Below are 144,179 nucleotides of genomic sequence, written 5' to 3' on the forward strand. Positions count from 1 at the left end.
TCAGCTCACAACACAGCGCGCCACAATTCGGAATATGAAACTGTACTTTTAAATCAAACCGCAAGATTGTAAATTTGGTAAAGTACATTTATTTGACATCAAATGTTTAGAGAATATTCAGCGATTTGAATTTTTCTTTGCTCTCGATCCAAAATAGTTCGTCTTGAGGCAGGCGATGTTCGTGTGCAGTACACAGGGTGTTGGTTTACGATAAAATAAGCTCTTCGGTCGCACTGATAATCGCATGGCTGTTCCAACAACGAGGCACTAGGCCACCACAACGGTATGTATGTTGCATCTAGCCATTAGTACCGCGTAAGGGCATACTTGTACTTGGCGATCGTCCCATAAAATGGTCAGGGTGGTAACGTTGTTCACGCGGAGAAGCAACTGGCGGTTGTAAAAGCCATCCGCCGGTGTCTGGTACTCGTGACACATACAATAATGAAGGATGTACCTGTTTTAAAAACATAAAAAATGAAATTAGTCTCACCATCAGATCTTTATTAAAATTATTCATTTTATATATTAGGTCGGGAAATTATTTCATAGCCAGGACAGTGCAACTGGGTATTATACGTCATTTCTAGTAGCCCACCCCCTCTCCTCTGCCTTTTTCAGAGCCGGCTGAGCGCCAGTGGACCACTTCGTCACTGATATGATATAATATGGCATTTGCAACGCGCCTATACACAACAGGGGTTGACAGGGAGGCAGTGCAGGTGGAGAGTGGAAGGGCCCAGGACCGAGGTCGCAGACAGTGGACCAGTTGTAGCAGGGGAGAGGGAGAGAGAAAGCAGAAGCAAAGAGGAAGGTTTTGAGGTGCTTCCGTAAAAGGAGATGGTTCTCCTCAAGATAGTGCGCGGTACAAAACAATATGCCACATAGAACGAACAAGTACAACTTAACCCGTCTTTAAAGCTACTGTATAGTAATTAAATTGCGGTATAAACTCATCTAAAGAGTTACTTACATTATATTTGCATTTTCCATTGTGTCTGTGCGTAGGGCTGCCCTGAAATACCACTCCTTCGATGCCGACGTTATTTCTTCTAATGAACGAACATTAAATGGCTTTCGTTTCTGAAATTATATTCATTATCGTTTACGTTATTGCACCACACCCCCAAAAAGAAGTTTTTCGGGATGGTCCCGGCCTGTCAAGGTCAAATAACAATAGAACCTTATACTGAGTCGTGGGCCATTCCGGCACCCGAGCAAAAAATCAAAGCAGCTGACCTTCACTTTGAACGAGCACACATTCCTAGTTAGCTACATTCAGTGTAAGGCCATCTCACAGGACTTGAAATTTACACTCCATCTTTGCATTTTGTCTGCGTGCATTTGCAGCCCCAGAGAACCATAAATACAGAGACATTCTATATTTTTTGAAAAATGATTTATATTACTGTTTGGTTTAATTTAATGCGCAAATGAACAAGGTTGGATAGACACATTGCATGTACACTGAGCAATCACTTTTATTTACACAATACATAGCTACACATATTCAATGGGCCTGCGACATGAGGAGACTCCAGAGCAAAGTCACAGGTGACACCCGGGTGGTTCGCACAACTGCACGGTGAAGGGAGGGGCAACGGTGGAGAGACACATTGCATGTACACTGAGCAATCACTTTTATTTACACATTACATAGATACACATATTCAATGGGCCTGCAACATGAGGAGACTCGAGAGAACAGACAATCAAATTACAATCATTTAAACCGTGATGTGTATTTCTCAATGAGCTCTGCTTTAGGTGGACATGGAACAGAGGCAATGTTGGGTGGCAATGCAGTTGTCCCCTGCACAGGTTCGTTCACAACTCCATGTATGTGCCTATCTAGGACATCAACAATAAGTCTCTCAATAAACTCATATTGCATATCCTGAAACACTGGTTTGATCACCCATTGTTTACTTCTTTTAGTGAAGGCCTTATTGTAGCGAAGCGTCCCTAAAGTTCCGGTCGTCCTACTTTGTTGACGGCCAACATTATGGTTATGTGCCAAGACCGCTAGAAGAGTCCGATTTATCATGCCCTCCATGCCAAAATGCAATCGTTTTGGCCTGTACTTTAGGCACATATTGTGGAACACCTCCAAATCTCCTGTGTGGCAGAATTCCGTGAGTCCCCTCAAATCTCTTGTTATAGTTTTATCAAATACAATCTTTTCAATGGCTTTGTGAGTGGGTGATGAAGGAATCAACCACTTCTTCTTCCGTGCCTCCTCTGTGGACAAATGGCCATGTTCACAATTGTGGAAATGTTGGTTTGTGGTCCAGCGGTGAACGTTGCTACAGTGTAGCATTACTGACCGCCATTTTTCCAGTAGAATTTCCAACGGCCCTCCACATGTTTTTGAGCTCCACCAAAGATGGTTGCTGATTGACTTGGACCATTGTGAAATACCTTGCATATCTTTTTTTTTTACCTGCAGCCGACATTTTTTTATTGATTGTTTTTGCAAGATGCCATACGTCAAATTGGTGATTTATATTTTTGTACTCTTCTCTCATTGTCTTGGCAATTGAAACGTGTCTGTCCGTGGCTATCCCGTCGATCACCATTCCCCGCGATTGTGTTCTTGCAATGATGCTACAAAGCCAACTTTCTCCATGGCCACTGAGGATGTACTTTGTGACACCTGCACGACCACCGTACTCACAATTTTCTTACTTTCCATGTCCTGAAAGTGGTAGGTGCAGTACTTGGCTGAAAATCCTGGGCTGTCGCACTGTCCATCACCGGCTAGCCTGAACCGTTTGCCCGCGAATGTACTAACAAAAGACATTTTTTCCATTCTCCAAGCTTCGCTAATGGCTGGAAATAGATAATCGATTTGGTATTTGTAGAACTGAGTTTTCGCAATGAAATGGATTTCCACAAACTGAAAGAAATACTCTAACTTTTTAAAACTTGAACCACTAAAAAGTGCGGCCGCTGCACAAAGTAGATTGCCTGCTGGCAGTTGCCCCAGCATGGGTTGTGCAGACCATGAGAAAGGATGATATTTTGTACAGGTGGCATGTATTTTAAGGTTAGTGCCTCGAATTGCACGAGTCACATTAATCAATGGCTCCCCACATACTTCCCCACCAACCGAATGCCCACATTTCATCCTAATAATAATATCAATCAAACAACTATCGAATACAATGAATTTGGCCTCTTTCCTTATACTGTCACTCTGCATCCCAGCTGGTTCGGCCTGTAACGTTGAGGACATGTCACTCACATGAAAGGTAGAATCTCTGATATCGTCTTCCGCTATGTTCAGTGATATTGATGGTGTTTCATTGTCGTCCACTTCATTCTCTTCCATTGCAACATCTGTTCCTTCTCCGGCGATGGGTGAATAAAACAATTTCTTCAACTTTCTCGCGGTCTTAGTTTTTGCGGGTGTGGATTCTGTGAATTGATCTCCGACTGCATCCGAACTACCAGGAGGACATTCACTATCAATGGCTGGTGGTGGTATAGCTCCGTTGTCAATCACTTCATATTCTTCCCATTGGCATGATGCATCTCCAGTCTCAAGTCCCTGCCAAAAGGTTTGACAAGCAACATCTCTCGTTCGCTTCACTGTCTGTGTAGATCTAGTTCGTACACCCACTCGCAACTAGAGGACAGATTGGAAAAGGGATGTTCAGTTCAAACACAACTTACAGTATTGAACTATTAACAGTGAAAAACAACATAATATAGTGACCAGGACACTAACCTTCTTTTGCTTTCTTTTCTTTGAAACTTTCTTGCCTCGAACTTCAACATCAGGACGCTGTTGCTCCGACTCGTGTGTGCATGTCTCCACTTCCTCTTGCGCTGCAACGACTATATTTTCATGATAAGCACATCCATCACGCACTGACGCTCCATCGACTCCCTGAAACATAGAACTTTCATTAGTATGTATAATAATATTGAAAACACAAAATGTACTTGGGGACCAATACCCACGTACATCTCAATAGCAAAACACAAATGAACGCATTGTGTAGAACATTCAAACGACAATTATTCACGCATTGTTGATCTAGTTAGATGGAACTGTCAAGATCCATACCTCGGGCTCCGCATAGACTTCCATTGATGATATTATTGAAGATGACGCTTCAGCAACTCCCTGAAACACAGTAATTGCATTAGTATGGTTTTCTATTTTGTTAAAAAGAACATAAACTTTGTGCAGGCGTCAACGGCTCATCTAAATAGACCTGCACAAATGATCAGTTGTCTAAAATAAGTAATGGATATCTAAATATGATTCGATTTGCTCGATCGTTGGAAGTGTCACCACCCAGTGATCTGCATCAACTACTAGGGGTGCTGTTCTTGTAGAACATTGCGCCGACCCGTAACTGCATGCTCCCCCTTCTTCTTGGACTAATGCTCCATCGACTCCCTGAAACATAGGACTTTCATTAGTAATGAACACAATATTGAAAAAAGAAGACACAGAGGAGGGCGACGACAGAAGGACATATCAATGGCTAAAAACGAAAGAAACGTGTGTAACAATCACGCTACAAGAATGCAAGATCTGATGATCTCCATCGATGGAACTGTCCGGAAACGTACCTCGAGCATCTGAGTGACATCAACGGTTGTCGTCAATGCGTTGGACTCCTCAGCATCTCCCTGAAAGACAGTACTTGCATTATTTTGGATAACAATAATTATAACTGAAAACAAAGACTAGAGGACGAGTACTAGGGTGTACCATTAGGTAAAATAATTACACGATAAATTAAAACTATTGATTTACATGCCTAAAACAAGTCAGTGGCAGAATAGCTAAGTAAGATTACCCGATAGGCGCTTGAAGTGGCTGATGACTGCAATAACGACACGGATGGAGAATCTTCCGCCTTCATATTGAGTGGATACATAAATGGGGAAATTATTGTTAGCTAATGCTACACACTACCGCAACTTTAAAAAAATAGAAAAATAATTTGACTAAACTCAGAACATGTGACTAGTTCCTTGCATGTACTGTCTTGAACGAAAAGAAAACATGGATGCAATTTGATGACTACTAGCAAATAGATATAAATTAAAAAATTGGACGCAAAATGATTATGGTACATGGCCTTACCTTGACGAACAAACAGTTATTTGCAGGGATCAGAGTAGTTTCTTGTCGTAGAACAGGGAGCAGTTCACAGGTTGCAAACTGACGAGTTTGCTCGAAGTGGTCACGGAAGTTCACAGAGACGAAGAGCAGATAACCAGCACCTTCACGGGTTGACTAGCAAAGCGCAAAGAAGTTCTCATTAGAAATATGAAGTGGGTTATAAAGAATTCGAAACAGGGGTGTGTTTGTGAATGAATGACGTGAATATGTCCTGGCATTATGCGGTTTGCAGGGGGGCGTCCAGCGTGAGGTGGGATGCTTGGCAGGAGACACGGGGTCTGGAGGTAGACATGGGAACAACAACCCATGCTCTATAGACCACTTTGAAGTGTACATGGTCTTTCGCACCTCTTGGCCTTTATCGCTCCCTGACAGCTCCACTTGCCAGCGCAAGTACCCCGGTGCGAACTGCCTTTGATAGGGTGGGGGGGTGGATTGGGGCGGTGGTCGTGCAGACAAGACACAGGAAGACTCGTGAATGGAGACACACTTATGTGGATTGCAGGGGGGCGTCCAGCGTGAGGGGGGATGCTTGGCAGACGACACGGGGTCTGGAGGTAGACATGGGAACAACAACCCATGCTCTATAGACCACTTTGAAGTGTACATGGTCTTTGGCACCTCTTGGCCTTTATCGCTCCCTGACAGCTCCACTTGCCAGCGCAAGTACCCCGGTGCGAACTGCCTTTGATAGGGCGGGGGGTGGATTGGGGCGGTGGTCGTGCAGACAAGACTCGTTTGCCGCAGGGCCTCACCAAGGAGAGGCCATCTAACTGCATGTAAGAGGCAGGCTGCAGGATCTAGTACATGGAAGGCAGGGGGGTGAGTTTATAAATACCTCACCCTCCCAGGAGAATATATGGGTGCAGTTCACTCTGGAGACCCTGGATGACTAGGCAGTTAGTCAGCAGCAGGCTGGCCTGTGGTGGCAAGGCGGCACGGGCCAGAGGGGGTCATCTCTGTACCCGGTGCCCAAAAGGATGATTTATTATGATCAACCATATTGATTATTTACCTATAACCATGTTTTGTATCAATAAAATCCAACGGCCTTTTATTGCCAACGCTTGAACAAAGTGGTGTGGTAAGTATTTTTGGGGGAGGAGGCAAGGCCGGGAGGCTTGATGCCAACCCGCAAAATAACATATGTATGTCTGCTGCATATGGGTTCAACGGTTATGTGGATTGAAGGTGGGCGGCCAGCGTGAGGGAGGATGCTGGCCGGAGACATGTGGTGTGACAAGACAAGGCACAGGAAGACTATTCAATGGAGACACACTAGATTCATTTAAAAAATCAAAACAACCATTGTTAAAATATATGTTGGGTTTTATTTTAGATCTTAATTTCAATTGAACATAAATAATAAACATTACACATTGTAAAGTTCCGGTTGCAGCACATCCAGGGAAAATCCGCGGTATTGTCCACTGTCGCTGGGGAAATGTTGTCTAATGGCAAGTACCGCACAGGCAGTTATTACTCTCCGAACGCGGTGTCCGAGCCTCCCGTAAAGCCACCAAGTGAAGCAACGATAGGCCACCAGCCTGTACCACCTGTGAAAAAGAAAGATGCAAACTGCATTAAAATGACAAAACTTTCTTATCAATGTCGATTCAGGTAAAAAATGTCATTCTGCTTTGAAAAAAATTCTATCTAGAAAATGCACAATATGGAACCAATTTACATGCGTTCGAATGATATGTAGATGTAATTTTATATGTGGGAGACGACCATGAAATAGTAGTGGCATCACTGACATCACAACCAGAGTATACTTACTCGTTACTCGGATTATGCGGACGAACAGTGCCACGAAGTTTGTGCATAAGCACCATCATCATCCTCAACACGGTCCGTGAGAGGCAGGCTTCCCTGAACTCTGGCAGCTCGGTGATGCATTGCGGACTTGGCTCGCCTTCCGAAATGTAGGCCAAGCACCCGGAATTTTCACAGCAGTTCTCCTCCTCAGTTGGCATTAGCTCGCACCGATTGCACGTGCACAGGTGGAGACGCCGTCCATGCGACATGGTCCAGGCTCTTCATCCGTTGACTGGTCCTCCCAACTGCCGTCCGAATCCCCATCGTTTTCGCATGCTTGCCTTTCCAGTAGTTCCTCCTCGGTGTACTCGGGCTCGTACATATACGGCATTATTGTAGCCATTGTGTGGTAAAGAAAGTAAAATAATTTACAGAGATGGTACAGGTGTTCACAAGGCCTAGAAGCGGCGAAGGTAGCTGACCAGAGCACAGAAACGAGTCACAGAATACTCAAAGTAACACAGAGAGAGTAATGGAATCGAAAATCTGCTGCTGTGTGTTGTGAAACGGTGTGTTTATACTTATTGAGGAAAGAAGCGTCCTGCCATTTCCATGGCGACACTTCATTAGCTGAGGCGCAGCGATTGTTGACACGAAACGTGCTTTGGCGTTGGGAAATGGGCGGTACGCGTCTGCTGATGTCAGGCTCAGGGCTGGGGGATTTGATTTAGTGCCGCAAACGCAGGTGAGCCAGGTCGATGGGGGGAAATGATAGGATTATCACAAAATGGCGGCTGATTTCGAGTGCGTTAATGGACGAAAAGTCGGGTAAGGTCCATAGGAAAGTTTTCTACGATCTACCGATTTATGCTTAAAAACACATGGCCGAACCGTAGGAACAATAAAAAAAAGTCCCGGAACTATCCTTTAACTCTTCCTGGAGCTGCCTGTGCTAAACTGGGCCATTTCTACTAGCCACATGCACATCCCTGTTTGAAAACCAAATATGTTCCCTAGTGTCTTTTTTGATTCTATCTCTCTGGTGTTATGGCAACATTGTATAACTGCTTTGTGTTTCTTTGGTTGGAGAGCACTTTATCTCTCGAGATTTACATGTGCAGTGAAATTAATAGATTACATCCCCTATGGGTGTTTCGTTCACATAGAAACAACAGTATTTTTCTTTCACTTCCCACGTTGCTTGCTAAGTACACGGGTAACATTGGGATTAACACAATGGGCCTCATTACGAGGAAGGCGGCCACTCAATTTACGGTGCCGGTAAGGGGCCGGCACCGTTCATTCCGGGCCGTCCTATTACGAGGTCTGCAGCTGGTCCCACTCAGGACACCTGGCCAGACCAGACGTCCTTAGCGGGACCCGCTAGCAGACCAGGATGCTACCAACGGGCCCGTTGTTAGCATCCTCCCCATTCCCATTGAGCCTATTGGGAGTGGGGATGTACCAGGCCCGGGTCCCGAGAATGGGAATTACCGGACCCACCAATGTCGGCATGGCCCGGTAATTCCCTATTCCTGGAACCCGGACCCGGTACCCGGTATGGGGGTAGCCATGCCGCTAAAAGTGGCCTGGCCACCTCCATACTCGTAATGTGGCCCAATGTGTCTGCAGAATACCAACATTCCCAGAGGTTCAAAACATATCTCTGTCGATGATTTACATCTAGCTGTGACTATTTCTAAACACACTATACTGTTATTAGATGTCTAGGATGCCTTTCACTAATGGGACAGGTCCACAGTATCTTGTTAATGGTGCTGGTGTGCATGTACTGGAAATGGTGTGGGGCAATGGAACTTTTCTCACTGTATGCATGCTTTAAAAATCCTAAAATAAATGCAGTTGTTAGGCTATATTAACGACAGTTGCCAATGACGCAACCCATACTGTTGCAAAATGTATTCATTTATTTAGTATTACCCAGATTGATCGAATACCAAATTGACCTACTCAGAATTGACCACATTTTTGGGGTTGAATTTGTTAGATATTTTGGTTAATTTATATTAAATATAGATGTGGTGTGGGATAGTGGAATAGATTAAGGTCGGAGGATGTGGGAGGTGGCGGAAGTCTCCCCCTAATTTTTTGAAAATAAATCAAACACAAAAATAAAAATCAATTCTCCAGTACGTCAATTATTTTCGATCAGTTCACAGTAATCCATTTATTTGGGTATCAAGAACATGAAACAATTCACATAAAGCAGATCAATATTACAATGTTTACATCCATCATACATGTGGTTCTGTTTTACACATAAAAAATCGAATAGAATTGGAACGTGAATGGAAGAAAAATCCAGTACCCCTCTCTTTAGGAAAATACAAAAACGCTGCTGTGGCTTACAAGACCACCATTATTGAGGCTAAAGCGAAAAACTATAGCCTTAATATTGACAAAGCAAAATCCTCAGCTAATGAACTATTCAAAATACGTAAGGAATTTGAGAATCACACATCCCCATTCCCACTGAATGTCAAAGACTCTGCTTGGCATCAGACACTTCAAGATGAATTTCTGGCTAAAACTTCCAGTCAAAAACTGAATATTTCAAAGCAACTGAGCCAACTAGTTATTAATAAAAAAAACAGACCTCTTCCAAAATCAACACACTTGGCGCCCCAGTCTACCATGTAGAAGAGCAGCTGCATGACTCTGCAGGAACTCCCGCCCCCCTACATCCTATATATGTTGGAAGCCTGAGATCGTGCCGTGTTTGACACAAGCACTTGTGCCAATACCGCAGCGTATATTCCAAAGAAGATACCCATTGAGATAACCCTATTGAATGTATCCCCGAAGAGATGGTAATCTGATGGAGGAACTCCCTGAAGAAATATGAAAAAGAGCAAAGAAAGAAATCTGTGACATCATAAGAGAGTATGAGCGATGTCTCAGGATACTGGCTGAAGAGGATGTATGGATCCTACAGAAACTAATTACGAAGTAAAGAATCGCGTGAACTCTTAGATATGAAAAAGAAGATTACACATGCACAAAGTGTTGCAGAGAATTAACAGTTCAATACTTGTACAGATGCAGAAACGCAAGGTAGTCTAAGTCATCATAGAAGCTGGCTATAGGTAGTGAATAGAATGTAGGCAAAGCCGCCATTGTATAGAAGCTGGACATCGGTGCCATGAATTTAGTAAGCCAGGACCCATGAAAAAGAAATGGACAATTGTGTCATAGCAAGAATAAACTGAAATCCTAGACCTGAATGGCAAGGTTGTCTGGCTTGGAGTCAAGACTGAAGTAGCTAAGGTCAGCTATCTATTCTAGAAAGAAGCGAACGTGCGAAAGATGAATCATCCGTTGTTAAGGTTCAAAGAAAGAACATCAAGGGTGCCAAGTTATATTCATTTAAGACATTTTAAAGCTGCAAAATGGACCAAATCGTGGTCTCCTGTCACGTGAGCCAAGTATGAAAATAGAGTCGAACTTGGAGTCCTAGAACGATAGTCAGTACCCACATTCCCATGTATTCACAAAGACAAGGATACGTTGCAAGGCCAAGTTCAAAGATAATCTTCATGGCAGGAGGCTTGGGTGATGGGAGATGCTGGGCTATTTGGGTGGGGAGGTAGAGTCAGGCCCATCTCATTGCACCTCGGTCTTGGGTTTACATGCTGCTACATCACTCGAATGTTCCAGACATGGCACAAGCGTGTCAACCAATTGGACCTTATAGTTTTAAGACCAATCGAAAATTGTGTCCTTTATGTTTTTGAAGATGACATGTTTTAGAGGTAGGCATATATTGCCCACCTGACAGTGGGCAGCAAATCACAATCCCAGTTCCTATAGATAGTATACTTAGATGTTCGCCATAAGCCTATCCCGATCACCAGCAGGTGTTTTACTGTCACGTAGAATGACATCACCTTTGACCTGTTTTTAGCACAAAGTCTATGGACCTCATTATAAGTGTGCCGGTCCGGAAACAACGGTGCCGGTAAGATTACCGGCACTGTTGTTACCGGACAGGCACACTAGAACTCTGCCCGGTGGATGGCACCCGCCCACAGAGGTTTCACTGGAGCACCGGCACCGTTATCAACGATGCCGGTGCTCCCGTGTCCCCATTCCCATAGAGTCCTGTGGTACTCTGTGGGAATGGGGAGTAACGAAATTGCCGGCGCCTGACTTCCCGGCCCCCATACTTGGAAGAGCCTGGTGGCACTAGGAAGTCCAGCACCGGTAATTTTTCACAGGTCTGACGGCTGTGGAGGCTTGGGCATTCTCATGCGTGCCGTTAACATTTCGCCTGTTAAACTTTAGTGCTGTGCACGCTTCAATAATTCACACTCTTCTCGCATTTTTGAGTTGGAAAGTGAGGAGCATAATCCCGTTGCCACCTCTTTGTGCTGTGTATGCACTAATCTGGCGCACATTTGCGTGGAACGCCTCAGCTCATGACTACATCACCCAGCTCGATATTTGGACAGCAGCCATGTTGATGAGGAGCACTCCATATTCAATTCATGCCACATCATGGCCAACATTTATTCTTATGTACTTTTCTCATTGGGACTTCTAGCCAAGATGAACATTTTTAAGTGAGAAAAACAAGGGGTCACTCATTCGCCCTGAAGAAGGTGGCTTTCACGTCCCTCCAATTTGATCACAAGATGGACGCCATGGCCGCCGAAACGTCATTTCTCAAGCAAAGGGGACTTATGAACCAATTCATTATGGTTTTGTGAGACAATATTGCATTTTGATTGTCACACTTAGATGTGGAACCCCCACCAATATACCCCCTGCAACGTTGGCATATAACTAGTTGGATTGACTTTGTCTCAATAGAACTTATCAGAACAAAACATCCGTTCATTGAGATCCAGATAGAACCCCACCCAACTATATAGTTCTAAGATTATTGGAACATCCCAGGAACTCTTTTTCACAAGAAGATTTCTAAAGAACACAAGTTGTTAAGGACCACATATATGTGCTATATTTCCTGCACATTCTAAACACGTTTTTGGTCTTTTTTCTTCCCCTTTTTTTCTTGTTACAAGTTCCATCTTTGAATCTCTTTCTATAACACTTTGTTCAAATGATATTTTTTTTTGTAAATATCATGATTTGTTGTTGTTTGTAATCAATGAAAAAATGTTTTGAATACATGTGTAAGTATGCGTTTTTTTAATACAAGTCATTTGTTTTCACAGCCCCTCGAGTGCATGTGGGTTTTCCTTCTGGACATTTTCTTTGGGTCAATCTATTTAAGATATACTCCATTAATAAATACAATTAAGGTTCCTTGTTATTACAAATTGGTCATGCTTTATTCAAATGACAAATAATCAAGACGAACCTTGCTTAGTAGCAATACTACCCTTTGTTGTATCAGGCAAACCCGCCAATAGCACTGGCAGGGTTGCTTCCGGACCCGTAATGAGTCCCTATATTGTTTGAAAAAGTCGTTGAGAGAAATTGAGCGTACGTCCGTTGATATTTGTTGTAACTCCCTGTTTTAGATAATTGTTAATAAAACAGTACTTTGCCATCTTCCTGAGTTAGTTTGGTTAGTTGGACTTGGGTTATTCTGTGAACCCATCCATTGCATGCACGTTCCTAAATGGCCCTAAACTCAACCAGTTCCTAAATTTGAATTTCAACCCTGCACAGAGGGAGAAATCCATTATATCATCAGGAGCCTTCAATCGACTACATGTACAGGGGACCCATGTCCTACTAACATTTCATTTATTTATTTGTTATGGTTACATGTAACCTTCACAAATAAGAATTTTAAGAAAATGGCATTATACACAATACACATATAAAACAATGTATGCCTGCATTACCAATTCAGGATAAAACAAAATAAAATCAGTATGCGATTACTTAAACATATATTACGATTCTTCAACAATGCACATATTAGTAACATATATAAGAAAAATTCAGGCTCTAAAGAGAATCAGTCATTTGATGTCAGATCAAATCTTGATTTCAAAGATACCTATATCCATCTATACTTCCTTAGCTGCACAACACCCCTTAAGTATATAGACTAATTAAAGACATACAGTAATTTTGTGTAAACAATCATGCTACTCCTAAAACATCATTTGACATTCAAAGAGGATTACATGCCTTTCACCATCCAAAGCATAAAGGATAGACAAATACTTTCACGCTAAGTATTTACACCTCCAAGGGCAAAGGTACATTAGTTCCAGCTTTTAGAGAGAAATTGAAGGAATATTTAATAAAACAAACAACAGCAATCTGTAGCGGGACCCTATTTCCATAAAGCATTTCCCACCACAACCTATCAAGGTTTACGCAATCTGTATTTGTCACAAACTTTTGGAAGCATAATATGTGTTCAGGTCTCAAAAAAGTGCATTCAATAAGGATATGTCAATGTTTCTGTAAGACCAATAACTTTACAAAACCTACAACCGAGGGTAGCACCCAAATTACAGGAATATTTCAAAAAATGAACAACAAGGGTCTAGAGAGACCCTATTTCCATGAAGCATTTCCCCCCACAACCTACCAAGGTTTACACAATTTCTATTTGTCACAAACTTTTGCAAACATCTTATGCGTTCAGGTCTCAAAAATGTGCATTCAACAAGAAGATGTCTTAATGTTTCTGTAAGACCAATAACTTTACAAAACCTACAAACCAACGGTAGAGCCCTCTCCCTCAGGTCTGTGATCTCTCTTGTTAGCATTTCATTAAATCTGAAATGCATACATTCCTGTTGCCTCAACTTATCAGGAAATTTGGTCAAATATGGCTCCAGGATCCCCCCTTCTTTAAAGTGTGAAACCAACTTGTAGTAAAGCACGTTTCCAGAACCTTCTCCATTGTATTACTCCAATCCATATATTCAGAAAGTTTTTTGACTTTCTCAGGGTTAAACATTAGGAGCTCATAAATCACTCCCATTGTAGTACAGGATAAAAAGTAGGGGTGAAGGAAGACCAACTAGCTGAAGCTTTGACCACAGAGTGTTCCGGTCTACCAGATCAAAAGCCATCGTAAGATCTATTGAGGCTACGTAGATAGGAACACTTTTGGCCTTACAGGTGTCTTGTAGAATCTTTAATAGTTGACCGCCTGCATCAGTCCCCACATTATTTTTAAACCCAAATTGAAACTTGGACAGGATTTTATTTTTATCCAACCACTGTGCTTTAAAACAAGACCAGAGAAGATTTTCGAATCTGCATCCAAAAGTGTGATTGGCCTAAAGTTGGCTGGGCAAGATCTATCACCCTTCTTATACACTGGAACTAAGAGGTGTGTCAGGTCTCCGGAATAGCCCTTAGCGATATTTCTGAAGAGCATAAGGAGAATCTTTGACCAGAGATCCAGGTTGCCTTTAAGTATAACATTGGCCAGACCGTTAGGCCCAGCTGCCCTGGACTTGGACACCTTCAGTATTAGAGTTTTAATATCATCCTGAATAATTTTAAAGTTCCACACTGAATTTTTAACAGAGGCTGATAGTTGACATTGATTCTTCAAAGGGGCATATAATGCACAGAAATGGCCTTCCCACTGTTCCTCCGATATTGCAGATGATTGCACCTTAATTTGGGATAGAATCTTACAGTTTATCAGTGCCCAGAATTTCCTGGAAGAGGAATCCCTCAGAGTAGAAAGCATATATTTGCTATCAGACTGATAGAGGGAAGCCCGATGTCTCTTTATTTGGTTTTTCTATTTGTTATTAACCTTTTTCTTCAATTCAGCTTTCACTGTCCATGTATCGCCCAGCTTAGAAAGATACCCAAGTTCCCGTAGAATCATAAATGTGCATGTGTTTTGGTTTCCCACGATTAGTTCCTGATGTAATCGCTGCATTCTTGTTTGTAGTTTCAACATAGTGACAAAAAGCATCAGAGGTATAATGAATTAACTGTTCCCCCAGATTCATAGCAGAAAAATCCAACACAAAAACAGTGTTTGTTTATCCTTGTGCCCGAAAATATGTGTGTGTACCAAGTTGATGTTTAATGGGTGGGGATAGATCTCATGATTCTTTTTACCCCATTCCCCTGCAAACATGAGCTCTAACATTTTATGATTGTTGCAGTCCATTAGTGTAAGTCTATATGACATTGCCATGTCCATCAAAGGTTTCGAGAGAAATATATATTCAGTAGTGGTAGAAACATTTCCATTAGTCCATGTGGAAGGATCAGTCGTTGAACTTAGCTGATCACTGGCATTGGATAGGCCCCAATCTTCAAAGAAATTAGACCACAATTGCCCCTGCAGCAATTTACGTGAACTACCCGGAGTGCCTCCTTCGATGATATTATTAGGTAGACCAGAGGGTATACCTAGATGCTTTCCCATTGCATTGCCATCACTCCCCTACCTAGTTATTTCATCATTTAGATCACCTACAGCCATGATCGATCAAAAGATCTGAACACAATTCTTGACATTCTTCAAATAAACAAATAAGAGATGCAAGGGATTCATTCGAATCGATATTAGGATTCCAGTAAATGTTTACTAGTAGAATGTTACAAGCACCAGACTCATTTATTAACTGCAGCAATACTGGTAGGCACCACTTTGATAAGTGGACTTTTTTTACTATCGGATTTAGATCAATTCTAATGGCGATTATGAGGCCCCCGGAAGGTCGCCCTCGAGGTCCCTTAATGGCAAGTTCTGTGTAAACTATAAATCCATATAGGGCATAGGGAGAAATTAACCATGTTTCCTGTAGACATAGAACAGAGAATTTAATTAGGATGGAACATATTTTAACAGAATTCTTCAAAAACCAAGACCCCCCTAGTGTTCCAGGACACCAGGGAAAGTTTTCCGACCATGTTAAAGATTGGGTTTCAAACCCTGAAGTTGTATAATGGAGTCACGTAGGGTCATGGCAAGCCACCATGAACTGGAATCAGTGGACTCCCCCGCCCCCGAGGTCCCACTATGGCCCCCTTGAGTGTCATCAGCAGAACTTCCAATTAGGCCCATTGATTTAGTCTCATCCCTTGGATTTAAAAAACCCTGGCTGTAATTACGGAGATCATAGCCACATTTATTGAATAAATCCACCTCTTGAAGTACATCCTCATACACTGAGCATGAATAGAACACAATCCTTATGTAGTCAAAGCGCTCTGGGTGGACAAAGTCCATCAGCTTTATGTCCCCTGAGTAAATTAAAGTCAAACGTGTAATTTCGATAAACAGTGCCAGAATTCTCCACCGATTGAAGGATATGGGCCCACCATATGTAAACATAAAATATAACAGAACACTAGAGTGATCTGGAAAATGGGACGGTCTCATTTGTACTTCTTCAGAGTGTTAGGATAGCTTGAATTATGTCCCCTGGGCCCATCAGAATGGAGAGGAGGTCTTTGATGAATCTCTTCCGAATTAGTGTAACCTTTGGGAAAGTGCCGTGCCACACTCCCTCCTGGAACTTCCTCCTCTCTCTGTGGATCCCCACAGACAATTCCCGAGTTGGCGCCCACACCAGCCCAGGAATACTCCACGTTGGGTTAAGTCCCCATCTCCCCCACATGCATATTTCCAATCATATAATTCCCATGTAGTGGGAACCTTCCACTACAACATTTACATCTTCTTTATTCAAAATTAGAGCCTGGACTGCCAGATGGCTCGAAGTAGGCAGAGCATGGATAGGGATTTGTAACAAATCAATTATCGAATGGAGAACCAGAGTGTCCAGTTCACGGCCAAGTGGGACACTTTCACTTCAGGCAAAGAGCTATTTGCACCAACCAAAGGGTTCTCTTCCTTTCCCGTGTTGTCTTCGACACCCACCGGAGGAATACTTTGAGGCTGAATTGGTATACCAGACAGCAGAATGATATCACTCTCTGTTTCCTGAGGTCCACTCACTATGCTACAATCGGACTATCATCCTGCGCCCCAGATGTTTCACCACCCTTGAGTATTTGACCACTATTGTTCCCAGTTAAATGAGGAGAGTTGCCTCCCAATGCCCCAGCCACAGCATGAGATGATTTCTTATCAAAAAGGTGATAGACCCCCTTCGCCTTTCTAGTTCTGGAGGAAGCACCAGAATGTGATGTATTCCCGTTTGCATTTTTTTTATTCTTATTTTTTTTTAATCCTTTGTGTGACATAGCTGAACTAAGTGAGCCAGAGGCTGAAGCGAATTCGGATGAGTCCTCTCTAACAAAATCAGAGACAGCCTCCAGTTCCTGGGAGGCCGTGACATCCTCCCTAATAAAGTTTCTGCATGTTTTCCGAGATGGTTTATTACAGGCTTTCTCCGTTTGGAGCTGGAGTTGCTTATTTTTTTATTCTTACCCTTTTTGCTGGGGACTGCTTTGGAGGAAATAGTAATTCTAAGCTACTTTGGTGACCACCCTCCTCTAGCCCTGAGATGTTTTGGTCAGCCTCTACTGTGTCCTTACTTGGGTATGCAGTATGCAGTGCTAAAGGCACTTTCCCAGTGGTATTAACAGTTCCTTCAATGGGGTTTAGCACACCTAAATGTGCGCGACTGCCTGAGCATAAGCACCCCACACTCTTGATTTCGAGCAGTACTGATAAAATAGACCTTAGGGAGATGGTATGCTCAGACATTTCATTTAATATCCTTATGTTGAGGCCCAAACCCTCCCCCCAGCCCCATTACTCCTACACCGCTTGTACCCTGAGCTGAGGACACATGATCACCCACTCCTGCCAGCTGGTCTTGATCCTGGTGGGAGAGTGCCACAAGAGTGATTTCACGCTCAGGAAATATGGGGGAATTGTCAAGGAAGGAAGAGTGCAGCATCCCAACAAACCTGCCACTGCCAAGACGGATCTCTCCATGCCTTTGCGATGGTAGTGTTTCAGACTGCACAGCGTCAATTAACGGGGGGGGAAGAAGCCACCTCTGTAACTTCCTACACTGTGAGTTCTGTAACGGAGGAGGGGGGTAAGGGCATGGCCAAAGCCATCCTCATAGTGTTTTTAACTGGTGTAAAGACTAATGGGGCAGAAACAATATCGTCATACAAACCCCTGCCCCAAATGTATTCATACTTTAGCAAAGATTTGGCTTCATTTCTCGCAGTGGCAAAAAACAAGCCTCACACCTTACAGAAAAAAATGGGAGGTATGTCTGAGTCAGTGCAAGTGTCAAAACGTCTTGACAAAATAGGACACTTCCTCCTTAAGTATGTCTCTCAAAGCCTATACACAGTTCGCTGCTGTGGGTTTGGTATTAGTCTGAATATGCCAAAGCAGTGAATGTTAATTTGATGATAACACAGTGTTCCACCCGCTAAGGTGTGCAGAGAGGAAAAATACCAGTAAGAATACTCACAATTTCACTTTGACAATGAGCTGCAGTGAAACAAAAAACACATTTATCACTTTGATGATTCAAAAAACGCAGCCCATAAGCAAGTGGCTTAGAAGAAGCTGAGGGGGCGTTGGCACACAGCCGTACAGCACTTGACTGCCACTTCTGGTGCGCGCACAGCCCCTCACTTACAGTGATGTCAGAGGGGAGGGAGGAGCCGCAAAATTCAATGTTGCACGCCCTTAGAAACGCCTACAGAACGAAATTTCTCATAATACTGCTGGCAGGGTATCCAGACGAATCAGATACTTCACTGTCACTTCTGGTGCACACGCCTACTAACATCTTGAAGGACTCTCTGGACGTTATCACCCCATAGATTACCAAGATGGTCAACATGTCCTTCAGGGAAGGCACTGTGCCTGCCTCCCTAAAGCACACCTGCATAACCCCCCTACTTAAAAAGAACACACTGGATCCATCCATAGCTAAAAACTATCATTCCATAACCAGGATGCCATATTTGTTGAACATTTTCGATATAGTTGCTTACTTGCAACTATAAAACTTTGTGGAAGAGAATAAACTCTTGGGCACTGTTTGGTATTATGTTGGCTATTTTGTGTAGATTTGGGGCCTAGCGGTATTTTCTTACCGCCAAAAATAAAAGTAATTCAGTAATAATCACTCATTGCATTCAGATTGTGTTTGGTTTTATAGTAATATAGTGGATATGCATTATTTCAGTACACATATATATTTAGTTAGTATACATTTTGTTGGTGGTATGCGTCGTTGGTGGTATTTTTGGTGAGCATAATTCCTTTGCTTTATTTTTGGCCCCAATATCCAGATTCCCTTATTTTGTTTAGATTGTTCGTGTGATCACTAGAGAGGCCTCAGGCTTACATTTCAGAAACACCACATTTTCATATGGAGTGCCACCTAGGGCTGTTATCACTGATATATCTACAACAGTGATCTAACATGTGGTATAATCACTAATTTATTTACATTAGTGAACTATTTCCAGAGGCCTCTCTCTCTGCTGACTCATGTACCTCCAGCAGACTATTTCATTATGCCCCACTTAGGAGTCACACACACATATATACACTGAGTGGGACCGTGCACGCAGCTATTTTACTGCCAAGTCTTATTTTTAGCTACCTTATTCTTTCTGTGGTTTTATCTACATGAAAAATGACAAATGCACTGTCTAAAAATCTTCCCCATATTACCAGTGCTATAATGGTAGATGCACTAAGAAAAGAGAAAAACAAAAACACACTACCCGTCTGCTTTCAGATATTTTTGTGTATTATAAACAATTGCATTTCAACACCATATTACCCATTTACAGAAATAAATGGAAACTGCACAGCAACAGAGATATTCACTTTACATTATCTGTAACAATATGAAAAGAGACATGGCAAGAGAACATTCAATTTGCAACATTACATTATGTTAATTAAACACAGGAATTCCCTCTTCTACTCTGCCTGAATAGATTTCACACACACACACACCGCACCGCACTCTGCAAGATAATTACCGGAAAACTGTAGCTTATTCAGCACGCAAATTCTCCGGGCTGGTTGCTTTCTGGAAATAGCTCAGGGCTCCCTCTTAAAGCACCCCAGCGAGGACATGCATTCCAGAACTGCAGTCTCTCAAGCCGGTGCTTATTGACTGGAATCTTTCCAGTCTGTGCAGCAGTACACTGGGACCTTCTTCTTAATCAGGAAACTCCCCAGCCACATCAGCCAAGCCTTTCCCCAAGCTGTGCAAAATGTCCACTAACACTCTCCTTCCCTGAGATTCTACAGGAAACCTCTGCTACCGCCTACAAAATGATGTGCAACCAATAAAATTCTATCATGTCCTATCCTCCTTCTTTAAATAATGGCTTGGCTTATACATTTTAGAAACTGTATCTACTCATTTCCTGACACGCATATTTTGCATGCTGCAAATACTGTGGACATAGCATAGAGAGAGAAAAAATAAATAAATCTGCACACAGTCTAGTGAGTTTCAGCCTGCCTCATTTTGCACTGGAGAACACATTACAATATTAGAAGTTAGGATCATGTTAGTACTGTTAATTGGATTAGTTTATTAATCCTCTAATGTGTCTCCTGCAACAGAGGCATTTCAGATGAGAAAAAAAATGTGTGCATTTTGAATGTGAAAAAATTGATGATGAGTTTTTGACGGAGTAGTCTGTCTTCATTTACATGTCCATGTCACACTGGCAACTCATGGCTTGCTGCACCACATTATAGCAATACATTAAACCCATGCAGTGGCGCTGCATAAAAATGCCAAATAATCCTACATATTCCCTCCTTTTTTTATTTTTAATTTTGGCTATGATCCAAGCAACAATTGAAAAAAAAACAAAAAAACTTGCCCCCTGTTCTTCTTTTAAAATGTATGCGTATTGGGATATCTTTCTCTCCCTGATGTAGTTACTAACATTAGGAACATCTTCCTTTTGTACCGATAACACAATCAACCATCCACCCATGATTAGCACCAGGACAGCTAAACCCTCTATTGAACGTTCCCCGCATGTTCCCCAATTAAATCTTTCCACCTCCATTATACTCAGGTTACTAACTGTAATATTGTTTTTTCTTAGATTCATTTTCATGACATGCTTCTCTTTATGATTCAATAAAAACTCCACATCCGGGTCTATTAGAAATGTGTCCCTTTGAAAAAAAACAATATTTTCTACTTGGCTTTCCCAAATGTCATTCATAACATGAAATAATGTTAATCCTCCAATCGACACAATTGTGTCCTTTGGAACTTGTAAGTAAAAGACATTATATTTTACCTGTTTAACCACATATGTTCCATGATTTAAGTGCACCATTGTCAGATTTTTTAAACAGGCGCTGACCAACCATTTACCTTTGACCATTTTAGCCTGTGCCAATTCTTCACTCCCCATATTGCTAATGATCACTTCACATCCTTCTGGTATACTTGGGTCGGATTTCAAACCACAAATAGCATCTGTGGCATCAGGAACAAACGGTTTACCTGGGCACATATAATTTTGTTCTTTAAATTTGACACACGTTTCCAGGGTTGGTATCAAGTAAACTTCAGGCTCCCATGACTGAAATGCCACCACTTCTGAAGTCTTAATCTTAATAAATGTGTCCTCTTGCCAAAATCCCACATTGTGTATCGACTTGGTCTGATAAATAAGTTCAGGAGCTACATATGGGATGCATAGTAAGAACCCAATTTCTAACCTCTCCAAGTCCACATATAATGGCATTGCATTACCCATTTCAAATGCAATTTTTACCTGTACCACATCAATCTCCCTCCTGGTCAACCTTTCTATCATTTGATGAATAATATCCTGTGAAACAAAATACAATGATATACGTCCTTGAATCAATTGTGAAATTGCAGTTTGAACTTCTCTCATATAATTTGTTAATAGTCTATCCAAAGGACTTATTATATTCAAAATCTCACTAAGTGTTCTGTCATGCTTAATAATTAGCTTAGTCGCTCGTTGCATCCCATCCGCTTGTTCATTCAATATGATCGCAGTTTCATTTATGAACCTTACTTGTTCATCCAATCCCCCTCTGATTCCATCTAATGTTTTTTGTATTATTTCTAAGTCAACACTCAGTTGTTGTGCTTTAGTACTCAGCGTCCCTACTGAAATGGCATTGGCTGTTGATATCGTGGTAACTATTATGGCTCCAACTATAGACATTACCAATGAGATCGCAAGCATCACTGCTCCTCTCTTTCCTCTCCTCTTCTTAATGTCTGCTGAACTCACAAATGTTTTCTCCAATTGCATCAGTATATCTCTTATTGACTGCTTAGCGTCCTCTTTTCTCATTTCCAGCCACTCTTTAGTCTGCTCAGCTTTAATTCCAGTATTGTTAAAATGTTTCTCTACCAAAATATCAGGATTCAATGGTATATAAATGTTCTGGAAAATCATCCTTCTATCACTCATGATGAATCCTGGTGCTTCTTCTACCATTTTGGAAAATTCTGGAAAATCTTCTGGTAGGGGAATCTCGGCGCTTTCCTCTAATTGTGTGGCTGTGTCTCTTTGTAAAGCTGCCACTTTTAAATATTTTGGCATATCAGCTTCCACTTCAATGGGCTGATTTTCTGTTTCATTTTCATTTAAATTAAATATTATGCAATCCTCTTGATGGCAGCACACTGTCTCATTTGAATCATAAGGGTACACAGAATGAATTTTAAATATTCCTTTGGGCTGAGAATTCAGGTATTCTGGCAACTCACCCTTGGCATCTACATACTTTTCAGGTATATTCCCAATCATGTTATTTAGATCTGCAGCATTATGTGATTTTTGTATGGCCAGTCCTAATGAGGAGTTTTCCTCTAAGTGAATATCTTGACAACCTTTATTATTCAACATAATTTTTACAGACCCTTCACCAATATCCACCAATGGAATGCATTCATAATCCAGGCCTTGCTGTTTTATGGATTCCTTCAGGCACACAAATGCATCAGAATCTTTCATCTGCTGTCCATTTTTGCACCTCAGTGTTATTGCAACCTGTTTGGTGGATGCAGGGATAATAGTATCCTTCCTCATCTGTAATTTAACTGCATATGGGACCAGCTGCACGCAATGATAAGCCCTTCTTTTGTCTTCAAATTCAGGTGCAGGCCTACCTAGGCGCGACCATATTTTTTGTTTAAGGAAGTCTAACACCATACACATTCTGTGCATGATGTCATTGCCCATGTACAGGTCATTTTGTGCTCCACTCACTATCCATACATTATGGTAAATTGTTTTCTGCCCAATACTAATTTTTAGCATACATCTGCCTGCAATTTGGTTTTCAAAGTCTGAACTGTCCAAACCAAAGACATATTGGTTCTTAATTCTAAATTTCGGGATCTCCTCCCTCTCCATTATTTTCTGCAACAATTTCTCATTATTGAAACTCCTTTCCTGTTCAAGCGCTAAAGTGTCATTTATACCAACATGAACCCATGGTTGCTCATCTTCCATGTGTATTTCAGCAAGAGTGGTAATGTGTTTTTCTGAATGTGTTTTATAAGCAGTATTCTGTTTGCATGTTTTCTCTTTTAAATAAAAACGTAATGTGTGCTCATCTATGGCAGTCTGCCAATTTTTCCTTGGGTCCAAGTATATTTGTACAGGTCGTTTTTCATTGTCGCTCTGCATTTTGTCTTGACACATCAATATAACAGTGACACTAGGTATGCAATTAATCTGGAGATATACCTCCACTGCATCATTTGTTTTGGCAACGGTGTGACATTCATTTATATTGCTGTTTTGTGATTTTAGTTTCTTAGGTCTCAATGGTTTTTTGGTTAAGGACCACAGTAATCCATTTACCCCATCTATGAGAGAAGACAATCTTTTCAGGCAATCTGTCCCCATCAGAAATGGAATTTCACAAATAGATGTGATCAATACCTCTTGTTTCATTCTGTGCTTGCCTATTTTTATGTCAACCTCAGTGACACCTATAATAGGCACCTCCTCCCCGTTAAAATTATGCTCTGGACCTTGATTTTCCTTCACTGTGATCTGATTTTGTGGTGATCTCCCTTCATTGATACTCTTTACCAATTCTTTAGACATGATTGTGGCATGTGCGCCAGTGTCAATCATTGCAAATGTTTGGCATTTTTCTTCTACAGTGATGCGAGCATAATACCTGTCTTCAACTTCCTCTAACACACATGAGAAATGTGAATTCTTACTGATTTCAGGGCTCACCTTTCTCAGGCCTTTTTCACTTTTGGCTAAGCACATTGGTAAATGTAAAGACATTTTTCCCTCCTTTCTGCCCATTTCTGCGCAAGAGACTTTATTCATTTCTCCATGTTCAGAGGTTTTTTGAGTGTAGCCACTGTTTGCCTATCCATCCAGGTATCATCAGGGACCACATTACAACCTTCCAACTGAACATGTGTAACAACATCATTCAGCAATTTGTCATTGTTTAAGTATGTGCATTTGTGATCATTTAGTGTGGTACCAGCCCTTTCAGCCTCTTCAAAAATATGTAGCTCAAGAAATTCTTCAGGTGATTGACCTGTACCCTCCTTTTGAGTATTTCCTTTTTCTGCCTGTGTTTGGTCATTGTTTTGACTGTCCAGGGAAGTAATTATAGCAATCCCACTTACTCCCTGTTCACTGGTATTCCCCATGCATAAATAATTTTTCTTAAATCTGTCTCTTTGTTCTTTTGGAATTTCAGGTGTTTCTTTTTCCTTTGTACAAATCTTCAATGTTTGATTTAGCTCTAGGTTAAACCGTACCTCTCTTTTAGAAGTATTTGCACTTTCTGTTACATGTTCATTTACTGGTATTTTCACTTTTAAATCATTAGACGTGTCAGAGTCATCATGCGAAATTACATCAGAGCAATCTGTCTTTTTGATACTGCAGGTATCATGAGTACTTAGTCACTTTTCAGAAGCCCCCGGTCGTTGCTATGGCCATCTGCCCCCTTCTTTGTTGATTGTTTTTGTGCTGTACAGAGTTTTCCTATTTGCTCAGCCAACATCTTCACTTGGGCCTCGAGACACTGGAATCTTTCCATCTCTCTAGAATCCTCTCTCTGTGGCCCAGATCGATATTGGTTGTTTTCTCCCTGATTGGATCTATTCTGATATCTCTCAGGGGAATGATTTCTATTGGGATGGTTTCTGAACTCTTGATTCATTTGTGGAGGGGAGCGGGGTGCACCCATCCTTTGGTTGTTGTCCCCTGGTGGGGAATCATTGTACTGACGTGAAGTGTAGTTCATATTCTGTCTCATGTCCTGTCTCTCATGTTGTGGGTACTGGTCCCTATGTTGATTCCCATTGTCAGCAAATCGATCCACATATTGGGGTCTATCCTGATTACCATATATCATAGTATTGGAATCAAATCTGCTCTGTGCCCCCAATGTCTGGTAGGGACCCTCATTTCTTTGATCCTGATTTTGTCTCTGGTTATGGTTCATACCTGACATATCAGGCCGATAGCCTGCCCGGGGCCTATCTCCTAAGTATCTGGGGCTGATGTAGCTCTCCCTCTTACTAGGATCATGTGATTGAAACATTGGTACAGGAAGTGATGATCTTTGTTGATTACTCCTTTGTTCAGGTGTTAAATTATTTTTACCTGGACTTTGAGCAGACTCAAGGGACATCTTGGCTGACCTAATCTCCATCACTGTTGCTGAGGGTTCTTTAGATTTTGGTCTAGTGTCTTTCATTTTATCACTTTCTCTACCCTGACAATAGAGTACTTCATATATTTTGTGCTTTGGTGCACAATCCACTCAAGGGACTTGTCACGATCAAATTCACGAACCAATTGGGATATGATGTCTTTCTGAAGCCCATAGAAGTAGGCAGTTTTAAATTCATTAGAATTGGGATCAAAAGATACATCAAATCGAGAAAATGCTCTTTTTAAGTCTTGTAAAAACTGGCGAGGGGATGTATTAGGCCCAGCAGTGAGTGCGTAAGCAACTTTCTTTGCCTCTTGCAATGACTGAAAAGGAGAAACATGACGCCTAATTTCTTTTTCAAACTCCCCCCATGTCATGTTCATTTAATCCCCTTATGATGCTGGCCGTCGGAGCATCTAAAGTTAAATGAAAATACTGCCTGTACTGTTCCTTAGGTATCTGGAGGGCTTTAAAAATGTCATGAACCGCTTCTAAGTGATCCTCAATGCAGCATTCCCCTCCCTTTTTAAATGGTTTGATCAGGGCTTTAATAGATTTCTTTATCTTTATGGGGCTACGTGTTGCAATGCATGGAATTGCACTACTTGGTGACTCAATCCTGGTTTCAGGTGTGTGGGATTGGTGGCGGCCCCCAATGGGAGTATCAAATCCCCCAAGGGCACTGCAACCAAGTTCATTCACTGGCCCAGTCACTGGAGTGCTAGCTCTTTGGGTAGAAATAGAATTTACCTCAACTCCATTGAATGTGGTACCCTGCCGCCTCTCCTGGGACCAGGGAGTGCACATTTGTTGCTCTAAGTCCTTACATTTTTTAAGGAGCCTGTCTGCTTCGTTTTGCAAATAGTTGTTTTCATCATTCATTTTATTAATTACCTCCTGCATGTCGCACATTTGCATTTGGCATTCATTAAATTCCGTATTTTGCTTGTCTCTTTCTTGAAGCATTTTCATCATCTGTTGTTCTACATTTTGGAGGTCACTTTCTTTTTCAAAATGTTCTTTTTGTAAAACTTGCATCTCTGAAACCATCTCATCTTTATCTTGTCTAATGTGGTCCACTAATGCTTTTAAGTGTACCAATTCTTGTTCACTGTCCTCAAACTGTTTCTTGCTTTTGGATAATTGAATATCAAAATCTCTGCATTTAAATTGCATGTCTTTCTGACATCCTTCTAATTCTGTTCTTAACATCTCCTCCTTTTTACTTGCCCCATCTAGGTCGGCTTTTAACCTGTTAATCAGCTTGGTATCATTTTCTTGTATTCGCAGGGACCTGTTCAAAATAAACCAGATCTTGGCGCATAGCCGTATCAGACAATCTTTCTCTGCATGTTTATCAGCTGCATTTAATAATCTCAGAAGGCAGACCTGAATTATGCTGCCTTCTGCAAAAATATTGTCTAGTTTTTCTTTCTGCACTTCGCCATGAATGTGGTTGTGCCATTCTGTGGCATTGTTCGATGACCACGTCCATTTGCATATAATTTTGCCTCTAAATATTGCACTAGCTCTGGGAATGTGGCTTCCATTTGAGACATTCTGAAATTCGTTTTTAGTGACACACTGCTATTATGAAATGGGTTCCCTTTAATGTACAGATGGCAGTGTGAGACACACTTGCCACGCCCAGTGGGTACTCTATGATCACTTTCCCGGCCTGCAACGCACCATAAATATGTTGGGTATTTTGTGTAGATTTGGGGCCTAGTGGTATTTTCTTACCGCCAAAAATAAAAGTAATTCAGTAATAATCACTCATTGCATTCAGATTGTGTTTGGTATTATAGTAATATAGTGGATATGCATTATTTCAGTGCACAGATATATTTAGTTAGTATACATTTTGTTGGTGGTATGCGTCGTTGGTGGTATTATTGGTGAGCATAATTCCTTTTTTTTATTTTTGGCCCCAATATCCAGATTTCCTTATTTTGTTTAGATTGTTTGTGTGATCACTAGAGAGGCCTCAGGCTTACATTTCAGAAACACCACATTTTCATATGGAGTGCCACCTAGGGCTGTTATCACTGATTTATCTACAACAGTGATCTAACATGTGGTATAATCACTAATTTATTTACATTAGTGAACTATTTCCAGAGGCCTCTCTCTCTGCTGACTCATGTACCTCCAGCAGACTATTTCATTATGCCCCACTTAGGAGTCACACACACATATATATATACACTGAGTGGAACCGTGCACGCAGCTATTTTACTGCCAAGTCTTATTTTTAGCTACCTTATTCTTTCTGTGGTTTTATCTACATGAAAAATGACAAATGCACTGTCAAACATCTTCCCCATATTACCAGTGCTATAATGGTAGATGCACTAAGAAAAGAGAAAAACAAAAACACACTACCCGTCTGCTTTCAGATATTTTTGTGTATTATAAACAATTGCATTTCAGCACCATCTTACCCATTTTACAGAAATAAATGGAAACTGCACAGCAGCAGAGATATTCACTTTACATTATCTGTAACAATATGAAAAGAGACATGGCAAGAGAACATTCAATTTGCAACATTACATTATGTTAATTAAACACAGGAATTCCCTCTTCTACTCTGCCTGAATAGATTTCCCACACACACACACACACACCGCCCCCACACTCTGCAGGATAATTACTGGCAAACTGTAGCTTGTTCAGCACGCAAATTCTCTGGGCTGGTCGCTTTCTGGAAATAGCTCAGGGCTCCCTCTTAAAGCACCCCAGCGAGGACATGCATTCCAGATCTGCAGTCTCTCAAGCCGGTGCTTATTGACTGGAATCTTTCCAGTTTGTGCAGCAGTGCACTGGGATCTTCTTCTTAATCAGGAAACTCCCCAGCCACATCAGCCAAGTCTTTCCCCAAGCTGTGCAAAATGTCCACTAACACTCTCCTTCCCCGAGATTCTACAGGAAACCTCTGCTACCGCCTACAAAATGATGTGCAACCAATAAAATGCTATCATGTCCTATCCTCCTTCTTTAAACAATGGCTTGGCTTTTACAGTTTAGAAACTGTATCTACTCATTTCCTGACACGCATATTTTGCATCCTGCAAACACTGTGGACAGAGCACAGAGAGAGAAAAAAATAAATAAATCTGCACACAGTCTAAAGTGAGTTTCAGCCTGCCTCATTTTGCACTGGAGAACACATTACAATATTAGAAGTTAGGATCATGTTAGTACTGTTAATTGGATTAGTTCATTAATCCTCTAATGTGTCTCCTGCAACAGAGGTATTTCAGATGAGAAAAAAAATGTGTGCATTTTGAATGTGAAAAAATTGATGAGTTTTTGACTGAGTAGTCTGTCTTCATTTACATGTCCATGTCACACTGGCAACTCATGACTTTCTGTACCACATTATAGCAATACATTAAACCCATGCAGTGGCGCCGCATAAAAATGCCAAATAATCCTACAGCACTCTTCAATCAGGCTTCAGAGCCCGTCACGGGACTGAAACAGCATTGCTGGATCTTAAATCTAACATATCAAGGAACATAGAGAAGGGCCACGCAGCACTGGTAATACTATTAGACCTCTTTGCAGCCTTTGATCTCATTAACCATGATCTCCTCCATGAAAGGCTACTAAAAATCGTTAACTTCTCCGAGATAGCAGCACATTGGATTTCATCCTTTCTGAGTCCTAGAACCTCAAGAGTAGCTTTTAAGGACGCTGAAGCCATTCCTAGCTTTTCAACATGTGGGGTACCACAGGGATCGTGTTTATCCCCGACCTTGTTTAAGAAATACACAAGACCATTACTTGACCTTCTCGATGACCTGGGTGTCCAATATGCAAACTATGCAGATGACACCCAGGTCCTCTTTGAGTTGACAGGTACCTACGCCATTGACATCAAAAATGTGAACCACATGTATGATGAAATCCAAACTTGGATGGCCTGTAACTCACTTGCGCTGAATACTGAGAAAACCAAGCTTCTGATTCTCGACAGAAGTCCTCGCCTAAAGAAAATTGACCCTAGGTACTCCTGTCTTCCTATAATGGGCAACGGGATCGCAGTTAGCAAGTCTCTGTGCATTGTTGGGTAATGAGTGGCAGTGGTGTTACACTGGACTCTAAATTGTCCATGAAACAACATGTATAAAGGGTGCACTGCCACTGGTGTAACGGGGCCCCCGCAGCCCCCACGGTGCGGGGTGGCCCACCAGCCCATGTCCTGACAGGAGGCACCACTTGGCGAAAAACATTATTTTTTCAACAAAAAAATATATTTTTGATTTCACTTTGCATTCATAAAGAAATTATTTCTGTAACAGAAATAATTGGCCTCATTCCGAGATTGGAGGTAGCCATGGTGCTATTTGCGGTAAGTCCCCATTGAACAAACCATTCCCCATTCCCATTTGAGCCCCCATAGGGCTCAATGGGAATCGGGAGGATGCTAATAACGGGCTCGCGACTAGCAAGCCCGTTATTAGCGCCCTGGTCCCTTAGCGGGATCCGCAAAGGACGTGTGGTCAGACCACACGTTCCTTACGGTTCCCGCTAAGGGACCTCGGAATTGGGCGGTGTAAAGGAGGTCCCAGATATGACCTGCACCCCTGCCCCCCATTGTGAGTTGCCAGAAAGGTACTCGCCGTGGTACATGACTTTTGAGGAGCAAATGAACCAACAAAGAGCCGCACTGGGACTCTGCCCCTTGCATGTAAAGAGATCAGAACCGGTTGAAGCAGCCATAACGCAGCAACCCTGGGCAGCACGGTACCCTATCAGACAGCCATACCAGCCACTGATACGAAATGAGGAATGCCTACATACGGTCCACGAGGAGACCCCTAAAGCCTTAATGGAAGGCCAATGGAAATAAACCAAGGGCCCGAACAGCCCCGAGAACAACCAGAATTGGCTACTGATAGCATGTATGTCAGTACTAGTAACTACAAAGATAATTATAATGGATACAGAGGAAAGACTCTGTTAAAATATAAGGGAATGCTGCCACGAGACGAGATGGAAGCAACCACCCTGTTGAACGTATGTAAATAAGCTTGAAATGCAAGATGCTAAGAAATCGATACTGCCTGCAATGCTTAGTAGAAGAATAGAGCGGCAAGCGCCAACCATATATCTACCTCAACGCAACACAATGTACATGTGCAACTCCATTTTGTAAAAGCAGAAGTACACTCAGGCGGCCAAGGCCTGACTGGCCAAGCTCCATATCTCGGTCCAAGCTGAGGAAAGGAGCGGGATCGAAACTTAACAAAGAGAGGCTCACGCCGGGGAAATCGAGGTCAACCAGAGAAGGGGAGGTGAGCATGAGCCCACGAGGCTCCAGCTTCAGAGCATAGCAGCCCGCCCGTGAAGGTCAAGATAAGGGAGGCCCATGCAGGTGGCCAAGCGCACACAGAATTAAAATGCACAAAAGGTTGGAAACTGAAGCAGATTCAGGGTGGACCAGCACATACCCAGCCAACTAATTGACACATAGCCCTAAAACACTGATTGATGGAAGGGAGGAAGGGGAATCTTGGGACACTAGGCACCTGGGTGTCTACCCTGCATGCTGCTAATTAAAATGGAGATTTATGTTTAGGGGTGTAACTTGCCCAATCACAAGGGACCATGTAATCTAGGGTCCTATAGACACTGTAACCAATGAGACGTTGTACGTGTAGTGACGCCAATCACGTGTGTTGTAGAGGGAATGGCATAGACGCCCACCCGATAAGAGTTATCCAATCCACTTGTGTTATTTCCATATACAGATATAGCACCTATACTTAAGTTACCTTTCCCAACCAATTATATTGCATGATGATTTTTTGTAGAATTAGACGTCAATGATGACGGAATTTTGCCTATAACAATGACTGTTTGACTGAAGTTCGAGGAAGTCGGGGTGAGGCAGGTATTAGTGATGCTGCTGATTTCCATCTGCTGATGTATGTATCATTAAACTGACTTCCCTTTGCCAATTTACTGAATCCTGATTATTTAATCTTGCTGTAGTATGTGAATCCTGCACTCTGTCCTCACATGGTGCAGCTATCATGCATTACAAGTTTTCGAGGGTGAGTACTGACCAACAGGCCCATCAGTAATTTCCTCTCCTCGTCAACACTTAGTAGCATCGGTTACATCACATATCCTTTCGCTATTCCGGCTGAGTAGGCTGAGAAGCTCCCCGTGGACAATGATAGTATAATTATTCCCCAAAATCTGCAGTGGGTCTGAAGGAACCCGCCTTTCCAAGCATAACCCTTCTCATTCCCACGGGCAGCGGATCGGACGAAAACTATAAAAGCAGGAAGAGGAAGGGGTAGGGATCCTGAAGTTCCAGAGAGGAAAAGAGGCGATCGGTGAGTGAAAACAACGAAACTCGTTACCTTGGCAAATGTCTTATAGGCCTTAGAGTAAGAAGGGGAAAGGAAACGGAGGGCGGTGGAGAAGAGTAATATAGTTAAAAGTAGGAAAGACTGTAGAGATATAGAGGGTAAAAATCCAGGCACCCGAGAAAAAACTGTAAGGAAAACCGGGGGGGCACCCGAGAAAAAACTGTAAGGAATACCAAGGGGGCACCCGAGAGAAAACTGTAAAATTTGCCTTGTTCTTGCGCATTAAAGAGTGGTCAGAAGAAACGTGAACCCAGAGCCCACAGAGAGGGGACATTAGGCTATGCTTACGTTTAAAGACGTAAGAATGGGGTTCGTTCAAATCCCATGATGGGGTAATAATTACAAGGCAGGTATACGTACGACCAGCTGGTGTTCGTCTAGTCTGTCAAACGACTGTCCTATGTGTCCTGTGTATGCTGAATGTGGAATTATTGTGTTATTAATTGATATCAATATATTTTTGCTTTATGCGATTCTGTAAATGAGAGGGAATCGCCACTGAATTGATATGTTTTGAGTAAAACTGTTGGTATAAAATTTTGTGGGAAAATTGGATTGGAGCTTGCGTATGTGGTGCTTGCTCATAATAGTGTAAAGTTGAAAAACTGTATGAACATTGTTGGTGACAAAATTAATAATGGAAGACGTTACCCCACTTGTACATTTGTGCAAGCAGTTGCCAAAGCACGCAATAAAATTGAAGAAATATAGCCAGGAGTGGGTTAAGGGCACCGCAAATAAAATGTTTATGGCATTGTCATGATGCCTACCCCCAGGCATCCGGATCGAGTCCATCAGCCCCGGGAGCAGGCATCCAGATACTTGTTAAAACCCCAGCGGTCCCGGCTGGGGGCTGTTTGGGTTCAGTCCTGGCACCTTAGGCGCCAGGCTCATCTTAGAAACCAGTCCTGGCGCCATAGGCGCCAGGCTCATAGACATTACTTACCTCATGCAGACCATGCTACAAATGAATCCAAGCCAACGTGAGGCCTGGATGGGACTATTTTATTACAGGGACTATTTTTTAGTCGGTTGTGGTTCTGGGGAACTTCTTACCTGGAACTACTTTGGAGGCCATTTAAATCCCGCCTGTACAGCAGCACACGCTTCGCGTTATTCTGCATCCTGCAGCGTAACGCTCACCGTGCCTGCAAGTCAGCCTCCAGTCTTCTGCCACGCCCGCCTCGAATCAGGAGCTCCTAGAAAAAGGAGAAAAGGTTAGATCACGGACATTATTTTAATTCCTTACCTGATTCCGGATGCAGCACATCTCCGAGCCTGGAAAGGACATTATTCCAGCACACGGCGCATCGCCAGCAGCAGCGCTGCATCATACTCACCAGTCCACAGCATCTTTCGACTCGGCGCTGCCTCCATCATTTTCTTTGTCGAACTCCAGCACCTGGGGGAAAACAAAAGAAATAACAAGGTGAGCCAAGAGAGCCGACAAATACAATCTCTTACCACCATAGGCTTACCTGATTTACCACCGGAGGCATTACCCTTTAATACACCTCATCTTCATATGCCGCACCTATAAAGGGAGAGAAAACAACAAGTTAAACTCATGCAAATTTTACCGGACAGTGTTGGGTAATACAGACTCTTACCTGAACGCCATCAGCTGCCTCCAGGCAATATTCTTTTGGACCAGCTGCAATTCAACAAGGGAATGGAACAAGAGTGAACATCGGACATATTGAACTCTTTGAACTTTATAAACCCCAGAGTCAATATTCCTCCGGACCTCCTCCAGTACCTTCAAACCAGTGGTATCTACGCGCCCCTGCATGCCACGCAGGATGGAGAGCTCATCATTTAAAAACATAAGGTGAGATTACTAAAAGGGGATATCGGAGGTGACAAGTGGGGAGAACGAGAACAGTGGGAGGGGGCCATCACTAAAATCCACGGGTGGCTAAATCCCTTACTCCACTTGCAGGAGAATACTTCTACGGGTCAAGCAGATGAGATTAGGCGGGCCAGTCCAGACAGTTATCTCGGCACTACGCATCACGTTGGTGGAGACCGCAGCTGTCCGGGTCCGATCGACGCCCCTGTGGGAACCAGGTGAGCGTAACAGAACGCGAAGACTAACTACAAATCCCCACCGGGGCGGAATGGAAACCTCAGAAACCGACCAACTAGCCCTATTAGGGGAACTTAGGGCAGAAGTGCACTCTGCGCGCCAAGAAACTAATGCCCTCAGGAGAGAACTGATTGTGTCAAAGGAGCGCACTGATGATCTTGCTAGACAACTGCTGCAAAACCAAGCTGGACAAACACCACTACCTGGACTCGGGGGGAATCCAACTCCCGTTTCATCGAGCAATCCCGTGCAAGTGGTTCTACCAGGGAGCATTCCTTTAGCTCCACCCGAACGTTTTGCTGGGGACCCGAAAAAGTTTGCCGGGTTGATGAACCAATGCTGCTTGCACTTTTTATGCAGACCTGGAGCTTTTCCAAACGACCAAGCCAAGGTAGCCTTTGTACTATCATACCTTAGTGGCAGTGCAGCGGATTGGTCAATTCCACTAGTCAACCAGGATGACCCTCTTCTTCGGGATTTTCAGGGTTTTCAATTGAGCATGGAAAGACTGTTCACCAGACATGCACAGAGACAGGCCCTGGATAACAAACGTTTATCCTTAAGATAAGGTAACCAGGATCTACTAACCTATATCGCAACCTTCAATAGGTTGGTGGTGGAAACCGGATGGCCAGAGGTAAAACGAATTACATTATTTCATCGTGGACTTCGGGGTGAACTCAAAGATGTTTGGCCCAAGTTGTGAACCCACCTCAGGATTGCGCAGAATATATAGACTTAGTGGTCCAGTTAGACCACCGTCTTCAGAATAGAAAGGCTGATCGAGCTAAGTTCGGGAATCGGGTATTGGTTAAACCCAATGTTACCCCAAAAGGAACAGATGCATCAGAACCTATGCAGATCGGGGGGTTAAGGGACCCTTAACTCAAAAGGAAAGAGAAAGGAGACGGCAGATGCAATTGTGTCTGTACTGTGGGGCCTCAGGACATTTTCTAAGCGATTGCCCTATAAAACCATCCAAGAAAGTAGTTGGAGTTGCTGATAGAAATAAAACAGAGCCTGATTCGGGAAACGACCACGCCCGACAAGCATAGAGGTCCGCTTGCCGAGCTTGAAGAAGGACACTCAGACCTCGCACCTAATCATACCAATGGTCCTTATAGATCCAAGGCCAAGGCAGCCATCACGTATGCACGCAGTAAGGGCCTACATTGATAGCGGGGCCGTAGGAAACTATAAGGACCACGAATTGGCTTCTAGGATGAATCTACCTCTCTGCAAAAAGACCACTTCGGATGTCATCACCACAGTCGATGGAACTGAAATTGCCTCTGGGCCTGTAACTCATTCCACCACAGAGATGACACTGTTGGGTCAAGATGGGCATCGAGAGACTATTGTGTTTGATTTAATCAAAGCTCCACAGTTCCAAATAATACTGGGGATACCTTGGTTGGAAACACATAATCCTTGTATTGATTGGCGAGAGAAGAGAATAACCTTCCCGGATTGTACACACACCTGTTACCCGGAAAAAAACCTTGAACAAAGGCCTGGCCACAGTCGCTAATCCAGTCGTGCAGTTACCTCAGGAATCTCAAGAATTCCACAATGTTTTCCAAAAAGAACAGGCAAACACCTTACCACCTCACAGATCATACGATTGTCAAATCAACCTCATACCCGGTGCACAACCTCCATGTAGTAGGATCTACGCCCTTACGGAACCCGAAAACCTTCACCTACGACAATACTTGGACCAATACCTTGCTAATGGCTTAATTCGTCCATCCAAATCCCCCCCATCCTCAGCTTTGTTCTTCATGCCTAAAAAGGAAGGTGACCTCAGAACGTGCATAGACTACCGCGCATTAAATCAGATCACGGTGAAGAACCGATACCCATTGCCTCTGATCCCCGAAATTACTAGACCAAGTAAAGGACGCTTGCATCTACACTAAATTAGATCTCCGAGGGGCATATCATCTGGTACGTGTAAAGAAAGGCGACGAATGGAAGACTGCCTTTCGCACCAAGTACGGATTATTCGAATATCAGGTGATGCCCTTCGGGTTGTGCAATGCACCAGCAGCCTTCCAGTATTTTATAAATGATGTCCTTCGTGAATTCATTGACGTCTGTGTTGTCGTATACATAGATGATATTCTAGTGTACTCCTCCTCAGAATCAGACCATGTGAAGCACGTTCGTGCAGTCCTCGAGAAACTACGCCAGCACAAGTTATATGCAAAATTGGAAAAATGTGTTTTCCATGCTACAGAAGTTGAATTCCTTGGATTTATCCTGACTCCAAAAGGAGTCCGAATGGACTCTCGAAAGGTGAACACAATTCTCAAGTGGCCATCACCCAGTTCAGTTAAAGGGGTACAAAGCATGCTTGGATTTGCTAATTTCTACCGCAGATTTATTCCTGACTTCTCACATGTTGTACACCCCATCAGAGCACTTTTGCGCAAAACAAACGCTTCTTGTGGACCGAAGAGGCTGAAATGGCCTTCCAAGAGCTGAAATTGAAATTCACGTTGACACCTGTTTTAAAGCATCCACGCCCCGAGCTCCCATACATAGTTGAAACCGATGCATCCAGTTTAGCCATGAGGGCTGTCCTGTCCCAAAAGAATCCTGAAACCGGTCAACTTCATCCAGTAGCCTTTTGGTCCAGAAAGTTCTCGGCCCCCGAGTTAAACTATGCGGTTACCAATAAAGAGTTGTTAGCCATCAAATCTGCCTTCAAGGCTTGGCAGCATTATCTACTCGGTGCCAGGCACACCATTACTGTAATCACCGATCACAGGAACTTGCAGTATTTAAAAACAGCCAAGGCCCAATCATCGCGTCAACTTCAATGGGCATTATTCCTTGCCAAATTCGATTTCGTGATCACTTATCGACCAGGTTGTAAGAATGGTAAGGCAGATGCCTTATCCCGAATAGGGATGGGAGAAGCATATTCGAACCCAGAACCGGTGCCTATAATTCCAGAACAAAGAATTCTTGGCATAACTACTCTACAGACTTTAGAAGATATTCATTTAAAAATCCAACAACTTGTCGATTCAGCAGCCCTGCAGGACTGGGTGAAAAAGGGCCAAGATTATTCAGTCATCAATGACTTACCTTACTATCAAGGACGTCTATTTCTACCACACAAGTAACTACAAGAACTAGTTATCTCCAATTACCATGATGCTCTGATGGAAGGGCACCCAGGTATTGCAAAGACTGAAGCTAAAATTAAAAGACAATTCTGGTGGCCCACCTGGCTAAAAGACGTAAAGTCATTTGTACTGTCTTGTGGCATCTGCGCCCAAAACAAAAGTCAGAAGAAAAAGCCAGCTGGTCTTTTACAACCTTTAGATATTCCACCCACACCATGGCACACTTTGGGCCTCATTACATGGATGGCGGTAAGGGTTTACCGGTACTGGTATTTTACCGGTACCGGTAAACCCTTACCGCCTTACTACGAGGTCCCTTTGCGGGTTGGAGAATTTAACGCCTTCTTTTTGCAGGAGTTAAAAACCAACCCGCAAAGGGACCAGGGAGCTAATTACAGCACTGCAATTTGCGGTGCCGTAATTAGCACCTTCCCCATTCCCATTATGACCTATGGGGCAAAAATGGGAATGGGGAAGGGCAATGGGGGAAGGGGGAATTACTGCCCCACCAACCTTGGAATAGGGCGGTAATTCCCCTTTCCACCAAGGCGGTGCCAGTATTTTACCTAATAGCACCTTGGTCCACCGCCGTCCGTGTAATGAGGCCCTTTGTCTTTAGACTTTATTACAGATCTACCGCCATGTAATGGATTCAACACCATTCTAGTTATTGTGGATCTTTTTTCCAAGATGGCCCACTTTATTCCTTTAAAAGGATTACCTTCCGCTTCAATTTAGGCCAAGGAATTTCTCGAAAACATTGTTCGAATACATGGATTTCCTTCCGTATTGATTTCTGACCGAGGTAGTCAGTTCATTTTGCAATTTTTGAAGAAATGTTGTCAATTGGCGCAAATCGACGTAAGGTTATCAACCAGTCACCATCCCCAAACCGATGGTCAGACGGAGAGGACCAACCAGACTCTTGAACAATACCTATGTTGTATGCTTCACCAAACCGAAGGTAATTGGAAGGATATTTTATGGATTTCTGAATACGCATACAATAACTCTGTACATTCAGGAACCGGACAAAGCCCCTTTTATACCATATATGGACATCATCCTCGAACCTCAGAACTCGATTCACCCCTGCACTTGGAAATGCCGGCAGTGAGCCATCTGCACTCTACTATTACACAAGCCTTCAAGGAGGCAACAGAATATTTGAAACAAGCAAAAGAAAAATACAAGAAAAATGCTGATCAACATAGAAGTGAGACTCCACCATATCAGATTGGAGATCAAGTTTGGCTGGCTACAAGACACATACCTCTGAAAGGAACTCAGACTTTTAATCCTAGATATTTGGGACCTTAAACCATTAAGGCCATTATCAACCTGGTGGCCGTCAAATTAGAATTACCCTCTAATATGCGAATTCATCCTGTCTTTCATGTTTCACTTCTAAAACCAGTTCAACCCGGGACAAGATTAACCAAACCACCTGACCCCATCCTGATAGATGGAGAACCTTAATTCGAGGTAAAAAACATTCTGGACTCTAAAATGGTTAAATCAAGACTTTTTTATTTAATCGATTGGAAGGGTTACGGACCACAAGAAAGGTCATGGGAACCTAGTGACAACATTCATGCTCCTCGGTTGGTGAAAAAATTCCATCGGAACCTCCCAGAAAAGCCAGGACCAAGGGCAAGAACAACATTAGTAGGGGCCTTGGGGGGTAGTGCTGTCATGATGCCTACCCCCGGGCATCCGGATCGAGTCCATCAGCCCCGGGAGCAGGCATCCAGATACTTGTTAAAACCCCAGCAGCCCCGGCTGGGGGCTGTTTGGGTTCAGTCCTGGCGCCTTAGACGCCAGGCTCATCCTAGAGACCAGCCATAGGCACCAGGCTCATAGACATTACTTACCTCATGCAGACCATGCGTCAAATGAATCCAAGCCAACGTGAGACCTGGATGGGACTATTTTATTACAGGGACTATTTTTTACTCGGGTGTGGTTCTGGGGAACTTCTTACCTGGAACTACTTTGGAGGCTATTTAAACCACGCCCGAACAGCAGCACACTCTTCGCGCTATTCTGCATCCTGCAGCGTAACGCTCACCGTGCCTGCAAGTCAGCATCCAGTCTTTTGCCATGCCCGCCTCGAATCAGGAGCTCCTAGAAAAATGGGAAAGAAGGAGAAAAGGTTAGATCACAGACATTATTTTAATTCCTTACCTGATTCCGGATCCAGCACGTCTCCGAGCCTGGAAAGGACATTATTCCAGCACTCGTCACATGGCCAGCAGCAGCGCCGCGTCATAATCACCAGTCCACAGCATCTTTCGACTCGGTGCTGCCTCCATCATTTTCTTTGTCGAACTCCAGCACCTGGGGGAAAACAAGAGGAATAACAACGTGAGCCAAGTGAGCCGACAAATACAATCTCTTACCACCATAGGCTTACCTAATTTACCACCGGAGGCATTACCCTTTAACACGCCTCATCTTCATATGCCACACCTATAAAGGGAGAGAAAACAACAAGTTAAACTCATGCAACTTTTACCGGACAGTGTTAGGTAATACAGAGTCTTACCTGAACGCCATCAGCTGCCTCCAGGTAATATCCTTTTGGACCAGCTGCAGTTCAACAAGGGAATGGAACAAGAGTGAACATTGGACATATTGAACTCTTTGAACTTTATAAACCCCAGAGTCAATATTCCTCCGGTACTCCTCCAGTACCTTCAAACCAGTGAAGTAACTGGTATCTACGTGCCCCTGCATGCCACGCAGGATGGAGAGCTCATCATTTAACAACATAAGGTGATATTACTAAAAAGGGATATCGGAGGTGACAAGTGGGGAGAACGAGAACAGTGGGAGGGGGCCATCACTAAAATCCACGGGTGGCTAAATCCCTTTCTCCACTTGCAAGAGAATACTTCTATGGGTCAAGAAGACGAGATTAGGTGGGCCAGTCCAGACAGTCATCTCGGCACTACGCATCACGTTGGTGGAGACCGCAGCTGTCCGGGTCCGATCGACACCCCTGTGGGAACCAGGTGAGCGTAACAGCTGTGGCCTCAAAATGGGTCATTGTCTAAGGCTGTTTTACAGCACATGACCACCTTCTTACCTGCCACATATAGCGGGAAGACGCTCGAAAAATGCCTTGCTGTTCTTGAGGTTTGGAAAATGTTTGAACAAGTAAAAGAAGAAGAACCCCCCTCAGACTGGATATTAAATGTATGTACGGAGGGGGGTGAGACGCCTACTGTGCCACCTTCCCCGCTGCAAAAAGTTGTTGAGTCGGAGGGCCTTTACCCACTAAGAGAACGTTAGGCAGCCACAGGTTATAGCAACCCTGCATATGTCACCTGCGTGTAGCAGTGACGAGACGAAAGAGAAGGAACAAGAAATTGACTCGGCCTCCACAGTCCCATGGGGAAAAGAGAGGCAAGGTGAGGTGAGGAAAGGAAGGACCAGGCACAAACAAGTGCACCTCTCTGTAGAGAGAGAGAGGGAAAGAAGCGGAAAGCGGAAAGGAACCGATGAGTTAACATTTATAAAGGACGAATGGATGGGAGGGCAGATACTGTTGAAGTTAGATGGAAAAGGAAGTGATGGTGCAAGGCCGAGTGAACGGTCTGATGAGGCGCAAAGAAAGGAAAGGGAAAAAGAAGTGGACATAGGAAACAAGAGGGCAAGAAAGAAGGATAGGTTCAGGCGAGAACAACTATATCGCGAAGAGCAAGATATACCGCTCAGTCGCACGCAATATACAGCCTATGAAAAGTACAGGCAGAACATGCTAAAGTTGGAGGATAGTAGAAGGGCAAGGGAGCGTAGGAATGAACGGATGAGGGAAGTAGATAAGGCTAGAGAGGAAGCAAAGAAGCGAAGAGAAATGGATGAGGAAGCAGAACGTAAACGCAGGCAAAGGGAGCAAGATTTAGAATTCTTGCAACGGGAAGTGAAAAAACCCAATCCTGTTGTAGACTGGAGAGACATACAAGAGTTCTTCCCTGCACGCGATGCGGTACCAGGTACAAGTGGGACAGTTATTGATGATGACTGACACCAGAAGCATCGGGGAAGCAATTGATAAAATATACGATGAGATGGGACTCGAACGAATCTCCCAAGAGGGAAGGGAAGATGAGCGCTTAGAGAGCACTCAGCTATATGACACTGAGGATGTCACCCAAAGTAGTGGGAGTAGGGGACGTTCCCTAGATAGACTAGAAGTTGGGCAGAACGAAGATGATGCAAGAAGTTGTGTAAATTGGGAGTACTCCGAATCAGACTCCGATGGGGAAGCGGAGGAAGTGGCATATGACGAAGGGAGGCGGTGCGAAAAGGAGGATTGAGAAGGAAAATGAGGATTGCGCATTCCAATTCCCACTGCTAGAAAAGGGGAGCAAGACCGCAGTATATTCCATGGCAACACATGGACCGAGAGAATCTTAAAAATAAGCTTCCAATGCTGACATCGGGAGCTGGAAAGTGGATACATGAGCTAGAGAAAATGAAGAGGGGCGTCACTCTAGTCATAGGCGACATCAAGGGTCTTCTAATTGATATACTTGGTGAAAGAGCAGACGATGTATGAAAAAGGGCAGGATACCCCAGGGTAACCATAACTAACACCTCTCATGACGGGGCGCCATTTAACAACTGTAGAGCAGCAGTGTGGAAAGCGCTGCATACGCTATATCCAGACACATCTGATATGGGAGCTATAATGACACGAAAAATGAAGGAGTCAGAGGATCCTTTGCTTTGTATCCAGAATTTTCAAGACGTGTGGGTGCTCGAAACGCATGAGTCTTGGACAAAATCTATCCCTGTATTCTATCACATATTGTGCCAAGGGTTACCAGAACCGGTGCAAAAACAGCTAAAAAAATTGGTAGGAATAGAAGCTAAACAGTGGGCCGAAATCCAGTTGACCATTGCCCATTATTGTAGACTGTTGCAAGAAAAGAATCAGAAGAAAGAGGCAACGCGTAAGGGAGAGGAGGCGAAGCTAGTGCAAAGGAAGCTCTCAAAGTATGCTCTTGAGGGAGGCATGCTAACAAGTCCAGCTGAATCGAATGCACAACGTGCCACTCACCCACCACAAAACAATCAGACTAACGTGGGATATTACTCGAGGGGAAGGGGATTTGGAGGAAGAGGATGGCAGAGCAATCAGGGAGGATTTAGAGGTAACCAAGGAGGTTTACAGAATGTTCAAAACGGTATCCAGAATGCACCGATGGCCAGTCCGACTATGCCAGATGGACAGATGGCCCGACCGCCGCCAGTGTGTTGGTTGTGTGGAATAACAGGACACGTGGCACGCATGTGCAGAAGCCAAAGCATGTGGCAGATCAACCAAGGGTTGGGGGCAGGCATGGTGAATCGGCCTGCTACCACACAACAGGGCAGTGCACAAAACTATACCGTGCAGCAGCAGGTGGTTGGTTTGCAGCAAGGTGCACAGCAAATGGTCCAGCCACTGAACATGGGGAATGGCCCACAGGGACAACCCCAGCAGACACCGCCGCAAGTGGATCAGGGCACTAATTCCGGTGGGGGAAACCCACAGGTATGCAGTGGACCGGACCTATATATGAAATAGGACGGCTTACGGGGAACTCTGATGTGCTCTATCCTATCAGTGACACCAGACCCCAACAGGGAGCCTGGGGTAAATGTCACCATAGGGGGGAAAGAATATTCCTTCTTAGTTGACACGGGTGCAACATGCTTGTGCATACGAGAAGGAAAGTTCTCCGTGTCCAGCGAGGCCATAGATACCTAGAGTTTTACTGGAGCTCATAGCAGAGTTCCCTTTACTGATGCACTCCCAGTCTCAGTGGGAGAGTGCCTCATGAATGTACCCTTATTGTATTCTCGTCCCCGGTGAATATCATGGGTCGGGACTTGATGACAAAGTTGAACATGACCATCTCGTTCACTGAGGATTGCATAGTATGCCCCACTCCAGGAATGCATTATTCAAACGTGTGCGAAATGATCAGAGCATACTCTGGACGTGCAGCCATGAGAGATATACCTCTGGAACCAGAACTGTTCGCATATGGCATGCGAGTGCTTATGGCGGGGCTGCCAGGCCTCGCAGACAAAACTATGAGAACCCCAGATGAGTTTCTAGTCAGGCCAAGAATACCCATGCACGAAGAGGAGGGACAAGTATTTCCCTTAATGATACAATCTGCCGCGGTGCGAGGAAAGGTAGTATTAGTTGAAGGATGTGACGACGAGGGCAGACCTTGGTGTGCGATTGTCACCATCGAAGAAGGGCATCGAGTGACAATCTGTTCGAAGAACACCCTGACCTAGAAGAGACACGGGTGGAAGTGAGTCTCATATTTTGGGTCAAAATGATCAAGCAGGAGGTGCCGCAGAGGATGATGGTAGCGCTGGTATGCCCGGAATATTTCAATGATGATATGGCCCTAGTGCCAGCCAAGATATGGACTACAGGGCCCTATGATGTGGGTTTCCTGAGGGGGGCTGGTGAAGTAAAAATTAAATTGAAACCAGGAGCAATTCTGCCACGGGCACAACAGTATCCCATGTCCAGGGACGCAGATGAAGGGATCGCAAAGACAATCTCTGCCATGATGGAACAGGGCATCCTGGTGACGTCAGAATCACCATGCAACACAGTGATTTACCCTGTCAAGAAATCTAAGGGAGGGTCCTGGCGTTTAATCCAGGATTTACAAGCATTGAATGACAAAGTCGAAGCCGAGTTCCCTCTAGTCCCTAATCCATCCACAATTTTGTGCATTATAACCACTGAAGCGAGATACTTCACGGTGATCGATTTGAAGAATATTACACCATGAATCTCAAGACCTGATGCCTGAAAAGTCTGAGGCTGCCACAGGGGTATTGCGAGTCTTCATCTATTTTCAACAGAGTCCTGCAAATGGACCTAAGCAATATTGCAGTGGACAGTGTTGTTTTGCAGTATGTAGATGACATTCTAATCTGCAGCATCAATGAAGAGCAATGCCTACATGACTCTGTCCAGCTATTGACTATATTGGATGAGAAGGGGTACAAAGTGGACAAGGACAAGTTGCAATACTGCCAACAGGAGGTGCTGTACATAGGGCAACTGATCTCACATGAGGGGGAAAAAGGTAACCCCAGAAAGGGCTGAGGCTATCATGAACATGGCCAAGCTGCGCACAGTAAAGCAAATGCAAAGCTTCCTAGGCCTGTGCAACTATGTCAGAGCATGGATCTATTGACTACAGCTCGTAGACCAATCCCTTGTTGCAGGCCCTTAAAAAGGCCCAGGCGATGAGAGAAGAAATTGAATGGAATGAAGCGATGGAGAAAGGGTTTACAGAACTCAAGGGGGCAATTTGTAAGGCCCCAGTCCTCGGGATTCCTAATTATGCTGAGGAATTCTATCTGTTTTCTAATACTGATGGCGATTTTATGACGGCAGTACTCACGCAGCGAACCTCACTGGGATATAAACCCCAAGCATATTACAGTGGAAATTTGGACCCGGTTATGAAAGGCCACTTCCCGTGCGAAAAAAATTTAGCTGCCGCCGCGTTCGCCATTGGGAAGGCGTCATCCATTGTGATGGGGTGCTCCATGACATTATATGTTGAGCACTCATTATTCCCATACTAGTGAAGCCAAAGGGCACGCTGACTTCTCAGAGAGCATCGGCCTACGAGGTGATTATCTCCAATTCATCGATCAAAATAGTGCAATGCAAAATGGTGAACCCTGCTATGTTTATTGCTAAGCCAGTCACAGAGGGAGAACCTGTGCATGAATGTGCGAACTATGAAGAATACTATGAAGAGATCCCCGGGGTCAAGGAAAATGCCCAGCCAAGTAGAGAGATCGTCTTTATTGACGGGTCTTTGAGGATTGACCAAGAGGACGGGCAGAGGTATACAGGCGTGGCTGTGATCAAACACATGGCGAATGGAGAGTTCCAAGTACTTGTCAGTGCACGAATACCGTCTCATTATTCGGCACAGGCCGCAGAACTACTGGCATTGATACTCGCCATTGAGAATCACGCAGACCAGGAAGTAACAGTGTTCAGTGACTCCATCTATGTGACGTCTACAGTGCACGCAGGACTGGCGCGCTGGAAAAGGAGGGGCTACCTCTGAGCTGACGGCACGCCAGTGCAGCATGCGGCCTTACTGGACAGGCTGATAAAACCATTACAGCTCCCAGTGGGCATAGCGGTCGTAAAATGCGCCGCTCATACCAAAGGGACAGATTTTGTGTCACGTGGAAACCATGAAGTGGACACGGAAGCCAAGCGCATGGCATCCAAAATTGAAACAATCATGGACGTGGATGAGGCACGTACCCATGAAAGTATGATGGTGGCGCGAGCCACACCAGAATCCTATAGTGATATGGGGCAGTCTCAGTTAATGGAGCTCCAGGGGGAGGCACCTCAGGAGGAGAAAAATCTGTGGAAGCATCGAGGGTGTTCTTTAAACCCCTCAGACAGATTGTGGAGGCAAGACAGCACTGGTAAACCAGTAATGCCTGTCGCCCTTCTAAAAGTAGCGCTAGAACAGCTTAATTAGCCCATTCACATGACAAGAGACAATCTTGCCACAACGCTTGCCGAAGACTGGTTTACACCGAATTTAGCAGAGCATGTTGCATTCTTTATAGTAAATTGCATTGTCTGCCAACAATTCACCTCTGGGCACACATTAAAAGTTGTGAGAGGAGTCATCCCCAGACCAAGTGGATCTTTCCAGCACCTGCATATCGATTATGTCGATATGATTCAAGTGTTTAATGGGTACAGGTATTTAATTGTGTTGGTGTGTCCCTTTTCCAGATGGGTGGAAGCAGGTCCCTGTACACACTCTGATGCTGCCTGCGCTGCTAAATTCCTGGTGAGGGAGGTCTTCCCTAGATGGGGGGTGTGTGAGGTTATGAGATCAGACAATGGGCCTCATTTTGTGAATGCAGTGTTCGAACAGATTAGCTTGTTGCTTGGTATAAAGCACAAGTTCTCGTCGGCGTATCATCCAGAGGGAAATGGGATATGTGAGCGAATCAACAGCTTGCTTAAGGAGAAGATAGCCAAGTTGAAGCTCACATTAAGAAAGGGGTGGATGCACTGCCTACCACTGGCATTGTATGCGCTTCGGGACCAACCAGGCTCCGGCTATCATCTCACGCAGCACGAAATAGTTACTGGGAGAAGGATGGGGACTCCCCTTACCCCCGAGACAGAGCTAGATATGATGCTCAGACAACTAGGGAGGTTCTAGGAGAAGAAATTAAAGCTTATCTGGACTGTCTCACATCCAGTGCCACTCTCATTACAGGCCAGCTACAGCGACGACGGAAAGGGGACAGCACAGCATGAACCACTGCAGATAGTGCTGATGCAGGCGCAGCTCTCAGCCTTGGCACACCCCTTGTCTTCCCTGGAGACAGAGTTCTGGTATAAAACTTTGCAAGAAAGAAATGGGACGAGCCGAGGTTTAACGGCCCCTTCATCGTAGAGGACTGCATCCCGTCCGCTGTCAAGCTTGTGGGCAGAAGAGCCTGGATCTACCTGAACAACATAAAACCTTTTATAGGAGAGAGAACTCCTACTGCATCTACTGCCGGGGAATCCACAGAAAACGGGGAAGGACCACAGCACGTGCAGACAAGGTCTATGGCGAGGAAGAAGGACGCACGAGCAGAAAACATACACTAAGGAACTCGCTGTGAAAACTGTGGCTGTACACTGAACTTCTCCTCCAGATACTGAATGAGGTACAAGACCTTCAAACGAACGCAAAGTGCAGCTGAACTCGCAGGGTAAAGGAAAAAGTTGCATACTCTGAACCTGCAGTGACACTGATAGCTTGATCACGTTGAGCCACAAAGCATTGAACACGAACTCTCAGACTCTGATAAACTGTAAAAACAGGACACTCTTGTAAACTAAAACTGGTATCCTGAAGCATCCAGTATCAAGACTCTGTTCACGGACATATGATTCACCCCAGCAGAAGTCTCAAGTGGGATGTGCTCACCTATTTTCAGCTAGTAGTACTGTCCTACCCGTAACTCATAGGGAGAGAAACAAGTGTCACAGAATATATTCAAGATCCAGAAAAGAAGAAGGTAATCAGGCAAATACTGACTGTCATCGCAGAGGTCTTCGCAGAGTTGCCCGAGCACAGTGAACAAAAGACTAATGTTCCCGCCTCAAGCAGTTATTGACGAAGTTACCTACATTTTATTCTTTCGAATCATTAAGGAGTGCCCAGAACTTGTCGGGAGGACCACAGATACCCTGACTTTCATCATAGATCCCCGAAATAATCACATCCTGAATCAAATATGGAGTAAACTGAACAATGTGGTAGCAGACCACACAGCAGGAAAGTGCAAGACCTGTTCACGACAACAAAAAGACTTGTGATCGGGACCCAGCAAAACAAAGCAAAAGTCCCTGTCCCCTGCGAGACACGCAGCTAGCCCACACAACATCCTGATCAGGCTAGTCACAGACTATCCGGAAATGGTGGGAAGGCCTGCTGATGTCGATGTTGCTACCTTCCTTAGAGATCCAGTCCATTTCCCACAGATGAAGACTCTTCTCCATGGGATTATGCTCCAAGTGGAACTGTCCTACTTCCAGCGAGAATTCCTAAGGAGATTCCTGTGAGACTATTTGGCGAGGGACAGATCGAGGAGGCGAAGACTGATCACACTGCATGAAAGGCCTGTGACCTAAGAGTCAAAGAGTGAGAGCAAATGTCATTAACCGCTGAAGACAGTCAGTATGCGTTTCGTGTTTTCTTTCATCTCATTGAAAACTTTACAGAACTAGTGGGCAGACCCCACAACATTGATGTGCCCGCTTATCTTAATGTTCCAGCAAAAAATGCCCAATTGACTCAGCTCCTGAGGGCTATTGCATCACAACTAAGAAGCAATTATGGATATCCACTGCTAAGAAGAGCCCTAGAAGGGGGAGATCCAAGATAAAACTTTCCATCATCCCCAGCCGGGGACAGAGCAAGGAAACAAAGACACAGTTCTTCATGCTTCCAACGTAGTACGGACCGAAAAGGCGGAAACAAGGACAACGACATCTTGAACTTCTTTTCCTATTTTTCTTATTTTTTCAATTTTTGCATAATCGTTTTGTAGTGGAGTAAATGGGGGAGAGAGAGACTGTTCACCAACTCGACCTCGAAAGACCAAGTGAAAGGAACAGAGACATGAACTTCACTGCCGTGTTTACCTTTTTCAACCTTTTTCTTATTTTTTCCTACCTTCATATTTGTGTTCACTTTTATTTTTATTTTTTCAATATTTTATTTTTGCGTGATGTGTAACGAATCCATCCTTTCATGGTGTCACTGCGAACAAATTCCTGTATGTCCTCAGGGCCAAGGCGAGTTGGAAGAGTACCCTGGGAATACGTTGGCCATACAAGTACAGGATAATTATGATGTGCTGAAAACAATAGTCTAACCTTTTTCCATAGCCTAGCAAAGGAACTGTACTCCATACTCAGAGACTATCATCATCATCATCACTGCAAGAGGGGGACACTGAACTGCACTTGTCACTTTAGTGTTGACTGATCTTTTGAGCGACGAGATCAGAATAAGGAGAAAAATAAACTATTGACTATGGACTTGGTTGAAATGGGGGCCCAAAACAGTGACCTAGTAGTACCGCCAGTGGAAGGGCACCTACAGTTCCCTGGAAGGAGATGCTGCAAGCTGTCTTTCAAGGCCGTCATATGTATATGCATTGTGATTATTGTAGTATTTTTCTAGTTAACTATTAGAACTGCATGTTTTACCGGTGCACGAAGCGTCCCAATGTCTGTGCATCCACCAGGTAATGAACTTCTGGGGCCCACAAAAGCACCCAGACCGTATATTGTCATCCCTGTTCCAAGAAAAACTGATGGTAAAGCAAAAATGTACAGTTGAATGTAATTAGCAGTAATACGTGTACACTTGAAGTAATAAATGGTGAGAAAGGCTGGAGACAGGGTCAGCAAGGAATGAATGATAACATAGCACTGTCCATGGGACGCACCCATACACTGAGTGCACACGAACAAGGGCAAGTGTCAAAGGCTATGAAACCGCAGGCCAAACCAACTGAAAGAGAGAAATCACCTGTGGAACAAGCAGGTCCAGAAAGCAGGGAGCAACATGAGAAACCGAACCGAAGTGAAAGAGCAAAATCACTCAACAAAACGGAGGAAACAACGAAAGAACTCACTGAGAAAACACATGCGGTAGTTGAGTATGTGTTTCCACTCATACTTAGAGCAAAGAAGCTACATGAGAAGCTGAGCAAGACAACCACCACAACTGGGATAATGAGTACGCCAGCTCCAATGCCAGGAATAACTACCGAGCCTACGACACAGCCACGTGTTGGAAGGACGGTAAGTCAAATGTGGTGGGAGGAGGTCTACAAAAGAATGCAGGGGGAAGGAAAAGAAGTGTAAAACCTCCCCCATTACTGCAGGGCAGGAAATCAAACCTGCCCCTCCAAGGATAAAACCCGAGAGTCTGCCCGAACTGAAGAGCAGTACAGACGCATTCAGAGACATAGTGATAGCCAACTACAGAAAACCGTAATCAGAAGACAAAAACGAAGGCAATCAGAAGGAGAATGTTTCGTCTGTGCACTCCTGCCGTACAGCATGGGCAAGTCCAAAATCTTTGTGGCTGTAGAAATAGATGTCACCACAGCACACTGCATGTCACATGTGGCAATGTGCAACACCAGAGGACAATTCATGGGGAGAGATGCCTCGTTGATATGGGCCAATGAAAAGGACTACCCTGATGAAGAGGGATATGTCCAGGACATCAAAACAAGAAACAGGGCGCACAACAAGAATCATGTGATTAGATATGAGAACCCTGACGTCATAGGATCAGGAATAAGGTGGGAAAAAGACTGAACGTCCAAGGGAAAACGGCAGAAGAAGCTGAAATATGGAAAAACCGAGGCCAAATGCAGATCTGGGGATCAGTAGTTTCCCCCGACGGTTGGGAAGAAGGAGTTGTAATCTGCCGAGCTTGGATGGTCCTTGGAGCCTGCCAAGAAGCCATAGAAAGCTCTAAAAGACTATGTAAACCACTCTGGTCAAAATTGGTAAAGGGGTTAACGTGGGTCGAAGACAGAGGAGGCCCCCTACAAATAGTACTGCTGGAAAACCCAAAACTGTGCTTTAGAAGTAATGGCACGGGGAAAATGGGGGAGAATCAAAACTGTGGGCGAATATACGAAGCCCCAGGGATGTCGCAAGGGACCGCAGTCTTGATGGACCACTATTGGGCATGTGGATCCAAAGCCTACATAAGACTACCGAGGAACTGGGGAGGCATATGCACACTGGTGAACGTCCACGTTTCTGCACTAGTGATCCCAAAAAATGAACTGAATTTGGACAGTTTCCCGAAAGCAGATGCTCACCTGAGGAAAAGGAGGTCTGTGGAACTAATGTCAAGGATGAAGAGAGAGAATTACTTCTCCGCCAAATCAGAGGACGCATTTTATGCCATTCCCTACGAACACAGGCTGTTTAGCCTAACTTCATCCGTATTTACAACAATACCTTTGCCGCACATCCAGGTTGGTGCAAATACCAAGTGGTTGCAGATAACGAGATGGGAGTTACTGCAGACCATCAATACCACCATAAAAGGGTTCAATGTAATCAAGGAAGAACTGAAAGCAGTCAGACTGATGACCCTCCAGAACAGATATGTGCTTGACATGATCATCGCAATGGATGGAGGTGTTTGCGCAAAAATCGGAGAATCATGTTGCACATTTAAACCATCACACGACGAAGAAAATGGAACCCTCACAAAGGATATTGACATGTTAAAAACCCTGAAAAACCAGATGACCGAGTTGACAGATGTAGCGGACGACGACAGCTGGTTTGGGAACCTATTCTCATGGGTCCCACAATGGATGGCAGATATATTCAAGTTTCTGGGAGCTTTGCTAGCAATGGTGCTGCTAGGAGCCTGTGTTATCAAGATAATCATCACACAGTGCCAGAAAAGGGTAAAGAAGGCCAGTGAACTTGCACCAGAAGGAACAGAATTCACTTACCCCAAGAAAAAAAGAAGGTACAAAGGCAAATGGATTTACTGCAGTCCAAATGGACAATGCCAATTGATGACCTGGAACAAAGATGAGCATGTGAGAACAGCAGGAAGCTTGAAAGGAGTGATAAAGATATTGACACCAAGATTTCACACTTTCACGCCTTCTTGTGTAAACCCAGGAGACGATGAGCAAGAAGCTGAGGAATCAAAGAAACTGAATATGAAGGAGGAAGTAGGAGTGGTCGATGAACTGACCAGAGGGGGGAGTGTAGAGGAGGTCCCAGATATGACCTGCACCCCTGTCCCCCATTGCGAGTTGCCAGTAAGGTACTTGCCGTGGTATGTGACGTATGAGGAGCAAATGAATCAACAAAGAGCCGCACTGAGACTCTGCCCCTTGTGCGTAAGGATATCAGTACCGGTTGAAGCAGCCATAACGCGGCAACCCTGGGCCGCACGGTATCCTATCAGACAGCCATACCAGCCACTGATACGAAATGAGGAATGCCTATATACGGTCCACAAGGAGACCCCTAAAGCCTTAATGGAAGGCCAATGGAAATAAACCAAGGGCCCGAACAGCCCCGAGAACAACCAGAATTGGCTACTGATAGCACGCATGTCAGTACTAGTAACTACAAGGATAATTATTATGGATACAGGGGAAAGACACTGTTAAAATATAAGGGAATGCTGACCAGACAGGCGCGGAGATGTACCACCGCCTGATGTCATCCAGAACCCGAGGGTGCCATAACTTTTCCTGATAAGAGACTACAGATCCAAGGCCATACCCAGCCAACTAATTGACACAAAGCCCTAAAACACTGATTGATGGAAGGGAGGAAGGGAGAATCTTTGGACACTAGGCACCTGGGTGTCTACCCTGCATGCTGCTAATTAAAATGGAGATTTATGTTTAGGGGTGTAACTTGCCCAATCACAAGGGACCATGTAATCTAGGGTCCTATAGAAACTGTAACCAATGAGACGTCGTACGTGTAGTGACGTCAATCACGTGTATTGTAGAGGGAAGGGCATAGACGCCCACCCGATAAGAGTTATCCAATCCACTTGCGTTATTTCAGATATAGCACCTATACTTAAGTTACCTTTCCCAACCAATTATATTGCATGATGATTTTTTGTAGAATTAGACGTCAATGATGACGGAATTTTGCCTATAACAATGACTGTTTGACTGAAGTTCGAGGAAGTCGGGGTGAGGCAGGTGTTTGTGATGCTGCTGATTTCCATCTGCTGATGTATGTATCATTAAACGGACTTCCCTTTGCCAATTTACTGAGTCCTGATTATTGAATCTTGCTGAAGTATGTGAATCCTGCACTCTGTCCTCACATGGTGCAGCTATCATGCATTACTAGTTTTCGAGGGTGAGTACTGACCAATGAGCCCGTCAGTAATTTCCTCTCCTCGTCAACAGCGGTAAGGGATTACCGGCACCGGTCTCCTTACCGGTGCCGATAATCCCTTACCGCCCAACTCATAATGACCCCCAATGTCTTTATGAAGGCAGAGTGACTACAAAAAGAAACTTTCTTTTTGAAGTCCGAGGAATCCCCTAAGCCCATGCAATGGAAGACCCATGGCTGTCATGGAGTGGGGAAGCCCTATGATTTAAAAAAGAAACAGTGGGCCTCATTGTGAGTTTGCTGGTCCGGAAACAACAGTACCAGTGAGCTTGCCGGTACCGTTGTTTCCAGACAGCAAACTACGAGTTCTGCAATCGGGTGCCTTTCACCTGGTGGTCGGAACGGCACCAGCGCGCAGAACTCGACGGATGCACCGGCACCATTCATGAATGGTGCCGGTGCATCCGGTCTCCCATTCCCATTGAGACCAATGGGACTCACATGGGAATGAGGAGTAATATTTTCCAGCGCCCGAGAATGGGCAATATACCGGTACAGCTGCTGCCAGGGTCATAATGACCCCCAGTATCTTTTTGAAGTCACTCTGCATTCATAAAGAAATTATTTCTGTTATAGTTCAGTCCTTAAAGGAAGTAATTGCTTTATGAAGTCCACGTGACTTCAAAAAGAAACAATTTGTTTTTGAAGTAATAGGGCTCCCCTTAATCCATGACGGGTGCATGTGTGAGTGTATGGTGAAAGGGTGCGCACTTAAATGTATAGGTGGCTGTCTTTGTGAGTGTATGGTGAAAGGGTGCACACTTAAATATATGGCTGGGTGCCTGGGTGTGTATGCCTGTATGGTGAAAGGGTGCACACTTAAATGTACGGGTGGCTGCCTGGGTGTGCCTGCATGGTGAAAGAGGGCACATTTAAATGTATAGGTGGCTGCCTGTGTGAGTGTATGGTGAAAGGGTGCACACTTAAATGTATGGGTGGGTGCCTGGGTGTGCCTGTATGGTGAAAGAGTGCACACTTAAATGTATGGATGGACGGCTTACATGTGTGTATATGGTGATGGGTGTGTTTGCTTGTGTTCAGGGGTGCAACAAAACCTACATTTTTGGGGGCGAACCCTTCAAATGTTGGGAGAGGGGCTAACTTCACGTGTGGTGGGGGGGAAAACTTATTTGTGTGGGGCATCCAATTTCTTTACGCATTTTAATGAGACTATTCTAGTGCAGCTTCAATGTTACAAGCAGTTAACTCTCTCCTTTAAGGTTTACAGCTCCCACTTATGGGATGCTGGGAGAATTGAGTGGTCTCCTGTTCCCTCTCTACCCTTCCAATCACTCCCCTGGCATGCAAGTACTAAACCCACATCACGATTTCCATTGGCTAAAAAATGGGGCATTTGAACACAGGTACTAACAGTGAAATGCTTTATTTTAGCAACCACTAATATCCTGTGTACCGATTTGAATATATCTTCTTGTCCCTGGTCGGATCACTCATTTATTCACTATGCCATAATAGTGTCATACCCCACGAAACTTAAAAACCTTTCCAATGGGTATGTGCTGTCACGCAACCATAAACTTCTTACAGCGGACAACATTGCACCATTACTAGCTCTTGACTCAAACTTTTTGCTGCATACTAAACTATTTTCCATGTCAACAAATCTTGCTTCTAACATGGCTAAAATCTCCGAAACTCTCGCTCCTCTAAAACGCAAGAAACAGAAGTGCCTAGATCAAAAAAGTTAACCTTGGTTCTCAATTGAACTCTGGAAACTTAAATCCTCAGTGCTTAAGGCATATTACCTATGGAAATCCGCGCCGCACCAAATTTGTTACTATCTTACAAGAACCTATTAAAAGCATACAAATCAGCAATCCTACAGGCAAAACAAAACTTTCATAACCGAAGAATAGACAAAGCAGCCTCAAATACTAAGGACATTTTTAAAATTTTAAAAGAACAAGAGTCAGTTCCATTACCAGTAGACCAATTAGAAACTAGAGATGCTGCCTGGTGCCAGAAAAGTCAGGACGGTATGCATAATAAACCTTGAGGAATTATGACCGTATGCAAGAAAGAAAGAAGACCTTCCCAGTAAATCCCCTTGTGGATGCTCGGACCCCTTTTTAATGTCAACCAACCATACCCCAATTTAATTTCCACCCTATAACAGAGGAGGTGCTACAAGTAGTCATTGAGAAACTGAAACCGTCTCACTGCAAAGGTGATGCCTGTGCCTCGGTGATCATAAATACGTGCCCCCCCTCACTTATTAAAGCAATCTGTACATTTGTTAATGAATCTTTAGACAAAGGGTTAGTACCCGATAACGTGAAACAAACCATGGTTACACCCATCATAAAGAAAACAGGATTAGACAGTAATAACCCCCTGACCTATCGCCCAATTTCAAACACACCTTTTCTTTTAAAGATTTTAGATAGAGTTGCCTACGGACCAATCTCAGAACATTTAAAGTTATACCCCATCCTAAAAGAACACCAGTCAGGCTTTAGAAGTGGCTTCAGAACCGAAACCTCACTTCTCGAACTTAAATCGAACCTACTTTAGAGACTGGACAAAGGTTCATTATCTCTGTTAGTCTAGCTGGATCAATTGGGTGTGTTCGATTTAGTCGATCATTCGATTTTGAAGCACAGATTCACAGATGTTGCCAACTTCTCTCCCTCGGCAGCCTCCTGGATTATTTCCTTCCTAGAAAATAGAATTAGTAGATTCTGTTCTGACGTAGCAGAAGCTTTACCAATACCAGTCCTCTTTCGAGTACCACAGGGTGCCAGTACCTCTCCTTGCATTTATAATTTGTTTATGACACTGTTCTTCTCGGAAATGGAAGAGGAGGGCATAATGTTCTGTCACTATGCTGACAACACACAATGTGTGATTCCTCTTTCCGGTAGCCACAAGCAGGATGAACGGAATTTAACAGAATATTCACCATCATTGAGAAATGGATGCTTACTTATAAATCAGCCCTTGACAAAAGTAAAACTGAGCTCATGATTGTGCAGAGCTCCGCAGCTATAAAACAATAAGATAGCAATTATGGTCTTTTTAGACTCGGAACCGACATGATCGCCCCTTTAAAGAAACTTAAAATCTTAGGAGTTACGTTAGATCAATCATTGACTATGGAATCTCATGTGTCAAGTATAACAGCCTCCTCCACTTATTATATTAAACCCCTACACCATCTCAAGCGCCTCATTACCCAAAAATGCACAGAGACAATCGCCATAGCTATAATTGGCGCGTAGATAGATTATTGCGGTAATCTACTAGTGGGTATCAACAAACGAAATACACAGACTACAAATAATACAGAACAGAGCGGTCAGAGCTGTCTTGGGTCTTTCTAGAAGAGACCATGTTACAAGCACCAGACAATCATTGCACTGGCTCCCAATTGAAGCTCGTATAGCTTTTAGGGTACTTACCATAACCTTCAAGTGTAGGATGGGTAACATTCCACTTTTCTTACGGACCTCCATTATCGATAAACCGATTAGAAGGGATCACAGGTCTAGTGGCCAAAATGAGCTCTTGCAGCGTAGATGTAGAACAATCAAAGCTGAGAAGGGTGCTTTTTTCTCAGCTGCTCCTAAACTTTGGAGCAAGTTACCTAAAGAATTAAGACTCCTTGGGTCTTTACCCATCTTTAGGAAAGCGTTAACAACCCAAATCTTTGTATAATTGCCAACCCTCTGGCCTTTGTGGCTCAACCTTTCTATGTTATATGTTTGTTTAACGGTTAGTGCTTTTATGCCCCAGGGTCCACCGTTTTACAAATGTTGTAAAGTAAAACCCAGGTGCCGTTTAACATCTTTGACCTGTTCTGTCTGGCAACTGCTCTGAAGGTCAGCCAGGTCGAGTCAACATAGCACAACATTTCAGGGGGAGGAGTGCTGAATCCCAGTCAACTCAATGGTGTTGCACCACTACTTGTGTTGAATGCCTTGATTACTTATTGGTAATCTTCATTACTCCTAGCCCTATTCCTCCTCATCCCACTACTTGTGTATGAGGCACTCTGCCTCATGTACAAGTGCTGGGATGAGGTAGAGGTACATGTAGGTAATGCCTGACTTAGCTACCTGTAATCTTCATTTCTCCTAGTCCCACTCTTCCTCATCCCAGTACTTACCTATGAGTGAAGGAGCCGCATATGTAAGCTCTGGGACAAGGAAGAGGGACGTTGAGGTAATTCTGGGCCAAGGAGCTGATTTTGGAGGTTGGGGTAGGGGTGGGAGGGAGAGGGGATGTTTGTGGGGTGGCGGGATTGTGCGACAAATCATAATGGTTGTCCATGTCCAGTCTAAGCAGGCATGATATGTGGTATTAGTGTCTAGAGAGGCATTTTGGTGCAGCCAGTCTAGTCATTCCTCAATTTGGTATGACTTTTTTTTTATAACTGGGCATTTCTGATAAAACAGTCCTGCTTAGTGTAATTACCTGGCTAGACTGGCATTTCAGACTAGTCGTTTCTTACTGGGGCATTATATATTTTTCTGGGAATCTGTGATACAATGATATGATATAAGTCATTGATAACGCACCTGTACACAAGTGTTTCTAGGTGTGACAAGACACAGGAGGGAAGATAGAAGGAGGACAAGACAAACAATCTTACTAGGCCTTGTGTGATTTAGATCGTGCAGGTGTGAGAACGAGAAGTGCAAGGTGAAAGCAAGGGGGGGGAGTGCAAGAAGAAGGGAGGGGAAAATAGAGTGGTAATGCTCTGAGTAAATACCCCCCGGGTAGTGCGACTCTGGGTAGTGCAAGGAGAACAAGTGACTGTAAGGTTACAGTTACAGTCCCTAAGTGCGTGGTAGGCCTAGAGGCAGTGCAGGGGTGACTGATGAAGAAAGAGTCTGGACATAGTGAGACTCTGAGGGTATCCCAGCAACCAGTCAGTACAGCAGACAGGTAGGTCAGGTAGGCCAGGAGGGGAGGGAGAGAGAGAAAGCAGAGGAGAAGGGGAACGTTTTGCACTACTTCCGGATCTTCAGGTTGTCTGGCTCAAGTTTGAGAGGGGTAGGGAGGCCTTTCCAGACGGTGGCACCTGCACAGGAGAGAGATCTACCCCGCCCCCACTCTCTGCCTGGGGAAGTGTCTAACCCTTAGAGAGTTGGTGGTAGCTGAGCAAAGGGCTTGAGAAGGAAGGTATTTTGGAAGCGAGCGATCGATGTAGTAAGGACCCGGGCCCAGAAAGCTTTGTGGACAATGCAAAGGGTCTTGTACTTGATCCTTGTAGCAATCGGGAGCCAGTGGAGAGATTTCAGGGCTGAAGAGATATGATCCCTGGGCTTGAGGCCAAGGATAAGTCTTGCAGTCCTGTTCTGGATTAGTTGCAGAGGGCAGAGAGTAGAGGAAGGCAGGTTGAGAAAGAGGCTGTTGCAGTAGTCCAGCCTAGAGAGAACCAGGGCTCTGGAGACAGTGAGCTTCTGGTGGAAAGTGAGAAAGGGCAAAGTCCCTTTGAGGAGGGGCAGCTGGTAGTGGGACTTCGTGGCGATGTCCGAGATGTGAGGAGAGAAAGAGAGAGTGGAGTCAAAGATGACAACCAAGTGTTTTGCCTCGCAGGAAGGCAAAAGAAGAGGGCCCAAGGTGGGCGGAGAGAGTGAGAGAGGGAAAGAAGGGGCAGGGGTACTACTGAGAAGGATCTCCATCTTACTGGCATTAAGGGAGAGATCGGTGGATGTGCACCAATCCTGAATCACAGATAGACAGTCAGGAATGAGAGAGAGAGGAGAGGAGTCTGAGGGGAGCCTGAAGGAAAGCCGACTGTCATCTGCATAAGAGGAAAAGGTAGAGATCAGTTGGGCCAAAGGGGCCAGGAAGAGGTTGAAAAACCAGGGATAGAGGATGGAGTCCTGGGGAATGCCACATGTATAGAGAGATGTGGCAGAGAGAAAGGGACCAATGTGCACCTGGGAGGGGAAGTCCAAGAGGAAGGGGGTCAGACACTCAAGGGCCTGGTCTGTGATGCCCAGGTTCTCATGGAGTCGATTAATCAGTATGGCACGGTTGACTGTGTTGAAATCAGAGGAAATATCAAGGAGGATGAGGACAGAACGAATGCTGTAATCAAGGCTGGAGAGCAGATCTTCACAGGTGTTCAGGAGAACAGTTTCCATGCCTCTGACAGCTCTGAAGCCAGACTGATGGTCATGGAGACAACCAACAGATTCAGTGTGGAGAATAAGCGGGAAGATGGGAAGTTTTTTTCCAACAGTTTGCCCAGGAAAGGGGTGATGGATATTGGGCGACAGTTTTCCAGTTAGGCAGGAAAGGCAGACAGCTTCTTCAGGAGTGGGTGCACAAGGGAGTGCTTAAAGGCAGAGGGGAACATTCCAGTGGTGAAAGAGTGATTACAGAAATCAGCCAAGGCTGGAGCAAGGGTGTCAATATGTTCCTTGATCCCTTGCCTCGACACTTGTGAGAGTGCCGGGCAAAATGCATGCATGTGTGTGTGTGTATGTTCCTGCACCACTGTGACACAATTATTAAATGGGGCAGCTCTAATCATACAGAAGGGATGCTGTAATCAAGGCTAGAGAGCAGATCTTCACAGGTGTTCAGGAGAACAGTTTCCATGCCTCTGACAGCTCTGAAGCCAGACTGATGGTCATGGAGACAACCAACAGATTCAGTCTGGAGCGTAAGCTGGAAGATGAGCAGTTTTTTTGCAACAGTTTGCCCAGGAAAGGGGTGATGGATATTGTGCGATAGTTTTCCAGGTAGGCAGGAAAGGCAGACAGCTTCTTGAGGAGTGGATGCACAAGGGACAGCTTAAGGGGAGAGCGGAACATTCCAGTGGTTAAAGAGTGATTACAGAAATCTGCCAAGGCTGGAGCAAGGGTGTCAATATAATCCTTGATGGTTCTAGAGGAGCAGGGGAGCACCTGTGTGGACAACTCTTTCATAGATCTGACTTGTCTAGAAACCTCATCAGGTATTGTCAGAGAGAAAGAGGAGAAAGGAGGAAGAGAATCAGAGCTGGCCAATTGGGGGCCAAGAGAGGGAGAGGAAGAGGAGATGGGGGACTGGATATACTGAGTTTTAGCGGAGAAGTGAGAGAAAAGAGCCATACAGAGGGGCTGGGAGGGAACAGGAGAGGTAAAGACTGCAACAGGATTGACCAGTTACTTAGAGAATTTAAAGAATTTGGCCGTGTTATTAGAGGCCACAGAGACGCAGGCTTGAATGTGTGTTCTCTTCTTTATGAGTGTTATTGCTTCCACTGGCATTTTCGTGCAACCAGTCTAGGTATGTCTAAATATGCCCTGGCATGTTTTACTGTAATGTTATTACACTGGTCTTCATTGTACAGCCAGTTGGACATGTTTTCATAGTGGCATGGCATTTTGAATAGCAAAGCATTAATGTTCCTGTGCACTGTTGGTGACTTGCATGTATTGAATCGGTGTTACCCTACAAAACCATTGCAAACACTCTGGTTTTTTAGCTAACTTTTCTCAGAAAGTGTGTTGTATATTGCATTAAAACACATATTTATAGCTTTCTCCTAGTGCAGTGTGTGGCATAACCCTTCAACATCACATGTGTGCGTATTGCGCAAGCGTGATAATCTAGGCTGGCCCAGAGTGTGGCGCGACCCGTGATTTGTTGCTAAATTGGAGGGGCACACTCAGCATGGCTCGCAAGGGGCCCCCACATTTTGTGTTATGCCACTGTTCGCTGCTCCTACGGATATGTTGTTAGGCTGATCTATCAGATCGGGCCTTATCTTTGTATCAAAAACAGGTCCCTTCTGGCCACTGCATTAGTCAACTGGTGGCTGGACTACTGTAATAGCCTGCTCATCGGCACCTCCCAATCCAATCTTGTCCACCTGCAGACCGCACAGAATGTTTCTGTTAGGGCAATATACGGTCTTGCAAAGAATGCCCTTGAATCCAATTTCAGCAAAAGGCTACACTGGCTTCCAGTTAAACAAAAGATCAGACACAAGCTACTATCCCTGACCCATAAATGCCAGAATTCGGCTGCCCCTCTATACCTGGAAAGAAGGATCTCTCTTGCTCAGCCCACCAGAGCCTTGCATTCTAACACCAATTCATTATACCAACCTAGCTTTCGTCTAAGAAGGTTTGGAAGTGCCAGCTTCGAAGTCTGTGCAACTCAAGAGTGGAACGCACTTCCGCTCGCCTACACATCTTCATCCTCCCTACCAGCCTTCAAGAAGACCATCAAAGCTGTCCTTCTAAGCTTTCTGATTGACCTGTTCCTGCTGCCCCCTCCGTCTGTTTGTCTTTCATGTGCGCTCTGAGTCCTTTGGGCATGTAGCGCTTTACAAGACGTATAAATAAATAAATAAATAAATAAAATGCTGGCAAGTGAGGCTCGCCACAGCACAGCCATCCCTTGCCTTGACACGAGAGAGTGCCGTGCAAAATGCGTGCGTGTGTGCATGCGTGTGTGTGCCTGCACCACTGTTACACAATTATTAAATGGGGCAGCTGCGTGCACTACCACCGGAGTCACTCGTGTGGCAGAGCACAGCAACGTAACATATATGTGCATAGAGAGAAAAATAAACAAGCAGGCCAGCACGTTAAAATTAATAATGTAACTAGTAAGACAGGGCAGTGGATGGATGTGCCTGCTTTCTGGTGTGCAGTCACATAATAAAGGCAATCATTCTATCCGAAATGTTGCCATTTTCTTTTTGCTGAATGAATAAGGGAAGATTGTGCCTTTCATTAAACAGAAACTCATATTTCCTTTTCATATTTGAGATATGGCAAAACAACACAGTCGCTACACTGCAAATAAACCGCTGTGCCTTGATATCAATATTGTTTGGACGTGCACGGCTTCAGATTTACTGTAACAATCCTGTCATTAGCTACGCAGCGGAAATATGCCGGCCTGAGGAGTGTGTAAATAAACTGCAAATCCAAGGTTTCCGCGAAAATTGATTTTCTCGAGCATGCACGGGCGAGAGAACAGAACTGCGTGTCCGAAAATTCCATGGGATGTCTTCTTTCGGAGAATATTGTGGGTGCTGTGAAGATAACTGGACGGTCATGGTTTTTATTAACCCAGCGGAGCAAATGCTGCTGTCCTTTAAGGTCTAAAACACCTGACACTCGCAGTGCCTCGACCTGAAAGTGCAGGGCGGAGGCTATTAGTGGTGCTGCTGGCCCTTTGATTCAACGGGGAACGCTGTGCAGGGTTTCTTCCGACTCCAGTGTTCACTCCGCGTGGCCACCAGGAGCAGCACTGTCAGGGCAGCGGAAACAAATGCTGTCATTGGGTCGAGTGCTGAGGAGCGGATGTCTGAGTGAAAGGCAATCCCGAAGTCCCCCCTGTTCAGCCGGCATACTGCCTGCGCAGAACAACATCCAATTTGCATATTAGTTAATGTTCCAATAACAGGGTCATCTGTCTAATGAGTGTCTCTGTCAAAACACAGGATTTGCATTTGGCGTGCCCAGGGAATGAATCATTATGAAAGGCTAAATGTTTTCACCGGGGCTCCTCCATTACAATTGTATGTAGCGCGCGCTGTGCTGCAGCAGGTGGGGGAACAAAACAATGAACGGGATTCTTTATCAGGGAAGTCAGCTTTCCCGCTGACGTTCAGTCCATTTTCCTTTGCCCTTAAATTCCTACAAGTCCAGGTCCCTTGGTTTCCTCGATTCTGAGCTCAGGAGAAAAGCAGTGTGGAAAGGCAACATTGGAGGTTTGGAGGGGAGCCGTGGTTCTTTACAGCAGAAATAGCAGCTGGAATCTATCATTGTGCTCGCAGTGGGCCCGTTTCTTGGAATATTTGCCCGGTTCAAAGTAAATTTGCGCTGCTGAAAAGTGACTTTGCACTGACACAAACCCTTAGCGGGGGCATCCTAACGCCATTCGCCTCCCCCCCCACTGCACACCCACCACCCAACCATCCTGTAGCCCCGGTGTCGTGTAGGCCGGCACCTCCCCCCCAGCTGCTCCCCCCCCCCGGTCCCCCCGCCGCCCTTTCTCCCGTGCCGGCCTTCCCTCCTCCCCTTCCCTGTGCAGGCAATAATAAGCGGAGACAAATTGTACGATTGGAAGTGTTAATGCCACAGCAGCTTTATTTTGCATAAAGTCTTGGAGTTATCTTACGTACGATCCGTAATTCACCACACCACAGGTTCTTCTACTCCGTGTGAGGTTACCTAGGGTCGCCCCCCCCCTCCCCGTCGGCGTCGAGCGGACGCCTCTGGGGTACCCCGGCCCTGTCTATCTTCTCTCTACCCCGTGTTCATCTGTCGCTGATTGCCTCTTGCCCCCATCCATATCGTATGGTTCTCCTCTTAACTTTGGTCCATTGACCCAAAATGCATCTCAGCCCGCCCCCTTCCCTCTCTGCGTCCCCCAGGTCCCCTTCTATCTACCGCAGGCTGCCCCTTGGCGCCTTGCGACTTGCAAATTCCTATACAGACACCACCGACAGTGTCCCAATACATCTCATACATACACCGGGCCGGCCCCGACCTCCGGTGCCGACCCACCACTTTCTCCCTGCCTAAAAAGTCATCGTCCTGCGATGTCCATATGCACTAGTGTCCCATACTTTTTCGACTCACCGTCCCACCTTCTTCTCTAGCACAGCCTCTACTCGAGGCCCTCATCCCCCAATTCCTTCCCCCCCCGGAGGGCTTCCCCTTGTATACCTTTGTTGTATTTTGAGCTTCGTTCTTTGATCCCCCCCGGCCCTCTCTTTTGGGTTTGGAATGGTTTCCAAGACCCCTATCTCCCTCCCCTTTTTCCCAGGGCCTCCCCTGAGTCTAGTACTCCTGGGGCACCGTAAGATCTAATCTGTTGGCTGTGCATTCCCCTATGGGCCTGACAGCGCTTTGCTACAGGGATCGCAATGTGACTCCTCCAAGACTCTCTGTGGGCTGCCGGCGGCAGAGAGTTCCCCCATTCCCCCTTCCCGCATCTCCTACCCTCCCCTGTTGATCTCCTGCTCGACCCCGCCACCCCCCATGCGTCTTCCCCCCCTCATTACCCGTGCCCCCACCTTGGCCACCCTTATGTGCAACCCACCTTCCTTAGCCCTTCTATCCATTCCAGGCACATCAGTGCTGTCCCCACTTCCGAAAGGTGTGCACCGTCGGATTCAAAGTACCCGACTACCTTTAATGTTAACAAGGATGTCTTATCCCAACCATATCCCTGCTTTTCCAAAAATCACCCCATCCTCCCATTGGTCTTTCGCCTCGATTCCTCAATCGCCCCGTGTCGTGCAGCCCCCCTCCATACCATTCTGGGAATAATTTCCGACCACATGACTTCGGCCGCCTAGAATTCCCAGCCAATTCTGGTAAACAGGGCCCTTAACCGAGCGGATAAGTCCTTTCGTCCTCTTGCGACCAGATCGTTACCCCCCAAGTGTATCAGCACGACGTCGTTACCAGGGTGTCCCACAACTGGTCGCAGTGGAGGCCAGCCTTGCCCAACCACCGTATCTGTGTTTGCCGAAAATCCAGGTTACCATCCCTGTGTGCAATCCGTGCTCTTCCTGCCGCCCGTGTGGCGAAGGAATGGCCCACGATCCACACCCATGCCACATCTGGGAGGAGACATTACATCCAATACCCGGTGTGTCCCTCGTCCTGTTCCGCCGGTACGTCCCCCCCCCCAACCCGTGCCGCCCGTCTTTACAGGCGTACATACACTTTGTGTTTGTCGGAATCCCACCGGCCCAGCCTCTTGACCGCATCCTCCCCCATACCTTCTCTACTGACGTACCCTCCAGCTGATGATAAAAAGTTGTATTAGTAAAGGTCATGCAACCTTAATTTACTCCTCCCCCCTAATAGCTACCCTCCGCCAACCAGTGCACTTGACATAATATTCACCATGTTAACCTAAGTCTTGAACCTCGCGTTTGTACCAGCTGTGTTGTGTGCACATTCTAGTCAGTTTAACTATGGCCAGTGAAGCCCCCACCCCGAACCCTCCAATGGGTGCTTATAGCTTAAATAACACTTAGTTGGAATTAAATCCATTTTCTAAATTAGTATATCATGTATAAGTGGGCCTGTTAGCTGTCTCGGATAGGGGTGCAAATGTGCATTTGTGGAGATAGGTAAGCAAATGGCAGCATCAAGCCATATGGGCTGGACAAATATTATCAGCACCTAACAATTGCACACAGTCAGGTGGCCATGCCTTTTATATGTGGGAGGGCAACGCGGGTGAGAATTACTACTGACCCATGTGCCAGATGCTGTGCGGGCACCAGAGCCGAGGAAGGAAATGGGGGAAAAGGGGGGGGAGCCACCGAGCTGTCTGCAGGGTTTTCGCTAGAGATCGGCTACTTTAATGCAAAGACCTCGGTGGCCATGCACCCGCCTCGCTCGACCCCCCCCCCCCGCCATCCTGCGCCTCGACCCGTCCTCCCGAAATGGAACGGCAGCCACTTGCAGCCCGCGCACCCAACAAAGGGAAAAAACCTGCAGGCCCCCCTCCGCGGGGCCAGAGCATGTGCTCCGGCCGAACCCAAAATTTATGTGTGCTTGTAGCCGTGCCACAACCCCCGTGCCCTGGCGATCCCTGCGCCACAAAACATGTCTACATGTCTACAAGCTTCAAGCCGCAATTGCCCCAATCACCCTGACCGGCCGCCAACCGTGACACCCCGCAGCACCACCGGCCCCCAGGCCCGTGGCCCCCCACCATCTGTCCCACCACAATGACTGAGGGTACTGACCCGTTGCCCTATTGCATCTCAGACCCCTGGCAAGCTGCTCCTACGCCTAATGTTGGCCCTGTGCCCAGCCTCAGTTAAAAGATATCAAGGTAAATGTGCTTTTTTTTTTTTTTTTTTTTTTTTAAATTGGTTTTGCATAACCACACCACAGTGAAATATACTTGTAACAACCAACCGTGCCCCTTACAATCCCGCTGCCACTAGTCTCCCCTCCCCATTCCTTGATTGGCCCCTCTGCTGGATTTATTACGTTTCTGCCAATGTCCCCCGTGTTATGCAGGCTGCCGCCATTGCCCCCGAGGCAACCTAACTCTTTGACACCCCTTTGTTGCCCGTACCTCTAATCATCGTATTCCCACCCTACCAGCATATGCCTGCTGCCATGCGCAATCCTCTTGACCCATTTCCCAATTAGCTTGATCTACCATTAGCCCTGCACCGTCCCAAGGTTGTCACCACCTCGCCCCAGTGCTTTGCCGACTTCCAGAAAGCACAAAAAAATGGCATTTCAGATAGAAAACGCGACCCTCCCGCACTTAAATACCATTAAATTTGATGAATGCCTAAAAAACCTTCCCCGCCCACGTAGCAGAAAAGTAACTATCTCCATGAAACCACTAACGAAGCACAAATTAATACATTGCCAACCCACCCCTTCCTCCAACCCACCCCTTCCTCTCAGACCGATCCAACTGTTAAACCCACCCCCGCCTGCGTGCTTAAATAAACGTTCCTGAAACACCACACTGTGCCATGCAACTGCTCACCGTTCCCCATTACGATCCCCCGTACGATCTCGTACTACTGGAGCACCAGCGACCACCCATCGTGTGGCAGCCTAAATTGTACCCGCTTTGCAGCGGCGCCTATGTCATGAACAATTCCATGCTACCGCCCTTAGCCACGAGGTTGCCGACCTCAGAGACTTTCCCAATGTCCACTTCTTGTGGAGCCTCACTAAACGGCCTGTAGTCTATGCCCTACGACCCTTTACCTCGGCTATAATGCACCTAACCCCCCCCCCTTCCGCCCGTGGCAAGCCAGGACACAAATGCTGACTCCCCCCAGCTCGCTACGATGCCCAGCATGCACTTCCCCCAGTTTCCCCACTCTGGCGCACCTACCCTCTGACCCGGCCCGCACCAAAACCGCTAGCTACTGCCGTTACCCCCTGCTAACTACCGCGGCCAGGATCCGACACCGCCAAACAGTGCCCATTGTCCAACCCCAGCAGGTCTCCTGCTCCCCAATTACTACAGCTCTGAACCCAGCGCCGTGACCCTGCATGCCGCCACCTTGGGCCAGGGGTATCCTCCAGCAACTCGTCCCCGCGCAGGCCGCCGTCCACGTGTGCAGCACACCACAGCCTGAACCCAATCGCCCCAAAGTCATGTCATAAACGACAATTTTGAACTCAAGTCCCGCTCAGTATCCCTGTCCACGGCAAGCCCCGCATGGCGACCAATACCCCTAATGCAACACGAGGACTAAAAACAGCGAATAAATAAAATTAACATTGCAACATCTTGCCGTACAAAACTCCATCCTCGCCCATTATTTCTACCCCGTTCACATACTCTGATCCTGTTATTTAACTCGCCCCCCTCCTGCATTCACCTGTACTGACCGGCAAGTGCCCTCATAATAATTCGGCATTTCAATAGCGCTACGAACCCTCCGGTATCGGCATTTCAATAGCGCTACGAACCCTCCGGTATCTGAGCGCCGCATATTACTACCCACGGTATGTGGTGCTCATTTAATCGAGCTCAGAAGGATGAAAGGCTGAATTTGGCCCTGCCGGGATTCGAACTCGGCGCATTCGCCCGCCAGGAGTGTGAGCGAACCGGAGAAAGATTGTGCGAAGAAATGTTTACCCCAGGGACGGCAGCACTCGTAGCAATGAAGTGTCTTATTGTAGACGAGACACATGTTCCACAACTTCAGTAAGCCCCCCTGCTTGGCCAGCATAACGTAGGAAGTGCGTTTGCGGAGCGTCCTTTGTGTACTTCTAGGCGCTGATAACAGAGGCGGGTTTTTACCAACTCAATGCTACCCCCGCGGACACCCCCCCCGCCACCAGGAAGCAGCCATCAGCAAGAGGAAGGGGCCAGGGGCCGGTGGCCGCCCCCCCCAGGTGCGGACGAGAAGACCGCCCGCAAACTGAAAGGGGATCTGTCTCGAGACCGGCAGAGCTGGCGGTGGAGAGGCGGTCAGTGCGAGGGCCCTGGGGGTAACACACAGGAACGGGAGGAGCCCCCCGACCGAAGAGGGCTTGGCGGCCCGGAGAGGCCAGTGAGGCAGAAGGATGATAGCGCACACAGGGACAACAAAAGCCACCCCCCCTCCCAAACATTCACAAGCATATATTAGAGCCTGCCAGATCGAAACAGCGGAAGGGGGTTGTAAACCCAGCAAGGAGAAACGTGAGAGCGGCGCTAGCACCAGCCGTTAGATCTTTTCAGCCCAAGAAGCGAGCGACCGCAGGCTAACCGAGCCAAGTGCCCCCTTGAGCCCATACCTTCTCTTATCCGTGACCCACCGCTCCTCTGGCCTGCACTCGATATCCTTCTTGCTGGAACACTGGATCACCGACATCCCGAACGCTGCTACGCCCTTCAACTCGAAACACTGCATCCCGAAACCGTACCCGCAGTCACAAACCAGCAGCAAACAGAAGCTTCTTCTTGTACCTCACGTGGCGGGGGGCAGGAAACCGGAGGAAGAGATCGTTCCTGCGACGATCCTACCCTTTTGTAGGGTCTTCCCCCCCCCCCGGCTTCCTCAGCCCCCAGCCCCCCTCCCCCCAAACAATCCCCAGTTACCCCAGCCACTTCCGGGGCGGCCCCCTCCCCCTCGACCCCCCCCCCCGCGGGCTTGAGTTAACCCCTCCCCCCCGTGGGCCGCCAAGAAGCTGAGGCTCGGGGGGGAGGAGTCTCTGGCCCGGCAACCCCCACTAAGGGGCGGCGCCTGCCATGCCGCGTCCCGCGGCGCATTCGCCCGCCGGATTCATGGAACCATGCAAAGTCATTTTGTACTACGAAAATGACTACGCGCTGACGGACTTTGCACTGAACAAAATACACTTTGCACGGTTCCACGAATCCGGGTTTGTGTCAGCACTTTTCAGCAGTGCAAATTCAATTTAAAAAAACAATAGTTTTTAACTCCTGATTCAGACATTAATAGTGTCCCCATATCTCTATCCTAGGGAGACCTATTCCAGGCCCAAGATGAAGGCTACCAGCCGAAACGTCTTAAGGACCAATATCCACATATCCCTCCTGGTCCTATAATCCTTTTGATCTAAATCTAGACGTCGACCACGTGTTAGGTCACCCTCCAGCCTGGCTACAGACAACCAAGAATTCTCCCATTTAATGTTTTTGTCTTGGGTTGTCTTGCATCTGAACACACGATAATCACTTGTCACTAATGGTGGTTGTTACCCTACTTTTTGTTTTATTGCATTTTGCCAATTAATTTGGCCATTATAATGGTGTGAGGATAGGGCTAAGACTGTGTTCTAACCTCCTGCACACCAAGTATCTCTTTATGAAAAATTTGTTTTGCATATTTGTTTGCTCTCGGTACAAACAGTCTTTTATTAATAATACTGATGCATGATTAACTAAATGCACCCAACAGCAAAATAAACTTATACGCTGTATATATGATACCTATTTTTGTCTGAACTACTTCATGTACATCTTCACATACAGTGTTTTGTATTTCCTTGGACACAATAGAAATTACTTGGGCCTACTAGAATCAGGAAGTAGTCCCGCCCCTAAAACATTACACGTCAGAACAGACCCCCCCTTGTTAACCAAGTACTACTAGCCCATTGTTCTGTCGTTGGTGGGCTATCCCTCCAGTTACTAATATTTTGATATAGCACCATGCTATAATAGGGAATTTTGAAATTATTTTCAAAAACCTCAGTACATGTGCCTCTTTCTTTAGGCCTACATATACTTACACCCACATAGGGAGCACACGGTTTCTGACCCCCCAGGGCCTCCGCCTCTTCACGTCAACAACATGAATCAAATGCTATCGTTTACGGAAGAAGAAATAGACAGCATCATAGAGGGGCCATCTCTCTTCAACTTGGCAGGAGCACAGCAACATATTGCCTCCACAGCCTCAGGAGACATTCTATTAAACTTAAAGAAAAAATGCTTCCGTACGGAAGTTCATGGCCATTTTCTTAGAGAGTACCTCAGAGTTAATCTAGTACCAATGGGACTACAGGTCAGGAAGGAACCAGCATTATTCCTTGAGGACAAGGAATATATGCTGGGTTTCAGCAAAATTTTTCGACAAAATGTAGCAGGGACCTAATGGCTCTTACCATAACAACAGCACAACGCATCCACGCTAAAATACAACAAGATCTAAAAGAAGAAGAAACTAAATTTCTAAATGACGCAAGTTTGCCTAATGCCAGGGAGAAGTTGAAAGAAATTGACAAAGCCTTTGACCAATTTACCTCTATCACATTGGAGAAAAAACATAAAAAACTAACAAAAGACATTAGCAATTTCAAAATAGAATTGGTATACCCATACCTATCGGCAGAATACAAGGACAAAAAGGAAAATGAAAGACTGGCGAACCAAACCTCAGCAACCCGAAACAGACGTAAATGGGTCTCTTTCTCAGACACCTCAAGTTCGGATTCATCTTCAGGAGATCCCAACCAAAGTAGGCAAAAAAACAGACAACATGGGCAATATCAACCACCCAACCAGATGCCTTTTTTAGGACAAATGGCCCCCAGAGGCGCATACTGGGGGCCCCCTCCACAACCACAGACAATGGAGTTTTTCAACTATCCCCAGTGGGGACAACGCAACCAGAGGAGGAGAACCAACCGCAGGTTCTAACTGAAATACCGATCTTCAACTTATCAGGATATGTGCTCTCAAAAGAAGAAACTTCCGTCCTTACCAAAGGACTATCATTTGTACCCACAGAACATACAGACTGGTTCCAACTAGATACTGAACTATCGAATTTCTTTAGAAGTATCAGAAGGAAAGTGTACTTCAAGGATAAAGACCTTCGTCCAGAACAAGAAGACACAGGACTAAGAATTAAATCTACATTCAATCCTTCAGAAAACGAGGTACCCAGGTCCTTGCTTACTTTTGAAAAATGCATATCAAAAGAAATCAGAAAACTCCAAACCAATCCCCAACAGATGAGACAGAATTTGACCACTGGGGAACGCAAGGCTTTAACAACACTAGCAGAAAACAAGGATTTGATCATAAAAACAGCGGACAAAGGGGGTGGAATTGTGATTCAGAATCTCACGCAATACAAAGGAATGGTGATGCAATTGTTAAATACAGAAGGCAACTACAAAAAATTAAGGAAAGATCCCTCATGTGCCATAAAACATAAAATCCAGGAAACAACTAGATTTGCACTAGAGCAAGAGTGGATCACAGAAAGGGAAGACATTTTCCTCAACACTTCTGAAAATAGAACACCAGCATTTTATGCTCTTCCAAAACTCCACAAAGACAGCCTAAATCCTCCAGGCAGACCGATAGTGTCTGGTTGTGGTTCAATTCTTGAACCAATCTGCAAATTCATAGACCATTTCCTGAAGCCCCTGAGCCAACAAACCCCAACGTATCTTAGAGATACTATGTCCACTATCTCAAAATTTGAAGAACGTCAATTCAACAGTGAACAGGAAATCCTAGTAACCATGGATGTAGTTAGCCTCTACACTAACATCCCACAAGAAGCAGCTATAGAGTGCATTCGACACCATTTAACCCACTATATGACCCAGAGAAGAGTTCCAACCAACTTTATAGTGGAATTGCTAGAAATTGCACTAACCAACAACTTCTTCACTTTTGATGATGACTATTATCTCCAAACAAGTGGGACAGCAATGGGAGCCGCCTTTGCCCCGAGTCTGGCGATAATCTTTATGGCAGAATTTGAAAAGCAACACGTCATTAACACTTCTAACCCTTTCCAAGATCAAATCTCCTCATGGTACAGATATATCGATGATGTCATCTTAATATGGAATGGGAATGAAAACAGCCTCACCTCATTTTTTGAGTGGATCAACATGCAGACCCAAGAAATAAAATTCACCATGAAAAAGAGTAATACCGCCATCGATTTTTTGGACCTCACCATCCTAGTCAAAAATGGCAAACTACAATGTGATCTTTTTACAAAAGAGACTGAGAGGAATACTCTGCTTCACTACAACAGCCACCACCCAAGAAATCTTAGGGATAACCTTCCATATGGACAATTCTTAAGACTAAGACGCAACTGCACAGAGATGGAAAAATTTGAAGAACATGCCATTAAACTACCAAGTAAGCTCCAAGAAAGAGGTTATCCCAAAAAACTTGTTAAGCGGACCATAAAAAGAGCAAAATATACACCCAGAGAATGCCTGCTAACACCCAGAGTCAAAAATCTAGAGCAAGAGAATATCCTCACATTTGTCTCTACTTTTGGCCCTGACACAACCAAAATCAAAGGTTTACTGAAAAAATTCTGGCCTTTGGTACAATTGAGCCTGCCTGAAGAAAAAACTCCACGAATGGCGCTTAAAAGATCCAAGAATCTTAAAGACATGCTTTCACATGCCAGACTAGAGAAGAAGTCACAAAGATCCACGCTCTGGAACATGCGGGAAATAAGGGGGCATCACCCCTGTGGCACTTGTACGGTTTGCCGCTTCACCAAGAAAATGTCCTCATTCAGAATAGGTGAAAAAGACTGGCAACTCAGACAGTTTACAAACTGCAAAACAGCTAATGTAGTTTACATTATTGAATGTCCTTGTGGTCTTCGCTACGTGGGGCAAACTACCCGACAAATCAACAAAAGGATCGGTGAACATAGATCTCGAATCCGATGTAAGTCTGCATCAGCCCCAATGGTAGAACATTTCATCGAAAACCATCATGGTCCAGACGATATCCTGTGGTGGATAGCAGACACAGTACCGAACACAAGTAACGTTACCAACTCACTTAACCACAAAGAAGCGTGGTGGATATTTAAACTCAAAAGCACTACCAACGGCCTCAATGAGATAGATCCCATACACTTCAGCAGATAAACACACAAACTAGAGCCTTACTCACCTCCTCCTGTGTTACCTGTCAATTCTCCTGCCCTCTTGTTGAGACCACGTTTGGTGGCAACTCACCATATTCTCATTTAACTGGATGCTGTAAAGAACTGGTCCCCATACTTCATTGCTACTCATACAAACCACAAGGACACAGTCCCCTTCGTGTACATACAGAAATGTGTACCACGTTTCCCAAACACGCATGCGTTAGCGATTAGCATTTCCATCCTTTGATAGGCTCGCTCGGCAAAGCTACAGGAGTTCAGGCATGGGCATGCGCAACCGCCGAATACTACTCGCGGCGCGCATGCGCACCCAGCACCGCTGTGCACAGCTCGGCTTTTTCTTTCTCTTCTTCACTTACAGCTTCCCCAAGTGAACGTGGCGCTCCGGTCGTAAGCTGCCCACGCGAATTTACTCGCCAAACTGCAGCACACTTTGAACTCAACTCTAGGTAATCAGAACCTCTTTTCTTCTGTAATACTTTACCTATACAACAAACCGGGATTTTTCACTCCCCCTTTTTTTTCCCCTTTTTTTATTTTCATTCTTACTAACGCAGACCAGACAACGATCCTGGCTCTAACCAGCAGTCTTCACGTTGAAGTCAGACTTCTGCTGACCTTGGCCTACATACCGGCTTCCCATGATTCTGCAGTAGTTTTGGACACAGAAAATACCCAGTAAGGTGAGCACCCGCCACTCTCACGCTTCACAGTCATTATATATCAGCCCGTATTACCCTGTACTATATGTTTTTGACTCCTGCATATATTTTTTTCTGACTCCTGTAGCCTTTCTCGGCCTGCCACTAACGCCCAGAAGCTCACTCAACCCTGCACCCTATTTGTCTCGGGTGCCACAAACAATCCACAGAATCTAGCAGCATCGCAGCCCCCAAGGTCAGTTCTGTATCTCCCTTGTCCTTGATTTTATTGTGGTGTACCATATTCTTGGAACAGATTGTGTTTTTTAAAAAAACAATAGTTTTTAACTCCTGATTCAGACATTAATAGTGTCCCCATATCTCTATCCTAGGGAGACCTATTCCAGGCCCAAGATGAAGGCTACCAGCCGAAACGTCTTAAGGACCAATATCCACATATCCCTCCTGGTCCTATAATCCTTTTGATCTAAATCTAGACGTCGACCACGTGTTAGGTCACCCTCCAGCCTGGCTACAGACAACCAAGAATTCTCCCATTTAATGTTTTTGTCTTGGGTTGTCTTGCATCTGAACACACGATAATCACTTGTCACTAATGTTGGTGGTTACCCTACTTTTTGTTTTATTGCATTTTGCCAATTAATTTGGCCATTATAATGGTGTGAGGATAGGGCTAAGACTGTGTTCTAACCTCCTGCACACCAAGTATCTCTTTATGAAAAATTTGTTTTGCATATTTGTTTGCTCTCGGTACAAACAGTCTTTTATTAATAATACTGATGCATGATTAACTAAATGCACCCAACAGCAAAATAAACTTATAAGCTGTATATATGATACCTATTTTTGTCTGAACTACTTCCATGTACATCTTTCCATTTACAGTGTTTTTGTATTTCCTTGGACACAATAGAAATTACTTGGGCCTACTAGAATCAGGAAGTAGTCCCGCCCCTAAAACGTTACACGTCAGAACAGACCCCCCCTTGTTAACCAAGTACTACTAGCCCATTGTTCTGTCGTTGGTGGGCTATCCCTCCAGTTACTAAAGTGCTGGTAAAAATGGCACAGCTGCTGCCGGTGTTGTGTTTTTTCCTTGCGCCTAGCTTTGGGGAATTTCTCAGGCATTACAGCCCCGGCGGTCCCGGAAGCCAAGCGCCGGAAAAAGTAACCCCCCATTCCCATTCGAGTCCCATAGGACTGAATGGGAATGGGGAGGATGGAAGCACCTGCACCGTGTGCAACAGTGCCGGTGCTTCCGTCAATGTCTGCGAGTGGGTGCAGTTTCGCCTGCCAAGTAAGACTTGTACTCTGCTGGTCCGGTAACACCAGTGCCAGTGAGCCTACCAGCACTGTTGTTACAGGACCGGCAGGGTCGTAATGAGGCCCAGTCCAGTAACTGGCTTAGGGCCACACGTAGGGCCTCATTACGTCCCTGGCGCTAAGTGGTTAACGGCGCCGTAAACCACTTAGCGCCTGCTACGAGGTCCCTTTGCGGGACCCAACCAGCCGTTAAAGTAGGGACCCGCAAAGGGACCTCGCAGGCAATTACGGTACCGCAATTTTTTCGGTACCGTAATTGCCGCCTTCCCCATTCCCATTGAGCCCTAGGGGCAAAAATGGGAATGGGGAATGTTAACGGCTTCAATTCCACTACAGCTAAGTCAATGCCTAGTCTGGGATGCTGATGGAAACCCTTATTTATATATTTTTATGACAAGTTATAATCTGGATGATGAACCCTTGTATAACGCCCCTCTCTTAGAATCCCCCTCGCCCCACTGAGCCAAGAAGTAGGTTTGTTTTGCAAATTGAAAAGGTTTATTTGAAAAATTACACAATAGATATATATCACACTTTTATAATAAATTAATATTTGATAGCACACTTGTGAATATGAGCAGTAATCAGCAATAGGTAATCCTAAAGTAGCACAGTTCTTGGTTACTTATGAATAAGAACAGAGGACTAAGGTAGCAGAGAATGCTTTATATGGTTCAAGGGATGCAAGGTGGGACAGAATGCAACACAGAAATAATTTGATATGATTCAACAAGAGATGATGTGATCACTTTTTCTTTTAACAATTCACTCCCCCCCTTTTATGCAATATAAGGAAATGGAAGGAGAGCACACAGTCTTCAAGAATACCAACAAAAATGCAATACAAAGTTCCAATTCCCCCCTATCAAGTTGAGAGCACCAGGGATGATTTTTAAACACAGGCCCAAAATACTTTAATGTGGTGGCAATGAAGTGAAAAATATGCTAAAAATGCTTTTAATTCCCTCTAGAGGTTCAGGGTGAGTGAGATACTTTAAATCAGTTCAGGCCAGCCCTATCAATGATTCAGGGATGGTTATCAGGTTGAAAACGGAATTCCGTAATGGAAGCAAAAGACAAATATTTTTACACGTGGCTGAAATGAAGCAAAATGTCAAATCGCTGCAATTTAGTCACGTGCGTCGAGCGCAATCACCAATGGTTCAAGAGATACGGACGATTTTATGAAGGTGGTTTTTCAAAAATGAAATAATGATTCAAAATGGCAAATGACACTTTTACAGGTTTAAAATCGGAGAAGGAACACACGATTCCTCTGAATCGGTTCTGGACAGGTTCAAATGTTTTGAAACAGATTGTTTTAAGCTAAGAGATTGGTTTTGCACAGTTCTGGCTAAGTACTCACACTATGAATTTGAAATAGGCCATCAGGGTCTGGTCAGCAGGTTGGACTGGACTCCGGGTGGGTGGTTCTGAAGTCACAGCTCCCTGGTTCAGCTCTGCTCTGCACTTCACCGCAGTCTGGATCTCTGGTTCTGGTCTCTCTGGTTCTGATCTGGTCTGTGGTTCTGCTGTCGGCACTTCTTTCTGGGTCTGCTACCAGTTCTGGCAAAAGTTCTTGGCAAAGAATTCAACAGCTCGCCCGGCTGTAGAATAGTTTGGTTGGATTGCTGGATTCTGAAGGCCTGCTGAAAAAGGATTTAGCTGGTGGTCCTAGCCTCTCTGCTTTAAGTTCTGGAGTGAAGTTCTGGAGTTAAGTTCTGGAGTTCTCCGTCAGCATGCTGTGCAGGAATTCAGTTGAAGGTTGGAAAATGAATGTCCCTGTCTGGCTTCCAGTGGCTCTTTTTATGTCTTTTGAAAATGGGTGTGGATGCTAACTTTCTTTGCCCAACCCACTCACTATTTGATAGGTCAAGGATTTCTCTGACCTGATTTGAGAAAGGAGCAGTGAGTCAGTGAGTCAGAGTCTTACAGTCTATTGAAGAAACACCCCTTTGCTTTTACCTTAGAAAATCCTTTTCATAACTAAACATATTTCCCAGATACACAAGTGGTTGACATTACATGTACAGATTGCAGATGACTTAAGGTACATTCTTGTTCAACTCTGATCTTCCTAAGAGCTTGCATTCAAAAATGACGACTTATTTTCGTTTTTAGTTGGTTTACCAATATCTGACGTTTACCAAAAATGGCACAAATGTACACCGCCTTTCTACACATATTCCAGTAAATTTTCATTTTTCTAGCGTGAACCCCATGTCTGCAATCTCCATAATTCATGGGGTTTTGCCTCAGAACATGGTACAAAGTTCTAACACCTCTTAAAATGTGCACAGAAAAATCACAAGAATAATGATATTAATTATATAATTTTGACAAGTCCGTACTATGAATTATCCATCTTTTTAAAATTATGTTCTGGCCCAGAGGGGTGTGGTTTCCCAAAGCACATGGTGGAATTTCTGGTGTGTCCACTTCCTCCAACTCAAGTTGCTCACAGATGCAGCGCCCCTCCCATTTCCTTCCAAGTGGAAGCCATTTACGACCCCCATAATTTAACATTTGCCTGGGCCAAGGAAGGCTCATTGTTCAGTTTCCTGCAGTCCCCAGGTGCCACTCCCCTAATTCAATCAGAGAGGTGTCATCTCCTTTTGGCAGGGGCAGCAGAATGCAGCCAGGCCTGGGAACACAGCTGCTGATCAAGTTTCAACTCCTGTCGGGGGTAGTTGTCAGGCAGAATTCAATCTCTTTAAGCCAGGCTTCAGCTAAATGTCACTTTGGTTCCCAGTTTTCTACATTCAAACCAAACTTGCAATTTTTACACATGCAGCTAGAACACTGATTCTAAGTTCAAAACGATGACATTTAAACTATTGCAACCTATGTGACACTCAAAAGTAAGTCACTCATTTATTCTAAACATTTCGATTTTAGTGGCTTTAAACCCAAATTCACTTAAGTTGCTGACATCCCCAGCTATTTTCAATACATACATTAGACAATTACTTCCTTCCCGTCATTTCAGAATATAGTTTTACATTGTATCCACCTCTTAGCAAGTCTTTCTTTGGCCTGGTTTGGGTTCATTTGTTCAGTTTTACACAAGTGTCTGGTGGTTTTAAAAAAACGGCTTTCTGGTAGTGGTGAGCACCAGTATTGCACCCTTTTTTGACATTAATAACAACAGATTTTGAACAGCACCATATTCCTTAGCACTGATTTCGCTCATGGCGCTTCTGGCCCCTCACGCTCACACTGGTGGGTGGCAGGTCAGGTGACCGTTTTGGTGTGCGCACAAACTGTGCGGTTTTCCTGGATTTTGGTGCAAATGTGGGGTTTTCCGCCATCTTGGATTTTCTAAGCCCACAGCACCAAATGTTGTAACATAATAACTTGAACATGGGTCAAGACACCCAACAGGAAGGGCCATGGGCAAATGGGGAAATACTGCCCCGCCAACCTTGGAATGGGGCGGTATTTCCCCATCTCCCCATGGCGGACTCGTTACAACACCGGCATCAACCATGGTGCTAATAGCGCCATGGTTTAGTGCTGGTGTTGTAATGAGGGCCTTCGAGTGTGCTAGTGAGGTAACAACGTGCCGGTATTAACACATACCGGCACGTTACCGCACCGGCACACTCCAAGTTTGCCGGTGGGTTGGGAGATTTACCTCCAGCTTTAAGCTGGAGGTATATCGGTCATCCTACTGCCAAAAAATTGCCACTTTTACCAGCCCGGTAATACCGGTGCCACTAACACTGGCTAATCGCCCATGCAGTCCTATGGGACTCCCGGAAATGGGGATTTATGGGAGTTTCCACCATTTGGAATCTGATGGTAATTCCGGCAGACCAAGTGGTGGAAATGGTACTACAGTTTACCGGTATCCCGCCCGTAACACCGGTGGGATACAGCAAACTTGTAATGAGGCCCTAAGTCATTTAGAAAATAAATGATGACGCATGCTGGCAAATAAAGTCTATTTGAAGTCTAGTAAGTATTACAAGCATGAAGGTTGATGAGTGATTTAAAACCAAATTGATTCAAGGACTAATAATCATGGAATGACAGAGCTTTAATTTTTTTTATTTTTATTTTTTTATTTTATTAGCTCTTTGGTTTTCACAAGAAAACCTTTGGCTATTCTTACCAAGAAAAAAGAAAAGAACAAACTCAACTAGACAAATCAATCAAACAATTAATCAGACAATTAATTTAAGAGCTTAAATAATATGGTAAAAATAAAAAGAACAAAATAAAAGTATAATAAACTACAAAAACTTCCATATAAAAAACCAGCAAGATTTACACTTTAGAAACTACAATTCTGAAAGTATACTAAAATCTGAATAAAAGTTTGTGCAAGTGCCAGCCTTATTTCTTTTCTCTTTCTGTTCTTTTGAGTTGCTTAGTGCTTGAAACTGGGAGAGACTGCTACGTTTCAAATCCTTGTCGTTGTTCCGAGGTTTAAATGTTCTCCCTCAATTTTCTCAAGGATGACCAGGATAAATGTTATAACCGCAATGTTATTTGAAATCTTATCTCCTTCCAGCAAATGTGATCACCAGAGATCAATTTCCTTGAATCTATAGTCTTGCTAGATATGGCCTAAATAGGTCTGTTGTTCCCCTCTCACTGTTGGGTATTCCAGCAACAAATGTTTCAGCGATTCCACCGTCATTACATTTTTACACAATCTACATTCCTTTGGTTCTTCTCTCCCGCCAATTCTCTTTGAATTATTTGAATTGGGAAGGATTTTGGCAGTCCCAAGGTTGTTCTCCAGAATTTGCTTTCTAGATAGGACCATATGTTGACGTCCAAGAGAAGCTAGGTTTGTGATCCATAGGTGAGGATTGCCACTACTTTTGCTTGATAGAAGTCTATCAGGGGTTTCATGGAAAATCGACAGAATTGCGCCAATAAGATCTTTGCTTGTCCTGTTAGATTTATGAGTTTGTTTCTTAGATCATGACGTCTTGGGGCTTCATTTCAATCGGTGTTAACACAGACCCCCAGATACGTAATGGCAGTCAATTCCGTTAGCTTTTTTTGTTTAAATACCATTGAGGGGGTTTTGTCTTTTTCCTTTTGTCTTTTTCCCCTTTTTAGTGTTGGCGAATGTCAAAATCCTGGATTTTTCCGGATTGATGGTCATTTTGTTTTTGACTACATATGCCTCTAAAGCTTTTAATTGATGTTGAAGGCCTATTGGAGTCTGATCGATGAAAACTATATTGTCCGCGTAAATTAATCTTCCAATTGATGTATTAGCAAGCTTTGCAGGAAAAGTTCTTGCGTCTGCAAATGCATCTTCCATATCTGAGGAATACAGGTTATATAGTTCTGGAGCTAAGGGGCAGCCTTGCTTGAGCCCAATTGTTGTGGGAATTGTGTCGGATAGGAAGCCGGCTTTATTTAGCCTCACTTTGATCGAAGCATTAGTGTGTAACTCCTTTATGTTGTAGAGTAAAATTTCCAGACAATTCAATTTTTTTAATTTTCTCCACATCCTCTCTCTATCTACTGCGTCGAAAGCCTTTGATAGGTCTAGGAAGGCCATGTAGAATTTCGCCTCTTTGTTTATCAGGGTTCGCTCTTTTAATAGATTTAAAATAAAGTTGTTTAATGGGGTACCTTGTCCCTTTATGAACCGTGATTGCCATTCGTCTTTATGGCCTGTTTGTGTTGCCCATTTGGTCAAGGATTTTAGTAATATGGTGACAAAGATTTTCCCTGCCTCGTCTAATAGGGCGATGGGCCTATAATTTTCTGGATCTGTTCTTAGGCCCTTTTTGAAAATTGGCACCATAACACTCGCTTTCCATGAATTTGGTATTTTCCCTGATGACAAGATGTATTTGAACAATTGGTGTAAGATTTTAGGCCATTCAACTGGATCCTTTTTCAATCCTTCGTTCGTCAGACCGTCAGGTCCTGGTGCTCTTGATTTCTTTAGTTTTTTAATTAGTTCTTCTAAGGTCCCACTGTCTATATTCAGCATGCTTTCATCCATTTTTACTGGAGTCCATTTGTTTGTTGTAGGTCCTAATGTCGGCTGTCTTTGTTTATAATGTACTTGCCATTGTTTCCCTGTAACTGGATTAGATGTTAGGGCATCTTGAAGCGTCTCCTTACTATTTATCAAAGCCCACGTCTCTGCGGTGTTTCTCTTGCATATCGTATTTATCATAGCCTGTGAGTCATGGTTTAGCATTGATTTCTTGTGCATCTTTATCCAGTTGCGGAACATTTGTTTCGTTTTTCATATTTTCTCAATTTTGTTCGCCTCCTTCGAATATTTCAGTTGTTTTAGATATTTCCTCAGATTTCTTTTCTTCTCGACCTCGGCTTGATCGTATATATGCCAGTGTGACATTATTGGTTTTGTAATTCCAGGCTTGATTGTAGTATGAAATTTCTTTAGCAATGGAACGTAATCAATGACTTGCAGGGCTGCCTGCGACTGCAATTCATTTATCATTGTTGTAAGATTTCCGTTCAGCGTTGATAGTTTTGCTGGATTCATTTTCAGTCGAGTTCTCCCTGAGTTGATTTCCAGTTTAAAAAGGTAAATTTCCGTTTCCTTTTTCGAAAAAAAGGTTGAGAATGTATGTTTAATTGGGTTGTGGTCACTTGCCTTAGTGGTTTTCACCTCGAGTTTTTGAATGAAGGCTGACAAGTTTGATGAAATTGTCACGTAATCTAGAATGGCTTTTGATTTCTGGCCTCGTCATGTCAATTTCCCCGGGATATCACCTGGCATGATTCCATTTAAAATTATACAGTCTCTAGATTGAAGGGTAGACCTTCAGTTGACTCCGCTTTTATGTTTCGGTGTGGCCATTTTAGGTACGTCTTCAAGTGCATTGTTGTTTTCGTCAAGACAAGTACAGTTGAGGTCACCCACCAATATTATCCAAGGGTCGTGCCATTTCGCTTTCAGATCGTCGATGGCAGTTGCTACGTCCCTCGGAAGTGATTTATTAACTTTAACACCTGGCACCCAATATATGTTCATCAGCAATAAGTGCTGAGAATAGTGGTCATCTAGGGTCGCAGGAATTTCCACAACTAGGAGTTGACTGTATGGGGACAAGTTCAGAGAATGGATTACGTTCCAATTTAGGTCCTTTTTAATTGCTATCAGTAAACCCGCCATTGGTCTTCCTTTTTCCCCTTTCTTTGCTGGGTTTATGTCTACTGAGTAGCCTTCAATCAGGGGAATTTCTCTCAACCAAGTTTCCTGCAGGCATAATATGTCTGGCATGTTTTTTCTAAATTAATTTTTGTTAGATGGTGGTTGAATCCCCTTGTATTCCATGTAATAAGGGTCCAAGTTTACTTTTTCTTTTCTTTCTGGCACTATAGGGTCTTCATTTTTCCGGCTGCTGGGTTAGCCAACCATACCCATCTCTCCTGTTCTCCATCTTGATGTTGAATTAATTGGGATTGTTTCATGGCTTTTTTTATGCGTATCATACGCCTCTTGAAATCGGGCTTTCTTTGAAATAATTTCTTGATCAAGTACGTCCGGTTCCACTTCTTTGTTACTTTTTTCAGTTATCTTAAATCCCATATTCCATATGGTCCTCTCTTCAGATAGCAGTAACTGGTGAATGACCTGCGAGCAAGTTGAGACCCGTATTCTGTCCATATACATTTTGTCCGGAAATTCAATCAGGGTTATGTCGCTGGAGCTAATTAATCTCAATGTTGGTATATGGTGGAACAGTCTTAGGACATTTGCCCGATTTAGGATAAGACCATCATTTGTATGTACTAGTCTTTCCAAGAGGAGACCTCTACCCTTTTTCTCAGGGTTTAGCCTACGTTTTGGTAATCTCAAGGGGCTGAACAAGAATTTTTCATTTCACATGCTGTAATCATTTTCTTCTATGATGTATTCATTGATCTCCAATATAGGTGGGGGGCTGTTTTTGTTTTGACTTTCCGGGTTCATTGTTGGAGTTTTGACTGGAGTATTTGAGCCTTCGGTCACTGTTGTCTTTATTTGTTTCTTATGGCCACCTTCTATGTTGTTATGCAAAAGCTTATTTGCAATTTCGGGCTCAATTGCTTTGCTTTTCTTTTTTGTAATTTTGGATTTTTTTAGGTTTTGCCCGTTCATCTCATTTCCATCCTGCAATATTTTTGGTTTAAGTCGTAGAGGTCGTTCTGTCTGTGCTTGTTCCTCATTTACTTGTTCGAGTTCCTGTTCTTCTGAATCACTTGAGGTCGAATCATTTTCGTCCGAGATGGAATATGTGGACATGTCCATTAGCTCCTGCTCCGAGTCATCTGTTGTTACTGCCTCTTTGTTCTCTTGACTCGTGTTTACCTGCATATTAGCCTTTTTCCGACTACAGGTGTTTTGAATGACTACAATTGTCGCTGCTTCCTTTGGCACAGTCAAACATTTAAAAATGTTTTACTTTTGTTTGATTTACATGACCTCTGCAGGGGTTGATTTTTTGTTTTTTTGGCTATCTGTAGTATTTGCGTACATCTAACTTTCTGTTCTTTCATGGTGGATTGCTCCTTTAATCGAATCAAGGTGTCCCCCCCCCCTTCTGTTTCGCGATCTTTTTTTTGATGATTTCACACAGTTTTTGGTTCCGATTGTCAGTTTTTACTACTTCAGTATCCCTTTCAGGTTGCGAGGTATCCAAAGTTATTGGATGTGTTTGTTGTCCAGACTTTGGATGTGTTTGTTGTCTGGTCTTTGTATTTTGTTTTACTTTTTCTTTATGGTCGTTGTTCGGTGTATCTCTTATCTGAACTTCGTTGGCAGTTGAGGTTTTAGAGATATTTGACGTTAAGTCATTGTTTTCCTTATTTTGCTCGCCTCCTGTCACCATCTCCGTCATGACTTCATTTATCCGTCCTTCCACCGAAGATGTAATTGGGGGCTCAATCTGATTTTTTAGTTCTTTTGAGATCCCCTCTTCGATGGCGTCTTGGGTACGCTCTTCTATTCGCGCTTCCTTGGAGTTTTCCTCTGTTTGTGGTTGTAATTTTGCTAGTTCTTTCAATTGTAATGCGGAGAATTCGGGACCTCCTAATGAATCTCTTCTTGGGTATTTCCACCGATTTTCCTTCTCTTTGATAATTGGTTCCAATATAGTGTGCAACATGTCAGAGATTCTTTGCTCGACATTTTGTATGTTCTTTTGTATGGCCGTTATAACTCCTTCGATAAAGATTGCCTTCGAGTGTACCATTGCTAACAAAGTAGTGTGGTCTTTTAGGGTATCCGTGGCGTCTTCATGTAGTTTCATATAAGGGGCCAACATAGCTGCCATTGTTGTAATCATCAGGAAATCGTCCTTTTCTCGTTTTTCTTCCGTTGTCCCAGATTTAAGGTTCATCTCCCCCTTTGTCGGAGGGGGTTCTGTTGTTGGTGGTAGCATTATCAGTTCTAGTTCCTGGGCATAGTCTGTTTGATTTGACTGATTTTTCGTTTCCCCTTTCATGGTTTGTGCTGCCGTCTCTGCGGTCTGGGGACTTTGTCAATTAGAACTGAGTTTTCCAACATCACTGCGTCAGGGATTTCATTTAACATGATGTTTTTACGTTTTTTTTTTTTTAGGTGTATGGCTGGTACTACCTGTCCCCCAATTTAGTAGGGATTGTTTCCCAAAGAAATTATTATTTCTATCTTGGGCGTCACCTGAGGATAAAGTCCGAGGTTTCCATATTTTTTTTTCTAAATCCGTATATCTTATGAAATCCATTCTGATTGATTTGGGAGTTGTTGTTTTGCCGTTTATTGCACTATGGGTCCCTTTCGCTACTTTGTCAAACTCTTTACCCAAAGTGTGGATTTTCCTCAGGTAGTTGGATTAAATCATTTTCCTTAGGTATATTTTCTGCTAGTTTATTTGGTCTTGTTTCTAATGCGAGTACTGGATTATCTAGCGCACCTTCATTTGGGTATTCATTTTTCATTGTTGGTTCTAGCTCTTGTTTGTTTTTGTCAGGTATTTCGTTGAACTTAGGAGTGGAAACTCCCTTCCTTTCCTTTGCGTCAGGCATGCTTTCCTGAGGCTGAGGTAATTGCTCAATCTCGTTCACGTTATCTATTGGGTGGATTGTGTGGTTGTCCATGCCCAGATTTCCCCCTTTGCTCTCTAGGTTTGGATGTATATCTTCCTGTGGCAGGCTCCACCCAGTGGAGGGTTTGGGGTGCTCACTTTGATTATACGCTGATACGTCAAAGTGATTTCCAATTTGGACGTCCTGCCATCCAGCTGACACAGCCAAACAGCTCCAAACAGCAGCGTCCTTGTCCACGCAGCAAGCTTTTCGCCGCGAGGGCTGCTGCTGTTCAATTTAAACACCTCGTGTGCAGGGGGACGGAGCCAGTCTTCACGGCTACACGAAGCACAAACAAAGTCACTTTTTGCTTCTTTCCTGCTCCAAACAGCAGCGCCCTTGTCCACGCAGCGGGCTTTTCGCCGCAAAGGCTGCTGCTGTTCAATTTAAACACCTTGGGCCTCATTAGGACCCTGGCGGAATACCATGGTGCTATTAGCACCATGGTCCATGCCAGTAAGTTACTGGGCCTCATTACACAGAAGGCGGTAATGGTTAACGGCCACCGTTAATGGTAACGGTGACCGTTAACCATTACCGCCTTACTACGAGGTCCCTTAGCGGGTTGGTGCTTTAACGCCTGCTTTTTGCAGGCGTTAAAAACCAACCCGCTAAGGGACCTCGGAGCTAATTACAGCACCGCAAAATTGCGGTGCCGTAATTAGCGCCTTCCCCATTCCCATAGAGCCCTATGGGGCAGAAATGGGAATGGGGAAGGGCAATGGCGGAAGGGGGATTTACCGCCCCACCAACCTTGGAATGGGGCGGTAAATCCCCTTTCCGCCAAGGCGGTGCCGGTATTTTACCGGCATGAGCCATGGCGCTAATAGCGCCATGGCTCACCGCCTTCCGTGTAATGAGGCCCACTGACTCCGCCATGGAGAAAGGGGAATTACCACCCCATTACAAGGTTGGCGGGGCGGTAATTCCCCCTTCCACCTTGGCCCTTTCCCATTCACATTTTTGCCCCACAGGGCTCAATGGGAATGAGGAAGGCGCTAAGTACGGTGCCGCAAATTGCGGCACCGTAATTAGCACCAAGGTCCCTTTGCGGGTCCCTACTTTAACGGCTGGTCTACACCAGCCGTTAAGGTCGGGTCCTGCAAAGGGACCTCGTAATTAGGTGCTAATAGGTTAACGGTGCCGCAGCCTTTTATGGTGCCGTTAACCCATTAGCGCCTGGGTCGTAATGAGGCCCCTTGTGTGCAGGGGGGCAGAGCCAATCCTCACGGCGACACGAAGCACAAACAACGTCACTTTTTGCTTCTTTCCTGTTCCAAACAGCAGCGCCCTTGTCCACGCAGCAGGCTTTTAATGCATGCTTAAGAAACACAATCCTGTAAAGGCTAATGAGCATTGCAAAAGCAACATATGATAAATGAGGGGAAACATCTTTTGTTCGAAGGCTAATATCCGTTGTACAAGTAAAGTTTGATGCCATGCTATGAAGCGAAGTCCACACAAAGCCGAAGAGTTATTGAGTGAGCCAAATGTGATGTATGCTGGGAGACAGAATCCAGGCAAGGTCACTGAGATGCATACTGGGAAACGGAGTCTATTAATGATTTTCAAGAGTGAAGTTTGATGCCTGATATGGAACAAAATCTAATCAAATGTTAATGACCACAGAGGAGAGAAGGTTTGGTGCATTTATGAAAAAAAGTGTATTCAAAGTCTAACAATCATTACAGAGCGTTGGTTGATGCATGTTAAGAAGCAAAGTCGAGTCAAAGTTTAGAAATTGTTGAGGGAACTAAGTATGCTACCTGTGGTGAAATAAAGTTTACTCCAAGTTCAATGAGCCGTTTGAGAGCAACGTTGATGGATGCTAAGGGGAAAAAGGTTCAAAGTTGCCAAAGAAGTCCAAGCTGCAATCTGAAAAAGACTGTTGAAGGGAATGATGGCATACAGGCCAGTGACAGATGGACAGAGACAGACTGGTTCCAAATTAGGAATAGAGTGAAAGTGAAGTTTGCACTGTCCATAAGTAGATCATCAAAGGTGCTGATTTATTGTTAAATAATATTTCAAAAGCTTGAGAAGTAATCATTGTAAACTCGTGAACGCTTTAGAAGGAAGTGGAAATAGATAGGGCAGACTGATGATTAACCTGGGACGGGTAAACAGCATAAAATGTTTCTCTGAATTCAAGAAACAGAAACACATTTCTCCAGCAAGATTCCCTTAAAACAGGAAATTCCAATTTTACACACCACAGTAAAAGCTACAACCTGGGACAGTGGTTTATCTTTCATATAGAGAAATCATTCTGTGTCTCCTTACGCCCAATGAATTCTCATGCTAAAACTAGTCTGCATTCAGATGCCCTTTCCCACCCCTTTTGCGCATGTGTGCAAGTAAGGGAATGTTTCTGCACATTTCAGTGCACATCTGCAAAGCAGAATCGTGTTGGCGTTTGAAATGTTCAGAAATTAAGCACACTGCCTTGTGTCTATTCGGAATAGGTGCAGGGGGGGTGCACAATGCATGACAGGGTCATTTCTTAGCGGTGTCAGCCCCCATTAGCGCCCCCCCCCCTGTCGTGTGAGGATGACATACCTTGGGAACCAAAACCTGAGCAGTCAGTGAATAATAGTCTGACAACATTTTTCATTTTTTGGAAACACAGATCACAGTTTATTGGAGCATACAATACATAAGGGGGGCAGTCCCAGCCCTAAAGCACCATGGTTCATGACCATCTATACCACAAAACGCCTAGCCCCCAAAAAGTGGGGCAAAACCTCTGATTGTTCCGGTGTCCCCTTGCCGACTCCATGCATGACGCAAGGCACCAGGCATCAAGCCACGGCGTACTCCTCCCTGGCTAGGACTGCCCCTAACTCCACCGGTGACAAAAAAGGAACAATTAGTACAAAATAAAGCCAGGAAATTCTCACAATTCCTTTCATCCACTTACACCTCGATCTCCACTGAAAACGTAAAAATTAATACAAATTGTAGCCTTCAAATATTTTTAAACCCTTTCCCCAACACACACCCCGGTCTATGCTAAATAATTGGAAAAACTATACACCATGCAACAAGAACCTTAACACACCCCCAAGTCTATGCTAAAAAATTGGAACAACTATTCACCATTCAACAAAAACCTTAAAAAACACTGTCCTTTGCGCCCACTTACACCTCGATGTCTGCTGAAAACGAAAATTGAATACACATTGAAGTCTGCAAGTCTTTTAGACCCTTTTCCCTATCCACACTGTACACTCTGCCGAAGAATTGAAATTTGTACCGTATGAAGCAAACAATTTAGCCCACTTTCCTTTGGCCTTACTTCCACCTCGATCTACTCTGCAAATGTAATATTAATGCGAATTGTAGTAAGCAATCATTTGAAACCATTTTCTTTTACCCCCATTGACCCCTCTCCTTCTTATTAAAAATTGATCAATTAATACCCAACAAAGAAAGCCAACCCTTGGGACTGTTTACAACACTGCTACTTAGACCTTGATTCTCTGTCCAACCTAATTCCAACCTCCCTGTCTTTACCTACCTGGATCCTCACACCCTAGTTCAATCCAATTGTGCTCCCTAACCTACCATTGGGTGCGGGTGGATGGGTAATTCGACAGAGGAGGACTGCAAAGAGTCCGTTCTTGCAGTCCTCCTCTGTATTTGTAGGCCATACTCAGGGTTGGCCGGAAAGGCCCCCCCTGGGGACGCCTGCCCCCACTCGTGATGAGCGGAAGGGGTAGGGACCTCCATAGCGGGGAAGGGGGGCTGCCAGAGTGGCACCCACGCTATGTGGGACATCCCTCGAGAGCCCTCTGCAGGGGCTGGAACATCCCCTGAACCTGCCATGTTTTGTAACTTTTTTTAAATTGGAACAGCAGTGCTAGGAACCGATGCTGCTGCCCCCCCAGAAAAAAGGAGAAGCTAAAAGAGATTCAATCAGAGAAATTCTCTGATTGAATCTCTTTTGGCTTCTAGAAGATGCATTTCGTGGGGGCGCTGTGGCAAGGCAACAAATAGTGTGTATGTGACTGTGTATAACTAAGGGCCGGCCCGGCTTTCAAAGCGGGGTGCGTCCAGTTTTACTCTTCTTTTCTCAATAGTAGAGTGCGTGGAGCTCGTAGCTCCATGCACTCTACGTAATCACCTTCAATTAGCAGGCTTGCGGGGCGCTTCAGGGGTGGCCCCGCCAGTATAAAATGTGCGCAAACAGCGCACCAAGTAAATTAAATTCCCTCCCTCGAGTGTTGAGTCCCTCCCCTGCATGGATACAGTAATGTCATTGGCTGTTTGCCAGCCAATGACAATACTGTATCTATGCAGATCACCCCTGGCCTGCTGGTTCTTTCTTTGAGAGTTTGTATGAGGACGGACGCGAGCTCAGCTGAACTGCTGCCCTGCCCTGCCCTTTCTAGACCAGCCCAGCAGGACTAGGAGATGGCCTGGTCCAGGTCCAGGGGCTTGCTTGCCGGTGCCGGTAAGTACTACCGAATCAATGTTCTTTTGTTTCTGTTTGGGCCCGGGGAAGTGTGCAACACACGTGGTCCAGGTCCACGGCCCCAGTCAGCACTGAACGACGTGTAGGCCAGGGTCTACACGTCTTCAGTCAGTGTTGCTGACTGCTGTGGGGCCTTGTGTCTTCTCACTCCCCCGGGCCCGGGACCTTGGTGGTAGCGGGCCCGGGCCCGCTACCACCATGGCGGGGGCCGCCTGTGGCTGGCCCTTTCTTCTTTTCCCCGGTCCGTGGGCCAAGGGCCTTGGGCCACAGACCGCAAGGCCCAGGCAGGCGTGCCGCTGCGCTGCTGCCCGTAGAATCGCCATGTGCCGTTCTATATTTCCGTCATTTTTCGGCAAAAAATTCAGAAAATATAAAAGGGCACAACTTCACAACCCAGGGAGAGCCCTGGCAGCGCGAGGGAGAGGCCCGGCACGGCTGGTGGCCACGCAGGAGGGGTTGCGGGCTCCGGCTGACCGTCAGGATTTCCTGGAAATAAAAAGAAAAAACCGAGATCATCTCTGCCTCCCTCTTCCTTTATTTTTCCTCTCTTTCTCGGGCCGAGAATGAGAGGAAAAATAAAGGAAGAGGGAGGCAGAGATGATCTCAGCAAGCCCTGGGAGAGTTAGAGAATGAAAGAAGAGGACCCCCAGGAAGAACGCAGGGAAAGAGGGTTCATGATCAAGGCAGCAGAGAGGTTCTGCAGCCAGTGGAAAACGATCCCCTAATCACAGACACGATATGCATGCACACTCTGAAACCCCGCTAATTTAAAACGACCTGGCTAATTTTAAAACCATTCACTAATGGCAGGATGCCCTAACGATGAAATGACAAATGTACGTAAATAATGCCTCATTAACCCTGTGCAGCGATGGGATGGCGGAACAGGAACACTCTTTACAACTTCCAACTGCGCTTCCAGTTTGACCATTTGTTCTCCTCTTCTCTGTATCTCTCTCTATCGGGGTCACACTCGTTCTCCTCCTTTTACCCCTCCCACCCCCCTCTCTCTGGCAGTCACTCTAAACCCATGTTTTGTTCTGTGCCATATGTTAGCCAAGGTGCGACTCCTTGTGTAACTCAACGATGCACTCCCTCTCGTCCTGTACCGGATGTACCGGTCTCGCGCTCTGTGGTACCCGCTTTTCTTTTCCCTCTGCTGCTGTAGTCTTAGTTCCACTCTCTGTGGAGGCCCGTCTCCATTTCCGTGTGTTCCTCAGAGCGACCGTGTCCAGTTTCTACTGTATCTCCGCCCCCTCTGTCTTAGTGTGCGTCACACACGCATGCTCCCGTTTTCCCATTAAGAGGAGAATCGCAGAACCTCGGCGATATCTTTTCTTTGAAGCATTGTGGCTATGTTGCTTTTTTGTACGCCAGTAAGACGTTTACAAATAAATTGGCCGCCGTGCAGATATTAGCAGCTGTGTACAAGAATCAAGATGTTAGAAAATACACAAAGGGAGCCATGTTCGTGCCCTTGAATACATACTTGTCAACATTCTGTTACTATAAAGATGCAGGATTTTTCAAGTTTCAAAAATAATCATTTGCATAACAATTACATTGCAGGCCAATACAAAACATACATTGTTGGTACCATTGAAGCATTCTAAAGTACACAACCCATCAAACAGCACAACATGGAAAGATGTTCAAATGTTAAAAATGTATAATTCTGAATGGTAAGTTAACACCAAATTTAATTACCTAACTTCATAGAAGGTGATCACACAGAGGCAAATTTACCACTGCTCTGTACCAGCAGCTGGGGCAGTACATATCTACTCCTGCAGTGCAATTTGAATACTGAATGACATGGAGACTGAAACCCCCCTCAGTCTGATAGGCAGATGCTCTGTGATGGTGTTACGCTCTGCCACTTGCCTTCACTGGTGGTTCACCCAACGGTTGTCCCGGAAAGAGTGCAGGATAGAGTCACGTAGCTGTCAGATCAGTCGATTGGTCTGAGCCCCATCAAAGTAATCACCTACCAGCCCACTGTGCAGACAGACACATTAATGTGTTGCATGCTTTGTCCTGCAGGCTGCCTTAGAGTCACATAAATGACCTGATACTGTAAAAAGGAGTAGGATCTGTCGCCCAAATCTGCAGGCGGTAGGGCTGCTTAAAAAGCAGTAGCCTACTGCCTAAATCTGTAGAGTTAGCAAGTATGTGAATAGTTCAATGCGTTTCAGTCTCAAGAAGTGGAGTTTTGTAACATGACCACACTACCTAATAAATTGAAATATTTAAGATAACACTGAAGCCATACATGTAAGCCTGAAGTGATTGCTTAGACAATAAGCCTGTATTACGCTTGCGTTACACATTTTTAGCCAGCTGCTAAATTGCACATTTTGTAGGCCATTTTTCCAAAAATGTCCTGGGGGGAGAACCCCCCGCATCTCCCTTGGGGGGGTGGACTCGCACGCTGCACACGCTCGATACAAAATTCACCCTGGGAAATGTACTCCCCACCAGCTTTCAAACTCACCAGCCGCCACTGACTCTCAGCAACCACATTGGGACTGGGTGGCAGATATAAATCTGTTACGGTAACACCCAACACTAATATATGCAAGAGGGATGGCCAGCATGTCATTTGTGCTGCAGCTCGGCCCCCTACACATGTACAGATCACTTGAATAAATAAGGTGATCTGGGCCTTTCTAAAATGAACACAAAGGAAGCAAGCATTCGCAATGCCAACAGTGTTGGCTTCTGTGTCGGGATGCAATAGGCATTTGCCAGGCACTGACGTAACAGTACTAACTGGGTATTGATTGTAGCAGCAAAATAGTGTGAGTACCTCAGCTTATAATAGCAGTGCTTGTCAAATGCCTATGCACAAGCCAAAACTGTTGGCATTGTCAATAATTGTTTTAGCAGGATTTCAGTGAAGAGTATGTATACTGCTTAAAATTCAAGTAGCTAAAGGCAGACTTGATTAAGACATTTTTATTACACCAGTAGCATCTGCAATTAAGCCACTAACTCTCAGAAGACTTCTTTGAAATACCACTGGCAGGAACTTTGAGCACAAAGTTTGATATTACTGCTTAACAAAGCTAGCTCAAAGGAAGATGACTTTTGGGCGGGGCAGGGCAGGGAGTGAGTGTGAATGGCAATAGGGATTTGCATGGCCATGAGCAGTCCATGGGTGGGCAAATAACCAAACAACACCTGCAAGTTGTGTATCCCCCCTCAGATACCACCTCCCTCCTGGCAGCACTCGGATGCAGTAGTTTCGGCTTATAGGTGGCACTAAAAAACTAAAAATGGCATCCTCTGTGTTTTCTTCATTTAAGTTAATTGTTGAGATGCTGTCCCTTAATCCAACAAACAAATTGGGGAGGCTCCCAAAGCAGTGCACTAAAAGAAAACATACATCATACATGTGTGAATATAAGACACAAGATAATGACCATCCAGTATGTACAAACCACAAAGGAGCATAAGAATACAGTCAGTGTAGAGGGGCATAACAATAAGAAGTGCACTACTTGCCCCTTCAATTGTTTCACAGTAAGGACAAATGTCAAAGCTCTCCTTATGTTAACTAGTTGCAAAGCTCGCTGGGGGCAATACTTTAAGACAGAACTCCAGACATATTGTTCTGCTTGCAGGGGGTTCTACCAGAGGTGTTGCGAGGAGGAGGCTGGGGTTGGGGGCGAGGGGCTACAGTCCTGGGTCTTTTGGTTGTAGCCCTGGATAGAAGTTCAGGGGCTACAACCAAAAGGCTAGCTAACCCCCAGTGCGACAGTTCCGACATTAGCGTAGCCCCAGATCTTTTCTGCTTCAGGAATAAAGGTACATTTGTCAGCAGGATAATTAAGGATGAGTGGGTATCCTTGCACTTTATAATACATGTCACAAAGCGCACATTCATGTTACCTATATTTCATGTGTATTATTTGTTCAATAAAGTTATTTGATGGTTTGGGCAAGTGTTCTAAATATAATTGTCGCAGTATGAGCTTTACATGCCTACGCCAGGGTCTTCAAGAGCTGCCTAGGGATTGGATCACATGCCAGAGGGTATGTGTATACATTAGGTCGTTGGAGCATCCCGTCTGAGCAAACAAATTACAGGCTTTAAACAAGCTTCCTAAACCTAACTCCTTACGACAAAATTCATATGAAATGGAAGATTAGGTCAACCTCGCAGTCATGACAAATATTCATGAAAGTCATTTTCCCCCACCATTAACTGAGTTCAGTGCCATACAAGATAGCAGACTGCGGCTGGGCCCTAAAAACATTTACAGCTGGGAGAACTGGAGAACCGTCAGACTGTTTGCCAAAGGATAACGTTGCTCCAATTCATTCAAGAATATACAATATTGTTCATGCATCAAACACAATTAATTGTAAAGTGATTAATAACATTTTGACAATGTAACGATATCTAAAATCCTAGTGCATCCACTTTTAAAATGATCAATTACCCACCCGCCACTTCATGTTCCTTCTTATTCCTTAGCCTTGGTGCTTTCTCAATATAAAGTAGTTTCCATATTGTCAAATAATCTGAAAAGCAAATACCAAACCTCGGAAGATATATGCAATCCCTTTTCTTCTCTCATCAGTAACCCTCATATATCCACTTCTGGACGATATTCTTTTTACTAAAACAGGGATGACAAATTGATTACATTACCAATTACTGAAGCTCAATTTTCAAAATTCAGATTCAAAGTATTTCGACAACATTGATTTGTCAAGTGAGTTTCCATTCTTTCTATCTGCAAAAGACTGGGTTAAGGACAAGGCTGGAGTGGACCAAACTTGTTTCTATAGTAATAACGGAGTCAGTCTTAGGGCCCCATTATTAGTTTACCGGTCTAGAATTCTGGCACGTTTGAGGACTAGCAAACTACAAGATTGCCGCTGGGGTGGTATGATTTAACTCCAGCCTACAGCTGGAGGTAACTCAGGCACTCCACTGGCAAAAACATCCAGTCTTACTGGCACCAGTATTACGGTGCTGGTAATACCGGCAATCCCACTCAATCTCCATGGAATGGGGATTCCCGCTATTCCTGCCACCTGTAATATGCTGGTAATTTCGAATATCATTCGGCGGCAACGTAATACCGTTTGCCGGTATCCCACTGGAGATACTGGCAGGATACCGGCAAACTTATCATAAGTTCCTTAGTCTGTCCTCCAGATACTGAAATCCTATTTCCAAAAGCATAAGTAAATTGAAGCGAACAGCAGGTTCATAGGAGACCACAACCACTGCATTTGCCCTACAAACCTACAAACCATCTAAGTGTAGTTCAAAGACAGGTTCAAAGACAGGTCACCTAATGTGTCGGGTGATTGACCTTTAAATTTGCCCCATCTTTATACATATCCATATGTGGAGTACAGGAGGAGTTATTTGAAATGGTAATTTCCAAGTAACAAATCATATGAACCCACATGAGCTAATCATTTTAATTAGCATAGTTGGTCCTAACTTACTCATTTATCCAAACATATGACAAACGACTTTGCATGATTAACTAGCAGGCCTTTCTCCCCATTATATTCAGAGTAGGCTTTAATTAGTTTCTGCATAGCTAATGGGGTGCATAGCCAATGGGGTATCTCCCCATCTGGAAAGTATTATGGGTAAATGAAAAAACTGGCAGCTGTCCTGGTCCAATAGGTGGGCCGCTCTTAGAGGACTCATCCACTACACCATGGGGTGAATTAATGTAGAGATTAAAAAGAAGGGGTATGAGCATGGGTCCCTGTCTCATTCCACGATTAGGGTGAAAGATTCATTTTACCTGCTCATTTTGACCATACCTTAGCCTGGCCATCAAATTATGGTGCATAAAAGCAATAATAGCATGTAAACCATGTGGCATTCCCAGGTACCCTAAAGTGAGCCAGATTTAGTTGTGACACATGCAATGGAATGCTGAGCTGAGGTCCATGAATACTAAAAACAGAACCTCTTTCTTAGCAATACGTGAGGGTTCGAGATCTGCTTCTACCAGCCCATACCCTTACAAAACTCATATTAGCTATCAGTGAGAGTATGATGTTCTTATACTCGGCTGTTACTGCAATGTAATATCTTCACTGAGGAATCTAATAAGGTAATAGTGTGTTATGGTCTGGGGTAACGTGTCACCATTTTTAAAAAGAGTCTAATAATCGCTTGCTTCAATATGTCTGACAATTCCCTCAGATCCATAGGCCTGCACATTTTTGCTGTAGGCAATGTCTTCAGAGACTGCTTTCCTCGCACCGCGGCCTGCCAGGAATGCTCATCCTGACTTTCTGGGTAAACAGCAAGCAGCATATTTAATGGCTGGGGAAAGACTGTAGTTTGGGTCTATGGGTTTGCTATTAGCACTCCAATTTTTCCATATTCGAACTTTTAATGCTTCAATAATTTGTAAACTTAAAAGATTAACTGCTTGGAAACAAAAAGCAAACATATTTCAGGTGCCTTTAGCCTGTAACAGTAAACATCTCATGAGGCCAAAACCTGGAACTTTGCCACATTTTTTTCAAATTGTAATTTAGGACTATTACAATATTTCTGGAGTTGAAATAAGCAGTTTTTTAACCATTTTTACAAGATATATTTTTCATTTACTTAGCTACACCATTAAGAGACACCATGATGTATTTTTGTTATGTTAACCTTTCAACCACCTCTGTGCTGATGAGTTTAGCATGGTACAAGCTTTGGTACACTGCATAAAGATAGCCTGTGAGGCCCTTCATGCTTCTTTGGACAGTATACATCAATTGATCAAAGCACAGAGGTAAGACGAGAGGAGTCCTTACAGTGGGTCTTAAAATGCTTTACCTACCATTTTGTATCCAGGCTCTAAATTGCTTTTAGGTTGATCTTATTGAACTGCCTGAAGAGGCCAGGGACTTTTGACTGAGTGTTTAACCGCTGCCATCTAATGGGCTATCCAGTGTTTGGTCTGTATAACTTCACATGTCCCCTACTTCATCAATCCACATAGCAACACACACACACATTGCTGATTGGTTGTAGGTAGTTTTAACATTTTAGAAGTGAACAGAAGTGTGGATGCTGGGAATGTACTTAACTACCTTAATGCTAATATTGGAAACTGGAAACTGTGTATTGTTTGACTGAACTATTTGTAATGCTCATATATTATCGCTCCAAGAGAATAAATATACAGAAATGCTAATCATGAGAGAGGGAGGGGTGGGGGTGATAGACAGGGGGAATTTTTTATGTATTTCTATTTTTGATTAGTACCCCGGCTGGCATTTTTCCACTTACCAGCTGCCTGCGATTGGTGCATTTGCAGGCCTTACCTGACCAGGAATCCCTCTTCACGCATTCCATTTGGTACCCGACGCCGCAGAACTTACTCTCCACTCCCTCAATTGCCAGACTTCGTGTCACGTCCGCCGTCATCATCGGTTAAATGCAGCTTCTTCTGTCAAATGCCCGTTAAACCACATAATCTGCTTTCTGCAGCAATCTTGGGTCATGTGCGACACGCAGCAAGGATACATGGAAAAAGAAATGTCCATTTAAGTCCCTCGCTTAGATCATTCATATTGTGCCCAGGATGTGGCCACAATCTCCTTCAGAGGTGTCATTGGCCTTTATTTCTGGACTGTTTCAGTATAACATCTTCAAATTAGTATTCACTAGCTGACACTTTTGTACAACTCGATTATTTGTAGCTATCACCCTGAGAATCTTTACTTTGGACATTAATTAAGCAAGAATATCACATTCTGAGTGCAGTAACTGCCATTTCCCCAAGTTAAAGGGCAGAGGTAAGTGAATGCATTTAATGAGGGCCACAGGATGTTATCACCTATTAATGGCCAGAGGATGGGGCATTATAGCTATTAGAACATTTCACCCAGTGAGTCGAGAATGTTCTGTTTAAAACTAGCATTGATAAATGGGAAACATTGGAATGCTGAGACAAAGGACTTATACCAGCCAAAATTCCTCTCTACCAGTGCATTGTCTGCAATGGAACTGGCAGCATTCCATTTTTTTAAAACCGTGTTAATGAGCCTGGGCTGGGACAGGCTGCTCCGATAACATCCTGACAGCCGAAGCACAGCCTGCCCCAGCTCATGCTCATTAATACGAATAGCAACCCTGGGCTTTCGCTCCCATGTGGTCATCATTTTTTAAAAGGAAATGGGAATGCATGTATTGCACTTACCCTATTTCCTAATAAAAAACACAACAAATAAAAATGGTTGTCATCAGTTATAGTCAAAGGATATGTGATGAATCAGAGGTGATCATCGCAAGGAATCTGGCCTGTAATCCTCCTCATGTTGCCAGAGAAAGACAGACACTACCTGATCCTGAACCTGAAGGTGGTGTTTTGCAGGAGTGTAGACAAGATCCTAGAACCCTCCACCCCTCAAACTGAATACAAGTAACATGCCAGGCTGGTCAATGGTTTCAGTAATGCAAAAATCTGAAGTAAGGTGCTTTTGTAAGACAAAAGGGTACATGTGGGGTGACATATTTTTAGGGTCAGAATGCCCCTCACAGTGTAGGGTATCTCAGGTATTACACATACATCATGAATATTGAATCTTTTGGCTGGGAACTGGACAGAAAATTAGTCATGCTCAAAAATAGGTTGGTCTGCCATTTGGTAGAATGGCCGAGTATTCAGACGATATTAGATTCTAAGATGGCTGCTGAGACAAAATGGCTTCAGGTCCAGGTGTCAGGAGGGCTGACTCATGACAGCAGTTCAGTGTCCGGTAATTTTAGAAAATAATGTCTGGCGTGTATATTTAGAATTTCTTGGCAGACAAAACTGACAGTGATGGATCATGAATCCGGCTAAAAGCATGGGAAAGTTATCAATTGGAGCAGGCAGCTGCTTGGTTGGCAACAAATAAAATGAACACATGCAGTATAAGCCTGCCAAGTGTAATTGAAAGGTCCTGAGGAACTGGTAAGGGCTGCTTCTTGGCAGATCATAAAGGGGTTATAATGAGTTCCGGCTGAGTCTCACGCAAGTATATCAGATCATGTGTCAGTCAAACCCTGCTTGTCAAAATGAAATCATGTGGGCTTATAATTGACAAGCACGCCAGCCAATTGGAGACTAGGAGGGCTTATATTAAACCATTATGTCATGAAGTAAAAGTGTATAAAAGGCAAATTATTTTGGGAGCCGATTGCTGCTTTTTCTGGTGTCTTGAATCTATATTAAAGATGACTTGAAGCAACTGCCCGGATGTCTGTCTCCCTCCTTGTCCAGTCTCCAGTGTCTCAGTCCACAGATGTCAAAGGTTGTTTAGAATGCAGGGTCCTCCTAGTCACTTGGTGACCGTATGAAGGGAACCTGAAGATTTTCCTTCCAGGAATAAAAGAATCCAGATCTATGCATGCTGGCAGGGATAGGAGCTGTGCCCTGGGGAGAGTGGCAGGGTAAGTAAATTAATTGGCAGTGTGCCCCCATCTTGCCAGAGGGGGTTCTCCTATGACTGTCAGCATGTGATGATGGCACACTTTGGCACCTGTGGATTGGGGTATGTATTATGGAGGACTGAGGTAAAGAGGGAGAAAAATAAAGACATGTATTTTGAGGGGTTTGTGGAAATGAAGAAAAGCAATTAATTGTTTAAAAAAAAGTAATATAGAAGTAATATAAAAGTAATTTAAAAGTTATCCAAAAGTAATTTCAAGGTAATCAGTGGTTTAAAAAGTAATGTGGTAGTTTTAGAAGAGTAACAGGGGGCTGTTTAGAATAAATATAGAAGTGTTGTTTAATGATGTGTGACGAGGAGCGTCACAGACGAAGAGCATTTAAGATGAGCCCAGTGTCCTACACTTAAGAAGTGTCTAGAAGGAGTCATCTCGAAACCCACTAAACCTAGACTGCATTTAGCAAGATCTATAAGAGAAGACGATTCACAGCCCTATCAGGGTATTTAGGGGTAAGAGATAGCAGTGAAGATCGCTGGTGGTAATTAATGTGGAAAGCCGACTAGTTTGCCTTGTTTGTTATGTGTGTGTTTGAAAAGTGATAATGAATTGTATGAAAAATGGAGACATGTGAAGAAAATATTATATTTATTTAAGGTAGATGTGTGCACCAATCCAACCTAGGCAGGGATTAGTGAAAACGATAGAGGTTTGAGTAAGCCATTAATGAGGGCACTCATACATGTTACTTTTTAAATGCTTTGAAGAAAGAATCGGGCAACAAATGAATTTGCAGCCAAAAAGTGTAGCTGCTTTGCACCCCTGCAACGGGCAGGTGCTGGAAGCCAGAGGGTTCATTTTTATATATCTACATACTTGAAATCTTTAGGAATCCAAAAAGTCTTGGACGGTATAAATTTGTGCACGTCTTGATGTAAACAAAGAACACAGAAGTTTTGATAAGAGGGAAATGAATCTTGCTTGAAATAGAAAACTAGGCAATTGCAAAGAAAGGAATTTAAAGGTTTTAAATCAAGAGTGAAGCAACAACCGACATCACTTTCTTCCTCCCCAGCAGATAATCAACAGAATAAGGTGTATTACAAAGTTTAAAAGGGAAATTCCACACAGTTATAGCCTTTTTTCTTAGTGTAATGTGCGTAGTTGGGGAAAGTCCAGCGCAGACACATACAGTAAATTATGTTCGCGTGCGCTGCTGGAAGCAGCTAAACTGTCTGTTCAAAGCTGAGAGATAAACAGTTGGCAGAGTTAGGGGAAACATGTATGGTTGTAGGAATTTCAAGCTACGCAAAGTTTGGGAAAAGATAGTCATTCATTCAAAATAGCCGTGAGTTATGTTTTATATATACAAAGAGCAGTCTGTTGCTTATGTTGGAAAAAAATATGTATATTTGTATTTATATTCTAACAAGAAAGTACATAAAATATTATGAAAAAAAATATTAAAACAGGTAGCTATTAGTAGGGCTAGAGCTAGTATGTGTATAGGTATATAGGAAACATGCTTAGTAATTTATTTGTGCAGGTTTGGAAAATTAAGGTTTTTAGTGCCAGGCTGAAATTGGGCCAGGGCTCACCCGGATGCATAGGGAAATGTGGACTTGAACCCAAATGCATTAAATTAGTTTGGTATTTGTTTCTAAGGTACAAATATGTAGTGTTTATGTTCCTTAGTGGGGACACTTAGTTAGAGGTTGAAATAACTGATATTTATTTAGCAATTGATAGATGAATGAGTTACGAAAAGAAACATTTTATTATGATATTAACTGTATAATTGTATAAAATGGATGCTGAGAGCCACATTGGTTTTAATTGATATGTTGCGTGGCAAGTTAACTCATAGTTATCTAGCCAAGCAAGATGTATATTTTGAAAAATTGTTTGTTTGTGTTAGAAGAGTTATATATAGTTGAACCTTGTTGTGAATATATTATCTTTGTATTACAGATGGCTCCCAGTTGTTGTATATGAGAGAGCTGGGGGCCCTATGAGACATTGTTTAAGGATTGCATAAGTCATTTCCAATTATAAGGGAGTTGTTTGGCCATTTAAGTGGGGTGGTGTTGGATGGTGTTTTTGTTGAGCACACACTTAGAGAGCCCCTGAATTGTTGATTTTGTATTAAGCAAGTAGCCATCCTTTGTTGAAGAGGGATGGGACACTTTGAAAGGGCATAGGTTCTGGGGCAAGTATGGAGAAACTGTATAGATGAGAAGGAAAGAGGAAGAATGGTTCATTAGGTAGCTCTCAGTGCGCTATGAAAAGAAAAGACAGATTGCAAAATGAAAAAGACAGAAGGGTGCTTTAGATAACCAAAATGGTGGACATGCTGATAATTGACAATAGAGAGAAGGCATGGGATATGTATTGCAATAAGGTGGGCCTGTAATGGAACCACAATGTAAACTAAATGTAGAGTCATGGGGTCTTATACATGCAGGATTTGGCATATGCACCAAGGTTAAGATCATGTTGGAGGAGTGCCAAGAAGGGGAACGATGTTTCCCTCACCATATATTATACCTATAACATATAGGGGTACTTGGAGAAGGAAATGAAAAAATTGTGTCCAGGATCACACAAGTTGAGAAAGTGATGCCAAGAGTAAATAATGTAATTACTAGTGCAAATTACAGTAAAAAGTAGGTTAATGTATTGGTGGATGACGTTAAAGTAAGCACAGTGAATATATATGGGGAATAGCAAGGATAAGTGAGACAGAAATACTTTTTTGGGGAAAATATGGGAAGTGCATGAAAAATGCAAAAATATCTATTTGGAATGAGGAAACAATGGGCAATAAGGGGAAGTGCTCTCATAAACGCACTAAGGCTAAAGGCACACACAAAACAAGCTAGACATCTGGTGCATTTAGAACAGTTGCATTGAGAAAAACATTAGGTTAAACATGTATTTTTTGTAGAAACACATACCTTGATGGTCTGGCATCTAAGAATAAGGAGGGTATTATTTAGGGGGTTTTGCAGGGGCTGTTTACATTAAAAAGTATTTATGAATAAGGTACAACCAGGCTGGGCATTGACAAAGAAAATTGAGGCAGGTTTGGTACAGTTATTGAGCACTGCATGGAGCATTACTACACATGATGAAGTGATTGTTAGGAGAAAAAACAGAGATGATTTAGGATAGAATCGCTGTTATGATATGCTTATAAAAGGAGGGGCAGCCACACACACACACAAACACACATGCATGCACACATGCATGTGCACACGCATGTGCACACGCATACACATACATACATGCACACACACACACACACACATATGCTTTTATAGAAGTATAGGCAATCAATGAATTATACGCAATGCACATAAAAACACACAGAGACAGTCAGAAGAAGGACTTCAATATTACGATGAGAACACACACACACACACACAGGATGCTTTCTTATACTTTTAGAGTATTATATGGGAATATTATGTTTTGTTTGAAGTGGAATATAAGGGTAGCTGGTCTTTTTTGAAGAAATATAAATAAAAGGATGAAGATCCAATTGCTTACATTCAGGAGCACTGAATTGTTGAAGCATGCGAGCAAAGGTGAAAACAGTGATCGTTGTTTACCACAGTTTATGTAAGAGACTGTTTGAGTAGGTACAGAGACACCTGGGAAGCAAGTGGGAATGGAAGCAAGGTCTTGGGCAAAGATACAGTTGACTATTGCACACTATTGCAGGCTGCTACAAGAGAAGAATAAAAAGAAAAATGATGTTAGGAAAACGTGAGGAAGCCAAGTTAGTTCAAAAGGAATTGTCAAAATATGCCATAGAAAGGGCCATATTGACAAGTGGAGAAGGAGTGGGAATGTAACAAGCAGTGGGTATATCACAGGCGAACAATCAGCACCAAATGGATCAAGGAGGGAATGGGTTTGTGCCAAAAGGCAGAGAAATGTGAAATAGAGAGGGAGGTGGTTCGCAGCATAACCAAGGCAGTTTTTAGAAAATGCAGAATGATAATCATAATATGCAAGGGCCATTTACTCAAAGGGGACTAGTCAGTGGGGCTCCTCAAGTGTATTGGATATGTGGGATGACAGAGCACAAGGTGCGCATGTGGGAGCCAAGGAGATGAATAAGGTGGAACATTCTCAAGAGGGGGGGCAGCTTATCCCCCATTATATAGCTCACAAGCCAAGGAAGGGTTTGCCCAGGATCAGACATTGTATCAGATGCAAGCACTGAGAGTGCGTGCAACAGGTACAGCAGCTAGAGCAAGTGTAAAACGGATTCACTGCAGGGGCAAGTGCAGCGAGCCCCCATGCAGATTCAGTGACATGCAAATACAGGAAAGATATTGACATCTGGGATAGGAGGTGCCTTTATGGTAGGAGGAAATCCTTTCACAGGAACTGGGGTATGCATGCACCCACAATAGGACAGCTCACAGGACGACTTGATGTGCTCAAAATTATTAGTGACACTAAGCCCCGAAAGGAGCGAAGGGTTAATATGATGGTAGGAGGCAAAATCTATGTTCTAGTGGTAGACACTGGGACTGCACGTCCATAAACAACGGAGGAAAGGTGTCAAATTGTGTCAAATGGTGGGAATTATCAGAAAATTGAGGGTTCTTTGGAGTTACAAGTTGAGTTTCTTTTTGTTGATGAATCATCAGTCTTTATAGGAGAGTGTGTTATGAGTGATCTTTGTTATATTTGGGACTGATATCAGTTATATCAGTTAAATATTTTGGAAGGAGATAGAATGAAAACATTTAATATGATGATTTATTTATTTAAGGAATAGTGTGAATCCTTGTTTAGACCACAAATACTTATGGATAATGAGGGGGGGGCAGATAATCCCTCTAGAATTAGAAGCAGTCATAAGTGCAAAAGAAAATGGCATAGTCCAAAGGGATGGAAAATGACAGTGGACCATGGAGGACAGTGATAGTTCTCAAGGAAGGGTCTAGGTTGATTGGCATCACTTATGACGACATTTAGATAGGACTCAATAGATGATGAAGTGGTGTTTTGTAGGAGCATCACACACTGAAAGAGGAAAATTAAATCTTATAAATGCATAACAAATGATGCATCAGCGCTCAGCATAATTCCAGAAGACTTGGAGAGAGAGAGTGGCAAGTGTTCTCTGAACCATAGGCCCTTATGACCTGGGTCTATTAAAACGAATAGGGGAACAACATAAAAATACACAAGTAAGGAATTATAATATGAAACATTTGAAGGTTTGTGTTGTAACTAGACTAATTAATGTAGGCTAATTATCAATAGAAAAAAAGCACAGGGGAAGAAGCTCAAACCAAAAAATTGACATCAATTTAGGGGATGAAACAAATAAATAAATAAAAATGAGTAAATTAATGAATAGATATTAAAGACAGCAAAAATTGCAAGTAGATAAGGTATCCAGATTTGTAAACAAAAGAGCACAATGGATGGTGCTTGTTATAATTGCATAGTGTTGTGAATTTTAAGAAAAATGAAGAACGGTTAATGAAAGGCCAAAGGCGTGTGAATGGCCAAGAATCATCTGATTACATAAGAAAAATTGTTATAGGACTAGACTAAAGAACATATGGGAGTAAGTGACAAAAATATTATATGAATGTATTTGATGGTGTTGATTTACGTTTTACAGATGAAAAAATATTGTTATTGTTTGAACACAGGAGGAGTGTCTACATGGCCTTAGCAAGGAATAGTAAATATAATGGGGAGAAACATATTATGACAAATGTAAGTATTTAGGTAAACAAATAGAGAAGGAAGCGGTGTAGAGGAGGTCCCAGATATGGCCTGCACTCCAGCCACCCATTTTGAAATACCAGGAACATACTCGCCGAGATATGTGACGTGTGATGAGCAAGTAAACCAGCAGAGAGCCACGCTAGGGCTTTGTCCAGTGCCCATCGGAAGAGCAATACCTGTTGAAGTGCCAATTACCAGACAACAATGGGCAGCACGGTACCCATTGAGACAACCGTACCACCAGCTGAAACAACATGAAGGCTACTTTCAAACTGTCCCAGAAGAGACCCAAAGGGCCTTAATCGAAGGCGAATGGTGACGAGACGAGCGCCCGGACAGACGTACAGATGAACGAAGAACAACCGAAAGATGACACACTAAGACGAAACACCATGGATAAAGATATCACAGACATAGAAGAAGAGACGATGTCGAAACATAAAGGAACGTAACCATAAAGGAGGATGAAAGTATGCAACCAGCTAACACCTGTACATAGGCATGTAACGCAACAAGCTAAGTAAACAGTGTGGCTTGCTATGCTTAAGTAGAAGACTAGAGCGGCAAGCGCCAACTACATATATATGCCTCAATGAAGCACATTATATAAGTGCAGCCCATTCTACATGAAAGCAGAATTAAGCCCAGGATGGTAAGGGCCAAACGGGCAAGGATTCATTTACCAGCACAAAGCCAGACGAAAGAGCGGAATCGCAACTTAGCAAGAAGCAGCTCATGCCTAGGAATTCGAGGTCAACCCAAGGAAGGGAGGAGAGCAGCAACTCCGAAGAATTGAAACTTAAGAGCATAGCAGCCTGCCCGTGAAGGTTGAGATAAGGAGGCCCAGGCAGATGGCGAGGCCGAAGGGAGAATCAAATACGCAAATAGATGGAAAATTAATCAGCTTCACGGTGTACAGACACTTGACCAACCAAGCGCTAAGAGATACCAACGTCTGATGTCACCTAAAACCAGAGGATGCCATAACTTTCACCGATAGGAAGCTACAGTTTCGAGGCCATCCTCAGCCAACTAATTGACACATAGCCCTAAAGTACTGATTGATGGAAGGGAGGCCAGGTGAATCTTGGGGCATGCCGCATCTGGGTGAACATTCTGCATGCTGCTAATTAAAGTGGAGATTTATGTTTGGGGGTGTAACTGACCCAATCACAATGGACGAAATATTCTAGGGTCCTATAGTAGTAGTATAGTGACGTCTAGCATGAGTGATGTAGAGGGATGGGCGTAGACGTCCACCCGATAAGAGTTATCCAATCCCCACACCCCGTTACCATATACAGATATAGTACCTATACTTAAGTTACCTTTTCCAACCAATAGACTTACATGACAAACTTTTGAGTGTTACATGTCAATGATGACAACTTTTGCCTATACGAATTGCTGTCTGAATGAATATTGTGGAAATAGAAGCGAGACGGGCGATCGCATCACTGATGATTTCCTAATGTTTTCCCGTTTTTTGTACTTGTCATTAAACGGACTTCCCTTTGCCAAACCATTTGAGTTGTCCTTATTGATTGGTGTTGGAGTAAGAGAATCCTGCACCCCATCCACCTCAAGGTGCAGCTATCTCATCTAAAGGTACTCGAGGGTGAGCTCTGATCCCATGGGCCCATCAGAGGTCGCTCTGCCCTCTTGTACAAGGTAAGGATCAGTCACACCACAAGTGGGTGAACACGTTGTTGCTCATTATTAGGAGTAAGAGGACCCAGGTGAGTACAGAAAAAAGGCAGTAAGGGATACAGTATTTCAAATAGATAGTATTTTTTCCCAAAAAAGGCGGAAACAGGTGTGAGCACAGGATAGTATAAATGCATAATATCGAATGACGAGGACACAGAAGAATTTGGCTAAAAGGTGGAGTAACCTTTTTTAAATTCTGGTAAATGGTAAGATGCCAAATGGATACATTTGATAAAATGTATAGACATGTATAGACATATTTAGGATATGCAAAACAATGCATTTCTTATATGTCACACTTGCAAGAAAGAAGAAGACTGTGGTTCCACACTAGCAGAAGAGGACTTTAAAAGCACAGAGACGAACGTTCAGTATAGCAGGAAGAACTAAAGACATAACCCATACCAGTGTCTTCTTCAGCTATGGATGTACCAAGAAGACAGAGGGAAAGCAACTAAAGAAGGCACCCTTTTTTGAAGTGTTGAATTTGTTATGTTGTTTGTTTGTTGTTTATTATTATAAAGGAAGAGACCAAAAAGAACTCTTCGGTCTGAGAATGTCAACCACAGAGGGAACATTTCCTTTCACATATTATGCAGTTTTTTGAAAAAAAAGCCCATGAGAAAGTAGGGCAATGCCAGACAGGAGGATATATTGATTGTATAAATGCAGATCATAGCCAAGTCCCGATATCAGCCAGTTTGTATTTAAATATAAATGGACACTAAGATGTGCGAAAAGAGGAAAAGGAGCAGCCATCTTGTCACATTAGATGAATGAAGAGAAAATACAGTCGAGATTATTTAGGAGGCAGGAATGTTTGAAAGAAACACAGAAGTAGCTTTTTAAGGGTTGGGGTTGAAGAAAAAGTACTGACGATAGAGACATATACTTATTTTTAAAAGGAAACTCATTCAGTTTTATGTTACAGGTGGACGGGAAAGACCTATACACCGGGAAATTGGAGGCACCTGACCCTACGAGCAGAGAGAAAAAGATCGAGGGACCCAGCCAGATGGCCAGTCAGTTATTGTATGCTCTGAGTGTTTACAAAGTTTTCCTGCAAAGACTCCCCCATCCTTGTATTTCCAAAAGGCAGTCAAATGCCCCCTCCATTGACTATCTGACGTTGGATAAACAAACTAAGAATCTGAGGACTCTGTAAAATAAAAGACAATGGACTGCTGGCCTATGCATTTAAAGGGCCCATGAACTTGCTGCAAAGCAGCCTAAAGGACGAAAATTACCAGTTCATGAACAAGGTCTGTGGACTTTAAACCAAGATATATCGGGTGTAAGACATGTCAGTGGAAGAAAAATTAAAGAAAAACAGATAATTGAAATATGTATGAAGAGATGGCAGGGAGCAAGGAAATGTTGTGGGGTGGGAGAAAGGAAAAGGTGGACAGTAAAGATCAGATGTGGACAATTAAATAATGGGCTGGTGGGTTCCCTCAAGGAATGATTTCTCTCGATTCTCATGGTGGCCGTTATTGCCTGTTGTATATAATTAGTTTACGTTTCATTGAGTAATAAAGATGGGATCTAGATAGAAGCAATTAAAGCTTTTTTTAAGGATACACATATGTTTAGACTAGAAGGATGCAATATGATTGAAATAATTGTTGACTTTATAGAAATGTTTTAATGATACCTCCCATGTTGAGACGTAACAACGCGCTGAGGGGGGTGATTGGGACAGGGAAGCATAGATACAATGAATATGGGGGAGAGTGGATACTGGGTGTAGTTGTCATGTATTAAATAGGTGTCTAATACCGACCAGAGGGGGGAATGTAGAGACGGTCATGTACCCCTACCCCTCAAGCTGAATACATGTAACATGCTAGGCTGATCAATAGTTTGATTATTGCAAAAATCCGAAGTATGGTGCTTTTTTAAGACAAAAAGGTACATATAGGGCGACATATGTTTTTTAGGGTCAGAATGTGCCACGCAGTGAGTGTGTCTTGGGTATTACACATACATCATGAATATCGAAAATTTAGTCTGAGAACTGGACAGAAAATAAGTTATGCTCAAAAATAGGCTGGTCTGGCATTTGGGAGAATGGCTGAATATTCAGACAGGGTTAGATTCTAAGTTGGATGCTGAGAAAAAATGCCTTCAGGTCCAGGTGTCTAGAGGGCTGACTGATGGCAGCAGTTCAGTGTCAGGTCACTGTAGAAAAGAATGGCTGGTGTGTATGTAACTGACAGTGATGGATCATAATCCGGCTAAAAGCCTGGACAAGTTATCAATTGGAGCAGGCAGCTGCTTGGTTGGCAATAAATAAGATGAACCCATGCAGTATAAGCCTACCAAGTGAAGTTGGCAGGTGCAGAGGAACTGATGAGGGCTGCTTCTTGGCAGATGATAAAGGAGTTATAATGAGTTCCCGCTGAGTCTCAGGCAAGCGTATCAGATCATGTGTCAGCCAAACCATGCTTGCCAAAATGAAATCATGGGGCCTGTGATTGACAAGCAAGCCAGCCAATTGGAGACTAGGAGGACTTATATTAAACCATTATGTCATGGAGTAAAAGTGTATAAAAGGCAAATGATTTTGGGAGCCCATTGCTGCTGTTTCTGGTGTCTTGAATCTGTATTAATGATGACTTCAAGCAACTGCCCGGGGGAATCCATCTCCCTCCTTGTCCAGTCTCCAGTGTCTCAGTCCACAGATGTTAAGGGTTATGGGGGATGCAGACTCCTCACATTCAGGAGGATCACATAGGAGGGCACTTGGGCCAGGAAGAATGGGAGTATCCCCAAAATAATTGTCCTACAAATCCCACTGTATTAATGGCTGTCACATTGAAGATTTTCCTGTTAATAGAACTAGAAACATTGTGGACTTCAGGTCCCACAATTCATTTAGTACTGAAATGAGGAGGAGGGGCACATAGGCACTAGACAATAGTGAACAGTCTAGTTTTTCTAGTGACCCACACCTGAGCGGGTCCTTTAAATATTTAAAGGCCTGACAGGTCCAGGTCAGTATAAAGCCATGACAGCAGGAGCCTGAAAGTGGGAGTCACCGCTGCTGCTTTGCAGATAGCGGGATGCCGTACAGAGAGCTAGTCGGAGATCATAGAGCCCTGAAGATGCAGAGGGGAGCTTGGCGAGACCAGCTGTCCAGAAAGAGAGACTTGCTCTCTGAGGACTGCAACAGAGCATTTGTGGAGATGTGTGAGCTCCAGCAGGAGACAGTGCATGCAGCAAGAGGCTGGCGATAGATGTTCACTGCGAGAGAACACCGGATGAGCAGTAAAGTATAACAAGAGGGTCCGGAGGAGACAGAAAGAGAAACCAGTGAGTTATCCTGAACTAGGTAACCCCGGGATGCTCCAACATAGACTGCTTAAAAAGAAAACACATTTTGAATACCGAACATTTGAAGGAAAGCAGATTGAATGTAATTACCTAAAAGGGAGAGGGTGAACAGAAATATATTGTAACCCACCTTTCCCAAACCAAAAGGTGGCAATTGTTACACAACGTAAATGTGACTTGCCTGAGGGGAGAGACCCAATAAGAGAAAGTTGTAATCCGCATTACCCAAGCTAAAGCAGGGCAAATGCAAAACAAAGGTGATACAGTTTCCCCAAAGAAAGACATACAAATCAGGAACATTTTAACCTGCATTGCCAACGGTAATTAAATACATGTAAGAACCATTGTCCTTCTGTGCAGCATGTGTATGAAAGACGCTAATGGTATTACAAGTCCAAAGACCTATCCCAGAAGCTGATGTTGATTTAACTTCCCCATTGAGGAGTCAAGTGTGAAAAGTTGGAAACAGAGTATGAATAGTAGTAGTAGGAGTTTTATCCTGGCTGGCGAGAATACCATGAAAGGGCCAAATAGTTGTTAATCCTGGCAGGCGAGTGGACCAGGAAGAAGAGTTGAAGTACTTTAAATGTGGCAGAAGGTTTTAACTAATTGTGGTGGAAAATAATTGCAATCTCATTGCTGTGTTTGATGAACTGTTGTGCAACCATCCTGATCAAGGGGTTATTCATGAAGAAAGACAATGGCCCTCATTATGACCATGGCACTCACGTAACAAAGGGTGCCAGTATGGTAACCAGCACCCTTCATTACGTGAGCGCCGATTATGAGGTTCTCTTTGCAGGACCCGGACCAGACGTCTGGTAAAACTGGACGTCCTTTCCAGGTCCCGCAAGGGGAAGAGGGAGGTAATAAATGGCCATTTGTAATGTGCCCGTTATTACCTCCCTCCCCATTCCCATTGAGCCCTATCGGGGCTCAATGGGAATGGGGAATGGTTGCTTCAAGGAGGAATAACCGGTTCCGCCAATGTTGGAATGTCCCGGTTATTCCTCATTGAAGGAACCCGGTAATGGAGCCCGGTTTGGAGGCAGCCATGGTGCTAATAGCACCATGGCCACCTCCAAACTCGTAATGAGGCCCAATGTGATGAAAAGTGATTGGTCTCCTGAGAAAAGGAATTTCTTCATCATTAACTTTTCAAATGTATGAATGAAGATAAAGACCTTTTGAACTGCCAAGTGGAAGTCTTAGCCATTGTTCTCAGAGAGAGACATATTTTGAACTAAGAAGGAGAAACCCTTTTGAACTGGGAAGTTACTTTGCCAAGTGAAGAATGTATTGGAGATAAAGAGCTGTGTATTCCACCTGGAACTGGGGAAAGGAAAAGAACTTTCCTGAAATGCACTTTTGGTTTAAATTATTCTCGATTGATCCAGGGGAATGGGATCCAACCCTGATCAAAAGAGTTTCTGTTTTCCTTATACTTGAACATATATTGAGTTAAAAAGTTGAACTTGGCAAATGGTTTCTGTATGATTTTGTTGTATGTAATAGTGTGAGGGACAGACATTTTGTGGACACTACGTCATTTTTCTTTAGTCTTGGTTTTGTTAAATTAGGGAAAGATAGGCATTTGTCTCACCCTTTTTTATTTCAATAAATGGTGAATTGTGAGAAAACTCCATCAATTCAATGTGTCTCTCTCCCATGTCTGACTCCTCACAGATAGTAGTCCTTTTAGTATTTCTGAGGCCCTGCCGTGTGGACGGGAGAAACGAGGGGAGACCTGGGAGAGAGCGAAGGGAGGAAGGGAGTAGATGCGAGGTGCAGGGGGCGGGGGGAAGTAGGGCAACAGCTGAGACAAGATGGTGGCTTGAGGGACTGCTGCAGGAGGCTGGGAAGGAATGTGGTGTTATTCTTACCTATAAAACCTGCATTCCTAGCCTCTTCATTGGCTCTTGCCTCTCCTCAAGATGCTAATGAAAATGTTGTCAAAAGTACCTTTCATCTGTACAATGCTCATTTGGGGAGCTACATCACCCATAGCGAGACTGTGTCATTTAAGACTATCAACCCTCAGAGTATTAAATGATAACGCATCTGTCGGATCATAACATGATGTCAATCGATATCCTCCACTGCCCTTACAGGATCCAATATATTAATTAATGGAAGATGAAACTGTTTTAGTGAGCCACAAAAAGGTAACTTGGAGAGTTGCTTTCTGCAATTTCTCCAATTTACAGGGACGTGTTCACTTGATGGCCTGTAAAAAAAACAGAGGGAGAAGATTGAACCCATTAGTGCAAGCTAAATTAATAGGCAGCACTAATAAATAATAATTTATAATAATATGTATATTCCTAAATGTCACTGTAGTGAAATCAGCTGGGATCTTTTAGCAGGACCCAACCAAGATACATGCCAGGCCATAAGACTAAGGTGTTCCAAAATGCCTATTCAACCAAAAATTAGCATGATTGATTAATGAATGAGTCATTGTTGTCCACCGGTAAGTTTGGCACATTAGCCTAAACAATCGCCACAAGGATAGTCTCTGGGGAGGTAGATATAAACCAAAGGTAGAATTAGGCTTTTGGGTAAGAGGCTATCCTCAATGCAGGTTCCCCTTACTGCTCCGTGAAAATGATTGTGATCCCACACCAACATGCAATGACCTCCTGCTAGCCCCATTCTTACAGTCTTGTTGAGACTCAGGCGGAAGTCCCTTGCTTGTGCTCCACAGGTATTTTAAATTGACCATCAGCTACTCAATGATCACAGCCATTGTTTTTCTCATTAGATTTTGCATTTTCCATATTGTCACAGCGTGGAATATTTAACATGTATGTCACGTATGAATAACCAATAAAAGCATATTCATCAAATCAAAATGGTTCCTTCTAGTATGCTGATCCCACTGGCAATGAATAACTGCATGAACATTCTCCTCCAACTTTACAGCGTTGACAATATTATTATGAACCAAGTTACCCAATTATTGCAAAGATGTATCTATAGCTCTATTAAGATGTAGCCACCCACCCCCACACTTCCCCACTTTACCGGAATTGGTCCAGAGGATCAATAGAACGTCTGGTTTTGTCACTTGGAGCAGCTTTAGTTCTGCATAGGTTAGATTTTGACTTTGAAGCAGGCAACATCTCTGCTGCAGATATTGCTTTTTGAATGGCTGATGGGTAACCGTGGTAACCTGGGTTGCTATAGCAGAGTCTGAACTGCATCAAATGGAGACAGTAGAGGCCTTTCCAGCGGGGAAGTTGGTCTCCAATTCACTAACAACTCTTTTTAATTAGGTTTTCTTACTCTCCTTTGAAGTTGTTCTCTTAATATCAGTAGAAACAGGAGATGAAGCCGATACATTTTTCCCCATAGTATGATTATCAAGATAGTAGTAAAAATGAAGACGGGATAAGTCAATTAAGACCACAATTTAAAATTTTAAAATAGCAGTAGCTTTTTTAAATACTCAAGTAGCCATATGCTGTGGACTGCCGCAGACAATTTAGAGCTTTGTACAGGAAGACTCCTATGCTATGCACTATCGCAAGCTTTTTCTGCCTTTGCCAACTCGGAGGATAGCAGGACACCATTTTCGGAAGGTTGGAGGGCTCTCACTAATGGTCTTAATTTCCTCCCGCTTCTTGGTCACTGCAGGGACAGCCCTTTCTCAGCACTATGAGAGCGCATCCACAATAAGATCGGGTGTCATCACATTTCCTCTGGCTTCTCAGGCAAAGTAGGGACTGACAACTCTTTTGCAGCATTGAGAGCACTTATTCACAAACTGAGCACTGGGCAGCTCGGCAGCACCAAGACCTGAATGTTGTAAAGGAGTTTGGCGATCCCCCTGATCAGAGACGTAGACAGGGTAGGGCCTGAGCGGGCAAGGCCCACCCAAAATCTGTAAATGCCCACACACACACAGCTGGGTGGGCATTTACAGATGTTGATGTCACTGCGGTGGGCCCAACTACATTAGCGTCAGAGCCCACTTGTTACACCATCCTGGCTACGGCTCTGCCCCTGAGACTGATTTCCTCAAGATTCTTGACTGTTGGAGGGACTCCTGTTAATTTCCAAATGACGTGATATGCAACAAAGGTTATTGGTAGTATGTTTCCCGGCTTGACAGAGATGACAGACTGTAGTTTTGCACTTCAAATACCTGTATTAATCTGGTGCATTAGGAACGATATCTGGTCCAAATATTCAAAGGCTTACTAAATGTGAGAGTACCGAAACATGACTTTTCCACATTTTCAATCATGTCAATTTCTCCCTACCCACACTTTATTGAATCCTCCCGTGAGAAGGCAATAACATGGTGAGCATTTTCTCTTTTTTTGAAATGCATTAGTAACTCTTGGCTTTGATAAAATAGGGAATTTTTTGGTCCAGAATTTGAAGGAGCGCAGTATATTAGTCAAAATTTTAAACTGCCCACAAATCTGTTGTATATTCCTTTTTCAATGCCTTAGAAGATGAGTTTGTCATGGTAGAGCTGAGCGTTTTCAGAAATGTTTGAGTAGTTTTGTAGATCTTCGTGTCTTTAGTCTAGTACCACTACCTTTACTGGAAGTAACCTTTTATAGCCATGATAAAGTATTTGTCATTTTTGACAGAGTTGGGAGACTTCAACCATTCTCTGAAATATGAGAATTTTTCCCCAATACTAAAAGGGTAAAGGGGAGCTGGGCACAGTAGTATGGTAACAGCGAGCAATAACCCAAATGTGAAGGAGTGGTTTTCTACTTGATGGCTTTCTATGGTGACAGTGGAATCAATGGGGGTCAGCCCTGTGTTTTTGTTTAAATGTTTGATTTATTTTGTCCTTATACTGCCTAGTGGGGATTTTGGATGAAAAGAGAAGGTTTGGGAAGCGTCATAACAGGCGAGAAGACCCAGAATAAAAGTGGGGTTCGGTTTTTACATTTTAAAGACTGGTGTAATTTTTTTCATTTTACTTTCCTTATTGGCATCGACAGAACATTACATACATCAATCATAAATCAACTATAGATTGACGTTAAAATGCGAAAGGAATTCATTTTTGGAGTCGACTTATTTTTGTTAGAAAAAATGTACCTCGCACCATCATTCACTTTAATGTCATACTGGATGACATTTCTAATAGAAGAGCTGTAGGGGATGGTCTTTATGTCACGGCGGCAGTAAACAGAGGAGGGTGACATTTAGGAAGCCAGCCATTAAAGAGCTCCTTTTCAGCAGTCTCATTATTACAGGTCAGGCTTGGACTATGGAAATAAGAGGAACGAGCGATAATGGACTAGTAATATAAGCGTGGTTTATGAGTGACGGATCCGAAACATGATCAAATGAGTTCCTATTTACAAAGCTGTGCCAAAATAACCAAAACTGTGGTAGTGAGAAAAACCTGCACGTTTAGGTTTTAAATCAATATCAATATAGCCTATGGACTGAGGGAGGGGTCGTTATTGAGAGATAACGATCCACCCCCAAGTTATGGTCTGCGGCAAAGCACAGATCCACTCCCCCAAATTTCATCAAACCTGGGTGCTATCTTGGAATCAAACCGTTGAGGACTGTGTTTGGCATGGTGTTCGGCTCGGTGAACTGCTGTTGGACTCCCATTGGATATGCAGTGAAAGGTCTATGCTGTGCAGGGCTCTGCAAAGCTAATACCAGCAGTTAGTTAGGAAGCCCTAACCATGTGTCCAAGAACCTAAACCTTTTCAAGGTATCATACTGTATGCCCACTGCCTGCATGGAAATAAACCATCAAGTTCATAGTTTTACACTTTTCACAAACCGTGCACGCGGCCACCCACATCTCCTACTATATAAAGGTGAGCTTTCAAGGGCTTCTGGGAAGGCAGTGTTTGTTGCACAGGACATATACATACACACAGACCTTTGAAATCCCACCGTTACATTCTGGGAAGTGGTGCCGGATCTGCAATTGCACTGCAAATAAATCACATAGTCGAAAAGGAGATGCTTTCAAAAAAAGAAATGATGAGAAGAGTGAGGGAACCGTGAGTCCCCGTGCACTCCTCAGAGCAGGAGTCTGCTATCTGTGGCTCCCCAGATGATCTGGACTACGGGTCCCATGATTCCTCACCACCGACTATGCTGGACAGGGCTGATGGAAGATGCAGTTTAAAACATCTGAAGAGCCAAAGGTTGCAGATCCCTGCCTTAGAAGAGTGAATGGTCATAGCCAGAGGCTCGGTTGTTGGTAAGGCTGCACTTGGGAAGGATGGTTATCCTACATTCCAGTTTAAGACAGTGTTATCCCAACGGCCTGTCCTTACACAAGAATGGGAGAGGGTTTCCTTTTCAGCTTAGCTTGTGGGCACCTTACTTCCCATGATGTGCCCTATAAGGTAGCCAATTTTCTGGGAACCGCATTGTTATTTCAAAAGAGTACATGATTGACCATTACAAGGGGTGTTCGGATCTGACATGGAGGATGGTTTTAAGGCTGGTGATGAATTGAGCAACCTGGAGGATCCTCTGTGTACCACTTCCGGGCACTATATCGTAGAGCAGGTGGTGGGGCGCTGCTCCCAGGGCTCCTCCTGTCTTATCATATAGCGGCAGACATTGAACTTCATCACAACAGAAAGCCAACACCTACAAGCTCCAAACACCTATTGTGAGGGCTGAACTGGCTGGTAAGGGCCATAGTTATATCCCAAAGTTTATAGGGCCGTAAGGTTGGGCCTCGGCCCTGGCACCAGCCTCTGCCTTTTGCCATATGGTTCAGCCCTAAGCACAAGTGTTTATTGCTATTATCACCAAGAAGCAAACCCGCGGTGTGCTAAGAACAATGCATGTTAGAAACAACAGGTTGCAGTGAGCGTGCACCCCAGTGTTTCCAGCAAACCCAACATCACCTATGATGGTCTGCATGAAAAAGAGGGTTGGGCCACCATCCAGAGCCTCTCTTCCATTGCCATGACATCGATGGGCATGTGGAGGAGCGACGTGCAGTGTTGGTGCAACCGCGAGAACCACAGATAATCTGGGGACTGGGAAGGTTGTCAGGGAGGGATGAGGGAGACGAGGGAAGCAGTGGGGAGCAGAGTGAAGAGGGCCTGCCCAATGCATCCAGCATTTGAGTGGCTTCGAACCAGGGCTTGTGATTAAGCCCAGGTTTAGGGAAACTTGATTGGCTGAGGCACCCACTAAGGGACACTTTAATAAATAGAATCCACACATTCAGGCAACACATGCTTAACTCCTCTTCCCCTCTCACATACTCGTGGAGGAATGACCTCCATCCTTTGTTTCCACACAAAGCTTCTTCAGGCCTTATTTAGATAATCCTAGTTAATTAAATGTTTGCCCCAATCATGTTCGGAGGTTGCCCGAATCTCAGTCAAATTTGGTCATTTCCACTCGCTCGTAATGACACAGAAATCACAGAGCAGCACAGCAGGGATTTGCATATCTACATGGCATACACCCAGTCTAGGCTAATAGATTCTGCCACTGCCATCCAATTAGAATACGCTGCCTTAGTCTGCACACTGTTGAGCTCTACAACCCTGTCCATTCCTGAAGCTTCAGCTGCACAGATTACAATGCAGTGGCTTTGATAACAGGCCTCAGTTGCATCTGCAAAAGTCTAGAAGCTGTCTTCTTGCGTGGTGCAGGGCCATCTGCTCTGATATTCCGCCTGGAGTGATGCGGGCGCAGATGCCTGCTCTAAACAACATACCTTCAGTTTCCCCCTCCATCTTCATTACATATGGTGCATGTGTTTTCCAATAAACAGAACAAGCCGCAGAGGGCTGGATATGCTTAATTTAAATTAAAGGAAACATTTTTAAAAATTGAAAATGGCCACCCACATCATTAACATGCACAGTACACCATTCCAGAGGCCAACACGATGCTGAAACGTCTGTCGCTCCAATTGAGAAGTGGGGTGCACCATCTATGGATGAGGCAGCTTGGCGTACTCTACAACCCAATTAGCATCAGGCCAGGGTTGCCGATGAACCCTCATTTGCATCTGTCTGTGTGCTTCTTCCTTGCCTGTGTTGACTGAGCAATGGCACAATTTTGAATTGTGCTAATTGCAAATGTATCATTTGTGGGAGCACAGCGCGGCAAGTTAAGCGGTTGCTTCAGACATGGGGGTCCAGCCTGCACTAATCCCCTCAGGGCCGACCCAGCCTTAAATCCTTCTGCACTGGATAACTTAGAGGCCATTAAATTGAATAATAATAATATAGATAATACATGTTATACCAACTCTTAGAAGCAGGAATAATCGAGCATGAAGTGCTATATAATAATGTGATATCACTACTATGAAGTCTGTGAGGATTTGGACAAAACCTAAGAGGTCAGGCTAACCATATAATGGCATCAAAAGTCTTTGGTACGTGAACAGCATTATGAACTTTGGTTGAGTGATGATACAACTGCACAGGAAGGTCTTTCGGCATTTTGAGAAAACGGTAAGGATAGTTGCAACTTGAAGAACAATACAGCCAAAGTCTGACATGCTGTAGAATATATAAATATCTGTATCTGTTGCTAGTGAAGAGATGGTCCCTAGGGGGCTCTGTTAGACCTAGATGCCTTGTCCGACTTTCCTTGGTGCTACATGCAATATCGCCAGGTTGTTCTGCTGCCCAAACAGGGACCAAAAAGATGCCACCAGCATGTGTGTGTGGGATTTATAAAGTACAAATCTAGCTGGGAAACAACGGAGTGCTGTAAAAAAGGTCCACACCCAGGGGGTTACAAGTCAGGTGCCTCGGAGCGCTGTACAAAGGGTACTCACTCTGGTGGTTACAAGTCAGGTGCATCAGAGCGCTCTAAAAAGGGTACAGACCCAGGGGGTTACAAGGCAGGTGCATCGGAGCGCTGTAAAAAGGGTACGCACCCAGTCGGTTACAAGTCAGGTGCATGGGAGCACTGTAAAAGGGGTATGCACCTGGGGGTTGCAAGTCAGGTGCATGAGAAGTGCTGTAAAAGGGGTACACACCCCGGGGGTTACAAGTCAGGTGCATCGGAGCGCTGTAAAATGGGGATGCACCCAGGGAGTTCCAAGTCAGGTGCATGAGAAGTGCTGTAAAAGGGGTACACACCCCGGGGGTTACAAGTCAGGTGCATCGGAGTGCTGTAAAAGGGGTACGCACCCAGGGACTTACAAGTCAGGTGCATGAGGAGCGCTGTAAAAGGGGTACACACCCAGGGGGTTACAAGTCAGGTGCATCGGAGTGCTGTAACAAGGGCACGCACCCAGGGGGTTACAAGTCAGGTGCATCGGAGTGCTGTAAAAATGGTACGCACCCAGGGAGTTACAAGTCAGGTGCATCGGAGCGCTGTAAAAATCGTACACACCCAGGGAGTTACAAGTCAGGTGCATGAGAAGTGCTGTAAAAGGGGTACACACCCAGGGGGTTACGAGTCAGGTGCATCGGAGTGCTGTAAAAGGGGTACGCACCCAGGGACTTACAAATCAGGTGCATGAGGAGTGCTGTAAAAGGGGTACACACCCAGGGGGTTACAAGTCAGGTGCATTGCAGCGCTGTAAAAAGGGTACGCAACCAGCGGGTTACAAGTCAGGTGCATCGTAGCGCTGTAAACAGGGTATGCACCCAGGGGGTTACAAGTCAGGTGCATCGGAGCGCTGTAAAAGGGGTACGCACCCAGGGAGTTACAAGTCAGGTGCATGAGGAGCGCTGTAAAAGGGGTACACACCCAGGGGGTTACAAGTCAGGTGCATCGGAGTGCTGTGAAAGGGGTACGCACCCAGGGACTTACAAGTCAGGTGCATGAGGAGCGCTGTAAAAGGGGTACACACCCAGGGGGTTACAAGTCAGGTGCATCGGAGTGCTGTAACAAGGGCACGCACCCAGGGGGTTACAAGTCAGGTGCATCGGAGTGCTGTAAAAATGGTACGCACCCAGGGAGTTACAAGTCAGGTGCATCGGAGCGCTGTAAAAATCGTACACACCCAGGGAGTTACAAGTCAGGTGCATGAGAAGTGCTGTAAAAGGGGTACACACCCAGGGGGTTACAAGTCAGGTGCATCGGAGTCCTGTAAAAGGGGTACACACCCAGGGACTTACAAATCAGGTGCATGAGGAGCGCTGTAAAAGGGGTACACACCCAGGGGGTTACAAGTTAGGTGCATTGCAGCGCTGTAAAAAGGGTACGCAACCAGCGGGTTACAAGTCAGGTGCATCGTAGCGCTGTAAAAAGGGTACGCAACCAGGGGGTTACAAGTCAGGTGCATCGGAGCGCTGTAAAAGGGGTACGCACCCAGGGAGTTACAAGTCAGGTGCATGAGGAGCGCTGTAAAAGGGGTACACACCCAGGGGGTTACAAGTCAGGTGCATGAGGAGCAGAGGAGTTGGGATGGGTTCAGGGTGCCTGGGCGGGGATTAGAATATCATAATCTGGATCAGCTATCAGGCTAAAGACACTGCTGGAGTGACGGACAGATAATGCTTCTTGAATCACCATTGAACATGTCAGGAGGTGCGGCACGTCAACCGGCACTTACCCTGCTGAATGCCCTTACTTCCACGAGCGACAGACACCAGGAAACACTGTATCTTTATCACATCATCCAGAATTCTTTTTGCATTGTCTGTACCCCCGGACCCCCACACCTTTGGTATATACCAAGTATAACTGTTGTATTTGTATTATTTTATTCTGAACTACTTGGCTTGCAATTTCTGTAGAAGAGGTCAATAAGGAAGACTCAATACATTGCAATTACTTTCTGCGTTGTCAGGCAACTACTGGGACGGACGCATGAGCCGTCATCGTTATTACTCCAATTTTACAGAGGCGTGCATTCATAGTGGTGTCACGCTCCCAGTGCCAAGTCTTTGCAGCAGCCATTGAGCGGCATCTCCAGAGGGCACATGAGCGAAGAGTGATCTCACCGTGCATTCTTGTACAACCTCACCAACCCGGAAGATGCATTCAAGTAGGGAACACTGCGACGCAGGCTTCAAGTATTCTTGTATCTGTTGCGCCCAGCTACCCGAGGGTTTGGTGCGCATTACCAAATAAACAAACACGCAAACTACTGATCTGTACAAGAACGGGGATGAGTATCTATGTCTAAACTCTTACTAATGCTCATGCTACTACTAACCAAGAAGTGATCTCAATCATAAAGGTGAAACAGGCCCATTGCGAATGGTACTCCTCATCCGCCTCTGTAGGGTAGGCTGGCCGAGGGCTGGCTATACTCCTCAGAAGAGTGCGATCCAGCAAGAAAACATCTAAAACAACAATAGTTCTGTGCTACCAATATAAAAGAAAAAGCCAATCGAGGTTCTCTAAAATACAGCACTTTACACTAAAAGAACAAATGCACTATGTAAAGCACTAACATCCCACCCCAATCGCAGCTTCCCTTGTTCCTGGGCTGCTGTGAGGCCCTGCCCATGGTCCCGGAGGAGATGTGGGTCCTTCCTCTGCCCTTCCTAGCTCAGAAGTTTACAGTGACACTTGCAGGGTTTGCCACATCAGCAGACAGAGTCCTGAATGCCAGTATCCAAGCAACAGGCAGACTTTCCATCAGCAGATCCTTGGTGTGATTTGAGACCCTGAATTGAGTCTCTGTGAAAAGATGTGTCTGTTTTGTCCTTCCCAGTCAAGAAGACACTTGCATTTTTGTTACTTCAGCAGGCAGTGTTCTGGATATCAGAGTCCAAGCAGCAGGCAGGTCGTTTCAAACAGCAGGTCACTTCAAATGTTCCATTAGAATGAGTGGGGGCAGAGGGCTTTCTCCCTCCTTACAAATATTTACCTTCACTCCAATGGATGGGGACTTGGGGCAAACCTTAACCCAATAATGTTCCTCTTCGAGTTGGTTCAAGATGATTCTTCAAGAGGATTTAAAGATGATTAATTTAATGGGGAGGACTCACCCTCTTCTATATTCAATTTGCCACAGTAAATTAGTTCATTCAAAACCCTCTGTAAAGGGCCAATACTTATTGCTGTGACAAGAGTTGTGCCTTCTGATGTCAGCTCCTCGGCTGCCTTGTATGCAGAATGTTGGGAGGAGGGCTAAACATTACCAAGATGGCGGGTCCCTTACTCTGGGGACACATTCTCACCTAAACTCCACAACACTTCCCCTCCTCTCATGCCTGCCTGATCAAAGAGACTGCAGTTATTATCCCCGGGTGTGGCATCTCACTGTGTTGGCAGAGCTTCTGTTGAAGTGCAGGATCTCACACCTCCTCCTGGGGATATGTCCTGCTCTTCTAGAAACATGTCAAGCCTTCCAGGCAGAGAACAAAGTGAGCCTCCAGGTCTGAGTCCAACTGTTTGTTGCAGGTGAAAAGACAGTAATACACAAAAGCTCTAGCAGTTTCAAGTTTCACTAGAAGCCATTTGGTAATACAAGTGGCCTCAGATGCGCTTTGGCAAATACAACTATAAGTCATCATAGGCATCTATATCAAACCAGATAGAGCTTAATATTTACATTTTAGAAAAGTACTGCCACCAAGCTATGGGGATACACAGTTAATAATTAAAACCTGCTTTGGTAACCTTCAAAGGGATTCCAATTTGTGTTCTAAAAAAGGCCAATGTAAAATGTAGATACAATTTAGAATAACTTTGGGTCTAGACATGCCAGCAGGAAAATAGGTTTACCAACCAAAAATGTGTTTACACTTTTTAAGGGAACACATCAACTGGGGCACTTGTGAACACTGTAGCCCAATTGCTGCTAAAGTGAAGGAATTTCAGCAGACTAAGTCCACGCCATACTTTCCCTCACCCTATAATACTTGATTTATGAGGTGAGATGTGTCAATAGATAGGTCTATGATATGATGGCCCAATTGTGCTTATAAAAGAGAACCTACATGACAACCTGTCACTCAGCTAATGCATGTGCCCATTTCATTCTGTGCGTACTTTTACGTTAGGTATTGTGTGTCCTAACAGCTGCTGGCATGCCAATTACTGATGCCAGCAAAATGTTTACATGAGGTATCTTGTATATAGATGTTGGTAAATTCAATATTCCACCCAAAGGCTTGCAGGTCCAGCTGGGCACAGACCTACCAACATCAATTGTTAAAGCACAGAGTGCTGTCTAAGAGTGAGGAGACAATTTAACAAATCTGACTTTCATTGCAGAATCCATTTACTAGAGCCCCTTAAATTTCAAGCAATCAGTCAGAATCTTTTAGCAGATGGGAATCTGTCAGGATGTCATGTTCATGTATGTATTATTTATTTATTGAATTTTTATAAGATGCCAACCAGGGACCGATCTGTTTGATAGTGGCTACATGAATAAAGTACCTTAATAACACTCTAGTCAATGGATTCATGTAAATGTGCACAGAAATCCTGCAAGGGCCATGCGCCGAGAAGGACACTGCACGAGCCTGCACGCAGAATGAAAAACGTGCGCCCCTCATATTCATGGAACCGACTGCGCAAAGTGACCGTATTCGCAAGTCACTCCCGGAACTCCACCACGCAAAGCATAAACAGCCAGAACAGCTACCTTTGCATGCTCCCCAGGGTGCGGATACATGCACCCTTCAAACAGTGTGTGGAGTCCCCCGCAAGCAGGCCTGCATCTCGGGGGCCCTGCGCAGGGTCCCCTGTAACTCTTGCCGGCACCCCAACAACATGCGTATGAAAAATCATAACTCAGTAAAAACTCGGAAAATCTGCGTGCCAAGTCCCGTAAATCATTCCTGCAACCTGCTACACTGTGTACGCACAGCCCTAAGTTAGATCGGAAACCCGGTTGTGTACACGCACCCCTATATCCGACATGCCAACCCACCGCTGCGCTGTGATTCCTACTCACAAGTGTACTTATGCATGCCAACGGGTGGCCTAGAGATCGAGGGCTTGGCGTGACCATTAGTATGCCAAGAGCCTGCAGAGGTGGTTCCATGAATATGCATCGTTTGGTGCATTTGTGGGCATGCCATGGATTGCCTGTCCCTCGAAATGCCCACTTTTTCACATGCTCTTCCCCATTTTCTGTGTTCTGCCCCCTTCCCAGCCCTCTGCGCAAGCCACGCCCATGCTCTGCGTGGTGTATCGTGCAAGGTGCTCAACGGCTCGCAGAGATATGCCGAGCCTGTGCGAGCTCCGTGCATGTCCAGGAAAAGTCCTGTGCAGTCGATTCCATGAACCAACGAACAGGGATTTGCACTCAGAATGCATCACAAATCCCTGATTTTACACGCAGATAATTCCATGAATTCGCCCCTCAGTGCATAGTAAGGAGGCTAAAAACTCAACGATCTAGTAAGGATCTTTTTAATTTTTTTCAAAGAGCAATTAGTGAACAATATATTTCCCTTTTTCTTTTTCTTTAATGAAACATACAAAAAATGCTTAACACAATGGGCATCATTATGAGGTTGTCCGAAACCCACCGGTGTGACCAGCGAGTTGCCACCAACCCTGTAACACCGAATTTGGCGCCTGACTTCCCGTGCCACCGGAACATTACAAGTCCCTGCAGCGCAGGAAGTCTGGCGCCGGACTTCATAAGTCCTCATTCCCATAGAAACCCATAGGACTATATGGGAGTGGGGATATGGAAGCACTGGCACCGTTGCTCACGTGATGGGGCCATTGCGCCTGGCAGGGTCAGACCTGTCAGGTGCAGCAGCCCCGGCAGGCAGACTCGTAGTGTGGTGGTCCGGAAACAAGGGTGCCGGTGAGCTTACCGGCACCCTTGTTTCCGTACCGCCACACTTGTAATGAGGCCCAATGACATCTAATTAAAATTCCGAAGGGAGAAATACAATTTAGTGCATTATATGCAAATAAATAACTTAGTGCAGCATTAAACATATCCTAAACAATGCATGATAAGTGAGATTAAGATATACAGCAATAATATAAACTAGCTGATGGGCTCATAAACCTATGCTCGTAAAAGATGTAGCAAGCAGTGGCATCACTAGGGGAGTGTGCAGGGCGTGGACCACACTGAGTGACACCCCGCACATGGGCGACAACAGGGACGCTGAGTACGCCTCCCCACACTTCTCTTGAAGCCGCTGTGGGCTGCACCTTTGAGCAATACAAACACATAATGCGTTTGTATTGCTCAAAGGTGCAGCCTACTAGGCACTCCTGGAGCGGGGAAGCCAGAAGAGAAGGCAGAAAATGAATGGATTGGGCACTCTCTGGCTAGCAAGGTTCGTTCGTGAATGCTTCTGGGGTTTCTGTGTGTGGGGGGAGGAAGGTGCTCAGTAATAATGCGAGGAGGGGGGCATGAGGCCTGCATTTTTCATACACGGACCATTACGATACACTCAGGCAGACTGGCCGACTGGCCTAAATAATAAGGAAATGGGGGTGGGGGGTTACTAACAGGCTTCTGTGAAGACATGTGAATGACACGGCCCTCAGTTCTATCCACCTCTGCGAGCGAGACTCCCATGATTTCGCTATAGGCCAGCCAGCCAAGCCCTGCTTTCGGAATCTGAATTATAGTGGGAGTGGGGATGGACCCCTAACCAGCTATGTCCCCTTCACCCCAACAGATACCTCAGTATATTTAATATGCACACACAGAAATACCTGAACACGGAGACTAGAAATATGCAAACATGGGGCTTGTGTTTAAAGAAGCGAGCAGTCATCTCATTTTTATTGAATTAGAGGAGCAAACCACTGGGCTAGGTTTCTTAAGTTGCAAGCTACTGCTTCTACCTGGCACAAAGATGGTGGCCACTTGTGGCGGTTCCCTGTCGGGTTTTCACTGTGGCCAATCCACCTTATCAGACATGAAAGCGTGCCATGCCATTCCACCAGATCGACATATTTTGTTGAAACTGTTGTGGGTGGGATGCGATGTCTGCAGGAATGGGGCATGGTGCAAGGGATCAGGGCAAAGGAGAATACCTTCCTAGCAGCAACATTTGGAATAAGGGTGTGCATAGCAGTGCATTGTTTAATCAATGTTAAGGGAAACACTCTAAGACTGGCACCCACCACATTAAAACATATTTGGCTATTTGTATTATAAAGCTGCCAGCAAGACAGAAAGATAACCGTTCACTAACGAAATCTGTGTTTAGCCTGTAGGGGTACGATGAAAGTGGGTATTAATAGCACTTATGGTTACTATGTTTAGAAAGAGGAAGAGTCTGGCATAAAGCACTATATAGAAATATTAGATCATGAACCTGGTAATACTTTCACTGCCATTTGGTGGGAATCAAGCCTTGTTAAGCCAGGGTATAGACCTGCAACATTTCTTGCCATTCTTCTAAAGAAAATATGGTATCAGGTAATATTATCCCCACCAATAATATCACCAAATATAGGGTCGTGGGATAAGGCCTCAGGCGATATTATTAGTGGGGATAATTTCTGGGGTTATTCGAATGGGGGGGGGGGTTATGAGGGTGTCCCGCATCCCATTAAAAAAATTAGCAGGGTTGCGGGGGTGTCCCCCGCAGGTTCCATGGCTTAATATCACCCCAAAATATGGCAGTATTCTTGTATGGCGATATTTTTACGGGGATATTAACACATGAAACAGAAAATATATAGTGGTTAAAATTATTTTAGTTGTACATTTATTTTGTGCTATAATAAAACCATTCTAATATTATGAGTATGATGAATCCACTTCAGGCACCCTAGTGGTCCAGGGTTGAATATCTGTTCCTAAACTAGCAATCAGCCCCACACCACTTGTACACCTCTTGTACACCAGAAGGGATCCAAACAGATTGGAAACACAAGCAAATTATAAACTACCTTGTCCAATTTTGGTAACGTGGATGGACTGGCAGGCTTATCTCTGAAAGGTTGTGGATCGTTGGCAGAGGCACAAGGGTGGGTGACACCATGAGTTTACTGCACCAGGGGTCAACCAACCCTAGGGATGCCACTGGCAGCAAGCCACACATGCTAAGCAAGTCCTCAGAAAAAAGGGCCAAGAGAACATACATTAATAAATCCCACGAGGATGATGAGTGGAAGGGAGCACTGGAAAGAGAAAGCAGTGGAAGGCAGGCCTTCTCCATGCATTAGTCTTCCCCCAACGTGTACCAGCTTCCCATTCAATATATTTGTCCACACGGTGTCACCTAGAATCAAGTACAGGTTCTTAAAGTATTGTACTGTATTGATCCAGTCGCAACAATCTGGAGAAGTGGCAAGTCTTCAATATATCAGGAGAACATTTCCTAGCGTCAATTAAACCGGCATGCGTCAAGAGTGCCTTTATCCTTGACACGTGTGGTCCCATATACAACACCTTCATAGTGTGATGCAATGCTTTGTCCAAATGAATTGCTTGTGAACGGGCCTTCAAATGACCAACATCACTACCTCCGGACGTTTCAAGGATACCGGCAGTATATCACCAAGCCACGTATAGGGCATTTTTTTGTGAAGAGTTGGCTACATCTAAATTACTTTAACAAGTAGTTGGGCTTTAATTAAGCTCAGTTCTGATAAATTTGGCAAGGTAGTAACATTAATAGGCCAGTGCTGTAAATCATTGTAATTCTGTCAGCTTTTTCAACACTAAATGCCTCTAATTGACAGTTACAGTGCGCTTGAATAATCTGCAGCCAGTTTCCGCTAAGAACTACCTGAAAATGACAAAAATAAAAAATAAATAAAAAAAGAGCTTCCTTACGACCTGGAGGCTAATGGAAAAAACAGCCAATATTCAGAATTACAACCCTTGTTTACCAAGATCAGTATCCAAAGTGGATACCACATGCAGAAATACTGGATTTAGCATAACGTGGGTGCAGAACAATTGAAATACTGCATGCATTAGCTCCCGCACGAATATGAACATTTCCCTCCTGCTGAAAGGTGGTGGTGATGGATGAAAGGGGAGTCCAAATGATACACAGGTGCAGCCCATCAACTCCAAAAGGACAGAACAGGCACACAAAACCTTCCAAAACTAAACAAATCACTATGCAGAAAGGTGGAGCCATACCTTCCCCTTCACAGCCCAGAGATCATGATTCTGGGTGATGGGAGCACACTTCAGCAAACTCTTCGTGAGAGGTACCTACTGGCATGAAGGAGGACGAGGATGCATGAGCCACCCACTCCCATAGATCTACATAGGCACAGGCAGACCACCTCTGCTGGCACACTTAAAAGAAATTGCATGACAGGGTTTTGCAGGCCCCGTCATACGATGTGCTCCCCTCTGGGCCCATTCCATGCAGGTGCAAGGGATTGCCTTAGTTTCTGCACATTTAAAAGTGAATCAATCCTGTTTGTGAATTCGGGTGTGTTTTTAAATGCGCCGAAACGCCTCCTGATTTGCGCAAACACGCAAAGAGGTAAAAAAGTCATCTGAATGGGTGTGTACAAGATGCGCCCATTCGGATGTCCACTGTGGATTGGACTGTTCCGTTTTTTTGGTGCAAGTGATGAGATGTGCTAGCGCATTTCATTGCTTGTGCCATTTTCGGAGGTGTTTTTTCAAAAACATCAGTTTTCGTGCTTTTTCTTTTAAACTACCGTTTTCGAGGCTTTTACAGGATCGCAAAATCACAATAAGCTGGAGGGTCTGCTGTGTCAGTGAACAGAAGTAGCCTTGTGTAAGTCCTGCAGTTGCTTGCGCACGTCTTACATTCCCTCCCAGAACATGCCCATCATGGCATTACACTCCCTACCACCCTGGATGCCTTGACGGTGCCCTGGACTGTGCACAGGTGCCATTGGTTCCATTCCAGGAGAGGGAGCAGGCGTCAAGAAAATGGAAGCAGCAACACACGATGACTTTCCAAATGATGTGTGATGCTGATCTCATGATCAACCCGGTGCTATGCAAGATTCCCTGGATCCGCCCGCAATGCCAGAAACTCCAGGAACAGCACCCTCTCAACCTACATGGCCATACGTGGGGGACAACATATGTGGCTACTAGGCTGGTAAGAAACTTTCTGATGGGAGTCTAAGGTGGTGACAGGCAGAGGTGGAACCAGGGACTTGTGGGGTTATGGAGGGAGGTGGATGGAATCAGGGATGTGTGGGGGTAAGGAGGGTTGGATGGAATCGGGGCGTGTGGGGATATGGAGAGTGGTTGATGGAATTAGAGACATGTGGGGTATGGAGGCATAGTGTGGGGATATGGAGGGGAGGATGGAATCAGGGCAGTGTGGGGATATCAAGGGAGGTGGATGGAATCACGCATGTGTGGGGATATTGAGGGTATGATGGATTCAGAGAAGTGTAGGAATTTGAAAACGTGGATGCAATCAGGTAAGTGTGGAGATATGGACGGATGTGGTTGGAATCAGAGAAGTGTGGGGATATGGAGGGAGGTGGATGGAATCAGTTAAGTGTGGGGATATGGAGGGAGGTGGATGGAATCGGGGAAGTGTGGGGATATAGAGGGGTGGATGGAATCAGGGATGTGTGGGGATATGGAGGGTGGTGGATGGAATAAGGGAAGTATGGGGATATGGAGGGGTGTAGGGAATAAAGGAAGTGTGGGGTTATGGAGGGGTGTAGGGAATAAGGGAAGAGTGGGGATATGAAGGCGTGTTTGGAATCAGGGAAGTGTGGGGATATAGGGTAGATGAAAAGAGCAAAGTGGGGTAATATGGTGGTGAATGGATTCAGAAAGTGTAAGGATATAAATTCGGGTGGATGGAAACAGGGAAGGCAGACTCTCATCCCCTTCATTCTCCTCCCATCCATCTTCCTCTCTAAGGCACTCCCACAAATGCATGGATTAGAAAGAAGTGTGTATACACAAGCAGACATCAAAGTCATGTTCTATCTCCGGGGGTGATAATGGATATCCTCTGTCACCTTGGTTCCTGGATCCACAGATGCCACAGGGAACCCAATATAATCAACCACGTGTGCGTAACTGTACTACCATGGAAAGGGCATGTGACCTGCTCACATGCAAGATTCAGGTGCCGGCACAGAACCAGAGGAGCCCTGATAAGCATGCTGCATGTTTCCAACATATGCGTCAGGGATATCCAAATTCCAAAACAGGATGATATGCTATCAGTCAGTGAATATGAGGAAAAAGTAACTCTCGGTAAAGATGTGTGATGCATAGATTGGCACTGCATGCATGTTTACCTCCTCCCATTAATGTGATGTTTCCACCTCACTCGGTCGCCTGTCATTTCACCTTTGCGGTGCTGCTTGGAAAATGGTTCCCCTTTTCATCGTGGTATGTGTTTGGCTGTTATTGTTGCATTCTGGGACGTGTTGTTTTTACAAGCATTAGCACTGGCTTTTGTTAGATGAGGTAGTTTCCTGTTTTGCTGGCTTTGTGTCGGCCTTCTGCCGGGCATCCCCCTATTCCAGGGCATGCCTGAGAGTGTTCTAAAGACATAGGGCCTATGAGAGTTGTGGTATCCCATAGGGTCCCTCCCACACTCAGTGACATCACTAGGCTCCGCTCTACCCAGCTAAAACATTTCCAACCAGCTATTCGAATCAGAGGGAAATGGCAGAGCTGGCGGCAAACACAAAACAGCCCTTTTACCGCCGCCCTGGTGGAGTGGGCTTTCGTTCTTTCATGCCACTCTACTCTCATGCCCGGTAGAAACCATAACCATTTGCCAGATGTTATGGATATGGTCTTTGTTGCCTTACTGCCATGACCGAAATAGATCAATCCTGTTTGCACGGGAATTAAAACCTAGTAAAAAAAAAAAGCCTAGTTAAAAAAAGGACGTTCCTTTCCTGTAGCCCTGTAGGCAATGTAATGTACGTATGCAGAGAGAGCGCCACTTAATGTATGAGTAAGCAGGTTAATTAATAGACTGTTTAAGAAATTCAAGCAGCATTGATCTAGAGGACTCAGCCTATCTTGCAAAGAATGTTCTACCGGAACCTAAAACTTACCCTAATTAGTCCCGGAGGACCTCCGGAAAGAGCAGCGTATTTACTTCTGACCACAATTACTAACAGCAAAAATTGTTGTAGGATGCAAAAACATCTCCTGGGCACCACCGGTGGTAAATGTACCGCCCATGTTAAATTTGTTACCACCAGTGGTAACGGCCCTGCCACTGACCATCGCCCTTAAAGAACAAATTGCTGTCCAAAAAAGGGGGCCCTTAGCACCCAAAATAAGATCAGCTGTGAGCTGCTCTTCAAAAGACAACAAACAAGCTGCTATAATGTGAAGCCTTTGATATGTGTGGCTGCTAAACCCTCAGCTAACCACGGGGTAGTGGGGTGTGCTACGGAGGCCACCAGTGGTCATGCCATACCGCCAGCGGTAATGCACAGTTGCAACAGTGGCTGCATTACTGCAGCATGGAAATGTTGGCATAGAACTAAATTACCACAAGGCGTATCTCTTACGTATCAATGGTTTCTATAGCATGCACATTTTGTTAATCAACGGGTTGTCATGTGAAGCTATTTACAATCTTTCTTATTTCATGGTGTCATACACAATTAACTACGATCATTGTTGCGTCCCACACAGGGGTTACCTATTCTTGGTCCTGAGGAGGGCTTTGTTATCTATTACGCCAAAACGTCGCTGGAAGACAGGCAATTACGCATATCCATCTGTAATGCCCAGTTCCTGCTTATATTTAGGCTATCATTTACTAGCGTTCTGTGTTTGTTTGTTTTTGCAGTCAAATAATGACGCACTCCTGACTAAAAAGTATTTATGATATGTTTCCAAAAATGATGAGAAGAAATATTCAATCATTTGTATTGAGTGATGCATACACTCCAACAGGTGATCAATCTTGTGAAAGACTGTTTATTTCAACAGACATTGAATGTTGAACAGGAGAAATAATACTTAACTTTGTTAACTATACTAATCTCAGTTAACAAACTAAGGCAGCACTTTAAATCCTAGAAAACCGTTATGAGTTAACCTTGACAGTTCTCTGCTGCTGAAGCCCCATAAAATCTGTAAGCCACATACAAAAACCTAAAGGAAAGAGTGAATCTGACTAACATGTCATGTACAGAGATAACCATATAGGCAAAAATAAATAGCAATATTTATTTAGTCCCAAAACAGATTTCTTATTTTATTTGTGTTTTCGTCCAAAGAACCTTTCACAAATTACATATTATATACAAAAAGAAATATTTTTCAATTATAAAATATGATAAAAGGTAGAGAGAAAAGAGAATGAAAATAACATTGAAATGATAAAATCATTTGTCTATTCATTTTATACAAGTTTCTATTTGTAGTTATTTTATGTACTTTGCTACTGCCATTTGAACCATAGGCAGCTTAGAGTGAAACAAACTTCCCGACAAATCTTGTGGTGTTAGAATGGTATATTGGTTAAATAGAGGTTCAATTAGCAACCATCGCTTAATCATTAAAGCATTGCATTCTGTTAATATATGGCATAGCGTTTCCTTGCATGTTGGAATATTGCAAAATCTGCAGTACAACTGCTCTTCTTTTATTTGCCGCCATTACCTCATTATTGGTCTGGTTTTGATCACATTAAATCGAAACCTCACATAAATTTGTCTATATTCCGGTGAAGGAAATTTTAGCAAATATTGCTCAGGTGTTTTAAGAGCCTTCTCCATTCTTGTGAGTTCATGGTAAATGGTATGGTTTTACATTGTTCAATTGTTTGTATCCAATCCATATGCCACAATTTAGATTTTGCTTTGTTGGGATTTTCAATCAATGTCCCTACAGTGATATCTGCCATATCCATTACAGTTTTTGCAAGTGAACGCCATTGGCATGGAAATGAATGGTCAGATGCAAGCATATATATAACACAAATTAGTCGTTCACCCATAGATGTCACAAGTCATTTCCTTTACAGACTTAACACCTTCCAACAATACATGGCATACATTGATAGCAATCCCAATTCGTAACGTATAGCAGACATCGATACACATTGTGGTAAAACCAAGATTTTTTTCAAAATGTTCCTAAATGTACTTTCCATGCGAGTCCAGAACTGATACGACGTAGGACTTTTAGAATCTGAACCGTATAAAATAATGCAAGTTATCTTCTGGGTATAAAATGTTATTAGCGGTGCATAAGAAAACTTACAGTACTTATGTTTTAGGAGAACCACCTGTGATGTTGCAAGGAAAAAATGTTCCTGAAGATCTTGATAAAGCAGATCTGAGTTTCGCTCTCTCATGTTAATTCCAAGATATTTATACTGCTTTATCTGTTCCAGTTCATTTCCATTAAGTTTCCATTTATATGAGCATTTCCTTTTGGTCATTGTACTTATTAACACCTTGTTTTTCCAATGTTAATTTCAAGATGATTTGACTCAGCATATAATCCTAACTCATTTAAGAGTGTTTGGAGACCAAAGTGGGTGTTAGACAAGAGCAACAAATCGTCCACATAAAATAGCCAAGCTACTGGAGAAAGCCCTAGACGGGTGATTCTGAAATTATGGAAGAGAATGAATTACTCATATCATGAATAAAGAAATTAAACAATATAAATGCAAGTGTACACCCCTGCTTAAGACCTCTTTCAGTCAGAATTGGAGATGAAAGTTTACCATCAGCAGATAACCGAACCTTAATTGAAGTATCAGTATGGAGTTGTTTTATTAAATTCAACAGATTCAAAGGACAACCCAATAAGCCCAACTTATGGAATAAAAGGGCCCTGCTTACAGAGTCAAAAGCCGACCTAAAGTCGACAAATGCTCATATGTATATATTGTTTGGATTTTGCTATATGATGTTGTATGGCTGAGACTGTAATTAGGTTAATCGAGGTGCCCTTCTCCGGAATGTAAACCGTCTGATAGGGGTCAAACAGATTATCTCGATTGATCCATGCAGTTAGATCTCTCAGGATCAGCTTAGAGAACAATTTTCCGGGAGTGTCCAATAAAGCGATCGGACGATAGTCTTCCGAATGTGTGCGATTCCCTTTTTTAAATATGGGCACTATAATTGACTCCTTCCAGCTAACCGGAATTTGTTGTGTGCACATTACCTCCTGAAAAATCAGCATTAGCATGTTAGACCAATATTCAGGATTGGCTTTAAACTGATGGTTAGACAAACCATCAGGGCCAACCACTCTGGACTGAGATAGTTTACCAATGTACATCTTAATATCATCTATATCAAATTTCACAGGGGGAACAATAGAGCGGCAAATACAATATGTGTTTTCAATGCACTTTCTTTGACATAAAGCAATGTAAACCTCTTTTTCCATGGCAATGAGGTCAAAAACAGTAACTATGTCCGTGAAAAAGACTTCATTAGTGATGTTCAAATGATTCCAGTACACATTTGTCAATGCAATGCAATGTTGTTGAAAAGTGATCCTCACCAAGTGTATATAACTATTGATGAGAATCCATTCATTCAGACACAAACCATTGAGTTTCTTGTGGCTACCAGAAGGCCGGCAGAAGGACGGCCTTTAGATTTGGATATAGCTGGGTTAATAAGACTAGTATGCTCTTCCCAAACTGAGCTTTTCGACAACCAGGTCTCTTGCAAAAGTATTATTTCAGCACCATCAATATTACTACTAATCTCATTAAACAGATGTGAGTGGCCACAAGTATTCCAAGAAAGCAATGTCAAAGATATGTGTTGAGATTCAGCTATTGGTCATAGATCTGAGGAATATCATCGTCGTTGTTGAGTGAGAAATTGGGGGTCACTTACTTGTGATGCATTTGTCTTTAGAGATGCAGCAGAATACACCTTATTCGGCCCAACATTTATACCAATGTCTAAATCAGAAGATTGGCCTGTAGGTCTTTTCGAATCTTGGACTGAATTATATTGTTCAAATGACTCATAGATAAGGGTGAATCCCAAGTCAAACATTTCTGAGCGAGATTGCCAAATTATATTCAATATGGCTCCTGATCGTATCCATAATCTTACATATGATAGATCAGGCTCATGTAAAAATTCCACTTGATCTATATCGCTAGTCGATATATCTTCAAGAGCCGGTATATCTGACAAAATATTCAGGACTGATGATCAATTCTGGTCATTTTTTTTTTAATTGACTGCTCAGCAACTTTGGGTCACTGTGTGATAATTTAATTGACTGGAGGACTTGTTTGAGCTTTTTTGAGTGGTTCAGCATTGGTATGTTGGACTTTGGGTTGCTGAATTTGAGGAATATTACAAGGCACTGTCATGCTCTCTCCCTGAGCATGTAAGATCTCTCACCAGAACTGTAATAAGAGAGCACTGTACAACATTCTCTATGTCTGCCGTTCTTGCTTCCAGAATTTCCACAATTGATTCTGATGTCTGGACAACATTCGGTAACAAACATAGATGTACATTTTTTGTTTCTGCGTTTACCTGAGCAGATAATTTTTTGGGGGTTTCAATAGCTCCTATCAATTCATCAAGCTGCTTATGCATTGTCAATTGATTTTTAGCCAAGTGCAAGGGTGCTTTCACTTTGGTGTTTTGCTTAGTTATTTGCTTATACTTAAAAGTGATTGCCTCACTTGCAATTTGCTTTTGCTTTGATGGTGTCGTAAGCTGTTTTATGAATTGTTTTGACCCAGAAGCAAAAGCCGCACTAAGCAGCATTTTCATGTTCTTAGATTTTTTCAATTGTGGGATTGACTTTTTCTTATCCACTTGTTTAATTGGAATTTTTGAAAATATTCCAAATTCGGTCATTAATTGTGCCTTACATGTCGCTGGGGCTGAATCTGGGCTATCACTCCCCATAGACTCGTTGACACTCAACTACTAGCACAGAATAATTCACAGGTAATGCTTTGTCGACCTCATCTAGCGGGGGATGTGGCATTATGTCATTAGGCCGGGATACGTTTTTAGCCACTGCCTCATCATGGGGCGCCACCAACGCATCCATTAATACTTCCTTACTCAACAAGCTCTCTTTGTGGTAATGACTTATAGTTCTTTCTGACAATATCTGTTTGGTATGTCTTTGCTCAGCAAGAATTTGTTCTAACAATGCTATCTGGATACACTGTTTTTGTTCTAACGATTCATAGAGTTTATGCATAGTTGTTAAAGCCAAATTCATTGAAATCAATGTAGTGTAGAGCAAAGCATTATTACCAAAAGAGCAATGCAAAGATTCATCTCTCTCCACCGCTTTTTTAGGCGAGCATTGTGAGAATACAATAGAGAGGGGCGATGAGTTTGCTGAAGCCGTTGCAAACAGAAATGGAGATTGAGAAAGAGGGATGGGCATAGACCCTTCATTCGTTCTCCCTTTGCTACCCTCATTAGCCTCTACATCATCAAGTTGGCCGTGATGATTCAAAGGCAATTCGACAATTTCGGTTAGTAATATTAGGTATGTTGTGACATACTTCATCATGATTAGGGTCGACATGTGACAAATTGGTGAACGTAAATATGTCCTGTTGCCTACAACTGTGAACAAGCACATTTCCATTCGTCAAATTAGTCATTTGATAGGAATTGAAGCTCGAATGTTTGCATATTATCCAACCTTTCAGGCGGGATGTATGTTGGGGTTCCATATTGCTCCTTTTCCGTCGAGGGTATAAAAGAGTCAATATCATGGGTTGTCCCAGTCAACGTAGACATAGTGTGATCACATATGTCAATTAATGGCAAACCAGGTGTTAAGCCCACCACTTGAATAGAAGTTGTTGGCGGTTCAAGACTCAATGGCGTACTATTTTTCACAAGATCAATTAAATAAGATGAGCGTATACCTGTAGGCGCTGGATAGGCTCTTTCCTTCGCTTTGACCGAAGAGTCATTTGTAGAATTCAAACCTGTTTTGTTTTACACGGGGTTCGTTTGAGTCGCTCAATTAATTTCAGCGTCTCAAGCTTAGAAGGCATGTTTGTTTTTAACGTGTAAAGTTTCACAGTTAGATTTTTACGTAGAGACCAGCAATAATGATTTCAACAAATTAAGTTAGCACTAAATATAAAACTAATTATGAAACTTAACTTCATTATTGGCCACAATACCCACAATGATTGAGATTTATAAAGGAAGGTAAGGAAACTCGACTGCACGTTCTGTCCAGCTCTGAACAGCCTCAGAACAGCAAAAGAGCTTACAAAAAGGCACGCGGGCACGGGCGCGAGCCCCATTCCTTAAGAAGGATTGTGGTAAGTGAGCGGGAGGTGTTGAACTTAGAAAATATTTGCACAAAAAAAATGTTTTTTCTTTTTTCTCCCCACTTCGTAGGGAAACAGCAATTATGCCTGGAAACACACCTAAAACAGAAACACAAAAACACAACTCAGTGTGTTTGACAGGAACTATTGTCAATGTCCAAATGAAAGTCCACAATTGTCAGCATACCGTGCTGCTTAAAGTCCAAAAGCAGATGGAAAACACTTGCCAGCAGCAGGAGAAAACATCACAGCCCAGCCACAGGCCAGCCTGAGAACAGCCCTTGCAACAGGGCTTACACACAGATTTAAAAACTGGCAAGACATTGCGAGCAAAGTCACCCAGCAACTCCCAGTTTTGCGGGTGTCGTAGACAAGGGAGTTGTTCGGCATTAAGCACTTTAAGCAAATGGGTGCAAGCACGTTTTATCTCTCAAAATAGAGGTAATGGAAAAAGCTTGACAAAATACCTTGCTGGGATCTGGGGCCCTATAACAGAAGCCTTGCACTGACGCAAGTGCACGTTGGTGCCGCATTAACCCCCGGGGCAACCATTGCTCCATTATTTATATGTGTTGTTTAAATGCATTTTTGCGGCATGTTCACCCACTCCACCAGTGCAACTACCATACAAAATAGTTCTGGTACAAAGTTTCCACAATAGAGAAACAGGAAGGCTTTGGAAGCCCTGGAGAGTCGTGTTCTCGCCAAGGCAGATTGTGGCTGCGGAGTCGCCCCAAACTGTAGCAAATGTTTACACAGTTGTGTAAATGTTAGAGGTATGCTTTATTAACCCCAAGTAATATAACATAGAAGGAGGGAACTCCCAAGCACAAGCTCCCTGTCGAGTTGGAAGGGAGCGAATGTTATGTTATGTTATGATAACTGAGCTTGTTGAAAACTACAACACCATCAAGATGTCCTCTTTACATACCACCCAGTCATTTTACTACATGTTTCCTTGTGGTACTTTTTATCACTGATTTTTTACTGATTTTCTTTTTCAGCTAAATGGAGGGGGGTGTTTGGTAAGACAGTACTGATTGGGGATGGGGAGGAGAGTATGGGGGTGTGGAGATAGGGGGAGTCGTGGTGGTCTCCCCCTGCATTTTCCAGGAAAAAAATGGTAAGCAATCTCCGATAAAAAAAAATCTGTGGTTAAACATTGCATTGTAAAAACACATAGAACCCTTTACACAGTGAAATTATGTGTACACGTATAGTGAGAAACAGCAGATTAGAGGGAGGAAGGAAGTGTTTGTGAATAGTTTGAATGGTAGCTAGATCCATGGACAGGCCACGTGATCAAGGGGGAGCAGCATCATGAGCACACTTTGTGAAATATAACAGGGATCTTCAACCTTTGGCTCTCCAGATTTTTTGGTCTACAACTCCCAGCAGCCCCAGACATCATAGTCAATGGTGAGGGATCATCTAAATCATAGTCCAAAACATCTGGAGAGCTGCAGTTTTGCAGACCCCTGAACATGTGGGAACTTTTCGATACAGGGAGTTAGAAGATATCAAGTCTGGGACAGCAGCATGTTGCGGCAGCCTGCAGATTGGGCTGTCTTCTTCAGGACCCTGGTGCATCAAGCATAGTGTAAAAAGATCTTTCTGCTGGGGACCGGCAACACATTGAGGATTTTTTTAAAAAATTACCTGTTCTTCTTTATCTTTGCTAGTGAAAATATTTTTTTCCAAAAAGGTCCTCATAACATTTCTGGAATCCATAGTCATGGACCAACTTCCCGCAAACAAGTTCAAGAGCCCCTCGAACCTTCTTCCTGAGATTGGAGGAATTTTGTGGCAGCTTGAAGGGGGTTCACGAACCATTCAGACTGCCCATCAATCTTCACAAATCTCTTTGCAAGCCTCGAATGTCGCAGAAAGTTCGAGGCACTTGAAGTGTTTCAAGCTGGTTCAAGCACAAAAAGGCGGTGTTTTTGAGGCCCCACTACCACAGTCAGATTAATCAGTGAGTTAACAGCACCTCCTGGGAACGTCTGGGCGTATCAGTGAATTATAATTTAGAATTAGTTATGTATAACGCACTTAATACCAAAGTGGTTTCCAAGCCGGACCGGGATTCAAACCTGTGTTGCTCTAGTCTACTTGCTTCTAAGATGAGCACGTTGCCACTGAGCTATGCTACCATGCCAAATGGTACCCAGTGACCTGGGAATCAATCCTGTTATGGTGCCTAGAAGCAATTCCAAAAGTGGCTTGCACTATATCAGGAAGCAGTCCCTTCAGATTACTCTTTTGGTAAGATAGCTCAGTGGGATTCTAGACGTGCTGAAGAGGTGGGTGTGCAAACTGTAGATGTCATGTTCGAATGCTAGCACCTAGAACCAATTTAATTCTTGGTGTGCGCTATCAAGGTGGCCTTCCATCTGCTCTTGACACTTCACACTTTGCATTTTGAATGTACTACACAATTAATACAGAGCATACCAAATTAAAACGTAAGTATATATCATATATATCAAAATTGTTAACGTTGTCAAACCCATATTGCTATTTAGGCTCCAGCTTTTCCTACACATTTAGGATCGCAATTCAGGGATGGTTATGGAGAGAGGCTTCTGGTTTTATTTGCTATGCCTTATTGCACTCAATATGAGTTGCTAAGATGGCTGTCGGGTTTTTAAGCAAAGTGCAATCACTCAAAAAGTAATGCAGTTAAAACATTAAGCAAATAAGGCCCAAGTTTAATTTGAATAAACAGGGAACATATATTAGTCCATGAACGAAAAACAATTGAGGGAAACTATATACGATAGCTTGAGAAAAGTGGTTGTAACTATTGCAATACAATTTAGCTATGCCAACTATAGCACAGGTTATCTATGGAAGTGAATGGTAACCTATTGCAAGACGTTACATCTTGCAAGAATTGCAAAGGGCTTAAAGGGATCCATTCAAGAAATCTACCTTCACATGTGTCTTGCTCATATGGTTCTTCCATAGCTTTGGATCCTCTAGGAGGAAGCTTACTGGAGAGCAGAAAAGCAGAAGACAAAAGGCTCTAGTCGAGAACACAGACAAAGCCAGACAAGCACAAACAAACCAGATTAGCAGCATTAGTGCCTTCATGTATGTATTTGTCACTACTCGTCTCTGATGAGTGAATTTTATCTTAACCAATCCAGGATGCCCCGCTGGCTTCCCCTATGGGTCTTGCTGTTTTTTTTAATTGTTGCAGAGGAATACGACAAGCCAGTGGTGGTATCCGACCTGATGGAGCCCTCACCGGGCCACATCAGCTGCAAGCCATTGATACTTTGCCTATGTTTTTAATGGAGGACTGGTACATCCATTTCAGAATGGTGGAAACCTTACTTCATTGAAAAAACAGGCTACTCTTCTGATCTCAGCTTTAAGGGACTGACCATTTGTTTTGGACTGTCCGAGAGGTGAAGGGGGTATTCCTGCTATCCTGGGGAGTATCCAAGTCTGGGAGGCCTTCCAGAATACAAAGGGAGTCCTTCTTCTCTCAGAATAAGGTGTGGTTCCTCGAGGCTGCTCCTCACACGTCACTTCATGGGAAAGAAAGTTTCCTGGAGTACACCTCAGGTGGTGTTCTCTGACCTAATTACACCCACCCCTGCCATCTCATGGCAGGCATAGAGAGTATTAACAGCAGAGGAGGTGATAACTGCCCTCAGCTCAGAATCCCAGAATCTAATTAACTAATGTCAATTAGGCTTGGCAGATTTTGTGGCAAGGAATACATCGGTAATAAAAATATAATTTACGATTGCATTAGGATTTAAGCAAAACTAGATTTGATCCTATCATCTAGATTTCAAAAATAAGAATTCTAACCACTAGGCACCACAAGACAGCAATTTAAATTAAAATCTCCAGTCAAGGTTGCAGGCTCCTGGCTATCACAGTCTTGCAACTGTGTCTTGCACTAGCTTCCAGCACAACCTCAAAATACAGTTCACAGCAGAGTGGAAGCAGGAATGTCATTTCTTGCCTCCCCTGTATAGTCACTGTCAGCACAGGCAGCTGATGATCTCAGTTCAAAGGGCCATGTGGGGAGTTTGGGACCACACTCCAAGCCCTCTAAATGGCTGAATACTCCTCCCGCATGCCACTCACTTCTGAGCTACCTCCCCCAAGACTCTTGTGCTCTTTCCCACAATGCCTCCTCAAACCCCTCTTCCTCTAGGACTTGCCTCCAGCTCTCACCACTGCATCAGCACTGGCTCCTCATCGTCTTCTCACCACGACTCCACTAGCTGAATGCCCTCTACGCCTACGAAATGGTCTGCTCTACACATGCTAGGACTTGTAAAACATGACTTGAGAGCTATGCTATAGTATACTTTTAAGGAACAGGAGTGTCCATGAAGAGCAATGTTAGGTGAGAAAAGAGGACAGTGTTTTTCTGCATTGCTACTTCCAGCTGGCTGTAGAATGTTCCTATTCAGCAGTTACTTTACATGCTTTTACTGTTCTGTAACAAAAGAGTAAACATGCATCTTTTCAAATTCTACCAGGGACGTCTCTTTCATTTTATGCAGTTGAAAACTGTGGGGTGCATTTAAAGGCCCTAATGGAAATCCTTCACCCGAAAACCACATCTAAACATTGCCACCATAAACGGCTGTGTTGTGTTCTCCCTGGCACAAGGGTGGCAAGCATGTGCACACTGCATCCCGAAAACCGCCCTGAAATTGTTGTTCCTTTCATCTGAACCACAAGAACTTATACGCTGCATTGAAGAAATGGGCCTGTGTTTGCTGTATTTCATCTGTCATCTGAATGTTTGCTTCTCTTTCATTGGCATACCAAAAAGTTATGCCCTGCATTGGAAATGGCCCTGCGTTTGTTGTATTTCATCTGCATCACAAAAAGTTATGCACTACATCAAGAAAACGGCCTTGTCCGACTGTTAATTCACATGAGCGGCAAGGATTTAATCAAAATGCAACTTGGCACGTCTTTGTTTTCCCTTTCATGTAAACCCAGCGCTCAAAACATTGCTAATGAAATACGGCTTGGCTTTTACTTTTCATTTCATGTCACATCAAAATAAAGGCGCCATACACCTCCGTGTCTATGGATCAACTACAAATACAAACCCATTCAGGAAGGATAAATCACAAGAATCTTCTGACTTACAAAACCGCATTTTCAAACATGGGATGAAATACAGCTGTAAAAGAGGAAAAGGGAAAATGTCTTTTAAAAGCCACCGTGTAAAGGGTAGCTTTGCTTGCACAGCATTGTCAGCGAATATGTGGGGGTTGGGGGATGACAAAGCCATGTATATTATGTTTTTCCTTTACAGGACTTCAATCAACTTGGCAGAGGCTCAGAATACTAGTAAAACCAGTTTTTGTGCTCAATTGGAAGCCTGGCCTCCCACTGGAAGTCACACTCATAAGTGAACCTTTACACAATGACATATGAGGTGGCTGAGGGCGTGATAATTACCTGTTCTGTCAGACTAGCAGGCAGTCCTAGCAGAAGGGCCAAATAATGCAAGTGTGGCTAGTGCTTGACCAAGAAGTGCAAGTTCCTTTTTGCACCCACTCTGAGGGACAAACTGACAAGCTTCAAAGGGACAATAAAAGTCTTTTGTTGCAAGCTGAGCCAGGGGGAGACAGTTTACTTGGAATGAAGCATCGCCCCCATATGGGACAGATCCACCCAATTGACATTCAAATAGTGATGCATTTTAGGCATTTTTCCCCAGCACTCAGAATCAGAAGCAATGTCGTTTTATGCTATTTTTCCATACAATTTTCAGGCGGATGTTAAGAGACTAGGTACATGTTTCTAGGACTTTGTGAAGTGAAATGGACAGTCAAGACTCGTTTCTGGCTGATTTAAAAATGGGACAAATATGATGATCGGTGGGAAGATGGGGATGTACATAATGAATATTCATGTTCATTTGCAGAGTGATAACTGTTATGTATTTCATGAAAAGGGCAAAAAAGCACCGAACGGCTATGCTACATTGTACAGAGTCAGCGATTGGCTTGTCTAATGCCCCCTGACCCACTGAAGCCTCCCATCTACTTCTTATGGTGTTGGCTAGTATAAATTTGAAGTTATGATGCAAGGCCAAGAGAACAAAGAACTGTCATAAATGCCAAACAGACCAATGATGTTCTCTCCCCTTGAACCAATGACACTAGGGGGTGGAGGGAAGCATGGAGGCTGTCCTATCCCAGGGTAAGAGTAATTCTAGGGTACTTCCCCCAGATTGCAAAATAAATTATGTCATTTGGTCTGTATAAGGGTGGACTGGACTAGACACAAGGATGAGAGCAGACTAACACACAAGAATCCGGGGAGACATGAGGAGGATGGAGAGGAGATAGCTGATCCCATCCAAGTGAGTTCAGGAACCAGACCCTTGCCTAGCTGTCCATAGACTTCTGAGATCTAGCCTGGCTGTCCATAATCCCATCCACGAGAGCGCAGAGACCAGACCCCTTGCCTAGCTGTCCCGAGGTTCATGAGATCCCGCTGACTTTCCAGAATCTCACACCAAGGCTTGCTTTGTAAGTAGCAAACAACCCCAGTCCCAAATTGCATACCCCTCTCTTTGTAACATCAATCCCATAGAAAATCCCATAGGAAATCTCATTAAAATCCCATTGAAAGTCCCAAATTGCCAGTATCATTCTTTCACCTTTCCATAGAAGAATCTGTATTAGCCTGTGTATGTTACTGGATTCCTTTGATAAATCTTTCAGTTGTCTGTATAAGTCCTTAGTCTCATTTTGAAGTAAATCAATTAATTCCCCCATAAGGAAATTCATGGTGCGAGCTGGTTAAAATTCGAAATTAACCCCCTTGCGTCCAGTGTCTTTCTTTAATTACTATTGTCTCTAAATTATAGTCAATAGCATTTGTCCCTTAAAATGCCACTCCAATCCCATTGTGACCCATTTTAACCCCTTTGCCTCACTGCTCTTTATTTATTTAACTAACGGTCGCTGTGTTTTTCTGTGTTTTCTGTCCACTCTGAAATTTACCACTCTGTTTTGTTGCCGATATTTTGACTGGATAACAACAAATATCACTGTAAAGTGCATATATCACTGACCACAAAGGTAGCACTTTCAGAAAACTATTTTTTGTCAGTGGGTAGATGGACAATTTTTCATGCATATTATGCTTGATGCTCAGACAAAAATCAGAATTTTCATGAAAGTGTTCCAATCCACAAATATTATTTAAAAACAAAGGAAAAGCAAAAGATCAATAATTCAAAAGCATCATTAGAGAAAGCAGATTTTACTTAGTGGCAATATGTTGGAAAGATAAAAAAATACTCTCAGTGGTTCTGGGTAGTCTTACATACATTTCAAAATGGTCAACATTGTGTATTTCCTTTGCTGTTTTCCCTGGAAGTATCTCTATGGCAGAACCGAAATTCAATAAAGTCTAGTAAATGGTTTCTTCTGCTATGTATGTTTGGTCATCAGACAATTTTCAGATGTTTTATCTATATATGTGAGCCAATGGGTTACATAGGCCCTACGTACTACCGGCAGACAAGCCTTACCATTTCTGCCACCTGATATCCCGGTAATAATGGGATATTACTGGCGGTGGAAAGCCGCTAAATTCCCATGGAGTACCATAGCAATCGGAACCCTGAAGCATCGGCACTTTTAGTAACGGTGCCAATGCCTCAGTAAAACCTCTGCCAGTAGGAGACAGCCCCTACCGGCAGACTTGTAGTTTGCCGGTCCGGAATGGGTGCTGGCACTTTTCTACAGACCAGCAAACCTGTAATGAGGGCCATGAAATGTTTTTGCTGTCATATGTTTGTAACCTTAGATCTATTTGTCCTAAATGCAGTGTCTTCTGAAAGTTAATGACATGCTCTCCATAATCCATTAGTCTAATAGGTTTAG

Source organism: Ambystoma mexicanum, chromosome 11 (genome assembly GCF_040938575.1).
Source record: "Ambystoma mexicanum isolate Mex_15411 chromosome 11, UKY_AmexF1_1, whole genome shotgun sequence".
In the NCBI taxonomy this organism is placed as follows: Eukaryota; Metazoa; Chordata; class Amphibia; order Caudata; family Ambystomatidae; genus Ambystoma; species Ambystoma mexicanum.